The 133,201-nt window shown below is 33.7% G+C and overlaps 2 protein-coding genes and 2 long non-coding RNA genes across 5 annotated transcripts; 2 read left to right on the top strand and 2 right to left on the bottom strand.

Annotated features, from left to right (window-relative positions):
* The first annotated feature begins 15,399 nt into the window (after positions 1 to 15,399).
* LOC145242336 (uncharacterized) lies at positions 15,400 to 32,783 on the top strand. Its single transcript, XR_013862705.1, has 2 exons — positions 15,400 to 15,700; positions 30,513 to 32,783. It is a non-coding gene; the product is annotated as an uncharacterized LOC145242336 (long non-coding RNA).
* Positions 32,784 to 57,704: 24,921 nt separating this feature from the next.
* LOC145242337 (uncharacterized) lies at positions 57,705 to 65,491 on the top strand. Of its 2 annotated transcripts, XR_013862706.1 has the most exons (3): positions 57,705 to 58,149; positions 64,017 to 64,076; positions 64,484 to 65,491. It is a non-coding gene; the product is annotated as an uncharacterized LOC145242337 (long non-coding RNA). The 2 variants fall into 2 exon arrangements; XR_013862707.1 differs by lacking the exon at positions 64,017 to 64,076.
* Positions 65,492 to 83,227: 17,736 nt separating this feature from the next.
* Positions 83,228 to 95,885, bottom strand: LOC145242334 (uncharacterized). The gene is made up of 2 exons (XM_080105345.1): positions 95,691 to 95,885; positions 83,228 to 89,221 (listed from the first exon to the last, which is right to left on the bottom strand). Exon 2 carries the CDS (start codon positions 87,938 to 87,940, stop codon positions 87,209 to 87,211), a length of 732 nt encoding a protein of 243 aa, XP_079961471.1. The 5' UTR covers positions 87,941 to 89,221; positions 95,691 to 95,885; the 3' UTR covers positions 83,228 to 87,208.
* Positions 95,886 to 104,917: 9,032 nt separating this feature from the next.
* On the bottom strand, positions 104,918 to 124,218 carry LOC145242339 (uncharacterized). The gene is made up of 2 exons (XM_080105350.1): positions 123,916 to 124,218; positions 104,918 to 107,908 (listed from the first exon to the last, which is right to left on the bottom strand). The coding sequence occupies exon 2, from the start codon at positions 107,582 to 107,584 to the stop codon at positions 106,514 to 106,516; it is 1,071 nt and encodes a 356-aa protein (XP_079961476.1). The 5' UTR covers positions 107,585 to 107,908; positions 123,916 to 124,218; the 3' UTR covers positions 104,918 to 106,513.
* Between the last annotated feature and the right edge of the window lie 8,983 nt (positions 124,219 to 133,201).

Here is a 133,201-nt window from a genome sequence, read left to right on the forward strand (position 1 = left end):
CTACGTGACTACGGTTTTGCACATATTTTAGAAGGAGTGAAATTATTTTAAAGAAAATACCTTTTTTTACGTGACAAGGAATTTTGGAATGTCTACAAAGAAAACCTGGTAAAAAGAAGAATCCGGACAAGCGACGCAGTCTTACTTCTGAAATCCATCTTGTGTCTACGGTTTGCACGTAAGTATGGAGGGAGAGAAAATTCTAAAAGGACTTTAAACAAAAAAAAGAAAAAGGCACGTGCCTGACTCGCTTTTAATTTGTGAGTACGCTCCTAAAATTTGTTTCATATGCGAGTGTGATTAGGAGATACTATTTTGAATATTATCATTTAATTCGTTAATGGATACACGCATCTTTATAAGAACCAGTATTTTTTTGTTGTTTTTTTTTTCCGGCTTTTTTTTTTTTTTCATAATATGTTACTTTGGCGTTTCATAAGTTTAATGCCGGCAAAGGGAAAAAATTGCAACTTATTATTGTAAAAAAAATCTCTTCTTCGTTTCAAATCAAGACCTTTAAATTTACCTCCTCCCCCTCTTTTGTTTCAGGTTAGTTACTTTAGCGTCGAATTTATCAGGAAGCAAGACAAATTCCGACATCCTTCACAAAAAAGAATGTATTAATATCATTTGTAAATTCAATCTTTTTATGCAAAATACCGAATCAATCTTTTCATGCAAAATACCGAACGGAGTGCCCCCTTTCTTTATTAATAAAACAAAGGTCATCCTTTAATTCATTGAAAAAAGCCCCTTAATGGGCCATTTTATATTTTTATGCTTGCCAAATCAAATAATCATTTGACCCCCCCCCTCGCCCGACAAAATGAAATATAGAAAATCCAGTCTCTAAGATGCACACTCCCAATTTTATTTTGACCTTCATTTCCTCAGTTGTTTCTTATCTTGAAAGGACACCATCGATCTGAAACCGCCTACCCTAACCCTAATTAATTTCGTCCCACTGATACTTAGAGATTGGTACGTTTTTTATTATTATTCTAAAGCGACCGGAAAAAAACAGTAAGTGGTCAATTTTTAGAAAATGTGGAAAGAATATTATTTAGAGATTATCTTTTTTTTATTTACATGTTTAGCTACTGTATGTGCGTGTATATATATATATATATATATATATATATATATATATATATATATATATATATATATATATATATAAGAACAAATAATTAATAACACATATTAAAAACACATTAAGAAGAGTTAAAAACATTTAATTTTACAAAAATGGAAACACAAATTAAATAGACTGTCCTTAATCCGCGGACTTTCAAAAGAAATACTTTCCTTCTCATCAAAAGATAAGAATTAGCAAAATTTTGCTTGCAAAGTATTTAGTGAAACTACAAGTAAGCCATAGATCTTACTTGGTAAAAAATAATGAAACAGAAAGAATCGCGGAAAAAAGAAAAATGATTTCACGTGGATGGATGGTCTGGGGAAGAGTAGAATATCCAATAACGGTAAAATCCAAGAAAAGTTGGTTAAAGTTCCGAATCCACAAGTAAAACTCCAAAGGAATCGCATTACTAAAAGATGTTTATTGTTTCGATATAATCCAAAAAGCAGAATTCCGTGAAACACTTCACAAATGGGCACAAGGAAAAAAGAGTGAGTTCAAAATATTATTATTATTAAAAGAAAGATAAATTGTGCGTAGAATGAAGAAATGGAGGGATTTTAAGACACATCTGCCAAGGCTGATTCTATTATAATTTTTTTCTTAATAAGTTTAATTTAAGATAAAAGAAGGGTTACCATTTAAAATTGACGCAAATCATTTCTTCATTTTGTTGTATTGTGTTCGTATGGATACGAAACTTCCCAATAGCACTCTCCCTGACGAAGCGCTAGCTCTGTATACTACTCCAGTAGTGTCCGCCATGTTACTTTATAGTGTTGATGTCGACCCGACATATTGTTCTTTTGTGCTAATAAAAAACTTATTTAAAGAGTATACAGTATTTGTTTTACTTACAGTAAGTTTATTAGCACAAAAGAACGATACGTCGGGTCCGACGTCAGAAGTAACATGGCGGACACTACAGGAGTAGTATACAGACCTAGCGCTTCGTCAGGGAGAGTTCTATTGGGAAGTTTCGTATCAATACAAAACACAGTACAACATTCTTACCTCCATTAAATTAGAAAGTTTTTGCCGTGGGTGGAAAGTTCATTCAAGTATTAGTGTATGAAGGTGGGTTGATCACAACCAATGCACCGAATGTAGTTTAATAGTTCAGGTTCGCAATGTTAAAACTCACTAATTCAGCAAGCACAAGGAGTGCAATTTATTAGTTCTGATACGCAAAATAAATTTAATCAACATTTACTAAACTCTAGAATCACAAATTCAACTTATCTGGTGGTCTTCTAATATGTTCTGACCGTCGCAAAACAGGTGGTTCTACTGGTGGGAGTGAATTTTCCTCTTGCTGATCTGCTGGTGTATCATTCCAGTTTTCCGAGTCATGTGGGTGATCGATAAATTGGAAGTCTTTCAACGGGGCCAAGTCACGTTGCCTACCCCTGTTAGATCGAACAAAGGCATGATGGGGGTTAGCATCTAGAAGTTCAACCTTATCAACTATTCACAGTAGCGCAAGAAGCATGTGTCAATGCGTCAGCTACAAGATTATTCTCATCAGGGCGATAGACAATGTCGAAATTGATGCATGAAAGCTTCAATCTCCAACAGAGCAATTTATCGTTTTTTATTCGACTGGTGATTTTGGTCGTGTGGAGAAATGCGTGACTTACCTGGATAGACCACGTGCGGGTCGGTCACCGAAAATAAATAAAAAGAAAGAAAAGAAACGGTCAAGACTCTTATTTATAGAGTAGTGATCACGTGAGTTAGAAGAATATGCAAATAGAGGTGAACGATTTTGCGATATAAAAAGCCTGTGTTGTTAAGAGGAGGGGCAGACTGTTGGCAGAAGTCAGTGCTGTCAGACGTGCTTTAGAGGTTTGTTATTATATGCTGTGCTCGATTGTTGGGAGAGAGAGAGAGAGAAAAGAGAAGAGGAGGAACCAAGAAGACATTTTGCAGATACTTGACTTTGTGTTGGTTTTAGGTCGTAAACAAATTTTCCTGATTTCTGCTCAGTAATAAGTTTGAAGTGCTTCCCCAAGAGGTAATGGCGCGAACATCTAACTGCTTCTATAATGGCAGCCGCTTCCTTTTCAACAGCTGGATGGTTTAGTTCAGAGCTGTGTAGAGTTCGTGAGAAAAACCCATTTGGTCTACCATTTTAGTTGAGGGCTCCAGAAAGAGCACAATCAGAGGCATCAGTCTCCAACTCAAGGGGAGCATTCTCGTCGATAGTTTTTATTACAGCTGATTCAATATCTACCTTTAGACTGTCAAATGCATTTCGAGCTTCCTGATTAAGGGGAAATAAATTGGTCTTAATAAGAGGCTGAATCTTATCAGAATACCTATGGATCCACTTTGAATAATACAAGAAAAAACCCAGGGGTCGCTTGAGTGATTTGCCATCCGTTAAATAAAGGAATTCTTTTAAAGGCTTCAACTTCTCGAGGTCGGGATTAATTTGACCGTTGGGTCCAATGATATAACCCATGGAGCTCAGTTCATTCACAGAAAACACACACTTTTCTTTATTGTAGGTAATTTTCAGTTTTTCTGTTACTTTGATAAATTTCGCCAGATTCTCATCGTGTTGCTCCTGATCCTTTCCACAGATGAAAATATTGTCCAGGTATCCAAAGGTGTTGTGTGAGTCCTCAGAACTAACAATTTAATCGACAATTCGCTGAAAACAAGCAATCCACGATAAAACAAGATCGCCATTGAAAGTAAGCAGAGGCAGACACAAGACTAAGACCGCCACTCTCAGAAATACATCATGACTATACTATGCCTGCTGAAAATAATAATAACTTTTCCTTCAACAAAGAAAAAACACAAAGCTCAATTTTTCGCAACAAAACAAAATAACAGATATTTTATTTTTGGACAGAAAATATAATATATACAGACAATTAATGCTAAGATATTCCCCCCCCCCCGTAGGTAACCTGACAAAAAATTAACTATACTCATTCATTTTTTAAGCAACATCATCACCTCTTCCATGAATGGGTTTCCGTGAATGCCAGCAATTTCATAGCAAATCCTCAGCTCGGCCCAGGAGTTAGGAGCACCCCTATCCTGCCTCGATGTGAATGGGAATCAGGGGTAGCAGCAACAGCAGTCATAAACAGCCATTTGTAGGGCTACTCAACAAACTGTTAATGTGAGTCAGAAGCTGTCTGTTATACACATGCTACTCGCTACTGCTGTCTGCCTCCTAAAACTCCTCATAACAAACTCTGGTTTGTAAACCTGCTTCAACTCTGACTCACTTCCAGTGACTCCAGCACCTTCATCTCAATCTTGCAACTTCCAGTGACTCCTGCAGCCTCCAGCAACTCCGACAGCCTCCAGCACTTCCAGCCACCCCCTTCTGTAGCCTTTGACATTGAAGAAATTTATTATCCACTTCTTCCCGTGGAAGGTAATTCTTCTTAATCAATTAGACGTTACTAATAAACTCTGAAACATCAAGGAAGAAAACAAACAAAAAAAATATGAGAAATAGAATTTATTAAATATAATGGCAAAAGGAAAAGTTCGTGACCTCTATGGGCTGCCAAAATGTCCATCTGGCTTACAAGTATTCTTGTAGTAGTAACCGAAAGGGGAGAGAGTGAAGGGAAAGAGAAGGAAAGAGAGATAGAGAAGGTGGAAGAAAGAAAGAAAGAAAGAAAGAAAGAAAGAAAAAAGGGGGTGCACTTACTGGAAGCTTCTGGGGGCCCTTTTCCGAATGGAACATTTAGAAAGTTCGTTTTGTTTGTTTTTTTGACTTTCAGAGTTCGTGTTATTCAAAAGTTCTTTTTTATCAGTCCTTTTCCTGGAAACTCGTTTCCGTAGTCCTTTTTGCAAAGGTTAAAATTCCATGGAGGCAGAATATTTTAGAGTTTTCAAGTTTCTTAGAAAATTTCCAGCGGCGAATTTTCTTCTTAAACTTCAATTATCCTTTTCTCGATAATAGAATTCAGTTTTCAAGTGTCTTAAAAAACTTTGAGGCGAATTTTCTTCTCTTGGTTCTTTACAATTTTAATGTCTTGTTAGGACAGAGTTTTACTTCGCCTAAGTTATTTTCCAGGCTTGGTTCTTTTCAGCAATTTTAATGTCTTGATAGTACATCGCCTTAGTAAATTTTCTGGCGTCCCCTTTTATCCGAGACCTTAAAGGAATGCATTTGATACTTGTTGTCTCGACGACGCCCTTTCCGCAACTGCGGAATTAATTCAAAAATGTCACACACGTGCTTCAATTTAGCACGAAAACATCTCATCCAATCAACGGGCATAAGGGAGTCAGGTGACATAAAAAAGGGGGAAGCTAGGGAAGGGGACAGGAAGGGAGTTAAGAAGGAAGGAAGGAAGGAAGGAAGAACAGAAACAGCAGAAAGAAAGAAAGAAAAAAGGAAAGAAAGATGGTGGAAGATAATTTCCACACTCTCCTTAAAAAGAAAAAAGACAAAAAGAAAAATCCTCAAACAACAATCTAATACCAAACGTATTCTGGATTTCTTTCATTTAAAGATTTAACAGATCTTACAGGCCTAGACCGAAAGTTTTCCCTGTCCTGACTAGTTCTCGAGCTCAGAGAATTGCCCTCTCCATCGTTAGAAGCTTGGAGAGAGTGGGTTATGGAAAGTTCTAAAGGACACAAGTTCTTTAGGGAATGTTCCTGAGTGCTGCCATCACTCCTTTTGATTAAAGCTGACCGAACTAAGCTATTCGATCCAGAAGTTAGATTAACCACCCTTCCCAAAGGCCAATAAGGACGAGGCTTCATAGGTTTTTTTATCAAAACGACATCGCCCAGCTTAATCAAATTTTCAAAATCAGATTGGTAAAGATTTTGCGACAAATCTCTCAGACCCAAGAGATATTGTTCATACCATAGCTTTTTAAAACGATTCCAGAATTCATCTCTACATCCCAGACTCTCAATAAGATCTTCTTTGCAAGGGGGGGGTATCCTGGAAACAATCTTCTTCTAAGGACAAAAACACAGAGTTTTTATGGAAGGGATGCACAAAGGCATTAGGAGTAATCACCTCCAAGCCAGAATCATCAGAGCAACGATAGGTCTATTATTCCTTCCTTTTCTTGGTCTAAGAAGACCTGACAATAATCTTCGTACAAACCATGTTCCGTCAGCTTCTTCGATATGCGATTCAAAACTGACAAAGACACCTGATGATTAGTAGGCACCGACTTAAATTTTTCTTCATTCCAAGGCAAACTGACATAGTAACAGTTATCTATGAAGCGAATGGAGGAGCGAAAGGACTCAATCATATTCTTATCGAAATCACTGAATTCTTCCTCAACAATACCTATGGTTTCCAAACTAAGCATTTTTTCCACAGTTCTCTCAACAGTAGACTCCTCAAAACAACTGAATGGATCAGTATACACAGACTCGGGGTTCAACACAAAATATACATGAGTGAGGTCACACACAGAGTGTTCTTTGATGACTTGAGCATAATTCAATTCCAACCCCTTTGCATGATCTTTGGGAGGAGGAGACCCAAAATCCGCCAGATCACCAAACAAAACCATTCCTTGGGGAAATTCCCACACAAGGCCCTCTCTAAACTCCTTTAAATTCATGGGTCCCAAAAATCTAAGCACGTCCACGCCCAGTAAACCATATAAGGTAATGTGTCATCTCTCAACTCCAAGAAATTGGCAGCCAATTTGACCTGATGTTTCTTAAGGTCTTCTACCACAGAATTCAATCTGTGAACACGAAACGAAAGGTTCATATCATCATCCACCAAGAACGACACAGACTAGCAGGAATTTGGAAACCTCACTTGAAGATTAACTTCCTTCAAGTGTTTAATTTCTTTTCCCAAAAAGGTCTTAATCAGAAATTTACGGTCTCTCATGGGAGTATTAATATTAGAAAAAGCATCCAACATTTTTCCAGACAAATAGGATCGTTCACTACCAGTGTCGATAAGGCAGTTGAAAGATACACTTTCACCAGATCCATTGTTGACGGCAACCTCAACAACAGGCAGCAACGAAGAGCCATTCAAGTGCCAACAAGCATTAGAAGCAGTAGATTCACCCCCAACAGAAGGACATAACACTCTACAGTGGCCCTTCTTATTACATAGCCAGCACATTCCATACTCCTTACCCTTGCAAAGACATGACTCTTCTGCATGAGAAAGGCTCGAGCACTTGCTACATAAGCCAATCTCCTTACACCTCCTCAACCGCTCTGCATGAGAAGGAAAAAACTTGCAGGAATAACCGTTATGGTTATTGGTTCGACAAAAATTACACTTAAATCCAATCTTAGTAGACTGGATATGAAAGTTTTCTAGCGTGGAAGGTTTTTTAGCATCCGATGAACCCATGAACCTAGGAGAAAATGTTTTCTTAGGTATACTAGCCACCTTCCGAGGATATGTTTCCTTATTTTTACAAAACTCAATCGTTCGAAATATTTCCGAACTGTGGTCTAGTATGTCTTCCAGGGTAGGGTAATTATTCCCTATTTTATGAATTAACTCAGACCTAAAAAGAGTGGGCAGCTTACTAACAACAATGTGACTTAATAACTTGTTTCCGGGAGAGTTCATCTCCAAGAAATTTAAACCGAAGGAACTATTTAATTCGTGTACCTGAGCCTTAATGAAATTCAAAAACTTCCTTGCCGTTAAGTGGTTGCTTAACTTCTCGATGCCCAATATATGAGAAAAAACTGAATCTACAATGTTGTCCTTATCTAGAAATTCCGACGCGAGAATGTCAGTGGCTATGCGATAGTTTTCCTCAGATATAGAGAGGTGCCGTACCAGTTGAAAGTCGTAGCCAGACAAATGGTTTTTCAGCACAGCTTACCTCAGGGCGTCATTTTCTAAGTCCACACTACGCTATTCTCGAATTCCCGCTGAAAATTAAGGAAAGCTAAAATATTGTTTTCTAAATCCTTTTCACTAAACTTGGGACATTCAGTTTTGGGCGTTATCCCCAGACGTTTTTCCTTAATAAGTGAGACTTTGTGATTTGCATTATCCTTTACTTCCACCGAAGGCTTGAGTTTAGACAATTTTTCCAAAACCTTCACTCGATGAAGAGCGCAATCCCTATTAAATGACCTTATCTCCTCATCTTCTGTTCCCTCAATTAAATAAGCATTAATAATCTGCTCATCTAATAAATCCACTGAAGCAGTGTAATCATCTATCTGCTTTTTATACAACATATAACCTGCTTCGTTGATTTCATTTAACGAGTCTAAGAACTTAAACACAGTTAAGATTTTGTCTTTAATAATCTTTCTTTTTTCAAGTAACATTGTGGTAGTGGGAGAGGTAGTCATTTTCGAATACTAAACCCCGCCCCTTCTAACCTATCAACGACTAAATGCTAAACCACTCCCCCCGTGGCGCGCGAGATACCAACAACACCTCTTGGCACCAAAAATGCCTGTAAAACAATGAACAAGAAGCCTAGATGGCCGACGCAGAAACAAAGAAGAAGGAAGGGGGAGGGGGTACTATCTACGCAACGGACAGCAGCCGCGGTCACCAAATAAAGCCTAGGCCAGTTTTAGCAGAAAGTAGCTTACTAAACTGGCAGAGTTATTAACTCTATGAGTACCAATTTTTGGCAGAGTGAAGAAATTTATTATCCACTTCTTCCCGTGGAAGGTAATTCTTCTTAATCAATTAGACGTTACTAATAAACTCTGAAACATCAAGGAAGAAAACAAACAAAAAAAGAAAAATATGAGAAATAGAATTTATTAAATATAAGGAAACGTTTGTGACCTCTATGGGCTGCCAAAATGTCCATCTGGCTTACAAGTATTCTTGGAGTAGTAACCGAAAGGGGAGAGAGTGAAGGGAAAGAGAAGGAAAGAGAGATAGAGAAGGTGGAAGAAAGAAAGAAAGGGGGTGCACTTACTGGAAGCTTTTGGGCGCCCTTTTCCGAATGGAACATTTAGAAAGTTTGTTTTGTTTGGGTTTTTTACTTTCAGAGTTCGTGTTATTCAAAAGTTCTTTTTTATCAGTCCTTTTCCTGGAAACTCGTTTCCGTAGTCATTTTTGCAAGGGTTAAAATTCCATGGAGGCAGAATATTTTAGAGTTTTCAAGTTTCTTAGAAACTTTCCAGCGGCGAATTTTCTTCTTAAACTTCAATTATCCAAATTGGACGCCTCTAACTTTTCGTCTCCTTAAGACTTTATTTTAAAGCCTAAATGATTTGGTTAAATTATTATTATATGTCTCCCGGAGACATTTTAAGGTCAGAATTATCGACCTGTCATTAATGACTTTTCTTCCAAATAAAGATTAATTATGAACTTCTGTAATGTCTGTTATATACATTAAGTAACACTAGTCATCTCCCCTTGACGGGGATTAATCTCACCATCACCATTTCAGACAGTAAATAGATTAGAACACTTCGCCCGAAATGTCATACAAGGTTTTATATATATTTAATATACCCATTTTATTTTTTCTCATATTCGATTAAATTCTAAACCTAAAATGGTCTTGAATCCATTTACAAATATAACGATAATCTATAAACATTACTTGCTAAAACTAAAACTAACCGTAACGTTTTTACAAGGTTGTTAAGGCCATAATATAAATATAGAAACAATAATTTAAAAAATTCTTTATATAAAAAATCAATTATTGGGAAATAAAGGCATAGCAGGATCTAATTTAGGAACCCAACAAATGGGAGATATATATATATATATATATATATATATATATATATATATATATATATATATATATATATATTTAATAGCTTAGGGCTCTCTGTAGAAACTTCCGATAACTCTGTTCTTCAATAAGGATACGAAAATTAGGTGATACTTAAATGGGCTTTTCCATAACCACAACCATGGTAAATGTTTCTCGCATGCTTTTCCCGTTAGAGACCCCCCCCCTTTTTCTTTCTCTTCAAAAAATGCTCCATTGCCAAAAGTGTGTTTATTCATAAAGTCTGAAGAAATGTTGGTTTTTGAAAATTTTCAAACGATATAATGCTTGAAATTGTCGAACTGGACATTGAAATAATTGTAACGTAAAATGAAATACACTTTTTGTTGCCATCAACACCTTGTTTTGAAGTCTTGATTTTGCATACACAATATATTAATGCTCAATTATGAAATGTGATAATTTTGTAGCTTATCTTTAAGTCAAGCATTTTTGGCTTAAAACCTATTGGTATATGAAAATTTACTGAATTACACGAACACTCAGTATATTACATATAAGTCAATATATATATTGACGTTTGTGAGTGTTAAGGTTCGTAATTATTTCCTGACACCATGTTGTATTATGTGGACTGTGTTATAAAGGGTTAGCAATAGCATTGGAAGAATAGAGACACACGTGTGAATGGAATAGAAGCTTCATTAACGCTGCAAAAGAGTAGTAGTTTTTTTCTATTACAATATACCACGTGATTGTGTGGTGGGAGGTTGCAAGCAATGGTGATGGTGGGAGTAATCCCAGTCATGGGGAGATAACTCGTGTTACTTGATGTATATAACAGACATTACAGAAGTTCATAATTAATCTTTATTTGGAGGTAAAGTCATTAATGACAGGTCGATAATTCTGACCTTAAAATGTCTCCGGGAGACATATATAATAATAACTTAATCGAATCATTTAGGCTTTAAAATAAAGTCTTAAGGGGACGAAAAGTTAGAGGGTCCAAATACCTCATATCCAGAGAGCGTTAAGTTCTATCCTTCTGGTTCGGTTGTTTTACTGGAACTGCCTGTAAAAGGAAAAGTCATTCAAAACCCCGCCAAGCTCATCACTGGCGGTTAAAACATCGCCCAATTTGATTGGTCTAAACAAAGACAGTAGATGGCCAAATCAGCCAATGAGGGGCTTGCTTATAATTGTAGAATTCTCACAATAAAGAAAATAATTTACAGGTAGAGAGCAAGCTCCTTTATGTCCGCCATTTTATTTTTCATTTTCTATCAACACTTGTATAATCACAATAAAATATTTTAAGCATTTAAAAAAATTTCTTAAAATGAATAACTACATCTTTTACACCTCAAATTAAAAAAAACTAAAGTTCAAATTAAAAAAACACAACTTCAAATTAAAAAACACAACTTCAAATTAAAAAAACTAAACTTCAAATTAAAATACACAACTTCAAATTAAAAAAATCCAAGTTCAAATTAAATTAAAATTTTATTACATGATAGATAAACCATTTATTCTCCAACAGGGAGGTCCTCTTCCCTGAGACATCTAGCGTGATGGCGTTGAACCCGATTACAGAATGCCTGAGACATGGCAGGAGTTACCACTTGGTAGGCTCGGTCGATGGCGGTCTCCACAAGACGAAGACGGTGCTCCACTTTTGTGATATCTTCCGGTTGTGGCACATGTATAACGCTCGGTAGATCCCTCTTGATGACGGCTTTGATGGCTGACCAGGCCATTTCGATGGGGTTGAGAGCCGGGCTGTATGGAGGCAAGCGAATAAACTCCACTTCTGCAAAAGCTGCCTGGTCGTGTAGTTGTTCCACTCGGGAATGGCACGGGGCGTTGTCAATTACCAAGGCTACCTGTCCGGCATCATATCCCATTGCGAAGACAGAATTGAGTAGTTCTGCAACCCATTGGTTGACATCCGGGTGCTTGTAGGCGCCACGCCTGCGGGTGAAGTTGATGAGTCCCTGTTGACTAATACCAGCAACCATGTGAATATTTGGACCTTTCGAGCCTGGAACATGTAGCACCACTCTCTGGCCCCTCGCGGATCGTCCAACGGTCCGAGTACAAAATAAGTTCACGTTTGACTCATCCAAATACACCACATGTTTACCAGCTCCCAATGCGGCCATAACCCTTTCTACATAGATACGACGTTTTACCTTATTCTCCGGAGTGTTGACATTCTCGGCTTGCTTGTGAACCCGTTTTACAGTGAAGAGTCTACCATCGAGATGGTTATTTATGGTAGTAACGCTGATTGGGGGGTTGATTCCATGCATCTCCGAAATCTTCAAGGCCAACTCCTTGAGAGTGATGGTAGGATCTTCTCCGATTATATCAAGCATGTTGTTGACCATGTCCGGATTCACTTTCCCATGTCGCCTTCCACCCCGCGGCTTATCCTCCACGTCTTGCCCCTTGGCCTGTTTATTCACCCAGGCGTACGCGGTGTTCCTATTTATCCCACAGTTCTCTGCGACAGTTGTCCAGTCCCTGCTATTTCGAGCGGCTTCCAGAATCCGACGCTTAGGAGAATTTCGATTGCATTTGTACTGACCACGTACTGTGCCTCTCTTGACTCCTCTACTTGATCGCACAACTACCGGAGATCCATTGTTATTTTCCATATTTTAAATTATTGTAATGTTAATTGTTAGAAACTTTTCTTTTTTTATTGTTGCGAGCAACTACAAGTAATAGTGGGTAATTTGCATAAGTGATGTTATGCAAATTACCTTACAAAGTTTGAGTATGAATAATTCTAACATAATGTCACGTGCTTTTAAATTGAACTTGGGTTTATTTAATTTGATGTTGTCTTTTTTTAATTTGAAGTTATGTTTTTTAATTTGAAGTTTAGTTTTTTTAATTTGAAGTTGTGTTTTTTAATTTGAAGTTGTGCTTTTTTAATTTGAGGTGTAAAAGGTGTAGAAGCGGCAGCAAAGCATCTCGTAAGTGTAGTTTAAAACTGAAATAATTTAATATAATAATTTAATAAAATATTTTATATAATAATTTAATGATTATTATTTTTTTATATTAGTATTATAAAAGTAGGCACCGCCAAAAATAGCCGAAAAATCAAGTTGTTGTTGTTTTTTAAAACCAAATTACATTTATTAAAATCCATTATTTCTGAGTAACTTTTTTTTTCCAGAAAGATACAACCCTGAATTTTATCATATAGAAAACAGAATAATGTAAAACTTTTTCTACTATTTTTAATTAAATTTTAAATGTTAAATTTTCCCAAAAAGTTAACAATTGACATTTTTTGTCTAGCACAAAAGACGTACATGAATATTTTAAAAAAAATGGTTTTGGAAATAATTTATTTATTTATTTATTTATTTATTGTCTAACTAAGATTTAGGATGATTTTCTATGAGAATATGCAAAAATATTATAATATAAGTACCTGGATTTCAAATAATTCCACTTATTCATATAGGCAACCAGTTACTTCGCGTCGATCTAGAGTCTAGATCGACAATGTTTACGGTTGTATTTATAAAAAGCAAACTATGGAAGACCAAACAGGCCAAAAAAACAACTTATTTTTCAGTGACGAAAATTTCAATGTATTATTAACGCTGAGGCTGGCCAGTACCCGATGGGTGACCATTTGTATGAGTTTGGTTTTTAATGTGTATGTGTGTGGGAGCCAGGCTCCCCAAAATCGGGGGGGGGGACAATTTAAAGCAGAATAAAAAAAAAATTATTTCAGCGCGTTTGGTCCACCGTAGTCGAAAGGCGGCAAACGTTTTCAAACGGGATCGAAAAAATGATGCTATTTTTAACACAAAGGGCACAATATTTATCGATTTTTTTTTGTATCGATTCTTCAAAGCATGCCCTGTTTAATAATGGGCATGCATTATTCAGCTCGCTAAAAAAAATTGTTAATTTATTTATCAAAGATTTTAAAATGGCTTTTTTCGTATAAATATTAAAAAAAATTTTTTTTGTTTTGCTTAACTTAAATAAATTATTTTACTTAACATATTCACCGAATTTCACACTTCAAAACTCAAAAGCGGGATAATTAAACACAATCGAAGTTCTGATATTCAGACGTCAAAATAAGGTACGCAAACATTTTTTTTTTTTTTTAATCTATAATTCTGTCCCTTACAACAACACAATATGTTATGTTCAGTTTCAGATGATTATTTTAAGCATATTTGGAACCCCCTCAAAACAGGGGGGGTGTAAGCAATATATATATATATATATATATATATATATATATATATATATATATATATATATATATATATATCGTTTATGAAAAATAAGTACACTGTTATAAAGTTCATTCTTCTCTTAATAATTGCTGAAAATTTCGTATTGATCGGATAATTATCTGATTTTTGGTAGATTTTTAAAAAGACAGTCCGTCAAAAAGTACTTACCTGTCCCCCCCCCCCAGTTTTGGCGGTGCCTATATAAAAGTGATAACACAATAAGTGTAAAAATATTTAAAATATTATTTCAAAAAGACTTTATTTGGGTTTGTATTACTGTACACATAGATTCGAAAAAGTTGTCAATATATATATATATATATATATATATATATATATATATATATATATATATATATATATATATATATATATATATATATAACAAATAAATGTTATAAAGGCAAGATAAGTTACTTTTCTACCTAACTGGATATATTTTTTGTGTTTTCATTCAGTGTAACATGTTTATTCAGCTCGAAAAACATGCAGTGTTTACCGATGCATTGGAAAATTCAAAATGGCGCCCGACTCTCTCTCGGAGAGGGTAAGCTTGGGAAAAGGTATTATAAATAATAAACTAGACAAAATACTGTTAGAAATTCGCTCAATATATGTTACCGTGACATAAGTTGACATATATTCGGTTGTTTTTTAATAGTATTTTGTCTATTTTATTATTTATAACATGTTTTCCCACACTTACCGTGTTAAAGAGACAGTCGGGCGCCATTTTGAATTTTCCAATACATCAGTAAACACTGCATGCTTTTCGAGCTGAATAAACATGTTACATTGAATAAAAACACAAAAAATATATCCAGTTAGGGAGAAAAGTAACTTATCTTGCCTTTGATAGCATTTATTTGTTATATATTTGTTTTTGACAACTTTTTCGAATCTATGTGTACAGTAATACAAACCCCTTTATTTATAGAAATGTAAAAATTGATCATTATCTTTTTGTTTTATTATTCGATAATACAAGAAGTGTTTTTCTTTTTCTTTTTGTTTTTTTACGTGATAACAAAATGAGTGTTAAAATTAAAGTAATTTTTTAAAATAAATATATGGTTGCGTTTTTCGTGTCAGGCTTCTGTTCTGTTCCGTAATCAACCGTGTCCACTTCTGGTAGCTTAATTCTTCCGAGCACCGATAATCAAAAATAAATGTTAAAAAACAAACAAACTTCGGGTAATCATTTTTGTAATTAATCGATCGTTTTCGTAATTTTTGTAGTTTTTACTAATTTCGATATCAAGTACGTAATCGTTTTTTTTTTTTTTTAGATACATGCAGTGCACAAGTAACTCGCTTCTACCTGATTCAAAAAATGTAACTAAATCTTAATGGGAGTGGACCCAACGGGTTACTTTTTCTAGTAAGCGTAAAAGTTATTTGCACAACTCACTGGTTTTTAAAGATAGTTCTTTATTAAGAGTTTATCTCCCTTGTTGACTCTTACATTTCTTTAGATAAAAAAAGATTTTTCTTTCGATATTCTTATGGACATTTCAACGAAAAAAATATCATTACTGATAATTTTATTAATATTTTCTTTTTCGTAAAGAAAGTAAAAAAGGACGAAAGGATACTGAAAGGTAAGTCCAATCACCATGAAAATTATTTTCATTTTACAACTAAAATTCGAGTTCAAATGTAATTTTCCTTTTAAAACGTTTCCGGATACAAATTCAAAATGTAGTTAAAACTATTAAATTGTCGCCTGAAAATTTGATTTTTTATTCAAAAACAAGATAATAAACCATAGATAAAGGAATAAGGTGATAAATGTTATTAATTATAACTTATGCTTACGCGCACAATAGTGAGAAATAAATTTTTAAAAAAATAAATAAATAATAAAAATAAATCCGAAGCCATAACTTTAGTAAAGGTATGATACTTTAAATGTACTTCTGAAAAACTAAAACTGTCAACAAGTAGCTGTTACCAAACGCAATAAAAGTTACTTTTCTAATCATCCAATAAAAAAAAAGAAATGTTTTAACGTATTTTTATCGCTTTTGATGACATATTAAATCGATACTTTTGGAGTCCAATTCAAGATGGCGCTGGATTTTATTTGAGTAAACAATAAAAAATTAAACAAAAATACAGGCAATAATAATCTGGAAGAAAGAGAGAGCCTGTTTCCTCCGTTTAACTATAGGTGGCGTTACTGTCTGTCCACCCAGTTATGGAAGCATAAAATGTATATAATGGCACCCTTGAAATAAAAATAAATGTTTTTGTTATATTTTAATTTTAAACGCGTTTTTTTTTTGTTCTTTTGCAAACATATTTAAGTTTTATTTTTTTTCAAACAATAAGAAGCATAAGAAACGATAAAAGAAAAAACGTTGATGTTTGTTTATATATATATATATAAGAGCGTAAAAATACTCGCGGAAAAACGGTTGTACTCATAAATATGTTTAAAAGAAAAGGTGCTAATGCAGAGAGTGATCCGCGCTATTTTTTTAAATCGTATTTCCACGTTTAATTAAAGTTTTATGATATGTTTTTTTTTTATTCAGTTCAAAGGTTAAGGACAGAATAGGTACAAAACACCCTCCCCTCCCCATGTTAAGAATGTTTTTTTAAATAATAACGTTATTATTTCAGCATAGATCACTCTCTGCATGAGTACCAAAGAAAAATATAGCAAAAACATTTAGTTTATGCTTGCAAAAATAAAACGTAAATGTGTGAAAATAAACAAGCAACAAAACGTAAATGTTTGGAAAAATAAAATTTAAATATGTTTGCAAAAACAAAAAAAAAAAACGTAAATATGTTTGGAAAAATAAAACTTAAATATGTTTGCAAAAACAAAAAAAAACGTAAATATGTTTGAAAAAAAAACAAACTTAAATACGTTTGCAAAAAAATAAAAACTTGTTTAAAATTAAAATAAACAAAAACATTTATTTTTATTTCAACGGTACCATTATATACATTTTGTGCTTTCATAACTGGGTGGACAGGCAGTAACGCCACCTATAGTCAAACGGAGGATACAGGCTCTCTCTTTCTTCCAGATTACCGCAATAACTATTATCAATCATTTGAAAATTTAATTGTTTTTTACTGGGCTGCATATTTTATTATCTGTACTTTTGTTTACTTTTCGATTTTTGAGTTGTACCATTTGCAACATTGACATTTTCACATCAAGCAAAATCCGGCCCCATCTTGAATAAGTTGTTCTAACAAGGCTCTGAAAATAATAGGTACGGGCAATAATGGCGGAAATCTGATGTAGGAGCATAGTTTTGTAAGCCGGTTTATCATAATTTTTTTTAGGTTTCCAATTGGTTTTTGATTGTATTTGAAAGACTAATGCCTAATGTTAAATTCTAAAAGAAAAAAAAATATTCGTATGCACACAAAAAAAAGTTATAATGAAAAATTTTTTCACTGCGACATTCGGAAGCTTACAAATTTAGCTAAATTTTGAAGTTAAATAAATCAGTTGTAAAAATCTCTTAAGAGATAAATATTAGTTTTCTGGGTCTATTTCAAAGATAATTAGTAAAGTCATAAGATATTGAATTAAATAAAAATAAAAAATCTTGTTTGTACGAAAACAAAATTAATAAAAATAAAATAAATAGCTTAATAAGACTCCAAAAGCTTGAGATTCTGGCTTTGTGCAAACAAAACAAAATGAAGTCGTCTAAATATGGATTCTACAGAAGCCCAAAATGTCAAAAAGTCAAAAGGCTGTCTGAAAATGATGTCTGAAAATGTAGTTGGAGATAGGTGGGGAGTGCAAAACTGACTGGTTCCCCTCCAGTCAGGCATTCATGTATTCCTATCGTGAACGTTTGTATAATTTTTACCATTCTTTAATTTAATTATTTTTCTCTGTTCCTGCTTTTAAGTTGTTTTTTTTTTTTAAAGATTATGTAAAAATTATGTTATGCTGAAAGTTAAACGTTCATTCAGGCAAGGAAAATACTAGAATCTTACATATAAAAATTATGCTCAAAATATAATCTTAAAAAAACAGGAAATATTTTTTGTAATTATAATTTTTTGTGTGGAAATATTAAATAAATAATTCTAGATTAAATGATAATATCGTTAGTTCGAGAAATTAATTTTTCTTTGAGTTATATTGATCTCCCTAAGACAGACTTTGTTTGTTTGTTTTGTTTTTTGTGGGGGGGGGGTTAATGTTCCTGAAAAAATTAATTTTTCTTCTTTATTGTTACAATTTACGATGCAAAAATAAATTAATTCATTATTTTTAATTTTTTTTTTACTACTGAAAACCATAACTTTCGTAAAAGTGTTTTTTGTTTAAACAAATAATACATTTCCACTAAGATTCAAATAAAAATAATGGGTTTATTATATTCCGTCATCATTAATTGATAAATACTGAAAATTTAATTAAAATTAGTTAATTTCCTGGTTTTTAGTGAATAAATAAAGGGAGGGGTCAAAATGTTTATACATTTTGAACATCGAATATTCCTTTTGCACATACCTAGAAAAAAAAACAAAACAAAAACAATAAAAATGCAAATGAAAACACTTGAAAATACTTAAAGTAAGTTTTATTGCATTTGGTAATAGTTATTTGTTTACTTATTGTTTGTTTTTCTTTTTGTTTTGTTTTTCTTTTTTCTCTTAAAAATTCTGGACAAGTGCCAAATCTCGATTGTATTTGTTGGAAAGGAGATTATGAAAATATATTTATTCAGTGTATGGAAGAGATGTTTATAAGAAATGAATATCGAGAGGATTTACGTAGTCAACCCTGAGTATCTACAAATAAATGACTTCGGCCAGTTATGACTGGAAGGCTCTGAGAAAAAAGGCAGACTAAGATTAACAGTTTTTAGTCCCGCAAAAAAAATGATGAATGAAGTGAAAAGTACTGCCTTAAAAAAGGTAACCAAAGAAGGTGGCTTTCAAATCGTAAACTGCTTCAACCATTTCTGGGATTGGCTCAGGATTCTCTGTCAATGCATCAGGAGTATAATCTTTTAATGTTTGCTGTTGTTTAGTGACAAAATTGAGATGTAAGCATCCTGTAAATTATAAATTGTCTTAATGGGTGTGTCACTCAAATCACACATACCTTTGTTTATTTTTAATTTATTTTTCAAATTCTTATTCGGATTTAGAGTTAAGGACGTTTTTTTATTACTCATAAATTTTACATTAAATTTTATTATTCTTGTTTAAACCGATTTAAAAATCATATCTCAGCCAAACTTTCTTGTCTTTTAAAAAATTTGTAAATTTTACTATCTGGTCACATACCTACAGAGACACTATGTAGGGAGTTGAGTAGCAAGATGTAATGTGAACATTACACTTGAACAGTACAGTAAAAAAATCAGGAAACCATGAGAGAAATCTAAAGTTTAGCAGTTTGAAGGAAGAAACTATTGGAGTAGAAGGTTTTCTCTCATCTATGGATCTCTGCAGTGAAGGGGTCTGATTTTGCTGCTTGTTAGGTAAATCATGGTTATTTACATCTGACTTTTTTAAATACATAGATTTTAAATGAGAAATTTTGTATGTGTTTTATTTTTATTTATTTTTTCAGTTGGGGACAAAATTATTTGTCAAGACATCATAGTTCAATCAAATCAAAATCACTAAAGGGTTGATATCACTATCAAAACGATTTCTAAGAAATGGAAAAGAACGATTTTAAGAAATTACTGATTTAATCCATGAATTATGTTATAAAAAAACAAAAAAACGGCATGGTCTGTAGTGGTTAGCACACATGGATAAACAAATTCAATTTAAGGCTAGATGTGCAACAGAGGGGGGGGGAATAATGGCACAGCTAATATTTATATATTCAAAAAATAATTATTTATAACATATTTTAATGTACATTTTCAACGCCCCAAACAAGTTCACATCCATATATAAATAGCAGAAAAAATTAACAAATTAACGTTAAAAAGAAAAACAATCTTAAAATATAAATTTTCGTATTCCCCACTCCGATATGCACTGAAAAATGGCTTAGATTAATATATATATATATATATATATATATATATATATATATATATATATATATATATAAATATTTTGTGACGTAATCCATGACTTGGATTATGTAATTAATTAAAAATCGAAATGTTTAATTTCGGGCCAACGAGAAATGTATCGTTTTTTTTTTTTGTTATTTTATTATTTTATTAAAAAGGCAAATGAATGTAGATTCAAGAGAGAGAGAGACAGTGAGTATAGGAAAGTAGAAGAGAGAGGTGAGAAAAGCCTTTTGATATGCAAGCTAGTGAGATAACCGGGTCATTTGACCAGAAACCCATCGACCCGTGCAGGTTGCTAGGCAACGAAGAATGAAGGAAAGAAAGGGGGTGAGAAAGATACTGAGAGGAGGGAGAGATACAGAAAAAGAAAAAAAAGAGAAAAGGCCTTTTTGGCAAATACAGTAGCCGCTGGCCGTGTTGCCAGATGGATGTGCGAAAGTCCCATCCCAGCGACAGAGGTAGCGATGCCGTCAAGATAGGAGGTATTGACCTCCCTCCCCCCATCAACAGCGAAAGAAGATAACGCCTCGGAGAAACTCCACCAACAGTGAAAGAAATGAAGTAATGCCTGGGAGAAATTCCATACCAACAGCAAAAGGAGATAACACCTGGGAGAAACTCCATACCAATGGCGAAAGGATGCGACCTTGACGGCGATAAACGGCAACTTTACACACGTGCGTTTTAACTCGGAGGGACGGATATTAAAGACATTTGACCAACGGCTTGGAACAAAAAGAAAGAAGAAAAGATTAAAAAAAAAAGGAAGTAAACTCAGTAAGTCATCTCCGTGAATATTTCCCTCTCTCGTATATTAAGACATTGAATTAATTTTGCCATCATTTGTTTGCACTAAGGATACACTTTTTGTTTTGATATATTCCTCGTTGTCATTTTCAAATAGTAGACAAAATACCCCTCCCCGTCTTCATAATTTGTTTTTTTTATTTTCACTTAATTGCATTATTCCTCCCCTACCATAGTTAGTTCATTGTTGTATAATAAAATTTAAATTCGAAAATATTACCACTGGTGTTTTTGCTTCGTTCCTTCTCGTGTTTTGTCGTGTTCGGTTCCTGTGTCTCATGCCTTTATTTTTGTCTGTGTCACATGTGCGATAAAATACTGGGATCTTGCTTTCCCAAAAATTCTATCATACCCTTATGTTTAGTTGTTGCTTACATCCCCACCTTTTTATCGCATGTCTTACAATATGTATATATATATAGTTAATTTTATATGTGGAAATGATTATTCACTCCAAAGTCTAAAATAATATTTTGTAAATTGAAATATTGTCTCTTTTTTTAAACAGTGTGAATTTGTAATTATTTTAAATTTAGAAACCAAACAATAAGGTTGCACACTGTGCAAATTGAAATTTAAATAATTTTCATTTTTTTTTTTTAAGAGTCTTCAATTTCTAATAGCACAACCTCACAAATTTTTAATCTTGAGCCTTGGCAGGTATTTGCATTGAAAGTTCTCACATGTGGTGTCGTTGGCATCAGTAACAAATGTGAAGAGTTGGATGGTGCTATAGTAGATATTTCTTTTCTTGCCAGGAAGATGTGATGCAAGGTTGGAAGATAGGGAGAGTAAAGCTAGTGCCACCAAATGGCACTCTGGCCTTTTAAAAATTGCCTGGACATGCCCATTGGTATTTCCTCATTGGGACGTTTCAAGCTGTAAGCAAGAGATTTACTCAGGCGGCAGCAACTTGGAAGAGTGGACCTCTTAGGACTACTTAGAACCACATTGCAGCCTGACAGATGCAAAGTTGTAACCTACTCAGGCTGTGCCGAAGTATATTAGGTTAATTCTCCCAAAAATGACTACGATAGAAGAGTAGAAATCAAGGTGCTTTATCATGAGATTTTTTATTAATCGTTCGCCATAGTAGAGTCAAGGGTTCGATCTAATGTTATTGGCTGGTTTGTCAGTTGTTGTAAGATTTGTCCCATAGGCATTATTACCTCATTGTCTATTGATGAACTGCTGTAGTGTGTATAATAAAAGATGAGAGAAAATTGACATGTAGATTCTGGCTAAAGTTGTGTCTTCTTCAACTACGACCAGTTGGTCACGTCTTTCCTTCAAATATTGCATCTTTTCTAGCTTATCTTTATAATTTTCAATGTCTGCAGTGAATTTTACTGTAACCTCCTGACTCTACTATGAAGAATGTTGATTCAGTAGTAAAATGCCATATTGTTCCTGCTTCTCACTCTCGGCTTCCTCTGTTAGACATAAGACTTTCTGACCAGCAAATAAGGACAATCCTGTCTTCTGTTTTTTGTTATAAAGATCTCTTGATTGTCTCTTGATTGTCTCTTCTAATGATGTATTGCTAGTTTAGTCTGTTGCTCACCAAACTGGTGTTTTGATACAAGTGTTAGCTCTATTGGTTTCTCTTGAGAGTAGGGCAGTTCTTTAAATAGAAATATGGAATTTCAAGCTACGAAAAAAGATGGCAGTATAAATCTAGTCAAAGAAGCTTTTCAGGTAAAGAATTAATCCAGTCATGATCAACAGAACATAGTTGTCTTTTTATGTCAACATGAAAATTGTCATCGCAGAATTCAGAGATTCAGTATGCTTTATACTTGCATTTGGTTGTTTTTATTATCATTCATGGTTATAAGTAGTATCGCTCAAATTTTTAGTCATATGATCTCAATATGCTATAAGAATCTTGTACTTTAAATGGAAATAAATAATTACCCTTTTGGTATTCAAAAAATATATCAAAAGTCTTACATAAAGCGTTTCTGCAAAAGCCTTAATATTAACTGATATTCGTCTTGCTTTATAAGCTTACCAAGTAGCTTCCCTCTCTGGTCTTCTTTGTCTTTGACAGAATGCCTTTATGCACTTGTGCCATCTTTTCTCTAGAGCTGTCGGACTGTGACTAGTGTGGAGCTGACCTGTGTAGAAAATTGTAGGTTATAGAGAAATCAATAAATTCTTTACTTGTGAATTGTAAATTGTGGTAAATCCATAGGATTTAAGTATGTCCCATTCCTTAATTATTGTCTTCATAATTTTGATAATGGCTACTGATTGGGCGGAGTGATTGTCTAATATAAATGGGTTTTGACTGTACTAATTTGCAATAACAAGTATTCATTCTGCATGATATTGAAGGAATCAGTACTAATATATTGCTGAGTGTAGATAGGAGTTTTATGTTTGTGTAGGTTTATCTAGAATACTTGGTACTTTTGGTTAGTGATGCAATTAGCAATAATATCCCTCCTGCCTAATATACTATGGTCTGTGCCCTCAGTCTTGTATTTTGTTTCTTGACATGTTACATGAAATTTTCTCAGTATACAAGTATCTCTTTGCAAGTATGTTGGTACTAAAACTTGAGCAGAATACCGCATTGAGGTCATATGTGATGTTCCAAAATGGCAATTTGTGCAGTTAGAGTGATCTTCGGGCCAGACGAATATTACTATTTGTTTGGTCTTATTCTTTGGATTCTTCCAACTATTGTTCTCATCTTAATTATTATTTTCACAATGTTTTGTTTGGATCCATGGTCTAGTGGATAACGTTCTTGGTTGAATTCAGTTGTAAGTTATACTTTTCTGGAAGTTGATTTTTCATTCTCAGTGTAGGCAACACTCAAAATACAATTGCAAATTACTCATGACTTCTGCCCAGTCATGGCGGATGAAATGAGAGCATATTACCCCTTTGGGTTTCATTTACAGGATAGTCCCATATGCAATAAAGGGTTCTGTTCACAATTCTGTGAAGATTCTCGATTTTAATAAGATACATTTGAAGAAGGTTTGAGGTTACATTGCCCCAAACATTATGAAAATAACACTCAAGATCAGGAATCAAAATAATACAAATAATTATCATCTAAAAAATTAAAAAACAGTTCTGTTACTACTGATTCCTTTAATGCATTGTATCCTGATTTGTGACAAATGAAAGCATGTTTACATACTATACACCTCTGATTATTTTGTTTTTATGTGTTGTCTGGGTTTTAGTGATACTTATCATAGGCGATCTGACACTTGAACTACTCTTTGTGGGGTATATTTCACTGTAAAGTGGTATACTTCAACCTTTTTCTAGCATTCTTGTAAGCATCCATGTTATATGTTTGGTTCATTATCTTTCAAACAGTTCATATTGTTTACATGGCAGCATCTGTCTTGCAAACGTGATTCTAAGAAGATCTGCACTGAAACCTATAGATCAGCTTGTATCACAATTAATCTACGTACCTGAATATTGTAAAACATACTGCAACAAGCAGCAAAATCCCATCTCTTTACTATTGTTGGTCACAGATGCTGGAAAATCTTTTACTCAATTTTTTCCCCCTTTGAATTGTTAGCCTTTGGAATTCCCTCGCTGTTTCCTACTTTCCTGACTGTAGTAATCTGCAAAAGTTTGAATATAATGTGAACAGACATCTTGCTGCTCAACTCCCGACAGCCCCTTGTTATTTATGATCCAAAATAGTAGCCCCTTATGTTCCCAGTGGCAATATAATCTGTTTGGGATAAAGGTATAAGAAAAAGAAAATGTTCTTCAGATCTCTTCCTTGATTTCTTCAAATGCTATTGTTGAGATTACCATGTTAAATTATTTTTTGTAAATTATAAGGGGTTTGGCCAAAGGTAGGGTTATGATAAATGTGAGCTTTCTAGTCTTTTTATTCCAAATAAAATGCCAATATCCTTACTCATTGTTAACAATTCACAACAAATACTCGTCTGCCTACAATTGTAGAAATTTTATTTTCCTTTTTCTCTGTTTACCTCCCCTTCCCTTTTCCCCGTTATTAGTGTCTTTCTACTCTCTCCATCCCCTTCCTTTCCCCCTCTAATTGGTGTATTTTTCTCTCTTTCTCTACTTCTTTTATCCCCCTCTCTCGGTGTATCTGGTGCTACTACTTTTTGCTGTGTCATGCAGGATTCGATTGGCTAAAACATTGAGCGCATCATTTTAAAAAGAGTGAAACCAGCAGAAGCTGGAGAAAGAAAAAAAAACACCAGAGACTGGCAGGATACTAAAAAGCACCAGAGCAGTGTTACGTCGAACTGAGTTACACCAGAGCGGTGTTGCAATGAACTGAAAGAACCAGAACGGTTTTGCGACCTTTGAATTACACCAGAGCGGTGTTGCGACATTTGAAATACAAGAAGAAAGTAATATTAACCATCGAAATTATTAAACTTACCAAACAAATCCTGAACGGAATCAAAATCAGATAAAATTATAAATTCTAGAAACAAGCAAAACAGTCTGTTTTCAATTTCCCATGACAACAGTTGGAATTACTATTTTATTCGATAAAATAGTATCTATACGTTATTTCCGGATGAATATTAATTCGGTGTTAAATAACCCAAGAAAGGGTTGATATGCTGTGAAAAAAAGCAAAGTAAAAGAAATAAATTTTGGTAACGGATCCTCCGCCGATTTATTTCTAGTTGTAACAAGTCAGATAAACTCAATTGGAAACTGCTAATGATTTTATGCATCTTAATTCTGCATTGAATAACACAAAAAAGGGTAAGAAGTGTTGACTTGTTCCAACTATGCCGAATTTTTTTTTATAAAAGTATAATTGTTAAAAAAGTTCATTAGGAACCACCAAAGTGACTGGTTTGACAGCCCAGTCGAACAATACATTTCCTTTTTTATCATTCTTTCCTTTTCTATTTTTCTTTTTGATAAAATTTTATACCAGTTTACCTTGGTCTCTTTATTTTTTATCAAATTTCTTTTAGAACTCTTAGTCTTGTGCAATGGGATAAAATTCATTGAACGTAACGATAAAATTTCCGTTACAACCACTGTCAACAATTTTCCACACTCTCTGTCAGTGCCTAAGTATAAATGCAAATTTCATGAACAAAGTTTATTTTCTAGAACTGCCTGCCTGTGGAACTCTATATGGCAAGTCTCCTTTTCAGCTGACTACAAGATGGCTGTTTTCTAGTCCAATGTAAACAAGTTCTTGTGCTATCCTCTTAAATAATCAAAGCCTACCCAAGTTCTACCACTACTGATCATTACGCTGTCTCAGGGATCACATTACACTCTTAACCCTTATTCTTGAGTGGTGTCCAGGCCTTGATACGTGATGACGCCCATGTAAAAAAAAAATGCACTATGTAGTTGTATTGTGTCTATACAAATTTTGTGCTAAACTAGTTTGGGCTGAGTGTTGAGCTTTGTTTAGATCTCAAGGTTAGATACATTCACACAAATCAATGAACTCATGGTGTTGCTTCTGTCTCTGGAGATGTAATGGATCATCAGGAAATTTAGCTTTAAATTTTTCTATTGGGTGCAGCACTTGTAGTATTAATGGTGTGCACACTAGACAACCAACTAATACAATTAGATATGTCAGGAAATTCCTGAATGTTTCTGTTTCTTGCTTGCAGGTTTCCTTTCAAACTGAATCTTGACTTTAGCATTGGTTCCATGATGAATTCTTTAATCATCTTTATTATTATGTAATTTTCTTTGGAGATGAGGCATCCTACTGGATCTTAGACATTTCAACCAAGAGATCTTTTCAAGATTCTGATAATCCATTTTTGTGCAGTTGTTTGTATCTTCCTTGCACTTGTTTACTGGAGGTATTTGCCAGGTTATTTTGTAAATTCTTTTTCATTGTTTTTTTTTAATTTTCTTCCTTTGAAGATTGTAACATTGGGTGTGGGGTAGCCAAACCAGCTGCCAACATTGCTGCTTTTTATTGAAACCAATAGTCTGTTTCCTCTTATAATTACTGAAATGATGGAAATCTTCCTAAGATTTCAGTTTCTTTGCTTGTCGTATTTTGTTATCTTTTTCCTTTCAGTTTTGTTTAATTCAGTATCATTGGGGACACTAACTCGTATTAAGGTTGCATCTTATTATTGTCCCCTATCATTGTATCAGATTTATACAGTTTAGTGTTCTTTTGTGACCCGGGTGTCAGATATTATTACTAAATCTAATGTTATTAACTCAACTGTTATCATGTTTGGAGTCTCAGCCATATTCGTTCCTCTGACTTTACAACATGCAATGTTGCAACAATAAATCTATCACAAAGCTGCAGTTTTTCATTTATTATTTCACTTATTTTGTTTCTGAATTTTTGAGATGAAGATTGATAATTCAATATTATTTGAACTATTGCTTTTGTTTCATTAGTCATGACTAGGTAGAAACTTAAATTAACTTGAAATTGTATTTTAATGTTGCATTGAGGATTGAATTTTCAATCTTCAGAGTGTTACAACTGAACTTTATTAAGTACGTTATCCACTTTGCCATGAGTCCTTATGCTGGTGACGTTAAAATACAATTGCAAATTAGAACTTCTACCCAGTCATGATTGAAAGGAGAAAATGCCCCCACCTTTGGATTAAATAAAGGGTCGCATTCACAATTCTGTGCAGATTCTCAAGTTTAAGAGAAAGATTCCCAAGTTTGACAAGAGACACCTGAAGAAGGTCAAAGATTACATTGAGTGAAGCGTTTTACACATAATACTCAAGATGAGAACAGTAATCTGAATACTTTAAATAATAAAAATTCACTAAGTTTATGAAGTAAGAGGTGTTATTTCTCATTACAGTCGCTGGTTGAGAAGGTTTATTTATAATTCTTAAAGAAGCTTAGTCCTAGTAGCATTGAATGTTACCATCCATTTTAAGATCCAATTTCACTACAAAATGAATGTCATTTTTTATGGTTTCTGCCATTGACTTGAATTAACTGAGATATTTTCATGTTAACTTCTTCCACTAAAAGCGATTAATTTCCTTGCAGTTTAGTTAATGTATTACTTCATCTAGTTTAAAAACTATCTCCTTGGATAATAGTTTACATTAATGAATGTGTTTCTCTGTTGCATATTTTTTATTTGCCATAGGTGTCCATCGAATTTTAAAGTAATTTCTTATTTGAAAGGGATAAATATATTCAAAAGAATGTTTGGATTCTCCTGTTTTTTTTTTACCCGTTTTATTCTTTTGCTTGTTTCTTTGAATGACAAAGGTTGGCAAAATATTCCTTTCTTATTGCATATCATATACACATTATGCATACGTTTTTTTTTTCAACTGAATCACGTGTGGATTCCTTTTTTCTGATATACAAATAACCATGATTTATTTCCAAGTTCTTTTGTGAAATGCGTGCATGGAAGTGACTGAGAATCGTGTTTAGGTGGTTTCACCAGACATCTTTTGAAATACCAAAACACTCACTCCATAGCTATATTAAGACTGTAGAGTTGAATGTAATAATCAAAGAAGAAAGCACCCACGTGTGTGTGTGCATTGTGTAGTCATACAACTTACCTTCAAATGGGATCTGAGAGAGATTAAAGATGGCATCCATGGATTTATAAGGTGTAGTCTCGTGGAATCTCATGAGATCTCCTTCCACTGCACGCGTATGCAAATGGAATGGGGTCAGTTTTCTAATAAAATGCCTGTTGGCAGAGGTGGTTGGGAGAACACGTGCAGGAAATTGAGAAAGTTGACAGTGACAAATTCTAGCTGAACTTTTGCTTATTGTATTTATTTTATTTTGTTTTGCTGTTTACCAGCCCATTTAACTAAAAAGACATCACCCAAGCCATTTGAGAGTAACTTCACTGATTGCTCTTGGATCCTGTCTGCATTTGTAATCATTGGCATTTTTGCTTGAGTCTGTCTATTATCATGTCAACATTACTGTTTGAGCTAATGTTGGGTCGCATTGGTGTTAGTGTTTGGTATCTATGTTGGTTTATATCAGTGTTGCTTTTGCATTCATTCATGTTGATGAACGTTCTGATATGAGTCAAAAGTTTGCTTGCTTTTATTGACACAGCTTTCTTTGCCTTTGCTCTGCATAATGCTATTATGATAAATCAGCAATCTGTATGATGTATGCACTAGTGATTGAGTAAAATATCATATTCCAAAAATTACGTAAATTGATCAAGTGGTTTCATTTTTATAAAAAAATAACTTTTAAGCAATTAATGGGAATTCATAGGCATATGATCATAAATTTTGCAAGTTTGAATTGGTTAAGTTATCTCCTTGGCAGACAAGATAGATATCCATAAAGTGATTAATGAGAAATTGTAGGCATTACAAAACATATATTTATTTTTTTAATATGGGAAAATTTGGGACAAGAACCCCAAAAAGCAGCCGTTTCTGCATTTTTAGTTTCTGTTTTGAACATTGCTTTGATGTGAATCACAGCTTCTTTAATTGTGGTTGAAAATCAGCCTGGAAAACCAGTGCATTTATGAACGTCCCATATTCAGCTGATGTGTCAGAAGTTCATTAGTCTTCAAGTTCCAACAGGCATGCTTTTATCTGATCAAAGATGTCAGTGTTATTTTTTTTTCAGATTGAATATACTTTCACTAGAGATTTATTATAATCTTAATCAATTTATCTTCCATTATACAAGATTTGCTTGATTTGATGCAGAATTGAAATATGTTTAATAAAGGTTTAGAAAAGTGTGGTTCATGTTACTACCTTGTTTAAATTTGTTAATATCGCTTGTATTACTTAGTGATTGTATTTGGTTGAACTATGTTCTGTGAGTTGTGATGCTTTTGTAAACAACTTGTTTAGATCTTGTACTCGTTTCAGCATTCACCCTGGAGTGATTGAACCAACTCCATCCAGAGAATTAGCTACGTCTCCAATATATGCTAACCAAGCATGATGGTCCACCACAGTAGCACATAAAAATGTTGGCCAATCATGATTACAAGAGGTAAACCCAAGAGAGGGGAGAACCCACGATAATCTTAATATCATTTTTCACTGTTCTAAGACAGTTTTTCAACTGACTTCCACATTGTTTTTTTTTTTCCTAACCTGAGTGGCTGTTATAGAAACTCCATACAACCACCAAAACATGTAGAAAGGGTGATTCTCTTACATTATCAACTAATCTATCTCTGCAAAGTCTTCATTCTTCTTTTTCTCAAATTTACTCTTACCACGTTCTTATGGTTTTCGTTGCTATCTCCAGTCAGCTGACCTTGATTCTTACCCAATCACATTCGTCCATTCCTTCAATGCAACAGAGTCTTTAGTTTTACACAAATTTCCCTCTGCTGTATAGATTTAATATAACCATAAGTAGTTTGAATAATGAACTTTCTATTCTCTTTCCTTTCATACTGTAACTTCTGTATTTCCTAATCCACTGCTTGAAGGGGTCTAGGTGTTTTAATCAATTTATTTAGTATAAATATAGACATTTATTTCTTATCAAAATTGTTATTGATTAATATTTGTTCGAATGTATGTCTGCTTAATATTTTAATAAATATATGAGTTGTTAAATAAAATCTCTTATTTATTTGCAGCTAACAACTGTAATAATGGAGACGACTGAAAGTATCCTTGGCACATATATTGGAGAGAAGTTCTATTGCACATTGTGTGACTCATCCTTTACAAGAAAACATAATTTAAAGTCACACATGCTAATTCATACCGGAGAGAAACCCCACTCTTGTGAAGTGTGCGATACATCATTTACAAGGAAAGAACATTTAGTTTCACACATGCGAACACACACAGGAGAGAAACCTTATTCTTGTGAAGTGTGTAGCTCATCATTTTCAAGAAAAGATAACTTAAATACACACATGCGAACTCACACGGGAGAAAAACCTCGTGTAAAAGTACATCCACAAAGTGAAGAGAAACTTTATTCGTGCCCAGTGTGTGAGTCATCATTTTCGAGAAAAAATAACTTAAAGTCACACTTGCGAACTCACACTGGAGAGAAACCTCATTCTTGTGAAGTATGTGATACTTCATTTACTAGGAAAGAACATCTAGTTTCTCACATGCGAACACACACAGGAGAAAAACCATATTCTTGTGAAGTATGTGGTTCAGCATTCACAAGGAAAGATAATTTAAATACACACATGCGAACTCACACTGGAAACAAACCTTATGCTTGTGAAATGTGTAGCTCTTCGTTTACTCGAAAGGATCATTTAAATATACACATGGAGACTCATACGAAAGAGAAGCCTTATCCATGTGAACTGTGTGACGCCTCATTTTCAAGAAAAGATAATTTGAATACGCATATGAAAACCCACACTGGAGAAAAAACATTTCCTTGCACTGTCTGTGGTAGCCATTTTGCAAACGTGACTGCTTTAAAGATACATGTGCGAATACACACTGGAGAAAAACCTTATTCTTGTGAAGTTTGTGGCTCATCATTTTCACAGAATTCGCATCTAAAAACACACATGCAAATACATACAAAGCGTTATTCATGTGAAATATGTTCCTTGACATTCACAGCAAAATCCAGTTTGAAAAATCACATCCAAACACATACTGCATAGGGAGAGAACTTGAATACCTGCTGGACACTATTCTTTAGTGCAGTAGTTCTCGAGCAGACAATTACTGATGTGCTACAAAGAGTTTATAGTGTAATCAGATCTGATTGGGGTTTGCATAATCCTGTTTTATGCTGACACTATTAGTTTAACTAGACTTTCCTAAGTCCTTAAACAGGGAGGTTAACATTAAGTCCCCATTGCTACACACTTGTCTTTGTCTAGTGATAGACCCTTCAAAATGTAACCAGACACTTATTACTTGAACTAATGCTCTAATGCTCAGAGTACACAAAACACACACAACCCTAAGTCTGTGTAGCTATACCTTGTTAGCTAGCTATTCCTAATCAGACGTTAGGGTTGAATACATTTTATAGGTGTTCTGGTATATCGCCTCTCAGGTACAGTTTGGATTTCAGGTGTCAGTACTGCAAATAATTGCATCTCCAAATCAAAGCAATTGAACAATCAATAGAAACTCAAAGAGCATTTTTCTTATAAACGAGAATAATTATTAGATATTTCCAGATACAACCGTGCAAGGAAAGCTGAATTATTTGGGTTATAGATGCAGGATTTTTGGCTTAAGATAAAGTTCAGTTAGCTTTCTCATGCTTCAGGATTTCAAACTAACTTTCAGGTTCTCTGAATTTCACAAAGCATGGATCTATATCTTGGGTTGGTCAAGTGGGAGGGGGACAAGACAGGGCAGATCCGACACCAAGCACTTGCATCATAAGAAACAACAAATATGATCGATTGTCAAAATGATAACTTAAACATTGGATATGTTTTGAAGGTTATTTTCAGTGAAAGGTATACACAGGTATAATCAAGTTCAACCAAAAGCAGGTTGAATTCAGTGAAATGATCACCAAATAAAACGCTATGAAGTGTGCAGCTACAGTGACAATGCTCTCCCGTGGAGGCGTTTGAGGTGGTCATAAATTGTTATATAATAACAACCCAAATTGGATATTGGAGTTGATTGAAAATTTGAGCCCGAGAAGAAGCAACCTGTCTAATTCCTGTGCATGTGTCTCCCTCCTAACAACCAACCATTTATTACTTTAACCGACAATAAAGATGGGTTGTTAAATGTTCATATATCATTCTTTTTAGCACAGCAGAAATACAACACATGCATCTGCCACTGCCCTTCCAAATAATTTTTGTGGAAATCTGATGAACCTTGAGGAAGTAAATAAATGCTAAAATATGATTGTTAATTTTTGAATAAAAATTGACTAAAACTAAAAGAAACCTTTGTTTCGATTTTTTTTTTAATATTTTAAAAGTTATTTTTAATGTTAGTATTTGATTTATTCAACTCTTCCCACCTTGCATAAATGTATTTTTCTTAGAATATAATGCACAAAAAATACTTGTCAATTACTCAGACTATATGTTTGCAAGACACATACTTATCCGCCATCAAAAAAATACCGCCAGTCTTTTAGTCCAACTATGTGTGGAGACTATCTAGTGAGTCTTGGAAGAACTTTGTGTCTCTTCCTCATTTTATTAAAATTTAATAATTCACTACTTTTATTCCAGTGTTCTCAATCAGCTATTTTGCTTCTATTGTTTTTTATAATTTCATTTTTTATGAAAATTTAAAAAACAATGAACTATTTAATTAATATTAAAACTAATTATTAACAAAGTATTTTCTTCAATTTTGGAATTTTTGTGAAGAGAATTGATAAATTGTGAATTACGTAAGGCTTCTACCCAATCATGGCTGATGCAAAATTAAAGAATATGAAATCAACACTTTTTCATCAAATAAACTTAACATAAAAATATGTTCATTTTATGATCAAATTTTTGATAACGCTTAGCGACTGCTTCAGAAATCTCTATTAAAAGTGGAAGTTGATTATGTAATATTGAAATTTTCTGGGTGCTTATTTAAAAGTTGCACCAAATTATTAATTAAAAAAATGTATACGTATTAACTCGTCATATTATTCATACAATATTGTCGTTGTTATTTTTTCGATTTAAATTATATTTTCTTTAAGAAACAAAATAGTCAATAGATATTCAATTAATACAATATGTAACATTTTACAAAAGGTCATGAAAATATTCTTTTGGATTAGGTTCGGAAATAAAAACTGTTTTGTTATTTAGTTATTTTTCTTTATGTTCTTTCGAAAACATTTGCATATCAGGTTTTGTTCTTGAAGTACGCCATGATTTGGTGACTGGCTTATGTTGTTTGCAGACTTGCAATTTCTTCACATACCTCATAACTGGGTGCTTGTGATTATATACAAAGTCTTACAGATATAGACTTGGTTCAGTGACAATGTTTGTAGTGCATACAGTGTAGTTTGCTGACTAGTTGTTTTGTGATGTATGGTATAATTCTGTCACTGGCTGGATGATGGCATTCACTGTAGTTCGTAGATTTGGTTTTTATTGGTGTAATATATAATTTGCTGGCTGCATTTGGTGGTGTATAGTACATGTTGCAGACTTCCTCGATGTACAGTATAATTTAGTTACTTAGTGTTTGGTTGCACATGTTAGTATGTTGAGTGTTTCTGTTTGTATGGTATAATCTGTTGATTGGATGTTTGATGTTGTATGTAGTTCACTGACTGAGTGTTTCTTGGAGTACAGTGTTATTCGGTTATTGTATGTTTGCTCATGTACAAGGACATTCGCAGACAGTTCTTTTCATATATGTTGCACAGTATGTGTTTGTTGACATAAGAGTAAATTTGCTGACTGTGTTTAGTGACACTTTTTAGGCTGCCGGCTTGGAGAGTCTTATGTGCAGTATAATTTGGCTCACTACATGTTCAGTGGTGAATGGTATAGTTCGCTACGCTACGAACTGTAAGTAAACTTTGTTTTCGCCTTTTAAATGTAAAACTTTTGTGAGAGGATAAAAAACAAAAAAAATTAAATTAAAAAAAAAAAAAAATATATATATATATATATATATATATAATTGACGCCATGAAATAATTCTTTTTTTTTTAAATTGGATTTAATATATCTAATATCGTCAGGATCTAAACATAAAAACAATGGCTACAAACGAGCAGTTCATGTGTTGGACATCCGTGGACCTGACTGAAACATTTAGATTATTTAAGCAATGTTGTAACCTTTATTTCTCGGTCAAAAATATCCCGTTGCAAAAACAGCTTGACCACATTTTGTTACTGTCGGGAGAAGGCCTTAAAAGGTATAACACTTGGTCATTTGAAAACGAGGCTGACAGAAATAATTCAAAAATAATTTGGCAAAAATTCGAAGAAAGACTGCAGCCATATTAAAATTTACACATTGCTCGTTTTTATCATTATTATTTTATCATTTATTATTTTAAACAATGGGAGTCAGAGAATTTCCATGACTTTCTAGCTCGATGTAAATTGCAGGCATTAAAGTGCAAATTCTGGCATAGCCAGGAAAAAGAGGAATTACTCATCCAGCAGGTCATATCTGGAACGAAGCACCCAGATCTTCAAAAACAACTTCTAGCGAAGGGTGAAGATCTAACACTGCAGGAAGCTATAAACTCTGGCAGGACACATGAAACTTCCATAGACCATATGAGACAGCTAGATGAACGGAAAAAGCAAGAAATAGATGCAGTGCGCTGCCAGAATTGTAAACAATGCGGGGCTCCCACCCAAGCGGAAAATGTCTGGCATGGGGTACCATATGTTTAGCTTGTGGACAAAAAAGTAATTTTACCAAAGTCTGCACAAACAAAAATGAAAACGCAGCAAGGTATGTGCCGACACGCACAACATGGAAAGAAAAAAATAATAAACCAGGACGCACAGAAATACAAAAGAACCAGTACAAGCCTCAGAACCCCAGCAACAGGATGCACTCGGTAAGAGGGACAATGAAGGAATGTTTAACAAATTTGAACAAATGTATTTTGACTCTATCCAAGAACAAATGAGCAATCGAACAAAGATTTTGACAAACCTTGTAATTAAGCTTCCCAAACTCTCAGGCACCCATTTCCTGAAAGCTAAGGTTGATACAGGATCCGAAGGCAACATACTTTCTGGAAGATGTTCGCATACCTGATAAGTGCAGCAGGATAGCTACTCCCCAGTGCAACAAATAATGAACCAATTGTTTTAACAGCATATAATAGTTCTCACATTACACAGCACGGATCCATTAAAATAGCTTGTTCACACAAATGAAAATGGAAGACCCTCAAGTTCTTTGTTGTGACAACAGAAGGGCCTACTATCATAGGGCTACCTTCGACCAAAGGTTTTAAACTGGTAACTTCACACTGTGTGATCCAAGAAACTCCAGTCTCAATAAGATCAACACAGGATCTGGTAAATATGTACCCAGACCGTTTTGACAATATCGGCAATTTTGAGAGTGAATATCATATTGTCCTGAAACCAGACGACCACCCTGTTATACATGCACAGAAGAAATGTCCCATACATATAAGAGAAGAAATCCAGACAGAGTTGGAGAATATGGTGAAACAAGGTGTTATACAAAAAGTAACTGAGCTAACAGAATGGCTCAGCCGCTTAGTCTATGTGCGTAAAGAAAACTCTGTGTGTTTAGATCCAAAAGATTTAAACAAGGCTATCATGAGATGCCATTACAAGACCCCTACAATGGAAGAACTTGCACATAAACTCTCTGGTACCAAACATTTTTCTAAATTGAATGTTAAAAATAGATATTGGTCCATTAAACTTGATGCAACCTCACAACTGTTGTCTACCTGCAACTCTCCTTTTGGAAGATTTTGTTTCTAACGGATGCCTTTTGGTCTGGTGTATTGGCCCTATCTGGATGAACTGTCCATCAAAAATGGCATATTATAAAAATCAAACCGAATAATAATACCCAAATCAATGAAACAAGAGGTAATACAGAAAATACATTATGGACACCAGGGGATGGAGAAATGTAAACTCCAAGCAAAAACTTGTGTTTTCTGGCACAACATTGTTATATTCTATATGTTTTGGGCGAGAAATGCGTATGATTGCAAAAACAAGAATACGATAACTGAGTAGATTGAAATATATTTATTTACCACAAATAAGATGAGGTATTGTTGAATCCTTTCCCGGCATCTATAATAGTCACAATAAAGTCTTGTTAAGTGGTGAGGGTCGTCTAGAGGCGAGAGCAGGGTTTAGAGACGGCTCGTCTGTTAAGACGTGGTTCCTATTTACAATGCCTCCCCACGGGACAGAGTTAGACACCAGGGTCGTTTTTTAACGTGGAGAAAAGGAACAAAAATAAAAATTGTCTCAGTCGTGAAGGATTTCTCCTCCACTGACAGAGAACAAGAAATTGAAGTGCATTATCTGAAGAACAGATACTACACTTTTATCTTGTTAAGACGTGGTTGTTATCTGACGTGGCTTATCTGATCGAGACGTTGTGGAGATGTCGCGTGATGCGGCAACTATCAAATAAACACAAAAGCACACAAATAAATACCTTTCACTTGTGTATAGAAGATCCCGTAGCGGCTGCGATTTTCCGGTCGGCCACATGTTGCCTTTTTATTTGTTTTTTTTTTTTCCTTCATCCCCCCCCCCGGAAGTTCCGCCCGGACCATCCTGCAGATGTTCAAAATCCCCTTTTCTCTGCACTCGAGATGACAAAACTTCCGTTTCTCGCATCAGGGTAAGATCTTATCTTGTAACAACATTAACAAAGACATAGACACCATGGTACAACAATGTACCAGCAACAAAAAGCACAGAGTGCTGAACCCTTGATGTCCCACGAGATTCTGGTGAGGCCACTGCCTTATTTCACATTGACGGTCTCCACTTTATGCTCATTGTGGAGTATTATTCCAAGTTCCCATTTGTAAGATTGCTAAAGGAGTTTTCCAGTCATGAATCATCAGAAATACAAAGCAAATATTTGGAGAACAAGAAATTCCAGAGAGAGTGATAAGTGACAATAGTCCACACTTCAGCTTTATTTATTTCAAGCAATTCGCAAAAGAATGGGGCTTTGAACATCGCACGTCTTCACCCAGGTTTCCGCAGTCAAATGGCTTCGCAGAGTGCTGTGTTCAGGCAATGACATCTGCATTCAAAAAAGCTGCTTCAAGTGGTCGGGACTTGAACATGGTATTACTGTGTAATGTTGTAAGTAAATGAAGACGTCTTTCCAAGGTTTTATGGAACAAAATTCACAGCTACTAAAGCAAGAGAGAAAGAACCCAGTCTTTTAAAGAAAAAGGAACATGTGCAAAATCACGTGGCAAGAAACTGAATTTGCATATCTATTTTTTTTTTAAATAGTAAGAACAAAACAATTTAAATGAATAAAAATATAACACTATGCCTGCGTTTGACTCCTCTAGATCATGCCATTCCATCACCAAGGGAACTCCTATACCAAAGGAAGCAAGCTTGGAACATCTTAGTCAAATGCACCAAAAAGAACGCTAACAAGGAGAATATAATGGCACGACTGTATCAGAGGCAAGAAAGTCAGAAGATTTACCACGATCAACATGCAAAAATTCTGCCCAGACTGCACATCGGACAACCTGTACGTGTGTTAGATAAAGAGGCAGACGAGTGGTCCCCTGCACTTTTCACACAAATGGGCCGAGAACCAAGGTCGTACATAGTACAGACCCCTTCCGGAAAAACTCTGCATCGAAATCGTCAGCACCTTAGAGTGGACCCTTCCGGAAGCACATCATGTTCAGAGATACACCCACTAAGGTTTCTCAGAAGCCTACCAGAGACTGTTCGTCCAGTATAGAAACAAACAGCACACAGAGGCAACAGTCACCTATTAAATAAATACCCTATGAGGTAACAGACTCAGACAACCATACAACCAACAGATCTGGACGTATTATCAGACCCCCTCCCCCCAAAAAAAGATTTAGAGATGAAACAATTACTGATTGACTTTCCTTATTTATCTTTGATTTTGTCTCATCAGTTTATAACGATTTTCCTTTTTCTATCTTTTTATCGAATTATTAAAAGAAGGGGGATGTGATAGTTTGAACCTTTACCTCACCCCCCCCATAGCAAACTCTCTAAGGAACAGAGTTTTAAATATAGAACCACTTCCGTTTAGGCGGATTTTTCAGAAGAATAAAAAATGGAGCTCATATCATGACTCATTTAACTGCATCTCAGGCGTTGTCGTCCTTCCTTCCATAAAAATGATAATATTTCGGGTTGGGGTAACTCACCTTGAAGAAGAGAGTACGACTTCTGGCATATTTTATTTCTACCTAGCTCTGTGTGTTTTATCCTTTTTATACGAATGTCTACACACGTAACATGGTGGCAGCTTTGATAAACGAAAACACGTCTTCTCAACCACTCTGAGATAGAAAGTTTCACCTCAGACAATGAAACAAGCAGACACAATGACATGGAAGCAGCAGCAGACCAATAAGAGCCAAACGAGGGACCAGTATCACCAATACAAACAGGATCAGGCCGAGTTATAAAAAAAAAAAAAAAAAAAAAGCCTGTCAGATAGTGTACTGAATCCAACAATCTGTCCTAATTTTAGTAAAGGACACCCCCACCCCTAAAAAAAAAATAATAATAAATAAATTTCAATTTCCCTGTCCGCTATCCCCAACAAGGAGGGAGATGTTACGTGTTTAAACAATACACTGCCCCTTGTCTATGTAACTCTCTTTGTAGAGGTACACTTCCTCTAATGACGTTCCCTGATTGGGGTAAGTCACATTGAAGAGGAGAGTGCGACTTCCGGCAATAAAGCATATTCGACTTCTCTCTAGCTCTGTGTCGTTTGTCCATTTTATACTATACACGCGTAAAATCAGTATTTAGCTAAAACTATGAGCTTTGAACTTTTGTTTTTCTCTTTAAGATTATATGTAATCCCGGGTTTGTATTACTGTACACATAGATTCGAAAAAGTTGTCAAAAAACAAATATATAACAAATAAATGTTATGAAAGGCAAGATAAGTTACTTTTCTGCTAAACTGGATATATTTTTTGTGTTTTTATTCAATGTAACATATTTATTCAGCTCGAAAAACGTACAGTGTTTACCGATGTATTCGAAAATTCAAGATGGCGTCTCACACCCTCTTTAACACCGTAAGTTTGGGAAAAGGTGTTATAATTAAAAAACTATACAAAATACTATTAAAAACCCGCCGAATATATGTCAACTTATGTCACGGTAACATATATTGAGCGAGTTTTTAACAGTATTTTATCCGGTTTTTATTTATAACACCTTTTTCCAAACTTACCGTGTTAAAGAGAGAATCAGACGCCATCTTGAATGTTCCAATACATCGGTAAACACTGTATGCTTTTCGAGCTGAATAAACATGTTACACTGAATAAAAACACAAAAAATATATCCAGTTAGGTAGAAAAGTAACTTATCTTGCCTTTGATAACATTTACTTGTTATATATTTGTTTTTTTGACAACTTTTTCGAATCTATGTGTACAGACAGTAATACAAACCCGTAATCCCCTCCCACGACAATCGTAAGATATAGAATTTTCCTGAGTGGCGAAGGATATGCTAAAAAGAAGAATCCTTCAATCTCCTCTTATGTTCTCAAAAAGTGAGTCCCTTCCCTTGCGTTTTTTTTTTCTTTTTATATTAAAACAGATATTATACTCATAGAAATTCGTTTCCACGCAGTTCTTAGTAAAATAAAATATTTTCAAACTTACTTTGACTTCGTTTTATTCATCACATTTATTTTCGGGAGAGTTGTACAAGGAAATAGAGGAGACAATCCAAAATTAAATAGTTTTTATACTTTACCAGTCTAAAGAGACTAGTAAAGAAATTTATCTATTTCAAAATAAATAAACATTTTCAAATAAATTTATTGAAAAAAACAAACAACTGCAAACATTTCAAAATATTCTAATTTGATTGTCGTATTTTACCTCAGAATAATTGTATTTTATTAAAGAAAGTTATATAAATTTACATTCCATTTATTTCATAATGTTCTAAACTTGATGTTATATTTTATTTTCACATTTAAAAATTATTTAGTTTAAAAGTAATTATTTTGAAATACTTTATTATCAGATTGACAAAAAAGTTCTTGCTGTTTTTACTTTTAAATTCAGATGAACATATCTCGGGTCAAACAAAAATGTATTGATCGAAATAAGTACCATCAAAACCAACATGCATTTATGCAAAGCAAGTGCATTTCTGCCAGTGACGTAAAAATATTTTGATCTGATGTCGATGAAGTAGCTGAAGGCGTTTTTGATATCGCTTAGGGTTTTGACGCATTTCTTTCTCAGAAAGTTGTCTAGATGCTTGAAAAAGTGGTAGTCGGTAGGTGAGAGGTCTGGAGAGTATGGTGAATGAGGCAGAGTTTCATAGTCAAATTTGTTCAACGTCTGCCGAGGTTGGGTTAGCAACGTGCAGCCGGGTATTGTTGGGGAGGAGAATTAGGTATTTTCTTTTGACTAATGTTGTGTGTTGTTCTTGAAGTTTCTGATGTATTTCATCCATTTGTTGATAGTACTTCACTGCCGTAATGGTTTTGCCTGTATTAAAAAAAAAAAGAACTATAATGGATGAGACCGATTCAAGACCACTAAACAGTCAGCATGTCCTTCTTTTAATGCACCTCTGGCTTCGGGAAGTGTCGTCTAACTGCTGAGCTGAGTGTCGCCAGTTTCGTAAAGAATCTACTTTCACAATCCAGTCGAGAAACAAGTTGTTCTTGTTGTGTAAAAGAAGGGAAAATGGTACTTCATAATAGCGTTTCATTTAGTTGTTATTTAGTTTGTGACGCTCCCAGTTATCAAGATTTTTTTGTCTTTCCAATCTCCCTCAAGTTGTTGGAAATCGTCCTATAAATTACGTCTAATTCAGAAACAAGTTCTCAAACAGTTGTGTGTGGTTTGGCTTAAACTAAGGCTCTTAACTGATTATTGTCAACATCCGATGGCTGATTACTAAGCTCATCACGTTTGTAGAATAATTAACTCATCCCTACACAAAATTTCTTAAACCACAATTGTGCTGTGCGTTCTGTAGCATTTCCAGCGCCAACGCTTTGTTGATATAGCAAGCTGTTTCAGCAGTCTTTTGGCCTAGCTTGAATTGAAATATGAAATTGTGCAAATTTGCTGTTTTTTCCAGCTTGTATTCAATGTTCTGAGAAGAAGACATTGTTTTAAAATGATTATAATTTAAACGATTAGATAGAGCGAATGCTCTTTAAAATGACACATAAAGTATAGGTATATAAAAACTTATTTGAAAATACATCTTTTGAAATGAAAATTTCAAAATTTTAAGAACCTTCTTGTCACCCTAATAATAATTTTAAATAGTGTTGCTCATATAGTAACGCAATTCAATAAATATTTTGAAAAGTAATGTTTTCTGTTGCGTTACTCCGTTACTTTAGAGAACTTGTTTTGAGTTATGGTAACATTTTGGTTTTAAAAATCATTAAATTTTTTATTGTCTTCTCTTTTTCATAGTATAACTGTTCCGAAAAAAGAAAAGAACCTCGGTGCTGAAGTGTACTTGTTCCTTATTTTCAGATAGAGGATAAGAAAGATATTCCTGAAACTGTGATTATATTTGTTCATTAGTTGCATGTGTATCAATGTAGCAACCACTATGTCCGGCTGGAATAAATACCCGGCAGGAACATTTCACAGTGATCACCGCTTTGAAACACCCACGCATATGAAAAACGCACACATAAAGAAAAGAACTCTGTTACGCTCCTTTGCACATGAATACAGTAAACAGGCTGGAACGTTCGAGAAAGCCTGTTTATAAGGTTTTACCTGCCAAAATCAAATCAGTTTTTTCTTCAATTTCACAAATTTGACACGTGTTCAAGTAAACTCCATCTGCGAGAGACGTTAAAACCCCCTTCATGATTTTATGCGAGACAGATATGAACTTTAGTATCCAGTAAGGAAATTTACCTCATTGAGCGAGGATTTAAATCTCCTTTTAAACAATCTTATTTTGAACTATTGTTTTATGATATGAACACACACACACACACACACACACACACACACACACACACACACACACACACACACACACGTATTCACTTATATAGATTTATGGACTATTATTCTCAACAATAGGCACATGGACTTTAAACCCTCGTGCAGACTGCAGCAGCACTAGGTGTGTCAGAATTTTTGTAGGAATTTTTGACACCCCTAACACGAAACTGCGAATAAAATATAAAAATCTCGTAATTTCTCTGTTAAAAGTGGGTTATTTATTTTCTTTATGGATTATACTTCCAAAATAAACTATTAAAGTTGTTTTAAAAGTAATAGAATTTTTTTTTTTAAACAGTAAGGAATTTTCCGAACTCAATATTTTTTCAATTTTTAAACTTTAAAAATCTATCAAAATTTTCTATTGGTTCTATTTTTACGATATTTTCAGGGTCAATGTGAAATTTTATGTTCTTTCCAATAAACCGAATATAATATTTTAGACAAACGTTTTTTTTTTTTAATTCAAGCCCCCCTCCATTTTCAAGTTTCTATTAAAAAGTAAATAATTAATTTACTCACCGAAAAGTAAATAATTAATTTACTCACAAATTGAAGAGAAAAGGCCAATAAATAATATATTCAAATTTAAAACAAAAACAAGTAGTGTTTTTTAGAAATTTACCTGTAAAGTTTGAAGTTCAAAACCTTTTTTTTTTTAAACTACGTTATTTGTTTTTTTCTTCTTTTTTTAATGGAACCTTGGTCCTTGCTCCTTTAATTGAAAAAAAAATTTGGGCTTGAATTACATTTTTCGAGGAGTTATAAGCTTGGAAAGACAGGGGGTCGAATAATTCACGCCTCCCATTTTGAAATGTCTATTAAAAAGTAAATAATTAATTTATGTACCAAAGTCTTATATATCACAAATTGAAGAGAAAAGGTCAATAAATAATATATTCAAATTTAAAACAAAAAAAAAGAACTGTTTTTTAGAAATTTACCTGTAAAGTCTGAAGTTTAAAACCTTTTTTTACAAAAAACACGTTGTTTTTTTGTTTTTTGTTTTTTTTTTTTAATGCAACCTTGGTCCTTGCTCCTTTAATTGAAAAAAAATTAGGGCTTGAATTACATTTTTCGAGGAGTTATAAGCTTGGAAAGATGGGGTGGAATTATTCACTATTTTCACGAAATTTCTGCAGCAGCACTCTTATCACAAAAAAAAAATCAGAAATCTCAAGCCTCGTGCTATTCTCATAACCCCTCACTTCACGAATCTTATATTATGAACATTCAACAGAAGAAAACACTTACGTTGAAACAATTTAAATTAATATTCCTAACACGTAAATAAATGTTGTATATCATTATATTAATTCAACGATTTCGTGTTCTTTGTTGAGTGGCTTGAGTGCTGTTATTTTCCGAGTTTCATTTTTATTTCTTTATGTAAGGATGTGGATTGGTGAAACCTTTTTATTAATACACGATCCCATTAAATTTACCTTTAATCGTCCTGTAAATACACTCCTACGACTGATGACTCCTGACTTTCATGAAAATAGCAACATGCAACCTTCGTCCTATAAATTGGTAAATCCTGATCGCACTGCAATATCCATGACCAAGGGGAGATAATTCCGAAAGGAGTTACTTCCCCTTGTCTGTATATAAATCTAAATAAACAGCTTACGAGGGAGTTCACATACTGATGTCGAGCATTTAATACCTATTCCAGTTCGTCCATTGTCTATTGCCTTCACACCCGCGAGCCGGGGGGAATACTTTTGAACATTATATCTGGCGACGAGAATTTAAAACATTATCACAACGAACCCATGACTACTCGGAAATTTGTCAACTTAAAAGAGAAAAACAACCGTCTTCCGAGAAGCACATGGTGGAAATTTAAAAAAAAAAAAAAAAATGGCGAACGGTGGATTATTACCCATTTTTCCATCCTTTAATGTACACGCGGACCAGAACACAGCCAGCAATCGTTGGAAAAAATGGACGGACAAACTTGAAAATCTATTCGTTGCTTTAGATATAAACAATGATTAAAAAAAAAAAAAACGTGAAGCAATGCTTCTACATTACGCTGGAGACGATATTTACGACATCTACGATAATTTCACTGATGAGCAAAAAGGAATAGGCGCCGTTTATATCACTGAAGATGGCTCGATGACACCAAATGTAGGAATTTTTGACACCCCTAACACGAAACTGCGAATAAAATATAAAAAAACTCGTAATTTCTCTTTTAAAAGTGGGTTGTTTATTTTCTTTATGGATTATACTTCCAAAATAAACTATTAAAGTTGTTTTAAAAGTAATAGAAATATTTTTATTTTATTTAAAAAAAAAAAAAAAAACAGTAATGAAATTAATTGAATTTTACGAGCTCAGTATTTTTCAATTTTTAAACTTTAAAAATCTATCAAGATTTTTCTATTGATTCTATTTTTACGATATTTTCAGGGTCAATGTGAAATTTTATGCTCTTTCCAATAAACCGAATATAATATTTTAGACAAACTTTTATTTTTTTTAATTCACGCCCGCCTATTTTGAAATGTCTATTAAAAAGTAAATAATTAATTTACTCACCAAAGTTTTATATATCACAAATTGAAGATAAAAGATCAATAAATAATATATTCAAATTTAAAACAAAGAAAGTAGTGTTTTTTTTTTTTATATAAATTTACCTGTAAGGTCCGAAGTTTAAAACCTTTTTTTAAAAAAAACACACGTTTGTTTTTTCTTTTTTTTTTTTTTTTTCTTTTTTTTTTTAAATGAAACCTTGGTCCTTGCTCCTTTAATTGAAAAAAAAATTAGGGCTTGAATTATATTTTTCGAGTAGTTATAAGCTTGGAAAGACAGGGGGTCGAATTAATTCACGCCGATTTTGAAATGTCTATTAAAAAGTAAATAATTAATTTACTCACCAAAGTTTTATATATCACAAATTGAAGATAAAAGATCAATAAATAATATATTCAAATTTAAAACAAAAAAAGTAGTGTTTTTTAGAAATTTACCTGTAAAGTCCGAAGTTTAAAACCTTTTTTTAAAAAAAACGTTTTTTTTTTGTTTTTTTTAAATGAAACCTTGGTCCTTGCTCCTTTAATTGAAAAAAAAATTAGGGCTTGAATTACATTTTTCGAGGAGTTATAAGCTTGGAAAGACGGGGTTGAATTATTCAATATTTTTCATGAAATTTCTGACACACCTAAATTAGCACACACACGTGCTATAGACATAGAAGGGAAAGAAGTGCATGCACTCAATAGCAGCCAAAATTGCAGACGCCATAACACTCAAGTTACCAACCGACCTAAATACCGACAGCAAAGTAAATACCATGACACCCGGACACGTGGTGAAAAAGAAGATGGCACACAACAGACTTGCCATTATTGTGGGTACTCCTCAGCGCACCCAACTTGCCCAGCATGAGGGAAAGAATGTAAAAGGTTCCACAAATTGGGCAATTTTGTGAGAGCATGCAACGCCAAAACGGTAAGAGAGATTCGTCTCACTCATTCTCCTATATCTCCATCCACATCCAGTGACGAATCGGTACTCTCAGTCGAATTCCCAACGCCCTCTAAAGCACCAACAGTCACTACTCTTGTGAACAATTTCCCCGTAAATTTTGTGTTAGACACTGGTGCTAGTGTAAATATAATTCCTGGATGAGTGTATGACGGTTTAAAACATAAGCCTCCCCTACGCAACACAACCACCTACATATTTATATACAGATCCAGACAAGCACTGCCTATCCAAGGGTTCATTAATGCCACGATCAGATTCAGAGACAAGGCTTGCAAAGCCAAAATATTTGTTATTGACAGCGAAAGTTCCCTATTTGGACTACAGAACTTACTTAGTGCCCGCTGTGCCGAAACACTAGGTATGATCACCTTTCACTTCTAATTTCATCTAATGGTCCCTATTCCTGATGAGTTCCCTTCACTGTTTGATGGCAAAATGGGGAAAATCTTTGGGGGCACCATCAATCTCCATATCGACTCCTCGGTAACCCCTGTAGTACCGTAGAATACTATTCCACGTGAGGAAGGATGCCGAGACAGAATTACAGCATCTCCATGAACTGGACGTAATTGAAGAGGCCACTGGACCTACTCCATGTGTAAGCCCTATTGTGGTGGTTCCAAAAAAAAAATGGGGGTGTACGCATTTGCATTGACATGAAGAAGGCAAATGAAGCCGTCCAAAGAGTAAAACACCCAATGCCTAACGTGGATGACTTAATTACAGACCTAAATGGCTCCACAGTATTCAGCAAGCTAAATCTCTCTAATGCATACGACCAACTAGAGCTTGGAGAATCTAGTAGATATATAACAACATTTGCCACACATGTAGGACTATTTCGCTACAAACGATTAGTTTTGGAGTAAATGCAGCTTCTGAATTATTTCAAAAGGCAATTGCCGATCTACTTAGAGATATTCCAGGAGTAAAAAATATATCGGACGATATCATAGTTCACGGATGTAACCAGACATCACATGATATTAGCCTGAGAGCCACACTGAAACGTCTACAGAGTGCAGGAGCCAAGCTGAAGAAAGAAAAATGTCTCTTCTCCGTGCAAGAAATAACCTTTTTTGGACATGTTTTCGGCGAAAGAAGAATATCACCCGACCCGGAAAAGATATTAGCTATAACTAAGTGCAAATCACCCAATGATGTTAGTGAAGTTCGGTCATTCCTGGGCATGACCCAATATGTGCCAAGATTCATCCCACACTATGCCACAATAACCGAACCACTTTGACAACTAACAAAGAAAGAATGGAGATGGTTGGAAAGGGAAGAGTCAGCGTTAAACAAGCTGAAGAAAATTCTAACAGGAGCTGAAGTCATGGCATATTTCGACCCCAATAAAGATACCAACATTATGGTAGATGCAAGTCCTGTCGGATTAGGTGCAGTTCTGACACAGAATGGGAAAGTGCTTTGCTATGCCAGTCGTGCACTCACGGATGTTGAACAACAATACTCTCAAACCGAAAGAGATGTTGGCTGTTGTGTATGCAGCTGAGCATTTCCATCTATACATATATGGAGTGAAATTCACCATCACCACTGACCACAGACTACTTCTTGGGATCGTGAAGAGCCTCAAGCCAACAATTATCAGAATCGAGCGCTGGCGTCTACGACTCGTGCTTATAATCTAATTTATCTGCCTTATCGGTATAATCTAATTTAATAACCCGGAAAAGACGATCTGAACCCACTGACTATACCAGCAAGAGATAATGCAGCAGAAGCTTACATAAGGTATGTGGTTGAAAACTCAATACCCAAATCCATCACCCATGAAGAGGTTAAACACGCGATAAAGAAAGACCCTCTGTTGCAGAAGGTGAAAACTTCAATTATGATTAGGAGATGGAATGACCCTCAGCTGTCGAGTTTCTCTCCATTTAAGGACGAACTGTCGATGCACAATGGTTTAATTTTTCGTGGTCACCATCTGATAATCCCCTCTAAATTGAGAAAAAGAGTGATTAAAATAGCCCACCATACACACCAAGACATCATCAAAACAAAACAATTGATAAGGGAAAAGGTGTGGTTCCCTGGAATTGACAAATTGGTGGAAGAAACCGTACGTGACTGCATTCCCTGCCAAGCCTCAAACCCGAAACACACATACCGTGAACCAATACACTCCAGCCCTTTCCCAACTGCCCCATGGACTGAAATTTTGGTTGATTTTGCAGGTCCATTCCCATCCAGAGGCTATCTACTAGTTACAATCGACGACTATAGTCGCTTTCCTGAGGTAGAAATAATTCCCTCACTGTCAGCAAGTACAGTCATTCCCCACCTGAACATAATTTTTACCAGACAGGGATACCCAACTGTTTTAAAGTCTGATAATGGACCCCCATTTCAGGGACAAGACTTCAGAGACTTTGCAATTCATTCAGGTTTTAGACACAGGAAAATCACACCTCTACGGCCTGAAGCAAATGGGGAAGTGGAGCGCTTTATGCATACTTAAAAACAAATTGTACCTGCTACCACAGTGGAAGGCAACGACTGGAAAACTCAATTACCTCACTTTCTTTGGCAATACAGAGCTACTCCTCATACCACCACAAAAATATCTCCTTTCAAAGCCTGTACTGGCAGGAAAATGAATATTGGTTTACCTAATGCCAATAAGAGACCAGCACTAGGGCCGGTACATGACAACATAACGAAAAATGACTCGAAGGGGAAGGAGAAAATGAAAGGGTATGCAGACAAAAACAAAAATAGAAAACCAACACCCCTCTGCCTAGGAGACAAAGTCTTGATCAGGCAAAGGAAACAGAACAAGCTCTCCCCACCGTACAACCTTAAACCATACACAGTCACACAAAAATGGAGCAGCATGATAACAGGTCAGAGAAGAAACCACCAAGTCACCAGAAACTCTTCTCTGTTCAAACGAGTAAGTCCGAACGCAACCCATGAAGAAGAAGAGTCAAACTCTGAGAGTGAGTACAGCCCATACTTGCAAAAACAACACCACGGAATACCCGCAACCCAAATGGCTCATCAACTTTCAAGACAAAACTCATTACAGAAAAGACAACCCCCAGTCAAACTGAAAGACTTTATAATCAACTAATAATAGGAGCTTTTTTTTCTTTAATATATTTCCTTGAACATACAAAATGCGTGTTTTAATTCTTAGTTTTAAATCTCAGTTGTAGTATATAAATAACTTTGATAATTTTCTAAAATAAATAAAAATGACAATCTATAATATCAAGAAAGCGAGAGATGTAATATCCACGACCAAGGGGAGATAACTCACAAAAAGCTGTATTCTAGGTTGGCAGTATTTTGCGTGAACAGTCGACAGAGATGGCGGAAATTTTCTGTTTCTGTGTCTATCCTTGTAGCCATGTCACTAGTAAGGGTGCTGGAGGTAAACGTTTTATCTGGGCTGACGTTATCCGCCTGATAGTCAGGGACCCGAACCTTGGATTAACCTCTAAGGAGGCTGTCCTATCAGCAGGTGCAAAGTACTGGGGTCGCTGTATTGCCATTTGGTGAATGGATTCTGGACCATGCAGTAGCTTCTGGTGGGGCCTCTCGATGCCATATTAGTGGGTAATTGTTATGGCTTTACCTTATCATGTTCTACAAAAAAAAAAAAATTCTTTGTTTCTTTTTCTCTCTTAGTTTCCCTCTCTGTCCTGCTCTAAGCAAATCTGACGACCTAGTCCACAAACTCCAAAATTCCATCATGACAAGTTTCAATAAAAAATACACGATTAAACCCGGATCTGAAACTTCCAACGTAGACCCCCCACTACCATGTCTCCTTCTCCAACATCAGAGGTCTACGTTCTAACCTTCCAGAGGTTGGAGCTCAATTACAGGAGATTAAATCAGATATTTTATTTTTAAGCGAAACCGGAATTGGCAGGCTATTTCCCTAAATGAGTTTGTAATTAAAGGATACTTTAACTTAACTTCCAAATCTGACCCCCAAGATCGCCATGGGCATGGAATATGTGCCTATATAAAAGATGGCTTTCCATGTGGTAGGGACATCTCCAGAGAAGATCCTAACTTTCCCTATATGTGCTAGCTGACACTACCGCATTTATATTTACTCTCTATCGCCCCCATACCAGCATAGTTACTATCTTTAAAAGCATATATGAGAAAATTGACCAAGTTCTATCAGCTTATCCTTCAGATAAAATTCACGTATGTGGAGACTTCAATGTTCATAATGTGGAATGGTTGACCCACTCAAACAAGACCGATGATGAGGGGAGGTTCTGTCATGATTTCTCCATTGCTTATGACCTCACTCAGATTGTTCATGAACCAACCTGTGTGCCTGACAATCACGGCCAGTATACGAGTCTCCTAGACCTTTTTCTCACAACTTGCCCTGAACTATGTTCCGTTTCTGTTCTGTCTCCTCTTGGATCTTCCGACCACTCAGTTGTATCAATTAAGATAAAAATGAAATGTAATAAGTCCTCAGACGTACCTCTCCATCGTAGAGTATATCGATACACTATGGCTGACTGGGATAGTTTGCATAGATTTATATCGGATCTTCCTCTGTGTTCCATATTTAAAAAGGATGTGTCATCTATAGTATCAGACCTGACGGAATGGTTAATTGTAGGTATAGACCATTTCATACCCTCGAAAAATTTCAGCAAAAACCTAACAGCCAACCATGGTTTTCTCCAGAATGTGCTGCTGTTATTGCACACAGAAATCACTTTTTCCACTGCTTCCAACGTAATAGATGTATGGAAACTAAAGCCGCTTTCAGAACTGCCAGCAACCATTGTAAGAAAGTAATAAAGAATGCAAGAAACTTATATGCTCAATCCATCAAGTCTAAAGTAGCTGAGCAGCAGCTAGTTCCCACCAGTTTTGGCAAATAGAATCCTGAACAGAAGCGTGTGCTCTATCCCAACTATCATCAATGGATCTGAGTTAATCTCGTCAGCATCAGACAAAGCCAAACTCTTTGCCAAGAACTTTGCAGCTAATTCTACACTTTGCGACCAAGGCCGCCAACCTCCAATATTTCCTCCTGTATCAGAAAACACGCTATGTGATATACAAATATCTGTACGTGATGTTGCCAAGCTAATCAAAAACCTTGATTCCAGTAAAGCAACTGGCCCTGACTGTATTCCAATTATAGTACTCAAAAAACTTCAACCAGAACTAGCGCCCATACTTACAAAACTGTTTAAACGTTGTCTTAAGGAGAATTGCTTCCCATCACCCTGGAAAATCTCATCAGTATGCCCTGTATTTAAGAATTCAGGCGATCGTTCATCCCCCTCTCAGTACAGACCAATAAGTCTCCTGTGCGTCATGAGTAAGTTGCTGGAATCTGTGTTAAATAGAGAAGTAATCAACCTTATCAGAAAAAATAACCTTCTTAGTGACACACAATATAGTTTCCGTTCTGCTAGATCTATAGCAGATGTGCTTACAGTTATATCTCATAAGATTAGCGAATCTCTCGACAGAGGCAACCTTTCTAGGGCAATTGCTCTTGACATATCAAAAGACTTTGATAGAGTATAGCATAAAGGTTTACTTCACAAAATCTCCAGCTAGATAGGTTCATAAGAGTACTAGTTGATGGGCAAAAATCAGAAGCTCACAGTATAAATGCTGGAGTCTCTCAGGGGTCCATCCTGGGCCCAACTCTTTTCCTGATCTACATTAATGATCTTCCAAATCACATCCTTACATCATTCGTAGACATTTTTGCTGATGACACTACCATCTATGGTAGCACATCTAAGACAGTAAACGACCAAGTTCTCTCCGATTCTCTCTCCTCTGATCTTGATCACGTTGTACAATGGGGAAAGGAGTGGCTGGTTACTTTTAATGCATCTAAAACCAAGCTTCTATCTTTACATCATCAACTTTCTGATCCCCATCTGGCATCAATTAAAGTGAATGGCTCTCGTCTTGGGGAGGCCTCAAGTTTTGACAGGCTTCTAGGCTTGACCTTTACCCCTGATCTTAAATGGAATACGTACATCAAATCTGTTGCCAAGGCCATTGGAAAAATGGTGGCATCCTTCTATCGATCCAGTAGATATCTCACTACTGATGCAATTCTCTATCTATATAAGAGCCAGATACGTCCAAGTATGGAATACTATTGCCACATCTGGGCAGGAGCTGCTAGACAAGACTTGTCCTGCCTTGATAGGGTTCAAAATAGACTTCGTGGCCTGGGGGGGGAGATGTTCTTTTCTCTTCGCTGCAACCTCTATCTCACAGAAGAGATGTTGCGAGTTTGTCTCTGCTTTATCGTTATTTTCATGGAAAGTGTTCGACTGAGCTTCAATCTATGGTCCCCCTTCGCCAAACTTTCACAAGAAACACTCGTCTAGCTGAAAACACTATCAATAATTCCCCCCACTCTTTATCTGTGCCTAAACCTAAACATAGATTCCATGATCAAAGCTTCTTTCTTAGAACTGCACGCCTGTGGAATTGTCTTCCGTTTTCCTGCTTTCCAGCTTTCTATAATATAGTTGTCTTTTAAGTCCAACGTGAACAAGTTTCTGATGAGCCGTTCCATATAAGTTAACAAATTTACCGAACTTCCATTACTATCGATTACTATATTGTCCTTTTGACTACTGCGCACTCTTTAACCCTTATCCTTGAGTGGCCTATCGGCCTTGATAAGTGGTGACGCCTATGTAAAAAAAAAACAAAAAAAAAAAAACTTCCCCTTGTCTGTATATAAATGTAAATAAACAGCTAACGAGGGAGTTCACATACTGATGTCGAGCAGTTAAGACCCATTCCTGTTCGTCCATTGTCTATTGCCTCCACACTCGCGAGCCGATGGTGGGGAATACTTTTAAACATTATACGCACGTCCTACACCTTCAATGCACACCATAGATTAAACCCTCCCCATATGTAACACGGTGTAACTGTAATTTAATTTAATATTATCATCTTAACTTCTGTACCATTTAAAAGAAGCTTCAAATAAACCTTTAATCTTAAAATAAAAAATAAATAAAAAATGACATCACAGGAAAATAATGAAAATACGAGACAAAATCATGTTTACATTATCGACGCATTGAAACAATGTTTTTTCTATGTATTGACCATTTTGAAGTCGTAAACATACTCATATTTACAAAATCTAGCCAAAAATCAACTAGTGGTCAGATGTTTATGAAATTTTCGATACATATTCATTTCTAAATTAACTTATATATTAAAAGTAGGTTTCATTAAATATATGAGGAGAAATATTTTTTTGATGTTCTACCCGCCTATATTTCATGTTACAAAAACTAAACAAAATAAATTAAGGCCCATAAAAGTTGCAACATTTTTGAAAGCTGAAGAGTTTAAATAATTTATATATATATATATATATATATATATATATATATATATATATATATATATATATATATATATATATATATATATATATATAGTAATTTATAAAATATATATGGCGATTAAGCTCCACTGAATATTCCGCGTTTCATCCACTCTAGGACTCTTCAGGCTTATGTGCATAAGCCTGAAGAGTCCTAGAGTGGATGGAACGCGGAATATTCAGTGTAGCTTAATCACCATATATATATTTTATAAATTACTAACTAGCTCTACCTACGTATTGAGCACTTTTGAAGTAAAATACTTAAAGTTTACACATAAATCTATACTTTCGTATATTAATTTCATGTGAGTAAATTAAGTAGTTATATATATATATATATATATATATATATATATATATATATATATATATATATATATTATATATATATATATACCCATTATTTATTTCACTTAGCTTGAAATTGTAAAAAATAGACATAAAATCAATATCATTGTATTAAAAAATCAACGTTTTTCTCGATATTTTTTCTCAAGAATATAAATATTTGACTTACAACAGAAAAAAGAATTCTAAAAGATAATTTTAAAAAGATTTAAATTATATTAAAACATAGAATTTTTATAACAGGTCTCCAATATTAAATATATATATATATTCATATAATATGATATATGACTATTGGCAATATTAAAATCGGAAATCCGGCCTCAAAATAATTCATTGTGATTTGATTGTTTTAATTGAATTAGTGAAAACTTTACTTTTGCGCCTTTCTCAAAAAAAAAAAATTGTACGGAGGCCTCTAATTAACAATTTTATTTAACAAAATTAATTTAATACGATTTACTCTCATCTGTGTAGTTCGTTAAAAAAGAAATTTATTTATTTTACAAAAGGTAAATTTTATATTATTTTTTATCCATTTTTTAATGGTAAATATTTATTTATTCATAAATTTCGGCATAAAACGTATTAAAAGTTTGTCGAGTAACGTATAAATGTTGATTGTGTGTGTGTGTGTGTGTGTGTGTTTTCTTACAGTTACATTGATATTATTAACATGGACTAGTTTGTTTGTTTTTTCGTATTATATGAGAAATTAAGTTTTTTCGGAACTTATGCACTTATGTTACCGTTAATAACGTTATTATTTAGAAAGCCATTCTTAACATGGGGAGGGGGGGCTTTGTAACTATTTTATGTTTTCACCTAACAATGTGATAAAAAGATATCGTAAAACTGAAATTTAACTTTTAAATACGATTTTAAAATATAGCATAAACACCATTTTTATTATTAACATCCACGATTTATTTAATGAAAAATAAAAATAATTTTAGCCTATTTTTATTTTCGCTCCTTTTTTTTTTAATGACTACTGTTCGAATGTTAATATTTGATATATACAAATATTTATAACATTATTGATCATTAAATTGTGTAAATCTTAAAACCTAAACAAAATAAATTAGTAATTGCAGTTTGAAAAATAAAAATAAAGGTTTTTAAAAAATCATTAAATCGCTGTTGCTGTCCCATACTTATAAAAAAAACTTCGTGAAGTTAACACAAGTGCTGACGTCACCGATTTTGTGCTCCGTTCTTCACAATGGGTTGGATGTTCCTAGTCTTCCCATCATTTGCATTTTTATGGGCTTACTGAACTCAGCCCAATCGTTTTAAAGGTTTATAGATAAGATATTATGAGACATTATTTATATACGTCGTTGTCGGACCTCCATAGTAAACTATAGAATCGTACTACGTCATAAGTTTCTGCGTAGATTTGGAATAACTGGTTTCATTTCATTGTGTTTTTACATCTTCCCAAAACAAAGTTAACTATATAACAAGTTGTTTCAAAGTTTATTTAAAGATTAGATTATTGAATTGAGAAAAATGCTCATCGTTATCTTGAGAAATAAATACGAAAATCTCCCTTTTTGTATATGCCTGGGGCTTTGTTATTTAGCATATACACAAGAACGAGCATTCTAATGTGATATTTGAAATATCTACGGGTGGTCAGACGTGAAAGAATATACCTTTCATGGACATTATGCTCTTTTACTTCTTATTTATTTTCCTCCCTACGAAGGGATAGTTTTACACAAGGTCGGTTTTAATCGGAGAAAAATCTAGGTCCACACAATAGAGAACTCTGGGCTGTAACAAAAAATACCTCAATCTAGAACAACTCTTTTAGTGATTGATGACAAAATAGTCAAAGTTTGGCATCAGCTGAGAACAGATGCTGCAGTGATGCAGTCTGCACTGGTCCTTGCCGAAATTATCGGTTTTGGACGATTATTTTTTAATGTGACAGAGTTTGGAGAAAAAATCTTAAATTATTTTTAGTTGTGGAATTTCTGCATATAGAATTCTTTTTTTATATCTAATGTTCACATATGTTTTTCGTTGACAATAGGGATGTATTGACAAGTAATCGATCATCGGCCTTATCAGCCACTTTGCTCATTGATCGGTAAATCGGTTGATTAATCACTTAACTTTTTCCTATTAAATTTAAACCATTTTTCCCCAATACAAAGTTACTCATCAGATAGCTTTGACACTGTAACACAGTAACTGCTAGTCTAACTTGATATTTCTTAAGTGTCTCGCTGCTATCATAGTTGTTGGGCCTTTTTTGCTTTATAAAAGGAAATTACAAAATACTAAGTACAATTTCCAACTCTTAAACGAATATAATTAAACAAAGAGATAAGAAAATAAGAAATTACAAACAAAATACCAATTCCAATTATAAAATGAAGTTCTGCTTCATCTACTGTGGTGGTTACCGCTGCTGTAGCAGTGTCAGAAATGGCCATTAAAAATGTGTGATAAAAACTTGAATAATTCGACCTCCTATCTTTCGAAGCTTATAATTACTTGAAAAATGTAATTCAACCCCTAATTTTTTTCAATTAAAGGAGCAAAGACCATTTTTTTTTTTAAATTACAGGTTTAATAGCAAATTGTGCAATAATTGTTTTTTTTTTTTAATCGGTTTTCTTTAAAAATGATTTAAAGAAAATCAATGAATTTTAACTTGCTTCGATAAATATATGTATATATAAATTCCAAAAAAACACTTAGCTATAAAAAAATACTATTCAATGGGTACTTCCATTCTTCATTGTTAAGAATTCATCCATATTTATATTTTAAATTCCATGAATTTTTTAAATAAAAGAATTTTTATAAACAACTATTTGAAAAAGGCCGCCGTTACGTAAGCATTGTTACGGATTTAGCGAAATGCCAGAAGCGGCGTTTGTTCTTGTTTTGAAATACGGATAGACAGAATGACGTAAAAACCACACGTTCGCGTTAGCCATCTAGCCTTGTGTGTGAATAAATATGTGTCATCATAGGTGAAAACTAGTCACATTTTACTTATAATTTTTTGCCTTGAAAAAAAAAAGTCGAGGAATGTTTTCTTTTCTTTTCTCAAAGAAATACATGATTTTTGATTTAATATATTTTATTTCTACTTTATGGAGTGAATTTTTTTTATATCTAAAAAAACATTGAATGAAATAGAAATAATTGGCGTAATTAAACAAAACTTTCTGTGCAGTATAAGATTATAAGGTTTCACTTAAAAAAAAAAGAACGTGTCTTTTAAAAAACGGTTTTAAACTTTGGAGTTTACAGGTAAATTTGCAAATAACTGGGGTTTTTTATTAGCTTATTTTATTTATTGATCTTTTATCTTCAGTTTGTGATATATAAATTTGAGGTGAGAAAATTAATTGTTTTCATTTTAATAGACATTTCAAAATGGGGGGGGGTGAATTTAAAAAAACAAAACCTTTAGAATATTATATTCGGTTTCTTGAAAAGAGCATAAAATTTTACATTGAACTTTAAAATATCGTAAAATTTGAATCAGTAGAAAAATTTTGATAGATTTTTAAAGTGAAAAAATTAACTCGTAAAATTCAATTGATTTCATTACGTAAACAAAATGGCTGCATGAAGGCGCGCAGGCACTTTGTAGACAGTTTTTAAAAAGATAATATAGCTTATTTTGGAAGTATATTCCATAAAGAAAATAAACAACCCACTTTAAAAAGAGAAACTACGAGTTTTATTTTTTAATATTTTATTCGCAGTTTTTTGTTAGGGGTGTCAAAAATTCCCCTAAAATTCTGACACACCTATTGGATTGCTATTTATAGGAAATAGAGCCGAACAGAGGAGCGAGTAAATCGACGTTTATTTGGGCATGAGAGCTAGGCCAGTAAGGTTTACATCCGGCTCTATACAAAGGGAGCTAATTGGTTTAGTGCATTATTACTACAACAACGAAAACCAATTATGTGATAGATTCCTTCAATTATGTTGGAACATGTTTCGTCGGGGGACGTCAAATCAGCTATCACCGTCTAGAAAACGACGGACTAAGGCAACAATGAAATGTATCGAGAAATATGCCGGATAACCAACACCGTTATTAAATGAATTGAATATGCTGGAAATAAGACCCCCCCTCCCTTAAAAACAAAAAAAAGAAAAAACTTATTTTTCATGTAGCGATACTAACACACGTAGCGTCATTAAATTATCTCCCTTGTTGACTTTCGTATTCACAAAATACTTTGCCGTCTAAATTTTACATAAAAATCTTTAGTCTGAAACTCATTATTTTATTATTGCAAACGAAACAAATAAGGCGAAAAGAATATATGAAGGTAAGTCCAATCATTGCTGAAATGGCTTTCATTGGTTCCATTTTGCGATTCATTTTATAGTTCGACGTCTTTCGTTGTAAATGTTTCAATTTTCAAAATGTTGAATTTAATTCAATTCTCGTAATTTCGTTCATTAAGATCAACAGCTGAGATCGATTTAGAATCCCATCCTCAAATAATTACATTTCTTTTGTCTTCACATTTTTTTTTCAAGTTTAAATATGCACAAGAAGGTGACTCAATTACTTTTTCTTTTTTTTAAATAAATGACCTTCTCGTTAAACGAAGTTAAAAAAAAAAAAAACGGTGCTTGTTAAGATAAAGCCGACAGATCGATTTTTTTTAAATATGCCATTTTAAACAAAAACAAAAACAATGGGTTTGTTTTACATAGATGCGAAAAAGTTGTACCAAAACAAAGATAGAACAAATAAATGTTATCAAAGGCAAGATAAGTTACTTTTCTGCCCAACTAGATATGTTTTTAGTGTTTATATTTAATGTAACATGTTTATTCAGCTCGAAAAACATACAGTGTTTACCGATGTATTGGAAAATTCAAAATGGCGACCTCTCTCTCTCTCTCTCTCGGAGACGGTAAGTTTGGGAAAAGGAGTTATAAATAAAAAAAACAATCAAAATACTGTTAAAAACCTACCGAATATATGCCAGCCTATGTCACGGTAACATATATTGAGCGAGTTTCTAACAGTATTTTGTCTATAAGAGGCAGCTAAATCAAGCTCTTTCTGTTGTAATGCATTAGATGCATAGGGAGTTTCTTAAAAAACTGGGAGAGCAATCTCAAGACAAACAAGAAATTCAAAATTAATAATTTTCAACAATATTGAGGCATCCCCTGCTGATGCATCAGGAAAATCATTTTGTACTATCTATTCTAAAAATTGCGTCAGAGCTAGAGTGACCTTCCTTATTGTCCAAAGAGTTGATTCTCTGCCAGCCCTTCTTGTGTCTGATAACTTCTGAAGTTCAAGTTTAAAACGGGAATAAAAGGGGCAATTCCTTGAGCACCCCTAGCACCTCTCTGCACGTTCCTGGACATTATCGACTTTATAATAGCAGCGCCATTGCACAAAGATAAACGGCAGGAAATTTGCCAGCCAAAATTGCCTTTTTATTCGAATATGGTGAATGAGTTCCTTACAGGAATGTCTTCAAATAAAAAAGGAACTGAACCCTTTAAACCTCTTATTGCCGAAAAAGATAAACTCTACAAATTATACAATAAATCTGATAACAATGTAAAAGATTGCTCAAAATATTCCACATATAATTTAAGGGTGGCTTCTAATTCACAGGACAAATGATGTGGACTAAGAGGATTGTTTTTTCCTTGTAAGTCTTGTGGTTCTAAATCTCATTTTTCTACCATGTATCCCAAGTCACCTAAACCCTTCATAGGTAAAGCTTCTGGCAGGACATGATGAATGCATCTTTCCTGTTATTACCATATTTATGAAGGAAGATAGTTGTCTTCTTTCCTTAAAGTGTATTGTAGACATTGGTAGCCAAAGCTCATTTTTCTCCAGTGCTATTTTGTATAAATTATGTTCTCATGAGAACCTATCTATCAATTAAGTAACTATGTCTATTAACACCTTTATTGTTACCAAATCTGTTAATCACACCGAGCTTTTTGTGTCCTTAAAATTGGGTTGTAAAAACCATTCATTTTCACTGCCTTGTTTGTAGACAGTCTGAATTTAAAATTTAAGATGGCTTAATTTAATGAAGTCGTGAATAGTATTAAAGAGCCAGGATTCTGCCTTAATACTGAATACAAAATAAATAACATGAGTTTGGATCGTCTAATAGGATTAGACTTAATTGAAGTTTGAATAGATCCCAACTTATTGAATGCCTCATTATTAGGGCCCTGACAACAGCATATTCTTTTCATTATTTTGACTCTTGTGTATATATCCGACACAGGCACAGTTAATCAACCAAAAACCACATCACTCTATATAAAAGCATATGATATCAATGGAAAACTGGTGAGTCAAAACAATGAAAAGGATATGCTGTTGCCCTAACCCTACTCATGATTATGTTTGGCAGACTTTGAATGTTGAATGAGATTACACAAGAAATGATCATGTATTCAGAGACAGAACAGTTTTAATGCAGTTCTAGTTATGGAAACAAACAGATCAAATATGCCTGACCATGTAGAGATCTAAGTGAATATTTTCTCGAGATTGTCTCTTTCTCAATCATGTTAAGGCTAAGCATCAATCATACTAGGTGCACCGGGTCTATTTCCATTTGCTCCTAGGTTGTCCTGAGATGTACATCATGTAACCCTGCCAAAAGTTATACTAATTAACATAATATGTACTTACTGGCATTGGATCCTAATATATAACACTAGGTTTTTGTAATAGTTGATTGTCACTCAGCATACATGCTGCTTCTTTGAGTTGAATTACTTTTCACCATTTTTCTGTGCCTTTTTCCATCAGAAATTGTATAGATAAAATTCAGAAAGTTCAGTAATGTTTGAATATTTTCCTGATGAAATGATGTGTCATTCATATATGTATATCATAGCCACATTGTTGGCTTTAATAGTGTGTATCCTAATGCCATTTCCTCAAAGTATTTCATGTATATATTACCAGCATTCGAGATCATGGTGATTCCATTTCAAACCCTTATTTCTGCTGATATATATCAGATCCCATCACAAAATATGTAGTCTCAACACAAAGTTAGCATCTCGGTGACGTATTTCAAATCATCTTATCCTGTACCAGAGTCAAAACTCTACCCATCTACTTATGGAGTCCATGATGAAAAAAAGAACATAATAACAAATTATCCTTCCTAGATGTGCTGATAACTTGCACTAATCAGGGTTTAAGTAATATGTATATTGAAAACCAACTTTCACTCAAGAATATCTAAATCATGACATGCACCATTCATGTAATGTCAAGAAAGGAATTGTCCAATGCCTAGAACACTTAGTAAAAGCAATATGTAGGAACAATACATATCAAGAATAGATGGACAGTTCAAGAAATATCCTCCACCAAAACAACTATTCAGAGAGCATGACATCAGCTCCAAGAAATCTGGATCAAAAACTAAAGGACACCAACTGAAAACTCGCCACAATTTGTATATATTAGGTGACAAGAAAGTTCTTGTGGAATTTTTCATTTTGATTTCAAATGATATATTTTCAAATAAGTTTTTGTTATAATACCTTTACTTTATATATCATTTTTAAGAGTGCTTTTCACGCTATCTAATCAATTAAACTACAATCGTTTTAAAACAATTATGTCTTCTTTTCAGAACATTGAATACAGGATGGAGAAAAGGCAAATTCGCACAATTTTTTAATTTCAATTCAAGCTAGGCCGAAAAACTGCTAAAACAGCTCATGATATCAATGAAGCGTTTGTCCCAGGAACAACTACTGAACACACAGCACAATGGCGGTTTAAGAAATCTTGTGGTGGTGACGAGAGTCTTGAAGATAATGAGTGTAGTGGTCGGCCATAGGATATTGACAACGATCAATTAAGAGCCTTAGTCGAAGCCAATCCATGTACAACTGTTTGAGAACTTGCTTCTGAATTAGACACAACATATACCATTGTTTCCAACCACTTCAGAGGTTAGAAAAACGAAGACACTTGATAAATGGGTACCTCACAAATTGAATGACAACCAAATTTAACACTGTTATGAAGTGCCATCTTGCCTTCTTTTACGCAACAAAAATGACCCATTTCTTGACTGGTTTGTGACTTGTGATAAAAGTTGATTCTTTACGACAACCAGCAATGCTCAGCTCAGTGGTTAGATACTGATGAAGCTCCATGACACTTCCTGAAGCCAGAGTTACACCATAAGAAGGTCATGCTGACTGTTTTGTCGTCTGTGACCAGTTTCATTCATTAGTTTTTTGAATGCAGGCAAATCCATTACTGCAGTGAAATACTGTCAACAAATGGATGAAATGCATCAAAAACTTCAACAACAACACCCAGCATTACTCAACAGAAAAACGCAATTCTCTTCAATGACAATGCCAGACCACATGTTGCTAAACTGACCTTACAGTAGGTGAATGAATTGGGCTACGAAACTCTGCCTCATCTGCCATACTCTTCAGACCTCTTACCTACTGACTTCTACTTTTTCAAGCATCTCAACAATTTTCTGCATGAGAAATGCTTCAAAGACCTAAGCACCTTGGCAAAAATGTGTGGTCTCTGATGATGATTAATAAATTTTTGTTTGAATCGAGATACTTTCATTTGAATTTAAAAGTAAACAACCGCTAGAACTTTCTTGTCAACCTTATATATTGTAATGAGTCATAAGATATTACACAAAAATAGGTTTAATGCTAATTAAATGCAGGAGTCTACACAAGATAAAGTACGAAGTATTAATAAATTCTAAGTGACAAACTTCTGAAAGTGTAATTGGCAAGACAGATAATGAAGAACTATTCAAGACATTTACTTGGTCCTTGTTGAAGAAACAAGAGCAATTTACACTGTTGATTAAATAAAGGAATCAGTTTGAAATGGATTCCTGGATTCAACATAAACATTGTTGAGTTCTGAGAAGAGACACCTGAATAGGTTCTTGGGGTATAGCCAAAACGTTGTGATTTAAAATTGAAACAGTAAGCCAAATAATAGAATAATGCTATTTCTATTTTCAAACAGTATGCAGTTGAATGTGTTGCGCTTAAATTATGTTCACTATGAATATAAGTATCTATAAATAGTAAAAGCTGTTTTTATTGTAAGACATCTATTTTAATTTAATTTTAGTGGCAATGCAATTCTAAAATTATGTAACAACATCAGTTTTGTATTTCAATTATTCAGAGTTCTTTTGTCATCTTGAGTGTTATTCCCAGATCAATAATCTGCATTGAATTTCAAATGAAACCATTTATTTAATCCATAAATATAGCATGCCCTTGTTCTGTAAGCCATGATTGGGTAGAACTCCCATTTGTATTTTAGTGTCGTCTGTATTTAAGATTGAACCTTTAACTTCCAGATGAGTGTAACTTACCATTGCATAATGGATAACGTACTTGGTAAAATTTAGTTGAAAGTTACACTCCTCAGGAGGCTGAAGGTTCAATCTTTAGTATGGGCAGCACTAAAATACAGTTGCAAATTGCAGTCAATCAACAGGCAAAAATCACTGCTTACACGAATTCTTCCAACTAATTTTGCCACTTCTCAAACGTCAAATGATTTCTCCTTCATTTCCCACCAACAAGTGGCCTGTTTTTATAAGGCACGTGCATGTGATCTCACAAGACTTTTTTCACTACAAAACGTCACGGCCGCCATGATGGACTCTTTCTTTCTTTCTCAACGCGTGCAACTCACAGGACAGACGCGAGGACGTTTGTACGGTAAGCCATTTTCCATGCACAAATTACTCAAGACTTCTACCCAGTTTCTATTTGAAATTCTATGCAGATTCCCGGGTTCAACAGAAAGATTTCAGAGTTCAACAAGATACTCCTAAAGATAGTCAAAGGTTACATCAACCAAAACCTATTTATGAAACAGAAAACTTATTCTTCAGAAATGTTATAATAATCATTTATTAAAAGAATGTAATTCAAAATGAGACAAATTATCAATGTTCATCTAAAAAAATCAGAAACAGTTTTGACCAATTAGTTTTAAAAAAAAACTAATTGTTTTTTTATTTATGTAACACTATTTTTAGTGACTGATTCTTTGCATTAATATTAAGATAAAAATTATTCTGTTATATAAGTACTTATTGTCAAACGTTGTTTACAGAGAAGAATTAATAGTTAATATTTTCTTACTCATTCATAGGAAACAGCAACAAAGGAGAAAAATGAAAGTATCCGATGCACATTTATGGAATAAAAAACTGTATGTATAATGGATTCAGAGATTTTATTCACTAATAACAAAGCAAACTTTTTCTTGTAAAGTGCAAAGATTACTTATTCTATGACAGACAATGCCATGGAAACACAATTTTCAGTTTAAGCAATATTAAAATGCAATCGTAAATTACTTAGAACTTCTGCCTAATCATGGCTGACAGAATGAGAATATACAACCCTCATACATTAAATAAAAGGTTCTGTTTGAAATTTTGTGCAGATTCCGAAGTTAAAAAACATACTGTTTCTCTTGAGTGTTATGTAACACTATTTTTTATTGACCAGTTCTTGATATTAATATTCAGAATAATTATTGTATTATAGAAGTACTGATTGTCAAACATTTTTTTGCAGAGAATTAATACTTAATATTTTCTTACTCATTCACAGGGAGCAGCAACGAAGGATAAAAATGAAAATATTCTACGCACATTTATGGAATAGAAAACTTATGAAACGTACGGCTAATGAATTCAAAGTTTTTATTCACTAATCACACAGGAAAATTTTTCTTCTGAAGTGCGAAGATTACCAATTCCCTGCCAGACAATGCCTTATAGACACACGTTTCCGAGGAAGCACAATAAAGAGAAACATTATTCCTGTGGAGTGTGTTGTTCGTCATTCATAACAACGTATCACTTAAGGATACACATGCGAAGCCACACGGGGGAGAAGCCTCATTCTTGTGAAGTGTGTGAATCATCGTTTACAACGGCATCGAAATTAAAGACGCACATGCGTCATCACACCGGTGAGAAACCTTATTCCTGTGACGTGTGTGGCTCATCATTTAAAAACAAATCATATTTAAAGATACACACACGCATCCATACGGGGGAGAAACCTTACGCCTGTCAAGTGTGTGGCGCTTCTTATACAAACAACTCAAATTTAAAGATGCATATGCGAATACACACAGGGGAGAAACCACATGGCTGTGATGAGTGCAACGCAGCATTCGCAATGAAAGCAGATTTAAAGATACACATGCGAACGCACACCGGAGAGAAACCTTATTCTTGTGGTATATGTGGCTCGTCGTTTACGACATTGACAAATCTAAAGAAACATATGGGCACTCACTCGGGGGAGAAACACTCCTAAAAAAAACAGAGCTGTTAAACCTGACATGAATGGAGAAAATAGCAGCCCTGTTTGAAGTCAGTGTTTGTAATGATGCTGGCTTAAACAGCTAAGAGAGAGAAGATATCTGAATACCAAAATATTGTGGACGACATGAAGAGAAACTGGAATCTTGGGAAGAACTTTATCATTCCAGTAATCATGGGAGCAACTAAGCTCATGAAAAAAGTGTAAGATTTAGCGTCCCAAACTGTTGTATGAAAAAATAAATTAAAGAAGTTTTAAACCGTTAAAAAATGAAAATGAAAGAAAGTTTTGGTTTTTTTTATTAAAAAATCATACTAAAAACTTTGGTATTTCCTGACAAATCTTAGATTCGATTCGAATTATTGTTTATTTTAAATAAAAATTAATTTTTGGAAAACGATTCCAACTTGCAATGAAAAATACAGATAAAATGCCGATAACAAAAAAGCAGAAGGGATTTAGTTTTGTTTTCATTTTCATATTTTAAGCCAGAAAAAATTGTTGATTAAAACAAAGCTTTCATGACTTTATTTTTATTCAATCACGCATATGCCAAAATTTTTCAAACAGGAAGCTGTAGACATAATGGATAGTTTCAACACTCAAGCAACACGATTTGAGTTTTATAATATAACTAGCAGTTCAGCCCGGTTTTGCTCAGGCCCTATGTACTGTTCATAACTTTATGTGCATATGTATATAATAAAAAGTGTGCATATGTACCATAATGCCTTTCTATACAATAGTTAGTAGACAGCAGAGGTCAAATTTTTTTAACTTTGATCCCAATTTTAACACGTTAACATTTATTGTTTTGTGCTCAAATCTAATTAAAATATTTGACGCATGTCGAAGTAATCTACATCTAAAATTTCAAGTGTTTAGACCCAAAATCGGCAAATGAATTTAGCCTGCAAAGGTCAACTCGTTCAACTCTGACCTCTTGGCAGCAAAATTTCCACCGAAAAACTGATTAAAAGTTTGCTGCATGTCTGAATACCCTTTATGTAAAATTTAAAATGTTTAGACCTAAAATTAGCTTAATAGTTTGCTAGAGATCGCAAAAGTCAAAACGTTTGAACTTTGACCCCTTGGCAGCCAACTTTTTAGCCAAAAAACCGATCAAAAAGCTTGTCCCATGTCTGAGTATCCTTTCTGTAAAATTTCAAATCTTTAGACCAAAAATTGGCTAAGTAATTTCGTAGAGACTGCAGAGGTCAATTTTATTTCAACTTTGACCCTAATTATTACCCCTTAGCATTTATTGTTTTGGGCTCAAATCAAATTAAAAAGTTTGATCCATGTCCAAGTAACCTATATCTAAAATTTAAAGTGTTTCGACTCAAAATTGGCAGAGTTTGGTAGAGTTTTCAAAGGTCAAATCGTTAAACTTTGACCCCTTAAAAGCAAAATTTCTGGCCGAAAACCGATTATAAAGATTTTCCCAAATCTCAGTACCCCGTTTGTCAAATTTCGAGTCTGTAGACCGAAAATTGACATAGTTATTTGGTAGGGAAACGTACAGAGAGAGAGAGAGAGAGAGAGAGAGAGAGACACACACACACACACACACACACACGCACACACAGACATCTTCACTTTTATAGATATATAAATTTTGCTGATGTGTCTCTATTTTGGAAGTGGGGGTAATCAGTTATTGTCAGGTAAGAAATAAGAAAACTCCTAAAAAATTTCCAGGAGTTGATGGACTCTTTCCGGATTTGGACTGATCAACATCCCCCCATAACTATTGCTCTGTATGGAGTCGATACCTTCTTATTATTTAATTAATTGGAATGTTTATTGAGATGAGTATCAGTTATTTATTTATTGCGGACTATTATCCTCATCTTTCTTAGTTGTTGTTTCATGACGTTTTGGTCAACTATTCCCCTGGCCGTCGTCCGGTGGTAACCACGACAGGATATGAACTCCGACGCTCCTTACTGCATTCTCAGCAATTACTGCCTTCCACAGTTGTTTTTTGGTTTTTTTCTTCTCACAAACAAAAACGACTATGGAAAGCAGTAATTGCTGAGAATGCAGTTAGGAGATTCAGAGTTCCTATCTCGTTGCACCTGACGAAGGCCAGAGGAATAGTTGGTTGAAACGTCGTGAAACAACAACTAAAAGATGAGGATAATAGTCTGCAATAAATGAACGATATCTTCTTTTCATGTATTTTTTTTTATATTTATTCTTCCATACTCTTATGATTTCTTATTAATGAGAGTTTTTTTCTTTTTGCTTATTTTTTCAAACGCGTTCTGACATTCTGTTCAGATATAATCTCTTCTTTTGTCTTTATTAAATATTATTTTAAAAAAAACACGTGTTGAATAAGTACTTTTTAATAATAAAATAAATAGAACTGTCGTTTGTTTTATGGTGACATTTTTTTTTTACTATTCTTTAATTAGTATAAAAGTTAGTTTTCTAATCTTCTCCCATGCTTAAACATTTATGATCGAGATATCTGAGCTGAACTCAAGTCGCATTTTAATATTCTTATTCAATATTTGTTACATAGTCTCTAGACTTTGGTAGAGCCACTTTAAAACGACACGAGCATCTTTAGGTATGGTTAAGAACCACATCAACAATTGTTGAATAGATGCCTAATAAGATAAAGAAAATAGATACATAGTGTAATAAACTTAAAATAATTACATATGAATGTTAATTAATTTTCCCTTCTGAATAAATATGGGTAATTTAGTGGAAAAGCCAACAAACAACTATATGAAAAATTAATATATACAAAAAATTAAATGTTACCGTAGCCAATAAAAGTTAATTTTATACCTACCTGGCTTATTAGTTTTGGTTTTCAAGTAGTTTTTATTGCTCTTTATTTAATCTCAAATGCCGCCATTTTTTTTTTCAAATCCGCTTGGAAAAACTGAATTTTTTAGATTAAATCTCTGCTGAATACCCTAAATATATGATGTATATTCTGATGAAGTGTATCGATAAATACATATTTAGAATATAGACTTAACATTTTAGTTATGAGCAATATCTTTAATTTAAAATGTTAGATTGAGAGGATGCAACTCTAGGCAAATGTAGTTAGTTGTTATAATTTATCGTTCAAAATTGATAATGTAGTTAGTTCTCATGTCTGCTTAAGTAGCAATATGTCTTGCTTTCGGGTTGAACAAGAGTAAAAACAATCGATTTCGTGTGTTCGTTTTTCTCTCTCTCTCCTTAATCGCTATCCATCCCTCAACCTCACGACAGTAATAATCGATATTTAGCAAGTATCGATTACTGACTACACTGATTATCACATTGGCGACGAAAACTAAAAGAAGCAGCAGCTACGTGCTACTTTGCGGACACAAACGCTGAGATAAAATCTCAACTGATAACAAGTTGTTTATAAGAAAAAGTTCGCCAAAAGGGTTTAATAAACTCAGACATGTCACTACATGATCTGATGAACTATGCAAGGACTACAGAAACAATAACAGCACACCTCCAACAAGTGCACTTAGAGGACACCACAACTACTGCCGCACTGCCGCAGTAGTAAACAAAGTCGCATATAAACAGCGACAGCAAAATGACCGCCCCCGGCAGATTCGGTGCAGGAATTGCAACGGGAAATACCCACATGACCGAGGACTGACGTCTTCTTGCCCTGCATTCCAGAACCAATGTGCTTACTGCCAGAGATGGGGACATTTCACCTCTGTCTATTTCAGGAAACTAAACAACGATAATAGACAACAGAGAACACATCATCCCCCACGTCCACAAGCCTAAACCAGTCACCGGATGTGAACCACATTGTTGGAATTTTTTCTGTTTTTACACCAACAATTGTATACTCCCCCCCCCCTGTGTATATACTTATATTTTTATGCTGGTTCATGATTTATATTTATATATACACTTGTGCCCGATATTATTCATACCCCCCTTGAAAATTGAGTTTATTAGGTGTAACTTTCTAAGAATTTATTGTTTACGTCCATATTGATACATATTCTTAATAAACCTCTTCTGATCATTTTCGTCATTTTAAAATCTCGGGATACTTGTAATAAAAGAAATATACAGCTATTTATAAAATCTGAAATGTTCAAAAATAATCATACCCCCTTATTTTTTCAGTATTAATCGAGTTTCTGACTGTTTGTTTCCTGTTTGATTCTTATTTTGAATGCTTTTTTACAACCTTTGATTAATTTCATTTCGTTTTTTGCATTTTTCAGAAATTAAAATGATATCAACTGAAAACCAATAAAAGAATAAAAATTATTAGAATGGGGAAGAAAAAAGAGCTTAGTAATGATCTTAGGACTAAAATTGTGAATTCACATAAGGATGGTTTAGGTTACAAGTCAATTTCCAAGAAATTTGAGGTCCCTACAGCAACAGTACAGAGCATCATCAAAAAATTCCAGAGCCACCACACAACAAACAACTTGATTGGTAGAGGAAGGAAAAGGAAACTGTCTGCTAGAGCCACCAGGAATATTGTAAGAAGTGTTAATGCAAATCCAACAACCACTACTAAGGACATTTTAGAAAATCTGGAGTCTTCTGGCATAAAAATATTAAGGCAAACATTGCAAAGGACTCTGCATGAAAATGGTCTGAAAGGAAGAAGACCAAGAAGGACTCCATTGCACACCGGAAAACACCTTGCAGCACGTATAAAGTTTGCTAGGACCCATGTGAATTCTCCAGAGTCCGTTTTCTCAAGTATTTTGTGGACTGACGAAACAAGAATTGAATTGTTTGGCCATATGGATGTTTCTTACGTTTGGAGGAAGAAAGGAGAAGCTTACAACCCAAAGAACACCATACCCACGGTGAAACGTGGTGGTGGTAGCCTAATGTTTTGGGGCTCCTTTTCGGCTAGTGGTCCAGGTAGTTTGGTCAAGATAGATGGAACCATGAAGAAGGAGCAATATTTGGAGATACTCCAGAAAAACATTAGACAGGATGCGGAAAAGCTCCATTTAGGACCAAACTGGGTCCTTCAACAGGATAATGATCCAAAACATACTGCCAAAATAGTCAAGAAATGGTTTGAGGATAATCAAATTACTGTTTTGGAATGGCCTAGCACAAGTCCCGACATGAACCCTATCGAAAACCTCTGGCACATATTGAAAACTGAGGTTAAAAAGCGGAAACCTAGAAATTTGAGGGATTTGGAGAACTACTGCATTGAAGAATGGTCAAAAATCAGTGTTAATGCTTGTAAAAACATTGTTGATTAATATCCAAAACGGTTACAGGCAGTTATTAAGAATAAAGGGCATGCTATTGACTATTAGTAAGAGAGGTATGAATAATTTTGAACTAGTGCCATTATTGTTCTTCTTTGTATAATGTTTCTAACTTGCATAATTTATTTATTTGTTGAGTTTAAATTAAATGTTTATGCTTGATTTATTGTTTGAAATCCCTTTAATATTGTCTACCTTCTGGTTTGAGCAATATTCTTATAGAAATCTCAAAGATCCGAGGGGTATGAATAATATCGGGCACAAGTGTATATTGTTTTATTGGATTGGGTTCCGTGTCCCTTTTTTGTACGAAACTCCCTTCAATTTGGAGAAAAGAGAAATGCTAGCTCTGTGATGACGTCACGAGCTCAGCGCGTATTTCACCCTCTTTTGAAATTCTGCTGTCGAGGAGAGAGAACGCGTTCTTTGCCCGGCGCTGAAAATGGAATTTTGAAGAGCCCTCCTTGAAAGAAGTAAACCCGGCAAGAAATTAATACCCGCCTGTGACGAGACAGGCTTCTGGAAATTAATTACGTGGCTGCGGTCCTGCACGTATTTATTTTATTATTTTTTTACAAGGAGTGAAATTTAAAGAAAATACCTTTTACGTGACAAGGTATTATGGAATTTCCTATCCGGACAAGCGACGAGGTCTTGCTCCTGTAATACATGTGTGTCTACGGTTTTCACGCAGGACAAGGAAAATTCTAAAAGAACTTTGAACATTATTTTTGTGAGTACGTTCCTTTATTCAAGGCTTTATTTCGGAAGTACTTTTACTTTTAATATATTCTGTGGTAGTCGGGTTAACAAACGACCCTTCCGTTAAAACATTGTTTTATATAGAAGAACCAGCATTTTTTGTTTTGTTACTGTAATATTGCGAGCGTGTTTTGTCTTCGTTATTTTGGCGTTTTAAGTTTAATGCCCGCAAAGGGAAAAATTTGCAACTTATTGTAAATAAAGTTTCTTCTTCGTTTTAAAAGCAAGACATTTATATTTTATTCCTTACCCCCCCCCCTTTTGTTTCATGCTTTTTTTTTTCAGCCTAGTTACTTTAGCGTCGAATTTATCTGGAAGCAGGATAAATTCCGACATTTTGCAAATTTTTCTTTCTTTTATTTAAAAGTTGTTTGAAAAAGTTTGCTTTTATTTGTAGGCATTTTGCAAATTGTTTTCCGACATTTTGCAAATTTTTTTTCGTTTATTTAAAGGTAGTTTAGAAAATTTCTGCCTTTATTTGTGGGCACTTTGCAAATTGTTTCCCGACAATTTGCAAATTTTTCTTAAGAGTAGTTGGGAAATTTCTTTTATTTGAAAGCATTGGGCCAATTTTGTCCCATATTAAATGCATTAGGCAAATTTATTATTCCCTTTCTTGGAACCCTTTGAAAATTAAGTGTATTTCCTTTTTCACCGAGATACGCTAGTCTCTTTCGGTAAATGCATTTTGCAAACTTTATATTAAATACATTTAGCCATTTTTTTGTCCGTTATCGTGTACCCTTTTCTAATAGAGATACACTTTAATTCACTTTCTTTCGAGTTAGGATTGAAATTTCTGTTAACTTCGCTACTTGACGCTATCAGCGTCACTTAGATTCGTTCGACCACTGTAAATTGCTTCCGTTATTTGAAGGCATTTTACAAACTCGTATTCCTTTATTTCAGAATACGTTTCAAACTAAGTGGTCAGTTATCTCAAATAATTTAGCGAACCTAGTTACTAAGCCTTTTATGATACGACGCATATGCCACTTCCTATTTCGAGACGCGTTTCTGTCACTTCCTCGTCCACTACACGTCTTATTGATGCCTTCCCTCCCCACTTGTAATTTAGCGCGTCTGTTAACGCTCTCCTTAAAATATTTGAAGACTGCTGGGTCCGGAATTTTAGAAACCGTGTAATGTAATTTAGTGTTTCCAACATTCGTCTTTCGCTTAATGAAAATTCCCGAATTTAGCATTTATGTGCGTCTAGTGTCTTTATTTATATCTGAGTAATATTTTACGAACTTTTCATAAATATTTTTCTTAATAAAAAGATTAAGCAATAAGTATACACTTTCCTTTTTTCTATTCGTTAGAATTGAAGTTGTAACTTTCGTAAACCTCCTTCGGTATATAATTTATATTTTACCTGCTTTAGTTGAATTTCCACGGGTATTGCGAGTTACGGTGGGAGAAACTTAAGTATTTTCAGTGCCTAGTCAGCGAATAAGAAATCCTACTAGACTGAGGTAATTTTATTTTTCGTCCTAATTCAGCGTGTTCGATATTTTTCGGAAGCTGGATTTTCCCCACTTTAAGAAACGACTTTTATCTTATTTTACCCTCGTGGGGAGCCTAGTAAATAGAGACGCTGTGTCTAAAACCGATGTCAGTTATATGTTGGTATTTTTCCTCAATATATTAGAAAAAAAAAAAAGAAAGAAGTTTATACCCCACTTTGATTTAATGAACACGTGCGTTCTCTCACATGTGTTAAATGTTCCGGGTTGTGAATTAACCGGACAACATTATTAGAAATATTTTATACGTTGAAGATATTTATTATAATTTTCTATAGCGAATTTATACCCATTTGCTTTGCAGACTGTTATTCTAAGAGTTTGTGAAAAGACAAGCCCCCTTTTTCTTTCTTAGCCCGTATTTGCATTTGGTTATTTGAATTCCTTTGAAGATACACATGTGACATAGTGGCATGTACCCTCCCCCGACGTAGTTGTATATTTAAACTCTTTCCACTTTTTTCCTAGGTCGTATTCAGTGAGGATATTGCTGTAAGCGTGTTAACGCTATTATTCATTTCCAGTGAATTAACTTCCATGTAGAAGTTTGAATTTTAAATTCACTTAATTTTAATTTAAGTCATAGTGACTCTTTTAATTTGTAACTGGGGATTGTATCCCTTGATATTTTCACGGCTAAATATGCTGTATTGGTCTTGTTTTGTTTGTGCTATGAGGAAGGAATTTTATGCAAATATCTTTGTAACCTTTGTGTGTGCATTTTTTTGTGTATAATTCTCGAACGCCTATTTGTATTTGTTTCGATTTATTCCATATTTTTGAAAGAAAAAGAAAAACGCTGCACGATGTTGGTCACTCGTTCTTCCGGATTCCTTGTAAAGAAACGAAAGTTTTATTTGGGGAAAGTTATCGCCGTCTTGGATTTGTTGCGGTTGCAGAGGGAATTACCCCAGCCTTATTTTATGACGATGAAGGCCGATGTCGATGAATGGTTGTCATCGGTAGATGATATTACAGAGTTGTTGGGTGATCGTTCCTTACGTGAGGACGTGGACTGTTCGCTAGTAGAAGCGGATGCTGTTAATGTTGTAATGTTCTCGTCCCAGGTTCGATTCATTCTTTCGAGGTTGGCAGATGGTGTGGAGTGTGATTCCTTGTGCAACCCTGAGATATTTGAAACCCCTAGGGAGATGCTTGGCGAGTTACCGGCTACTAAGCCCGAATGTTCAGACTCTGAAAACTGTTTGCTGAGTACTGGCAAGTTTGGCTTGGAAGATGTTGCATCACAGTCTGAGAGCAGTGTTGCAAGTGCCACTTCAGAGGATCTGCGTAGTCAGGCGCTGAAGTTCGATTTTTCTGGCGGGCAGTTTGCCTGTAGTATTTTAAAGAAGGTATTGGGAGTGAGATTCCCAGGTATCATGAATGATACCACTCATGTCCACGACTTGTTAAGTGTGGGCATGAATATTATGAAATTTATGGAGGGATTTCCATGGGATGTTGGAATTGTTTTGCCCTCTAACCATGTGAGTTCGAAAACTCGCATAAGTGGTTATCTTCCACAACCTTGTCAGAATACCGAGGAACTTAATCATGACGGTGGGATATTACTCCGGTCATGTGGTTCTGACAATGGTCAGTGGTTGAAGGACAGGAGTCTATCCTGTGTGGAAGTGCAAGGTTTGTGCACTTCTTTAAGTGCTAATGTTATCACTGGGAGAGAAATTCTCCATCAAGGGTATAGAGCAGAAAGCACTATATCCACCTGTGAAGGTATAAAAACCAAGAGGAGAATGGTTTTTGAAGAGTTACGTGAACTCAAGTTGGACTGGGGCGTCCAGATTCAGGTTGAGTGTAACTCGATAAAGAATCCCATGAGGGATCCTGTTGAATTTGCTGACTACATGGTGTGTAGTTCGGCTTCCCTGAGTTCCTACGAGAGTGTAGGATATGTTGTGCAGAAATCACTTGCAGAACCTTCATTCTGTGAAGTGGCTCCTTTAAGTAGAATGGTTCCTGCTTGGGAGTCACATGCAGGTGTTATTGTTTTTGAATATTTTGTAAAGATCTGCCTTGACGTAGCCTACTGCAGTATTGCAAGAGCTATCGAAGTCAAGCTTGATTTGTCCAGGGGTGTTTCTGAGGTGCTCAGAACCATCCTATACTTAGTTAGAAATGATTTTTCTAATGCTGAGATGTTTGTTTCAGTGCTGAACACAAGATTGGATCTCTCCTTGATAGGCGTCTTCCATAAATATTATATCTCAAGCTACCTAGGTGTTTCTGACACCTATACTCAACTTTGTTTGTTTAGCTATATGTATATAGCTATGAAAGCGTTTAAACCTGCAATTGCCTTGAATAATTTGTGCAAAATTTGGGTTGCAGTTTTATTTTATTTCACCGAGTTGAAGAACTCGTCCAAGCGTAGGGTTGATTGGATTCGTCCCTCTTGTAGCACCGGTGTTGATCTCACTGGGCTCTTGTGGTTACGAGGGAGCTGAGATATTTTGATGCTCACCAGAGATAATATAAGGATGAGGAGGGTGGATGGTAAGTGAACTTCTCAAGCCTTTACTCTTATATGCTAATGGTTGATTACCTGGCAGAATATTCTCTGTTGTAACCTTAAACATGAATGTTTTCATGTGATTTTTTGTAGAATAAGCCTATTTGAATTTTTCTGCTTTTTTGTTCGAATGTGTATCCTGGAGAGCTCCTGACCATGCATTGTGTAGTATATGTATGTATATATAAAGAAAAACTTTTTGTATTGTAAATTTTACAGGTGTCATCCAACTGTAGGTTGACTGCCATTTCCTGTTGGGGGAGAATGTTGGAATTTTTTCTGTTTTTACACCAACAATTGTATACTCCCCCCCCTGTGTATATACTTATATTTTTATGCTGGTTCATGATTTATATTTATATATATATTGTTTTATTGGATTGGGTTCCGTGTCCCTTTTTTGTACGAAACTCCCTTCAATTTGGAGAAAAGAGAAATGCTAGCTCTGTGATGACGTCACGAGCTCAGCGCGTATTTCACCCTCTTTTGAAATTCTGCTGTCGAGGAGAGAGAACGCGTTCTTTGCCCGGCGCTGAAAATGGAATTTTGAAGAGCCCTCCTTGAAAGAAGTAAACCCGGCAAGAAATTAATACCCGCCTGTGACGAGACAGGCTTCTGGAAATTAATTACGTGGCTGCGGTCCTGCACGTATTTATTTTATTATTTTTTTACAAGGAGTGAAATTTAAAGAAAATACCTTTTACGTGACAAGGTATTATGGAATTTCCTATCCGGACAAGCGACGAGGTCTTGCTCCTGTAATACATGTGTGTCTACGGTTTTCACGCAGGACAAGGAAAATTCTAAAAGAACTTTGAACATTATTTTTGTGAGTACGTTCCTTTATTCAAGGCTTTATTTCGGAAGTACTTTTACTTTTAATATATTCTGTGGTAGTCGGGTTAACAAACGACCCTTCCGTTAAAACATTGTTTTATATAGAAGAACCAGCATTTTTTGTTTTGTTACTGTAATATTGCGAGCGTGTTTTGTCTTCGTTATTTTGGCGTTTTAAGTTTAATGCCCGCAAAGGGAAAAATTTGCAACTTATTGTAAATAAAGTTTCTTCTTCGTTTTAAAAGCAAGACATTTATATTTTATTCCTTACCCCCCCCCTTTTGTTTCATGCTTTTTTTTTCAGCCTAGTTACTTTAGCGTCGAATTTATCTGGAAGCAGGATAAATTCCGACAACATTGAAGATGACCAACAGAACTCAACCAGTGGTAGTGACATGGAATATGTATTCCATACAGGTAAGATGAAAAACTTCTCTGTTTTGATGTGTCTTTTGGCAATGGCCACCAAATGTTCACTGCGTTAGCTTACTCAGGAGCCACTATTAACATTTTGTTTGAGGCAGACTTCAAGCATATAAGACCCATACCCCATCTCCGACCCACAAAAACTGTGATATCTGGATTTGGTGTTAAACAAACTACTTCAGTTCTAGGTCAATTCAACATTCTCTTAGAGTTTGGGGGCGTCTCCTGCCAAGCTGATATACACATAATCAAGAGCCCCCCCCCCCCCCAAAAAAAACATCATCGGCTGGGAAACACGTAAGAAGCTCAAATTATTATCAGCAAACAAACTCCCAGTTAACCACATCAGCAACTCGGAGACACAAACCCCACAGACAACCCTCAAGCTTTTGGAGGACTACACAGACCTGTTCAATGGCTTAGGTAGACTTAAAGAAAAAAAGTTTATCTACACATAGACGGAAATATACAACCCATCGCTCAGAGATACCGCAGAATCCCCTTTCATGTAAGGAAGGACATAGAAGAACAAATATGAAAAGATGAGGAACTGGAAGTGATTGAAAAAGAAGGACCGACCCCGTGGGTATCCCCTACTGTGGTGGTACCTAAAAAGGACCAAAACAAAATCAGGATTCGCATCGATATGAGAGCAGCAAACAAAGCCATCAAAAGGGAAAGCCACTCAACCCCCACACTTGATGAGCTGAAAGCCATCCTATTGGGAGCCAACCTATTTAGCAAGTTAGACCTCAATAAGGGCTACAACCAATTGGAACTACCTAAAGAGTCCCGATACATAACCACATTTGCAACACACCTAGGGCTATAGAGGTACAAGAGGCTATTGTTCGGTGTCAACTCTACCAGAGAGATATTTCAGGAAGAAATTAGCCAGGCACTTGCAGGAATTGAGGGAGCCGTCAACATCAGTGATGACATCCTTTGCTTTCGATTAGACCAGCAAGATCACGACCGGAATCTCCACAAAATATTCTAACGACTACGCGGAAAAGGCTTCGATCTGAATGGCAGTAAATGTGAGTACAACAAGACAACAAGAGGTCACTGGAATTCCTCGGGCACACCTTCGGTAACGAAAGTATCAGCCAAAGCAACCTTAAAATAAAAACAATCCTTGGACTACCAGACCCCAAAAACGCATCAGAAGTCAGAAGTTTGTTGAGGATGACTAACTTTTGTGGTGCATGGTCATTCCAAACTACGCAACTGTGACCCATGAACTACATCAATTAACAAAAAGAACATGCAGTGGTCTTGGACTGAACGCCACACTGAATGTTTACAAAACTTCCAGGAGGCCTTGAGCAAACCATGCTCACTTGCCTATTTCGATCCCAATAAACACACCGAAATGCATACCGATGCCAGCCCCATAGGTATATCTGCTGTATTATCACAAGATGGATGGATAGTACAATTTGCAAGCCGGGCACTATCCACAGTCGAACAAAAGTACTCCAAAATAGAATTTGAGGCACTTGCCATCACATGGGCATGTGAACATTTTCACATATATATTTTTGGATCCCCATTTACAGTCCATACGGATCATAAGCCCTTAACATCAATCTTCAACAACACGCGCTCCCAACTGTCAGCACGCATTGAACGTTGGGTTTTGAGAACACAACCATACAATATGACTGTAATATATCGACCAGGCTATGACAACCCAGCTGACTATCTCAGCCGCATGAAGTTGCAGTGGAAACTGCAAAAGATAAGACACTCAATACCGTCATTCAAGCTATTCTCACCGGCAAATGGTATGGTGACATGGATGGCATAAACAAAGCCACATTTCACACCTTACATGCCAACCATGATGAACTATCACTAGCATACAAAGACAGCATCATTCTGAAGGGGCGCCGGATAGTACTACCTGAAGCCCTATAAGACAGAGCTGCCAAAATAGCACATACCGGCTATCAGGACACCGTAAAATTCATGGCCCTCCTCCGGGAAAAGGTCTGGTTCCAAAACATGCAGCCCTTGATAGAAGAAAATATCAGGAACTGCCACACCTCCCAGATCAGCACCCACAAAACGGCAAGGGAGCTACAGAAAATGTCTCAGCTACCAGCAACCCCATGGACAGAAGTCAGTGCTGACTTTGGACACCTCCAGAATACATCTTCTTGTTTAGACAGATGAGTATTCGCGCTGCATTTTTGTTGACATCCTGGACTCTATCTCAACAAACTCAGTCATACCCCATTTGGATAAGATATTTGCCGAATTTGGGGTACCAGTATCTCTCAAAGCAGACAACGGCCCACCCTTCAACAGCTATGATTTCAAAGCATACACCTCCATCACCGGATTCAGACGCAGAAAGATAACACCTCTATGGCCCCAGGCTAATGCTGAAACAGAACGTTTTATGTGCACTGTAAAAAAATCCATCAAAGCTGCCCTAATCAAAGGTCAAAGCTGGAGTTATTCACATTCCTGTTAGACTACCGGACAACACCACACTCCACCACAGGTGTTTCACCAGCCTCAATCCTATTTGGCCGGACCATAAAAAGCTGTCTGCCACACTTAGTTACACCTGGAGACTGTAGCATTAGGGAACGTGACTCCCAAGCCAACGAAACAATAAAAAAAATACGCTGACTGAACAGCATATGTAAAACCCAATAATCTGAGTGTGGGTGACACAGTCATCATGAAAAGCGACCTAACCTCAAAGGCACTCACACCCTACCAAGCTCATCCGCTGACTATAACAAAGAAAAAGGGATCCATGATCACTGCCACACACAAGGGCAACCAAATTACAAGAAATGCCAGCTTCTTCAAAAAAATCAAAGCCACTTACAAACCCTACACATAGCCAACCCAAATACTCCTCATCTGAGGATGAGGGACTCACAGAAGCGGCAATACTACCAAAACCTAAAGACAACCAAGGACAACACTCTTCAAACCTCAGGCGTTCAGTCCGAATAAGATAGCCACCCAAAAAATTTGATTACTAAATGCCCAAACACCTCTGTACATAATAATTCATAATTCTCATTTTCTTCACTTAGGTTGACAGATCTCCTCTCGTACAGAAGTCGGATCCATCGGCACAAGTTAAAAAAAAAAAAAAAAAAAAAAAAAAAAAAGCATTGTAATGTCTTAAACAATAAAGGGAGATAATCTCTGGTGTCACAGGAGTTACGGCCTCTGGTGACATCCGGGGGACAGGCAGTCTGTATATTTACCAAGCGCGATTTTGGGTATTCGTTTTTCTCTCTCTCCTTAATCGCTATCCATCCCTCAACCTCACAACAGTAATAATTGATATTTTAGCAAGTATCGATTACTTACTACACTGATCATCACACCCATGTTCTTCAAGCTGAGATATGGTCAATTTTGCTGGAATAAATACTAACTCGACGATTCGTCTGTAATGAATAGCTTTTTTATTAATTATAAGCAAAACTGATCCTTCCAAGCCTATTCTTTCTAATTTCAATTCGATGGTTTTCCTCATTTGCTGTTATTAAATGGCGCCTGTCAGTGTCTCTTTCATGGCATTCTCACATCTTTAGGTGAGAACTCCTACTGCAAGAAATTATTCAATTATCGTACAAGCCCTAACTGCCATTGTATCGATCGATTTGATTAGTCGAATCTAACCAGACATGTCACGTGCCTTTCGTGCCAATTTCTATTTCCTTTTCAGTTTTCTTCAGTTTGTTCCAGATCAACGAAGGAGGAAGGACTCATTTTTATTATGTCTTCTAAGAAAGAGACTTGGGTGCTAACATTAGTGCCTTCTTTACTTCAAATCTCATCCGTGGATGAAGTATAGAACATTTGTAAAAGCCTACGAATTAGGCATACTTATAAGACAGAATGTCTACAACCGCATTATGGATTTTTCTTTTCATTGTGAACTTTTCATCTTAGCCTGTTTGCATTATTATCAATTTTTTACGGCCATGCGGTCGAATGAAACATGACTAAATTCATCCTTCCTTGCAACAGATTACGACAGCATGCGGATTGCAAAAGGACTAAAACTACCTCTTCATTGAAGCAAACTACCAGCTCCATCATGTTGGCCGCAAGATGGGTGCACTAATTGCAATAATATCATGTGTACCAATAAAGTTTGTCTTGAATTTTACAAGTAGGGTTTGTTGTTTTGTGAGTTTCATTTCTTGCCTTCAACAGAGCATCAAATATTAGTTAAAATTCCCATCTTGACATAAAATAATTCTTACACTACAATTGAATACAAGTAAACTCTGCCCGGAAACAGAAAAAGAAGTTAGCTCCCTTTGATCAACCTATATTGTCCTAATAATTTTGTGTGAAGAATATAAATATATTTTCAGCAGAAAAATACTTTGGAATTTCAGAAAATCCTGTCCAGAGATGAGTTTGTTGCCAACCTTTCTAGCTGCCAGATATGTTCTGTTGTCAAATTGATTAAGATACAACATATTTATAAAAAAAAAAATGCTTTGCAAACAAACAAAAAAACGAAATTACTGTGGAAACAACTGAGAATTTAAAATGTTTATAATTTTTTTATTATTATTAATATTAATAATAATAATAATAATAATAATAATAACTAGCGGGGCCTGTGGAAATTCCACAGCAGACTCTTTCATATGAAATATATTGATGTTGGCATTCTGTAGATTCTTAGTGTAAATGGAGATGCTCTTATATTATTGTAGCTTTTTGTTAAAACTGCAAAAGTATTTATCTAAGCTAGCACGAATGCCCGGTAAAGCTCGGTCTTAAATTACGCTTCAATATGATATTTTAATTCTTTCAGATTTTGTATATATTGTTATAGAGTTAATGTTCTATAGATTTTTATATGTTAGAAAGTTGCGATTTCAAAAATAAAAAAAATATATCCATGTGACTTAGGCACATACGCTTGAATCGAAATCAAAATAAAAACTTATGAATATATATATATATATATATATATATATTATATATATAACTTGAGTTCCTTCAGTTATAATCGAAACCAAAACTTATGAAGAATTCTTGATAAAATTATTTATAAAAAATAATAGATGATTACAGTGCCATCAGCTATAGTTGAAATCAAGACCAAAACTTACGAAGAATTCTTGGTAAAATTATTTACGACAAGAAATAGAAGAACATAATTAAATGACCTGCGTGACACACAAAAGAACACAATGCCATCGTATTAATATATAGATAATAATAATAATAATAATAATAATAATAATAATGATAATAATAATAATAATAATAATTAGTGAAGTATGTCAATAAGCATGTGGTATTCATTGTTCAACAGTACCTACAGTTAGAAAATCTTGGTGCAAGCATTGAGGCGATAATAAATACATTTGCAGCAAGATTGAAGTATAAATCCTTATCACTTTTCACGGCAGTCTCAACACATTCCATTCATTCTTACTAAACATCAAAGAAAAAATAATGACAATTTTATTTAATTTTTAGCAATTCATCTGTGTGACATTTATTCTGTGACAGTAATTTAAACTTAGTGCCAGCATCGACCTGAAAGAAACACAGTCTACCATTGAAATTGATTTCAACCCAACATGAACAAATATGTGTAAAAATGTATAAAACTAAATCTTCAAATTCCAATTTATTTTAGTTACATTGTACATTTAACTCAGAATAATTATTTTGATATAAAAAAAAAAAAAAACAAGCATCAAATTGTTATTTATTTTTCTTGCTTGAAAGTGATTTTTGCTCCCCTGCTGTATGATTGCCCTTTTAATCTTTTACGATGTAGGGAGAGTAGTAATTTGATGGACCTCGACTCTTCAACATCTACAGTCTTCATTAGAGCAGCAACTTTTTTTATGAGCAGGTACCAAGTTACCAATCAGAAATCTGGAATGATCAACTTTGGTGACGTAAGGAGTAGTGGTACACTCAATCTGTAAATTTTCCATTTATTTTAATAAGTTCATTTCATAATTTTTTCCGATTATTCTATAAATACCTGTCTTCATTTAGACATATTAATTCCATAGCCTTGAGACCCTGGAGGGGCATAGGCCATCACAAGTTTGTAGGTGCTTTTGTAGCAAGGAGGGTTTTTTTCGGGGTGAGGGTGCTGGCCCCATGCCCAACCTTCCCAGAAGGTACATACAACGCTTAGCCTTCCCAAATGGTCATCCATCTGGCACTGGCCAGGCTCAATGTTGCTTAACTTCGGTGATCTGACGAGAACCAATGTGTCAACGGGATTGTACCGTACATACATATTAATGTCATACCAAGTTTAGAATTTTATATGAACTAGTTGACGAATTCTAAAAGGTGCGACTATTGGTAAAATAGGCTTTTAAACTTTCAATATCCTTTGAAAGTCATTTTATATTATTCTTATTTAATTCTCTTTTATAAGCATAAAAACGGTACAATCTTCTAAATCCCAGACAATCATTTACTATCTAGAATGTTTTTATGAAGATTCTGTTAAGTAATATTATTTTGATTTTATTTTGAATTTTGTTCTCTGGAAATAATTTCCAAATATTTATTTTCAATTCTACTTCACGAGACCTTTGCTGCTTATGATGTGAAGCTATTAATCATTTGATGAGTTACTTTAATGTGTCTATGTCATGAGGATGTTTCTGTAACGTTTGTTACATTCTGGCATGGCAACCGGCTTTTCGGGGGAATAAAAGATAGTCTATAGGCAATAAAAATAAAGGTACTTCCCTTTAAATCAAGAGGTTGATATAATGTCGACTACACCTGCTAGTGGGTCTTATCTCAGTTCTCTGTCGTTGTTATTACTGACAGGACTGCTGTGCTGTAATTGAATGCTTGTATAAAATAAACAACAGATACATTTTTTTTTTATTATAAAAATAGAAGTTTATTTAAACATTTAAGAAATAGCATCTTTTTTTTAGAACTCGGATGTTGAGCTGAGCAGGAGACTGATCTGTCATGAATGCCATCCAAAATCCAATTTTCTTTTAGATGGCGTCTCGGCTTTAATTGAATTACAATTCTTCACATGTCAAAAAATATGATTTAGAAAGAGAAAAAAGGAAAACGGAGAGACAAAGAGATACATGAATATATATTTTGTTATTAAATTACAACAGATTCTTCTAAATTATATGCTCAATTCAATGTTGATAACAGACTTTTGAAAAGAAGACAGTGTTATCAACATTGAATTGATCTTTTTCATCCTAGTTGCATTCGTTTTTTTGTCAACAAACTGCCAGTTTGAGTTAAAGATAAGGGTTGCTGTATTAGTCACGTTTTACTAGCATTTTTTAAAATTTACCTTTCTCCCCAAAAACAGATTGAATAAAAGTTTTTAAGTGTGGCAAGTTTAAGAGCTCTTTCAGAAGGGGCTTTTTTATCATTGTGCCACTGTTATAAGCAAGATAATGGTAAATATTTTTTACGTTTCTCTTTAGGTCATATGAGGACTTGATACTTTGTAAGTTTCACCTTTTCCATAGTGCACAAGCCATCTTTATTAGTAATATTCACCTAAGTCAAATATGCCACTCTCTCAGATTTGTTTTATATCACAGTGCCAAGTTTTATTGTTTCTTTTACAAGCGAGTGGCTGTGGGAATTTCATAAAAATAATAAAGTGTATACATGGCATATACAGCAATTTTCTCTTGTAGATGTTTCTAAGACTTTCTTTGACCTTGAATGTATGAATGTATATTTTTTTTTTGTAAGGGGGTTATAAGTGGATGTACTTGCAGACAACATTATGTTGATTTGTGTATTAAGTGATTCACATATTCAACATGAGTGTCACCATTTTCACTTTTAATTATAGAGCCTTGCCATTTGTATGTATCGTTTGGGTTAGCATGTGTACTTTAAAACTAGTTATTATAGTTATATCTGCCTGCCTGTATGATTTTGTCATTTTTTTTCCATTTGTTTGTTATGGATAAAGTTTTATGGTCCCAGATGTTTGATCTTTCAAGATGTGACTTCTTACAGATCTTTCAGTGGATAGGTCTACATACTTTGTTGTGATGGGCTGTTAAATGGCCATCTTCCAAAAAGAATCTTGCTTCCAGACATAAGGTGACTTTTTTATTTCCAGTGTGGATTCGCATGTTTAACTAAACCAGGGATTGTATAGAGAAATCAAATACCATCGAGAACTTATTTTAGTAAGTATTGAAACTCTCTATCAATTTTCCTTGTATGTTTTTTTTGTTGTTGGAGATATATTATTATGTCTGGTTATCTTGATAAACTTTTGAACAGAGAAACCAAAAACACTTGAGGATAGTGTCTAATATTTTTTTGCTTTTTTTTAACTGAAATGTGTATTCTCCAATTATTATTCAGCTAAAATACTAATCCACACACTTTACAAGAATAATGATTTTTTGTGTATGTCTTCATTTGATATGTATAAACATATTTTATAAAATGATTTTTCTTTTTCTGTATTCTACACGAGTTATTCCTAATAAAATCAAGGGGTTGCCTTCCCATGCTAATGCTGCTCTTTTCATGTAGAGAGGGATTTAAGACAATCGAAAGTTTATTTTCTTTTCACTTGTTATATTGAACTGTACTTGCAGTCCTAAAAATCAAGTGGCCCCTTAATTTCTATGAAATGCATAGATATTCAAGTGAATATTCTCCTTTAGATATAAAATATTGAGTTGATAAAGATGTGAAGAACATTAATTTTTATCTCACTAATTAACCAGTTAATGGTGTTATATTTTTCTTGTGGTATTTTGGTCTTACTGGATTCCAGGACAAGAATTCATCTGGTCTGGTGGAGTATCCAGCTTTGTACCATTACTTGAGATAACATCACTTACAGAACAGGCATTATTCCTTGTATAAGTCAGAGTATAATTGTGTCAGAGGAACCTTATTTAGACTTCAAATACTATATTATTTTGAATATTTGGTCAGGGTTTACTTTTAAGTAAAAATACTTTTAATGAACGTATGTTTACATCAGAATATCCTGACACTGTATAGTGATGTTTATTAGTCAACTCTATTTTTTTTATTTTACTTCAATTTAAGTAATCAAAAAAGGGGCCTTTTCCTAGGGGCAAACACTTGATCTTTATACGAAATACATATATATATTCAAATATTCCATTAAAGTTCTTTACCTTTCAAACATTGAGTTAGTAGAGAAGTTAAGAAAAAATTTCCTTCCTCTTATTGACCATTTAAATATGTTACATTATATCTTTCTGGTGGTCTTTTGATTCCAGGACAGGAATTCATCTAGTCTGGTGGAGTATCCAGCTTTGTATCGTAACACCACTAGGAGAAGACATACATTTCTTGAAAAATTCAGTGTTGGTTAATCATTCTGAGATATTATTTCGCCTATGAATCCTATATGATTTTGAATATTTAGTAAGGGTTTACTTGTAGGAAAATTAATTCTCATGCCAGATTGTTCTAACAAATCCCTGTAGAAAGAGACCTTAGACATCTGAGGATAGTGTCTGGTTAAGCATTCAACTTCTCTCCACCATTAAATGTGTGTTGATAAGTGCCTATTGAAATTGAAATATTTGATCAGAAATGTGTAGAGAAATCCAAAACTCTCGATGGCTACTTTCAGTAAATATTCAAATTCTCTATTGGAGATGTACAAGTGAAAAAAATATTCCAAAAAATTGTATTTGCTAACAATAAAAACTGAATTATGGTCGAAAAAAGCAAAATGTTGTGTTAAAAATCTTCTTAGAAGAATATCACCCCCCTGCTTCCAAATATTCTAGAGAACAAAAACATGGGTAACATGACAACTGTTTTAGAATATGTCAAAAACGATTATTACACTATTACCTTACATTTATTAACCCTTATCCTCGAGTGTCCTTCGTACCTTGATAACTGGTGATTCCTAAGTAAAAACAAAACCAAAAAACTCTTTGATTTTGAGGGATTTTTTTTTTTCCATTCCAAACAAGGCATATTAACACTTGCAACTAGTTGGGATTGTATATAATAATAATGTGAAGAGTCGAGTATCAAGATATCTGTTCGCATTACATTGAAACTTCTGCAATTTTAAATGCAATCTGAAATATTCTATTGAATATAATGTGGGTACTGGCGCATATTGTGAACCAAACGTATCTCAGCGTTCGCTCAGCTTTGGCTGAAACATGACATCAACAGACAGATTATGCCAAGCATCACCAATAAAATCATAGCAAATCATGAAGAAAATAGCAAAATTACTAAATGTTAAATGTAGAAACAAAAAAAGACCTACTGTAATTTGGTGTTTTATTATTCAATTTTTTTTCTAAATAACTGTCAAGAAAAGGTTAGAAGCAGCAAAAATTATTTGAGGAGGGGGTCAAATAATTTTAAGGAAATGTTTTTAAAAAGGTTCAAAGAAAATTTTTGTTTTATTATGAAATCATGGTAATTCAGCACACTGCGTTGTGATTGGCTGATCGGCATGTTATGTCAAACAGCAACTAAACCCAACCTATTCGTTGGCATAATCCGACTGTTGATATCATGTTCCAGCCAAAGCCAAGCAAATGCTGAGGTACATCTGGTTCACAATACGCACCTGTACCATAATGTGAATAATCCATTTATTGTATTATACTATTGGGTGCCAGACATTCTTCTGCTACTTCAGCTATTCCTGGAGATCTTCAAGTGGTATTTTATCCTTTGAATTGCAATTGTTTATCGATATGTGTTTTTTCAAATTGGGTTTGGTGGAAAATGCTGAGCCACACTGATTACAAGCGTAAGGTTTTTCACCCGTGTGCATACGCATGTGTATTTTCAGTGTGCGTTTCTGTGTAAATGCTTTGCTACACACTTCACACGTAAATGGCTTTTCACCCATGTGTCGTCGTGTGTGGATTTTTAAATCTGGTTTTCGTGAAAATGCTTTTCCGCACATTTCACAGGTGTAAGGTTTCTCACCCGTGTGCATCCGTAAATGCATTTTTAACTTTGCGCTTTCAGAGAATGCTGATCCACAGATATCGCAGGAAAATGGTTTCTCTCCGGTGTGCGTCTGCGCATGTCGCTTCAGGTTTGACAAATACGAAAACGATGCATCGCACACGTCACAATTGTAAGGTCGTTCGCCGGTGTGTGTCCTCATGTGCCGTATCGAAGAATGTTTCTGTGAAAATGACAGGCCGCACACTTGACACGTGTACGGAGTTTCACCAGTGTGTGTTCGCATGTGTAAGTTCAAAGCCGACTTTTGGGAGAACACCGAGTTGCACACTTTACACGGATAAGGTCTTTCTCCAGTGTGTGTTTGCATGTGGGCATTTAGTTTTGATGGATACGAAAATGATAAACCACACAACCCACAAGCATAAGGCTTAAGTATCGTGTCTATTTGCATTGTTATTGTTAATAAAATCTTTTTGAATCTTATTTATTTTACTTCCACCTAAAATGACTTTTCTATTCTGCCTATATTTATATCTATATTTCTATATATATCTATAAAAGTGAGAATGTGTGTGTGCTCAAGGACGCTTCTCAACCTATATACTCAATGAAATTTTATCTACAAACTTGAAATTTGATATATAGGGTATTAAGTATCGTATCTATCTGCATTGTTATTGTAAGCAAATACAATCTTTTTAAAATCTTTTTTCATTTACTTCCCTCAAACTGACAACTTTTTTATTCAGTCTCTATTTATATCTATATTTCTGTCTTTGTATAAAAGTATGGGTGTGAGGACACTTCTCAACCTATATACTCAAATAATTTTTGATCTACAGACTTGAAATTTCATACATAGTGTATTCAGTTATTTTTAAACGTTTTTAATCGGTTTTCATCTGAAAAAAGGGAAACTTAAGGGTGAAAATTGAAAAATTGGTACATGGGGGTCACCGGATTTATTTGTTTGTCAACCGTTTCATGAATGTGCATGCATGAATCGTTTACATGATAGATTCCTTATGTTAAGAATAAGTAGATTTGAAAACCCTTTTTAAAGAGTAGTGTCAAATTAGCCTAATGGTTATCATACTTAACTCACAGTCTTTAGGTTTTTGTTTTGATCTCAGCTCAAGTATTTTTTTTTTTTACTTACGAGAAGTGAACTGTTTAGAAAAAAATATATAATACTCACATGCACATGTCTCAATTTCTGTATGAATTAAAATATAATATTGATGTATATTTTATGACCGGGCAAGGTGGGCAGTCTGCTAATATATCTGTGTAATCATATCTATGGGTCCTTTGATTTTGACTCGTTGTCATTTGTCCAACTTTCTTTTACTTGGATTGTTTTAAATAAGTATGCTGCTGAAGTTCGTGCAAATTTTGGGTTCAAATTCTCTCGTTAAATGAGTAAATGATGAGCTCAACATTTTCAATTGAATTTAGTTGTCACTCAGTGAACAAATAAACTTTTTCACCTGATTTCCTTACACTTGATGTCCAAGTGTTTATCTAAAAGACTTCCTTAAGGATCTGAGTATTCATGTAATGATTTTTTTACTTCTCAAACGTTTAGTAGGTAAAACAGTGTGGATCTCCAAATCAAATTTCTTAATAATCAGCCATGAACCTGACGAGGAAAAGCATTTTTCTCAACTACCGAGTAATTATGAAAACAGCAAGTGTATTTCGTTTGTGTCCATTCGTCTCCATTGTATCCCTGTGAATGAATGAATGCAACAATTGATATATAAATCCAAATGTACAAAAAAAAACACGAATTATTCCTAATAAAATACAATTTTACCATTTTTTTAATGAAAGGCTGCTGGGTACAAGATTTGTGAAGATTTATAATTAGTAAATATAATATTAAATAAAATTAAATATTATAATTTTAAAATAAATATTTGATCATGTTATTCAGCAATCGTTAGAAACTGATTTAAATAAAAATAAAAAAAGAAAGCTTCAAATAGCTTGGCTAGAAACTAAGAAATAGAATATTCATGATTTTATCCCCAAAAGTAGAATTATTCTCCCAAGCCACCATGTATCTCCACAGACATAAATAATTTGTGTTAAAAAACTCATAAAAGTCTGAAATGCCTTAATATGGATTGTTATGTAGAACACTCACAACTGTATTTACATAATCAGGTAATGCATGGGGAAGTATACATTTTCACAAATTCTTACTTGATATCAGATGAAGAAGCTGGTTTTAAAGTTTTTTATAACAACTTTGATAAAGTAACAATGTATCACAACAGAAAATATTAAATAAAATGATTTACAAATCTTAAGATTTTTATTTAGTTACAGAAATCTATCTTCTCCAAAATAAAGTTATACAAAGAATACATTCCAATTCCTAATATTTTAAACTGAATGTTATTTATACATTATAAAAATTATTTTGAAAATTAGAAATATAAAATACATTTTATTCGTAAAGGGTGGGACAGAGCTACTTGCTTTTTAAATTTCATTTTAATTCCAAATAAGTAAGTTGCTCTGCCCCATCCTGTATATTTTAAAAATCATTTATTTTGAAATATTGTTGCTAATTTTTTTTAACAATTTGAATTAAATTCAATAAATGTTTTGTTATTTAATGTTTTCTATTGTGATACTTTCTTACTTTATTGAAGTTATAAATTACCAGAAAAAGTTTGGTTAGAAACAAGCATTAATTTGTGATTATCTTTTCTTTTCTGTAGTGTAACTCTTCCGAAAATGAAAAACAAAAAGACTGCAAGCAGGTTAAAGTGCATTTGTATTAAATCTTTTGTGTAGTAGCCATGTAAAATAATTGTTGACTCATTCTATACTATACTTACTCGTCAAAAACTGGCAATCTGTTAATGTCACAAAGTTCATAAAATAAATTTGAAAGAAGTTTATGTAATCCCAAATTTTCTAATTTGAGTTCTTTCTAAGATGATAAAACAATGTAGTAATAAATGTCAGTGATGGTCACCATTCTTAACATGGGAAGGAGGAGGTGTTTCATAAGTCGCATACTCATTAGTACTTGTTCCATTGGGGAAAAAAACATAACCGGCAGTGAAAACCTAAGGATAATAAAGATTTTAATATCTAGAAAACTACTTGTCTGCCCCAAATTTAAATGTGATACTCATTTTCAGTATATCTAAAAACCTATAAAAGTCGTAAAATTGACGGTGAATGCTGAGTTGCTGTTTTTTTTTTTTTTTTACATGGGTATCACCACTTATCAAGGCCCAGAGGCCACTCGAGGATAAGGGTTAATAGGTATACATTAGTCATTGTGATTTTAGCATAGTAAACAGTGGGAATTTTGTAACTTGGATTACTTAGGGGGACGATTCAGTTAGAACTTGTTCACATTGGACTTTTTCTTTTTTTTTTTTATAGGTATCAACACATTATCAAGGCCAAGAGGCCACTCAAGGATAAGGGTTAAAGAGTGTACAGTAGAAATTGGACAATATAATAATCATTAGTAATCGAAAATTTGTTAAATTTGATAACTTATATGGAACGGCTCATCAAGAACTTATTTACGTTAGACTTGAAGACAACCATATTGTAGTCAGCCAGAAAGCAGGAAAACGGAAGACAATTCCACAGGCATGCAGTTCTAATAAAAAAGCTTTGTTCATGGAATCTACGTTTAGGTTTGGGTACAGATAAAGAGTGGGGGGAATTATTGATAGTGTTTACAGCTAGACGCGTGTTTCTTGTGAAGGTTTTGCGAGGTGGGACCATAGATTGAAGCTCAGTCAAACACTTTCCATGAAAATAACGATACATCAGAGACAAACTCGCAACATCTCTTCTGTGAGATAGAGGTTGCAAGGAAGAGAAAAGGACATCACCTACAAGGCTACGAAGTCTGTTAAAATAAATAAAAAAATAATACTTAAAAAACGAAAACATTAAGTTTCTGTAACCTGCCTGGAATATACCAATGATAATGTAGTCCCTGTTCTGCACGAGTACTAATTTTTATCCATATGATTAGAAGGTTCCATTCCAAATATGTTTTCTATAAAACTTCAATTTTTTTATGATTAACTTTAAACCAGGTATTTAAATTTATTTTAAAATTTTCTCCAAAGAAAACCGATAATTAATGGAAACAAAAAAACATAAATAAATATAATTATAACATTTAACAGTAAAGCATGCAATACAAAACTATTTGCCGATAATGAAAAGCTTTGGCAGAAGTTTACTTTAACTCACAAGAAATATTTTTCTTATCATTTTCAAAATGGCTATACTAGCAAATGGAAAGACAATTCAAAATGACTTAATATTTTGATTTAGTTAAAGAAATCCATCCTTTCCCAAATAAAGTTATACAAAGAATATATTCCAATTCCTAATATTTTAAACTGAATGCTATATTTTATTTTTGCATTACAAAAATTATTTTGAAAATAATTAGAACTATAAAATACTACATTTTATTAGTAAAGGGTGGGGCAGAGCTACTTGCTTATTAAATTTCATTTTAATTCCAAATAAGTAAGTTGCTCTGCCCCATCCTGTATATTTTAAAAATCATTTATTTTGAAATATTTTTGCTAATTTTTTTAAACAATTTGAATTAAATTCAATAAATGTTTTGTTATTTAATGTTTTCTATTGTGATATTTTCTTACTTTATAAGTTTGGTTAGAAACAAGCATTAATTTGTGATTATCTTTTCTTTTCTGTAGTGTAACTCTTCCGAAAATGAAAAACAAAAAGACTGCAAACAGGTTAAAGTGCACTTGTATTAAATCTTTTGTATAGTAGCCATCTCAAATAATTGTTGATTCATATCCTAAACTTACTTGTCAAAAATTTTATTCAAATAAGATTAGCAAACAATTACTTTTTTTTAACAGCGGGGAATGAGTTTCGTATATAAATTTAACATAAAAGGAATCCTCAGTTCCAGCCCCATTCTAACTTTAAAAAACAATAAACTAAAAAAAGAAAAAAATTAATAGTAAACTTGAGTAGTAAGATTGTAAAACCTTACGTAATTGTCTCAACACATATATTCTCATCTGACATTTCCATATAATCATATCTTATTGCAATAGAAATTAACCCATCGCATGGCGGTGCTGTTTGTCTCCTTAAGGTCTTGGTTTGAGCAATGAGGACCCAATCGGCAGTTTTCATGGATTTTCGCCAGATCAGTATCATTTTAAACTTCCAACCTTCGCCCGACAAATATCGAAAAATTGGCCAAAAACGTTAATTCCTTCACCCTGAAATCAGTAGTTTTCTACAGGATGGGGTGGGGGTGCTCAGCAAAAACCGTCCTCTCATGACGTCGTAACCTAATTTACTTGAAATATTTGAAAAAGCGACACAATTTCGGCGACGTCGTCTTAGCTCAGTTGCTTAGAGCACGGCCTCATTATCTAAACGTTTTGGGTTCGAATTGTGATGTGAGATGTCTTTCTTTTTTCCTCGATTTTTTAATTTTTAATATTGAAGCAGGGTTATTTAAGCCATTTTTCACATGTTTTTTTTGGGCAGGGGTTGTTTTTTTGTTTTTTTTACTTTGCTTATTCTTAGGTTTTCATTAAAACCACCCACCCCTAGCCGACCACACACATACCTACAAACACCCGGGCAACACCGGGTAACCCCCGGTAGTTAATATATAAAAGGCAAAATGGGTGTGAGCATTTGTGTCCATGAAAGGCTTTTCAGATCAGGGTTCTCACGTTGGTTAGATTCTGCGAAAAGTTTTCACATACTTCCCAGATCATAATATCTCGCATTCGCAAACGGACATCCTCTCTATCTTTTTTTGATCGAGTTAAACAAAATTCCCACTGTGGCAGCATCTAGGGTGTTTGTTTGGCTTTTTCATATAAAGTGAAATTGTTTGAAAAAGCAGCAAAGCATTTCTTGGCCTTTGGTCCTCGGTCAATGTAGGGGAAACCTTTCATACTGAGGCAATTACTATTTTTTTTGGGGGGGGGGATACTGCTGCAGAGTGCCTCCTTTTTGGGGGGAACTGGTTTTCCCCCACATTAAAAACGACCTTGTATCCAATTTGCTTTCGCAGGGAAGCAAATAAATACCACAACAGAAAGTGGGAAGCTTAACTAGCTCCTGGCCAGGTTTAAAAGCAACGTTCATTTCCGCGCATGCATAACGACTCCTATGATTCTTAAGTATATACCAACTCCTTGAATTCATTATCCTGTTTGGCCTAATGGTTAGCAAGGAAGACTAATTACCCTATGTTTTCTAGTTCGATCCCACCTCTCTCTTTTAAAATTTTTTTTTTATTTCATCCTTGTGCCAATATCCTCCACCCGAGCAAAAGCTAATTACCAACTCATTGAATTCACTATCCTCTTTTTTTTCATGTTTTTTCCCTCCTTCGCGGTACGTGTTTGAGCCTGCCTGCCTTCTACCACTTTTTTTCTTTTCAGCTCAACACACACTTCCACACACCCAGGCAACACCGGACATCCAGGCTAGTCTATGATATAAATCTCACCTGTCTGTTTGAATGAATGTATGCATGTTTGTATGTCTGCCTAAAACTTTCGGCAAAGATGCCGGATTTTCATGCAATTGGTATCATTTTGAAGTTCAACCCTTCAGACAACAAATATGGAAAAATTGGCTAAAAACATTAATTCCGTCACCTTCAACTGGGCACTTTTCTACAAGGAGGGGGCCACTTTTTTCGCCGATATTTTCAAAAGTCATCCCCTCTTTTCGACTGACTTGCCTTAATTTAAACCTTTGCCATTGCTAGTTTGGTGACGTACGCAACGACAAAGACGTTCGTGTTTTTTTTTTTTTTTTTTTTTTCACATTCTTTCCCTCCTTCACGGTACGGGTTCGAGCCTGCCTGCCTACTACCACTTTTTTTTTTTTTTTTTTCAACACACACCTCTAAACACCCGGGGCAACGCCGGGCACCTAGGCTAGTAAATAAATAGGAATCAAAATTAATAATTGAATATGAAAGAGTTTAAAATACTAAGAATAAAATTTACTTATCAGTCAGAGGAGATAATACAGAACGGAGAAGAATCATAACGAAATGGATTCAGGCAAAGAAGGAAACATGCAATAATTCTATGGAATAGTCGACAAAAAAAAGTGGGGGGGGGGCGACTGAAAAAATAAATACGCAACAAATAAATGTTACCAAAGGAAAGCTAAGTTACTATTCTACTTACCTGAATAATTTTTTTGTTTTAACTTATTTTAAAGCGTATTTTATTTATTTTTTACTTAATAATTAAGTTAAAGTAAAGTTTACTGAGTAAGAACGAAAAAAACAAAAAAAAAATTCTTAGAGTCTTAGTTGAGACTGAATAACCGCTCAAAAAATCGAAAATAAAACAAAATACTGATAAAAACACATCCAATAAATGTTACCAGTCATGCGAAAATGTAACGCGAACGCGCTACCAGTATTTTGTTTAATTTTCGATTTTGTGCAATTATTGACAATGGCACTAATAAGACAACTATCTTGTTTTTAGTTCGAACTCGACAGACTACGCTAGCTTTATTTTTAGGTAAAATTCACATTAAAATAAGTTAAAAAAAAAAAACAAAAAAAACTCATCCACGTAACTTATCTTGCCTTTCGTAACATTTATTCGTTGTGCCATTATTATTCACCCCTTGATGGTGCAAGGGAATAGGCGACTCGAAGTTGGCACCAAACAGTGTCTGTTAAAACAATCTCATTATACTCAATTATTGTGGTGCTAATGCAGAGAGTGATCCGCGCTATTTTTTAAATCGTATTTCCAAGTTTAATTAAAGTTTTACGATATGTTTTTTTTATTATTCAATTGTAAGGTTAAAATACAGAATAGGTACAAAACACCCTCCCCTCCCCATGTTAAGAATGGCTTTTTAAATAATAACGTTATTATTTCAGCCAGCACGGATCACTCTCTGCATGAGTACCATTATTGTTTGTATAGAATAATAAATGAAATGTTATTGTTTCATTGTTTTTAGTATTATGAAACTATACTACTTCTTCAAATATTTATTGATTTCTTAAGTTTTATAGAAAAATAAAATATTTTTTTAAAATTTTTATCTGACAGTTTGCTACTGACTTCATGTCGCCAATTCTTCCACATTACAACCCCCCTCCCTTCCTCCAAAAAAAAAACAAACTAATTTCAAGGAATACTCACTTTTTGTTTTAGACGTAATTATTATTCATGGATCAACATTAACATTTTGATGGCGACCACAAAGCAGGCTCGCAGAAAATTAAAAAAGAGAAATTAAGAGAAACCATTTGAAAACAGGTCAAATCTATAAGGGCAGAATTGTGGGTTAGTTGTATGAATACTTTCTAACCCTAAATCGAGTAAAAGGGAATAAAGTGGGTGACACTACTATCTCACTGAACGTAAACAGAACGTTTTCACAAGTAAACTAATGAATAATATCAGTTAAGAGTTTTAAATAAGAATAATTTCTTTTATTTTAGAAATAGAACTTTTCCACAAATAAACAGAAAACAGAACTTTTCATTTTTATTTCAGATTTTACTAAAACACTTCATCAATCAACCGGGTAAAATTATGTGATTGGTTTGTTTTACTGTACACATAGATTCGAAAAAGTTGTCAAAAAAAAAAAAAACGAATATATAACAAATAAATGTTATCAAAGGCAAGATAAGTTATTTTTCTACCTAACAGGGTACTTTTTTTTAGTGTTTTTATTTAATGTAACATGTTTATTCAGCTCGAAAAATGTACAGTGTTTACCGAGGTATTAGAAAATTAAAAATGGCCCCAGACTCTCTGTTGAACATGGTAAGTTTGGGAAAATTAGTTAAAAATAAAAACTATACAAATACTATTACCCCCCCACCACCACCACCAAACATATGTCAGCCTATGTCACGGTAACATATATTGAGCGAGTTTCTAACAGTATTTTGTATAGTTTTTTACTTTTTATTCATTTTCCCAAACTTACCGTGTCAAGCAGAGAGTCCAGCGCCATTTTTAATTTTCCAATACATCGGTAAACACTATGTTTTTTGAGCTGAATAAACATATTTTATTGTGATTATTTAAAATTTAATTTAAGCACGTGATTGAAATTCGCATTAAAAAAAAGAAATTCGCATATAAAAAAAAATACACGTGTTTAATTAAACACGTGTATTTTTTTTTTTTTTTTTACATAGGCGTCACCATTTATCAAGGCCGATCGGCCACTCAAGGATAAGGGTTAAAGAGTGTAGAGTAGTCAAAAGGACAATATAGTAATCGATAGTAATGGAAGTTCGGTAACTTTGTTAACTTAAGTGGAACGGCTCATCAGAAACTTGTTCACGTTGGACTTGAAGACAACTATATTATAGACAGCTGGAAAGCAGGAAAACGGAAGACAATTCCACAGGCATGCAGTTCTAAGAAAGAAGCTTTGATCATGGAATCTATGTTTAGGTTTAGGCACAGATAAAGAGTGGGGAAAATTATTGATAATGTTTTCAGCTAGTCTATTGTTTCTTGTGAAAGTTTGGCGAGGGGGGACCATAGATTGAAGCTCAGTCGAACACTTTCCATGAAAATAACGATAAAGCAGAGATAAACTCGCAACATCTCTTCTGTGAGATAGAGGTTGCAGGGAAGAGAAAAGGACATCTCCCACCAGGCCACAAAGTCTATTTTGAACCCTATCAAGGCAGGACAAGTCTTTTCTAGCAGCTCCTGCCCATATGTGGCAACAGTATTCAGCCCTTGGACGTATCTGGCTCTTATATAGATAGAGAATTGCATCAGTAGTGAGATATCTACTGGATCGATAGAAGGATCCGACCATTTTTCCAGCGGCCTTGGCAACAGATTTGATGTATGTATTCCATTTAAGATCAGGAGTAAAGGTCAAGCCTAGAAGCTTGTCAAATCTTGAGGCCTCCCCAAGACGAGAGCCATTCATTTTAATTGATGCCAGATGGGGATTAGAACGTTGATGATGTAAAGATAGAAGCTTGGTTTTAGATGCATTAAAAGTAACCAGCCACTCCTTTCCCCATTGTACCATATGCTCAAGATCAGAGGAGAGAGAATCGGAGAGAACTTGGTCGTTTACTGTCTTAGACATGCTACCATAGATGGTAGTGTCATCAGCAAAAATGTATACGAATGATGTAAGGATGTGATTTGGAAGATCATTAATGTAGATCAGGAAAAGAGTTGGCCCAGGATGGACCCCTGAGGGACTCCAGCATTTATACTGTGAGCTTCTGATTTTTGCCCATCAACTACTACTCTTATGAACCTATCAGAGAGAAATGATTTAATAATGGAGAAGACATTTCCAGCTATACCATAGCTGGAGATCTTGTGAAGTAAACCTTTATGCCATACCCTATCAAAGGCCTTTGATATGTCAAGAGCAATTGCCCTAGAAAGGTTGCCTCTGTCGAAAGATTCGCTGATCCTATGAGATATAACTGTAAGCACATCTGCTGTAGATCTAGCAGAACGGAAACCATATTATGTGTCACTAAGAAGGTTATTTTTGCTGAGAAGGTTGATTACTTCTCTATTTAACACAGATTCCAGCAACTTACTCATGACGCACAGGAGACTTATTGGTCTGTACTGAGAGGGGGATGAGCGATCGCCTGAATTCTTGAATACAGGGCATACTGATGAGATTTTCCAGGGTGATTGGAAGCAATTTTCCTTAAGACAACGTTTAAACAGCTTTGTAAGTATGGGTGCTAGTTCTAGTTGAAGTTTTTTGAGTACTATAATTTGAATACCGTCAGGGCCGGTTGCTTTACTGGAATCAAGGTTTTTGATTAGCTTGGCAACATCACATACAGATATTTGTATATCACATAGTGTGTTTTCTGATACAGGAGGAAATATTGGGGGTTGGCGGCCTTGGTCGCTAAGGGTAGAATTGGCTGCAAAATTCTTGGCAAAGAGTTTGGCTTTGTCTGATGCTGACGAGATTAACTCAGGTCCATTGATAATAGTTGGGATAGAGCACACGCTTCTGTTCAGGATTCTGTTTGCAATTTGCAAAAACTGGTGGGAACCAAGCCGCTGCTCAGCTACTTTGGACTTGACGGACTGAGCATACAACTCTCTTGCGTTCTTTATTACTTTCTTACAATGGTTGCTGGAAGTCCTGAAAGCGGCTTTAGTTTCCATACATCTATTATGTGTATTCCTTTATAATGGATATTATCAGCAAAACAACGAGTGAAAAGTTCTGTTTTTTGTTTACTTGTGAAAAAGTTTTATTTTTAAAATAAAAGAAATTATTTTTATTTAAACCTCTAACTTTCCAGGAACAACATTAAGATTTTTGTACACGCAGTGTTCATTTTGAGGGTCTTTTCTATATGCGGAATCTCGGAAAAAAAAACCCCAAAATGTTAATATTACTGGGTTCTCGTGGCGAGGGGTATACGTGTGGGTACGCATCGTTATTTTCTGGAGGGAAGAGAAAATCATTACTTGTTTAAGTTACGTGTGTGTGTGTGTGTGTGTTTGTAGCAGTCAAAAATTGCTACAATCACAGACAGGGGTGAAATCTCGCAGCTCGAGATTTAAATCTACCGTCTTCCTGGCTTGTCCAATCACAAGCCAGCTCTCAGTCATGTGACCGAGTGTATCTCCCTGCTTTTACTGGCAGCAGAATCACCTACAATTAGTCGACTTGAATGGGTTTTCGAAAACGCTGAGAAAGAATATCGCATTTATTTTTTGCGCAAACACGCAGTTATCCATATTTAAAGACATTCAGTATCCAATGTAATCCCTATCATTTTTAATGGCGATCATCTTGTTTTCCAATAACGAAAAAACGCCAAAAAGGGTATACCACATGTAACTGGAATCCCCCCCTCCCCACCACCGGCATTGGCGCAAAAAAAAAAAAAAAAAGTAAGGATTACTGGGGGGGGGGGGTAAATTGCAAGAAATCTTGAGCGAAAGGAAAGAACGTAAATACAAGACCACAAATAAAAAACAGCATTTCGAGTAATATTTATTAAAATAAATTAAAAGGTAAATATTACCTTTCATTACAACAGAACACCGACCACAAATTTTTTTTTTAGGGATATTCGATGTTGCTGGCCACAAATCTGATAATCAAATCCGTCGTAAATTTACAGTTTGCATGGTATTAACCCCTTTTACTTGATCTAAAAAAAAAAAAGAAGTTTTCACGAGCGGTTTACAAAGGCATAGCATTTAACATTTCACAGAAATTTTGTCTTACATTTAGGGGAGGCGATAGAGGGGTGGAGCGGGTGAGTTAGGACGGCCCAAATGTAAACACAGAATTTCTATGAAATATTAAATGGTATTCTATTTGGTAAATGTCGGCGCGTTACCTATGGAAAAACGGTTAATTAAACTGCAAAAGCACCTGTTAAACTACACAAGTTCTATAATTGAATACCCCCCCATAAAAAAGAACGAAAAACATAAAATATGCTTTTGTAAACCGTTCATGAAAACTTACTGTAGCAATATTTTGTGAGGAATTCCATATACAGTCGCCATCTTTCTTGTTTTGTTTGGCCGCCCACACAGTTATGGTGGTCAGCCGTCATTGGTTAGGTTTTTAATGTGTAAGGTGATTTGCTTTTCACACTTTTTGTATCAGGCTTATTTTTTTCAGTCCACACAGAAATCGGCATATGGATGGACTCAAAAACCAGCAGCTCCCTAGTGTAGGGAACTAAGGCAATTCCTTCATGTTGTATCACAAAACTGTTGGTGAACAAAGGACCTCATCTCTACAAGCAGAGAGAATTTTATATTGCTGAAATTATCCTAATTACAGGATGACGTTAATGAACATTTCTTCACGTTTTATTTACCAAATATTGGATCTTATCTCAATTCAACTGGCGTCTGAAGTGACTTGGAGTATGCCTAATTATAGCGCCAATATTCCCGCCGAGTCTACCATGAACAACATGGATCCTTTTGAGGAACAAAGAACTAATATTCCGACATTAGGAACTCATACTACTGGTTCCAGGCGTTTGGAGGCAAAACTGGCCACCGTTTTGCGAGTGGACTTACCTAAATCAATAAACTTTCATTGCTGTTACATTTGAATAAATTTTGAGTTTGAAAAGGCATGGCTTTTGTACTGTGGATTCTTTTGCTTCAGCTGGGAGGAAATTGGGAATGCGAAAAGCAATTTCTTACAATTTTTACTAATAAATGAGGTGAAAACTTTTTATTTTTTGAAAAATATTTCTTGTCATTTAAAATGTTCGCCATGTATTCATACACTTTGTGAAACGTCAAGCGCAAGGAAGTGAGAAAAAAAAATGAATATAATTAAGAAAGTGAAAAAATTAATGTAATTAAGGAAGTGAAAAAACGATTGTCCGTTTCGATATTGGGAAGCGGAAAAATATCTGGAAGGTAGGGGGGTTGTCATTTCAGCCTTGAAGCCAAAAAATGTTTTGGGGGCCACGTTTTGGCCCTTTTGGTTCTTTTTGGCGTTTTTTCGTAAATGGGAAACAAGATGACCGCCAGCAAAAACAATAGTGATTACGTTGGATATTGAATGTCTTCAAATATGGATAACTACTTGTTTGCACAAAAAAATAAATGCGATATTGATTGAGCTGCACTCTTTTGTAATGTGGTATGCTTTCAACTATGTCCGCCGAACAAAACGCATTTTAAGTCTTGTTCCCCACAGAATTTGCATGGGCGTATTTTTTTTTTTTTTAAATCTTTGCGCCTCTGAAATTTATCTTTTTTTTGTTTGCACGTGTAATTGGGTTTTTATTTATCTATTTGTTATTTTTAGAATAAGTGAATGCAGTTTTTAGGTGTGTTTAAACGCACGTACGAAAAAACATTTATCTGAACATTTATTGAATTAAAATAAAATTAAGAAACAAGAAGTTTTTTTGTACACAAAATAAATGAAAGTTGTCAAAGGCTATGAATTAAAATGTATAAAGCTTTATAAGTGTTCAATGGAATGCGCATGTTTTTTAGAAAGTTTTTGTTACACATTTATTGAATTAAAAGAAAATTAAGAAAATTATAATAAAACGAAGTATTTGTTATTAACACAATTTTTTTAAATTTTATTTTAAAAGTAATATATCGCACATATTCAAGGTGTTAACGTTCAATATATATTGTTGAATGCTATCGCAACAGCCATTGTCACTGATTTCTCGTTGGCATCGGCCATTGGTGTTTCCTGGGGTTTGGGTGACAAAATACCTCCCCAAGGTACCAGATTTGAACTGCACACTTCCAGTGGAGATTTGGTTAGTACTCTCCCACCTCGGTCTTTCCATCCTCCCCGACCCTTCACAACTAGTTGGTGTGGCGCCAGTCGATGTTATCTATACCAGTTTTTTATTATCATTATTATGATAATAATAAAGGTGCTTGTGCAGTGTACGCACGTGTATTTTAAATATTATTTCCAAGTTAAATTAAATTTTGGGTTTGTATTACTATACACACAAATTAGAAAAAGTGGTCAAAAATCAAATATATACCAAATAAATGTTATCAAAGGCAAGATAAGTTATTCTTCTATCTATCTGGAAAGGTTTTTAGTGGTTTTACTCACTTTAAAACTTGTTATCGCTTTGAAAATCATACAATGTTTATCGATATATTTTATTTGTTATATATTTGTTTTTGTGATAACTTTTTCGAATCTATGTGTATAGTAAAACAAACCCGTCATGTAAATTATTTAAAGGTAAAATGTTATAAAAAAACACAAAAAATTTGAAGTTTTAAATATATTTCAAAGAAATAAATTATGCCCGGTGCTAAAATATTGAAAATTCAATGATCGTAAAAAAAATGTTTTTAAAAACTGCCGTGAAAAATTCTAACTATATTTGGAAATACTCAATGAAAAGTTTTGTTTATTATTAAAAAAAACGGACTACAAAATATTATATAACAATTGTTTGTTTTGCAGTAAAAAAAAAAAAATTAAATATTCAACTTTCTCCGATAGAAATTAAAGGTTAAAAAACTAGTTCACTTACTATATTTTATTAAAATTCTCCCAATGTGCAATTATAATAATCATTATCCAAATGGAGAATTGTTCTTTCTCTTTAGAACATACATGGACAATCGGTAACACATATTGGTAGCTATGGATAATCGGTAGCCATATTTTTTTTCCTATTAGCATGATCACGTGGTTGAATACAGGAAGCTATCTATGCCTACAACTTAATCACAAAGTGACGTTACGCTGTCATGTGCATCGGCCTTCTTACTCTCGGTAGCCACGGCAATAAGCAGCAACAACTAGCATGCACACGCTGCAAAGAAACTGTGGTTGTGAATAGGAGAAAACTTGAGACTGTCTGACTCCAAGGTGACGGTCAAATGCGCATGATTATGCAAAGTGGTGAATTCTATCAATATCACAAAGCCATCAGTGTTCACAGAATCAGCTATTTGCATTTGTCACACAATCTTCGAGTACTAAAGTCATGAACAGATAAAAACAAAAGTGAGGTTTGCTGATCTTGACGATCTAAGAGGCGGGTCAGAAACCTGACAGTCTGTGTAAGGAAATGAGATATAAAAAGACTATATGCTGCTTCCAAGCTGTGTCTGCATAGCTAGAAAAACCTAAACAATTACTGTACTGGACATTAAGTGCATGCTTATCTGTATCCTCACAACATTTATACATATTGTAACAGTATACGGAACTCTTTAATGTATCGAGTTACTTCCCCTTTGATCACTCTTTGTATAGTTAGTTATTGTCATGGTCCTAGCCCCGGAAAACACTGGGGGAAGAAAAATAAGATCCAAGAGCGGACGTAAGTCGAGCAGTGGATGTAAGTCAATGGCAGAAAGAAACCAAACGACCGCGATGTTGCTAGGGTCAAGCTATTTTCAGAATTGTTGTGAAGATTTCCCGCGAGGTCACGTAGGGAACATTAGGCACAGCCGAGAAGGAGAGAGGGAGAGAAAGGAGAAGAGAAGAAAAATAGAAATTCTGGGTTGGCTACTGTATGCGAGTTATGTTTCTCTGGTCTCCATAAAGTCAAAAGCATTGAAAAGAAAAGGGGAGTCTGAGATGCCAATGAAAAGCGACAGATGTTTTTCGCTGGGCTCCAAAAAGTAAAAGAAAAAGAACGAAATGGAACTAACATGAAAAAGAAAAAGGACTTTTTTCCTTGCATGTCTCGTCGAGTGGTTATCAAATATAACCAGCTCATGAAAGTAAGCTAGTCCACAATATAATCGATTCTGTCTCTAGTGTCTTCATTAATATAACGCAATATTATACATATTAATATTCTTCTAGGAATAATTTAATATAGAATAAATTTCCAAAAATAGAAAAAAGATGTGATGCAGTAAATGTGTATAGGAAATAAAAATGAAGAATTTTCTTGTATTAAATTTTTGCTTTATTTTCAAATAATTAATTTATAAAATAATTTATTTAAATTCTAATCAGAAATCTCCGAATGCTGTAAGTTTTTTCTTCTATTTTAAAGATCACATTTTTAAATGCCAGCCATTATTTGCAAATTGTTACGAGATGTTTTTATTTACATAAATCAGTTTTCTCCCCAGAAACTAATATATTTAACACTAAATATTAGAAAATACAGATAAAAACAATTATATGCTGCATATAATGTTATTTTCCCTTGGAAAAAAAAGATGCTGGATTACTATGTAATATTCGTTTGTATTTATCAATCTATATTAGAAGCCTACTCACACGATGTACCGTTAAAAACTAGGGACCCTATGTCAGTAGCAATTAAGTCAGCTAGTGTGACAAGGGTTACATTAAGTGCAGTTCACAAAAGAACCCGGATCTATTCATATGACATGACACTTTACAATTTTATGAAAGATTTTTAGTCAAATTTAAATTAAAATTTATAAACATGAGCATTTTCATACAGAAATCGTTTGGATTTAATTAAGATATTTCAAGTAAACTTATTTTAAATATGCATCTTTAATATATTAACATTTAATTTAGAAATGTATATATTTTTTATATATTAATATCAGAAAATATTTTTAAAAAAATGTATTTTAAACAAACTAAAATATTTGCTGTATTAATGAACAGGTTTTTTCTCACTAAAAATTTTGATAAACACAAAGACGTATTTTTCATATTGGACACTTGTATTTTAAAAAGAAAAATTTTTTAAACACCAAGGCATTCGATTTATAATTCTATTTTTTATTGAGAAAAAAAGTAAAAAACTTGAAAAAAATTAAGGCTGTTTTACATTCAAAATGATGACACATTCATTGTTCATTACATACCAAATATTTATAAAAGATATACGTTTTATTTTCATTTACAATCGCACAAAGCAGCTATTAGGTTCGTGTAAAAATAATGTAGTTTTTTGATGTTCAACTTTAAGTAAAAAAAAAAACGACATTATTATTTTTGCACCAACTTAATATTTATCTGCTGAAAATGAACACTGGCAATCCAAACATTAAAGAGGATGCTTGTTCATCAAACTGTAATCACACTTAATGTCCAACATGATATTTTCAGCTTGTTGTTTTAAATTCTTTCTTTTATTTAGTCATTCACCTATATTAATCAGTTGCAACGATAAAATCTAAAATTATGATTCAAAGTTCTTCTCTCCATTGGTAGATGTGCATGCAGGACATGAAAAGCATATCATTTGCTTTTCAGATGGTTGCCCAGTTGAGGGTGAAGAAATTAATGTTTTTAACCAATTTTTCGATATTTATCATCCGAAGGGGCGAACTTCAAAACGATATCAATCTTGTGAAAATCTGTCGCCTCTGTCGAAAGTTTCAGACAGACATACAAACATACGTACATTTAAACAGGTGAGACTTATATCATAGATTAAGAATGGAGTCAGCCTCTTTACCACTAATCTCAGGTCCATTCTGACCTATAGTAATAGTGTCTTATTACACACAAAGAGCATACAGCATTTTATTCTTTAGAAAATACAAATTAATCTACAAATCAATTTCTATTTTTACTTTATCTAATTTCAAATAAAACCACATTATCTAAAATAGATATTTTCTAAACTGAATGTTGAATTGATGTCCACACATAAAGATAATAGACATCACAGTAAATTTGTTAGATGAAATGCTGCCAGAAGGAAAATATGCCTTTATACCTAGTCAATAGTTTTAAATAACAAGCTTTAAAAGTCCAAATAGTTTGAAAAATCATTCTGGTATTTAAAAGAAAATTCAAATAATGATGTTATTTCATACTTTTATTCAAAATGATGACAGTATCACTCGAGTCTATTCCATTTATTCAGAAACTTAAGATTTCTATGAATCAAATGTTTTTGTAAAAACATACTGTCAAAAAGGTATAACTATGATCAAGGGTAACTCATTTCCTGTTTCAGGCAAAGTTACCTCCTCCCTTTTACATCTGTTATGCGAGTTCTCACTGGAGACATGAGAACAGGACAAGATAGATGCTGGCTGGCGACAATAAATGGAGGACTTTGAATTTGGGTAAATAAAAATGAAGCTATATTACATCTATTTATGATAATTGTGACAAACTCAAGTAATATCGGACTAAGACTGAATTTGTATCATTTTATGTACTCCTTCCCTGTAAATGCACACACCTATTCATCGTCAGGCATAATCTTCTGCAAGACATTAATAGTTATGATATGTAGATGAACATATTTTATAAGAATGAGATTTTTTCTTTCTTGTTAAATCAGTTAGTTCTTGAGAAGTGACGGTGGCCAAGTGGTTAACAACATGGACTGACAATCTAGGTGTTATAAGTTCGAATCCTGTTTGTTGAACACGTTGGACACCCTTCATTTGGTTCTTCCCGCAAGTACCCTATGTCTTTCGAGAAAGTATTTTGACTAGAAAAACATTGAGGAAACAAATAGTAACAAAAGAGTCTTCAGATTCAAATGATGTGATGGTGAGTTAGTTCTTGTAGGTCAAGGGGTCTCTCATCCTCATACCTTTGATTTTTTTTCTGATTTACATTTCTTTCCGAGAGCTCGAGCGTGGGATTTCATGTGTATTTTTAAGTTGGCCTTTTGTGAGAACGCAGCTTGACAAACTTCACAAGAATAAGGTTTCTCTCCAGTGTGTGTACGTAGGTGGATTTTTAAGGTGTTCGCCTGTGAGAAGGAGGCGTCGCACACCTGACAAGAATAAGGCTTCTCACCAGTGTGTCGTCGCATGTGATTTCTTAGTGAAGTATTTTGCGAGAACGCTGAATTGCATATCAAACAAACGTAAGGCTTTTCACCAGTGTGTTTTCGCATGTGGTTCTTTAGCGATGAATTCTGCGAGAAGGCAGCGTCACATATCTGGCAAGAATATGGCTTCTCCCCAGTGTGCGTTCGCATGTGTTTTTTCAAGGAAGAACTTTCTGAAAATGCAGAATCGCAGACTTCACAAGAATAAGGTTTCTCTCCAGTGTGCCGTCGCATATGGTTCTTTAGATTAGAATTGTCTGAAAAAGCGGCTTCGCACAGATTACAAGAATATGGTTTCTCGGCTGTGTGGATTCTCATGTGTACTTTTAAAGAAGAACTGTGTGAGAATGTAGATGCACACACGTTGCAAGAATATGGCTTCTCACCAGTGTGTGTTCGCATGTGTTCTTTTAAGATGGACATCTCAGCAAACGCGGATGAACACAGATGACAAGAAAATGGTTTCTCCCCGGTGTGTTTTCTCATGTGTCGTTTTAAAGAAGAATATTCTGAGAATGCATGCTCACAGACCTGACAGGAATATGGTCGCTCACCGGAGTGAATTCTCAGATGTACTTTCAAGGTCGAACTGTGTGAAAATGCAGAACCACATTCTTCACAATAATAAGGTTTTTCTCCCGTATGTGTTCTCATGTGGCTCTTTAGATTTGAGTGGTCCGAAAAGTCTGCCGCGCACACATTACAGGAATAAGGTTTCTCCCCAGTATGTATTCGTACATGTCGTTTTAAATCAGAACTGCTTGTAAATGATAGTGTGCATACCTCACAAGAATATGGCTTCAGTTTTGCATACGTTTCCATGTTGGTTCAAGATGATGTGAAAATGCCAGTCCACTTTTGCCTGACGAGTAAGAAATCTCAGCAATTCATTTATTTCCCAATCGAACTGTTAGCTGTGGGAAGTGATGATTGTTCACAGTTTAAGGACATGGAATGATGACCTCGGTATCCCTAGTTAGAATTCTGTACATTCCACAAAAAAAGTCACTTCCACTTATGATGTTGACAACCTTCACATGGTCTGTTGCATATACCTGATATCTTTCTAGAAAGAATTCTGACTAAAATATTGGTAAACCACTGCCAACATTGGAATTTTCAGATTCATACGACGATGATCGTTATCTGTGAAGAAACATAAACATATTCTTAAACAAATTGGAAATCATAAAAATAAAGCAGAAATAAAAAAATAAATTCAATTTAGTTTTCTGGATCAATGAGGGTTGACTGACACCACCAAATGAGAGAAAAAAAAAAACTACCGTAAGATGGGGTGACTCTGGCCACCCGGGGTGACTTTGCGCCATTAAAATAAAATAAAAAAAATAAATAAATGTGTAAATAACTCTGCAGCAAATATTTGCTGCTGCGCCACTATGCATCTGTAAAATTATGAAATCGTATAGGATCTGGAAATTATATTTAAAATTCAGAGATTATATATTACTTACTCATTATTATTTTAATTTATATTTATTTCAAAGGATTAAAGTCACCCAGGGTGGCAGGTGTCACCCCAGTTTGCGGTACTTTCACTGGTCGACCTTGACATTTGTACATGCAGGTGACATCTGCTAACAAGCATGAAAAACTGACTTGTTCAAATCTTTGCCATTAAGATTTATTTTTTTTAATTTACAAAACTGTTTAATAAAACTATTTAAACAAAACTTTAATAAATTAGCAGGAGATAATTATCTCTCATTTTAACAGTTATATCATTTCTCGTAAGAATTTTAATATTAAATGAGAACAAAAACCAAAGTTGTTTGTGTTTTTTGGCACAAAAGTGATTATAAATATAAGTAAAGTTTTATTTTAAAAGAAAAGAGTGGATGGAACAAATATTTATTCTTTAATGTAAGGTACACAACTTTTGCAGGATTATAGGATTTTCCCTAGATTAAAACCGACATTTAAATTTAGAACACTAACCTGCTCTGTCTGCAGACAGTGAAAGAGATAGTTTTAAAGTTTTTAAATAAAAACAATGCACCCTCCATAAATAAATAAATCTTACTGGCAAAAAAAGAAAATTATGTTTTTATGCTTTTTTACAGATGCCACGTGCATTTGGAAAGATCAGATCAACCAGTGCCAATCAAATGTTGTCCTTTTGTTTCTTTCATTTGATGGGGATTTTTAAATCCGCATTGATCCAGTTTTTCAGACATAGATTGAAAGAACTCAAGACTTGTAGAAAAAGAAAACCAAAGACAATGCTTACAAATCTCAAATATTGAGTGATATTGAAATAAAGAGATTTCAATCTTAGAAATGTGTTTATTCTGAATTTGAAAAATTATTTTTCAGTTTTCCTGTGTTAGATTTATATTTTAAGAGCAGGGTCAAAAACGTAACATATTTCTATAAAAATTTCTATTTCTTTACGTCTCTCTATTTGTCTATCTTTCTCCCTTCTCCATCTTATTCTCCCTCTTCCTAATCTCCATTCTCTCTTCTCTTAGCCCATTCCTCTCTAGCTAGGCATTATATATATATATATATATATATATATACACACAAAGACGACTGTTTAATAAATTCCTCTATCAATGAATAAACATTTTCTTTCCAAATTAGTATGTACTAACACTGGAAAACCAATCTCATCCATGACGAAATCTGGCCCAGTTGACTCCCACAAAATAAATTTTTTTTTTTTTACATTTTAGATATTAATCATCCAAGGCAATGCTGATAAAGAATATATAAACTTTGTGGATGTTTGTTTTGTAGTTTCTTTATTATAGCTGGACATACAAACATACACACACAGTCATCCTTTAAATAATAGATAAATGCATAATGTAAAATGGAAATCCAATGTGAAAACTATTGTTCAATATTAATTATTGCTTTAGATTATTGCAATTAATAAACTTATCTTAAAGGAACACATAAATTTTTGCATTTTGTTCACTTTAGGCTGAAAAAGCAACATTTATCAATTTTATTTTTATCAAGTTACTATTGAAATCATTCTATATGAAATAACCAATATCTTTTTTTAAAACATTTAATTTCATCAAAAGTAAATGCCTTTTTAGATATTTGCTTGAATTACATTCTATTATGTAGGGAATAAAATTGTTTTTATTCAAAATAAATAAATAGTATTGAAGATTTACGAAAAGTAAGAAAGTGTATTTTTGTGGGAAATGTGCAGTAAAACAAATGTGAATACTAATGAGATGCAACCACAATTTCTGTAGCAAGTATTTCTTTATGAAAAACAATTGCTGTATCGTATTCGATGACTGATAGTGTTTTAGAAGTTCCTTTAACTTAGTGTCATTACCCTAACAAGGCTTGAGAGTCGTCTTATATTTCACCAAAGGCGAGGGGGGGGGGAGATAGGTTTATACTTGTCCTACTTAACCTCCACAAACTTGACAAAATTTAATTCTGGAAACGGGCTATTGTTCTTGTTGAAATATGATTTATATTTGCACACTATTATTTACTTAAATATTTACTATTGTGATACTGTGGACATCCCACACTCAAAATAAAAAAAGAAAAACTGTAACAAAAGAAGGAAAGAGGTTGATCAGCAGAATGAAAGTATAGGAAATAAGGTTAGTAGAAAGAAAGTGGAGAAGCCGCTTTACCAAGGCTCATAAAGGTATTCAAAAATAGGATAGTTAATCAAGGTCGGGGCAGTGGCAGGAATAAAGGACTGGATATACAGGTCAATATATTTAGAGTTACTTTAGGGGCAGTTGAGGAATGGGAGTAAGTATTAGTACTTCAGGATTATTATTTTTTCCTCGAGGCATATTTTTTTATTTTTTAATAATAATAAGAATCCTGAAGTACCAACACAATAATCTCCTAAACAAACGAGATGAACTGATGGCCAGATGTAGACATAAATGTAAATTTAAAATAACCAATAACTCTAGATCCGACGAACAGAGAATTCTATAATGGTAAAGACACCGAATCTAACACCACTAGATTATTTACGATAAACCCTCCCACCCCACCCCACTGGCAATTATAGTGTTGTCCGGTATATACTCGATAATAACTACTTTATGATTTGTTGTCCGAAATCTAAGTTAGGTATTTTTTTTTTCCCCCCGAAGTACCTGTTTTATCCAAATTACTTATAAATAGATGAGATAACCTTAAGAAAATAATTTTTCTCTGCAGATAATACATTAGTTATTAAACTGAGTTAAGTCAAAAAGACCAAATACTAGAACTAGATATTATTAGATTTGATACAAATCAACACAAAAATATAATTATTTTACTTATTTCTTTATGCGTGCATGAGAGTACTTTTGTTGTACGGAGTGAATAAAAGTATATATTAACCAAAACTAGATACGTCCTATCGAATTGGGGGCGGCCAATATTACAATTTTCCACTTCTTAATCAATTAAGAATTGAAATATAAATTATTTACATGAAAATATATAAAATATTAAATACATAAGACTCAATTTTTTTAAATTCATAGTATTATATTACAAATACAATATTTAAATGAATTATAAGATAATATTTATTTCTAACTAATTTTTACATAATAACATACAGATAGTTTTAAAACTTTGTATATAATATTCTTTTTATTTTTATTTTCTTACTTTTATTATTTTTTATTTATCTTTTAATAGACCTACTTTCCATGACTCAATTAACTATAGGACGCGTGTATAACATCCATTTTCTTTCCCTTATCTTTCTCAGAGTTTCTAGACTAATATGACAGTTAACATTTGATCACTGTCTCCTCTTTTTTTCTTCCTCTCGTTTTTTTCTTCTTTTTCCATTACGCGCTGTTCTATTTCTTTCACTATATATCCGTATACTTTCGCCCCTTTCTTCCTAGGTTAGTAAACGCGTGTCAAGGCATTTACGTGTAAGAACGTACATTTTAGAGGCGTATGTGTGTGTGTATGTGGGTGTAGGTGTATGTATATGTGTTGCGTGTGTGTGTGTGTGTGTGTATATCTATGGTTACATCGAGCTGCCGATTATAAGTGTCTAATCTAATATTTTTATTTGTTATTTTTAATTTTAATTTTTTTAAATCCCTACCATCTTCTCTATAAAATGTATTAAGTGGATTGCTACTACCACCCCCTCTGGTTTTTTGAGGGTCGAAGCCCAATCTTTTCTTTCCTTTTTTTTCAGTATCAAAAATGTAATTGTCTGATTTAGATGCTTGAAAATACCATAAGGTTGAAATAAATTATTGCATCGACAATTATGTAATTTCCGTGTTATATTTTATATATATATATATATATATATATATATATATATATTAATAAAGTTTAATTTGAATAGTTTATTCCACCATCATATCTTAATTTGCTTACGCTCGTATCTATCCGTTACACCTTTGCATTGTTTTGCCTTTTATAAATTCAAATTTCCTTTATATACACACTAAACAATGTTTCAAGTAAACTATATTAACATCTTTGTATAAAAAAATAATAGTAGTAATCAAGTCTATATTGTCAAGGTTTGTTTCTCATTAATGGAATGATGGACTAGTCTGACATTGGAATCACTGCCGAATCTTTCACTGAATTATCATTCTGGTGAAATAATCATTTGAAGATTAGTTTTCTTTTTTCTACACTATCTTTTAACATTGATGACCTATCTCTTTTGGCTCTCAAACAGTTAAGGAACTGAATTTGACACTTGTTTTTTCTGTTTGAACAAACCTATCAATTTGTGTAGTCATTTTTTCAGACTGTTATTCTCATAGTTACTTTAAAAAAAGTGAACACACAAATTATGAAGCCACATCTCAAAGGATTCCCAAAAATAAAATATATAAAACCTGTCAATGTCGCTTTGAAAATCAGTGATTATTTATAATGCTAACAGATTTATGCATAAACTGATGTAGCCTATCATTTCATTCACAGCAATGGCTGTATACGTTTGTTTTGGTTTGGTTGTTTTACGCCATATCAACCCTTTTTGGGTTATTTAATGCCAAATCCAGTTATTTTGGAAATAGTATTCATGTTGCATCTAGTTATTTTGTAGGTTTTTATTCTTCAATCGCTAGTTTGTAGTGTTTTGTTTGGTTGTTTTATAGTGGATTTTATCGTTTTTGTTCCCTGTCCTGCAGAACATGAATGAGTTTTTCAATGGGAGAGAGAAAACGGGTTACAGTATTAATGTTTGGTACATTTTAAGTTAAGGAACTAGTCAGGAAGTGGGGGAGAGAGAAAGAGAAATGGGAAGAAAGAAAAAGGGGAGAAAGGTGTGTTGTTGGGTTTTGTTTTGCAGAACATAATTAAGTTTTGCAAAAGGAAGTAGAAAAACAAAAGGCATCAATATTAGGTATATTTCGTCTCAGGAAGCTAATATCTTCAGATAGCCTGATTTGGTAGCACTAGAATGGCTGCACAAAGCTGTATGTTGCGTTGTTGAATTTATATATAATTTATATAATATATACACACTGATACTTCTTTTGTTACTATTCTCAAAATCAACACATGGACAAATTTCAAAGTATAAGTTTTATTTACAATTAAGCTTTTAGTTCATTGATAAACAGAGAGAGAGAGAGAGACATTAATTGTGTGGGGTTAGTTGGTGTGTGGTTCGTCGATGAGGAGATGTCAGTCTGTTCTCTTGTTTTCTGTTGCTTATTTATCTCTTATATAGTCACAAATCAATATCTCTGGAATTGTAAACATTAAAATATTACATTTTCCCTTTTTATTTTACATTGCACAATTCATAGGAATGTAAAACTTGTTTGTTTTTATTTAATTACAATTTCGGTCATTTTTATGGGATACAAAAAAATGTACATTAACTCCATCTAGAATGTGCGTGTACCTCTATTCAACTATGCATCACCACATATCTATATCCAACAAGTAGAGTAGGTAAATTTTCTAATCATAACACCTTCTCAGTTGGGAAAGTTGAAAATTACCATAAATCATCCCATAAAATGTTTTTCTTCAAAACTTTTTAGTTATTTGACGAAATGAATTTAAAGATTAAAATAATTATAAATTATGTCATTAAACTGATGCTTCTTTACTGTATTTTGGAGAAACAAAATATAATCAATGCGTTTCATAACAGATATTATAAATTGCAATATTCTTACTTTTTTCATTAAATTGAAACCAGTAGGGAAGTCGGGGTAAGTTGAGCATAGGGGTAAGTTGAGCCACCCCCTTTTAACCACAATTGACTAAGCCAATCCAAGTTTGTATGCAATCTATAAACAACTGATCACGTGACTTTAACCTCCACCATTTTGTTTTGCTGAACCAATATTGGAGGTTGATGCAGTAAAAGAAAATCAGATTTTGTGCCAAAAAAGTAAAATAAAGCGTTACAGAGGTGAGTGCATGTTTCTTGTGTGTAGTAATAGTTTGATTATATATAATATGTGGTAGTTGTTTGTTCAATTACTTGCCTTCATACCTGTAAAAGATTTTTACATTCACCACACATGAGATGCATGCATTTGAACAGACAATTCAATGAGGTCAGACTGAGGTAAGTTGAGCCAATGCTACTGGGGTAAGTTGTGCCACTGGCTCAACTTGCCCCATATGTCTTTTTACATGTTTTCAAGAAACAGATGAATGTGCAACCACATCAGTAGGCCTGTTATAGAGTGAATTCAAAATGCATGTTGTATAAGTTACATGCTCTACTTGTATAAGAATTAGATCTATGGGTTACCTGGTAAATGTTTAAGATGTGTAGGCCGTGCTTGGATAGGAATTTGCATGCTGTACAGGCGCTTTGTTATTCTAATAATAATAATTATTTTTATTATTACTATTATCATTATTATTTTTAACATTATTATTATTATCATTGTAGAATCAAGAATGCACTTACCTCCCCTCTCCACCATTATGGACTAGCCTACAATTAGTCAGGCATGGTGGGTTATTCCATTTGGAGGTGCCTGATTGGCTAAACATGCCAGGAGAGGCAGGTGCCTCTCTACAAATGCCAGCTGTTCTGGCATTCATTGTTCAATGTTCCAGACTTATGCCAGGAACTCCACTGAATCAACTAGTTCACTCTAGTAATATTCTACATCATTATCGGATTTATTGTGTTAACTTCATTTTTTTTTTTTGTGTGTTTCACAGAAAAAAAGCCCACCAGACATGTGCCACTACGTGCGAAAGACAAATCGTGGACAAACTCCTACATACGTTATGGAACAGACTGCTGTTACTGGAGGTCAGAGTGTGAGGAGTGCTGCAGAGGACTTTAACATTGATCGAATGACACTGAAGCGGTACATGGACAAACAAGACAGTCAACCAGCAGGGACTGCTTACACACCTGTTTCCTTACGGCAATTGGTTTTTTAGTCCTGAAATGGAAAGAGATTTGGCTGACCACGTGAAACAATTGTCAGACATGTTTCATGGTTTGTCATTGAGAAGATTCGCACACTGGCATATGAGTTTGCTAAAGAAAACTGTCTCAATCTGCCACCAAGTTGGGATCGTGAGAAAAAAGCAGGACATGATTGGTGGTTAGGCTTGAAGAAGCGCCGGAACCTGGCAATTAGAGTGACAGAAGCAACATCTTTTAGACGTGCCACAGCCTTCAACCGCCCAGTTGTTGATAAATTTTTCAACAACTTGAGTCAGATAATGGACAATTACAAGTTCTCACCAAATGACATTTACAACACTGATGAGACTGGGTGCACCACCGTTCAAAACCCTGGAGTCGTTGTCACAGAAAAAGGAAAGAAACAAGTTGGTTCAATCACCTCCGCTGAACGCGGGGAATTGGTAACGGTGGTGTACACTGTGAGAGCAATTGGATCAGTCGTGCCTCCTATGTTCATCCAGAGTCCACTACAGAGATCACTTCATCAGAGGTGGACCAACACAGTGCATAGAGAGGGCAATACGAAGTGGCTGGATGAATGAAGAGCTGTTTGTGGAATATTTAAATCACATCATCAAGCACACCAGATGCTCACCAGGAAAGAAAATCCTCTTAATCCTCGACAACCATGACACACATTTCTTTGAATGTTGTGAACACAGCAAGATCTCATGGCGTTGTCTTACTGACCATTCCACCACACACTTCCCATCGTCTCCAGCCGCTCAACCGGTCAGTGTATGGACCCTTCAAAACAGCGTACAACAGAGCCATGCATGGGTGGCTATGATCCAATCCAGGGAAAACAGTAACAATATATGAAATCCCAGCTCTAGTGAACCAAGCCCAGATGATTGCCATGACACCATTGAACATTGCTGCTGGATTCCAAGTCTCGAGCATTCATCCATTTAACCGGAACATCTTTAGGGAAATTGACTTTTCCCCTTCTCTTCCAACTGACCGTGAGCAAAATGTGGCTGCAGAAAGCCTTGAGGCAAATTCTACTGTGGAAGATGCAGGACCATCAGGTGAGGTTCCTGGAGCAGTCTTGCCCGTGTACAGTGATGATGTCCGACCACAAAAAGAGCAAGAAGATGATCTTATGCAACCATCCGCATCTGGGTCTTGTGTTTCATCTAGCTCACATGATGTCATGCATCGTCCATACATTTCACCATCTGTAATTCAGCCATTTCCGAAAGCAGCACCAAGAAAGGCAAGAAGAGGTGGTCACAAAAAGGGCAGCTCAAAGATTTTGACTGACAGCCCTGAACGACAGAAGCTGATAGCCCTTTCTGAAAATAGAAAGAGGAGCCTATTAACAAAAACAAAGCAGTGTTTGTTCAATGCTGGTGGGAAAAAGTCATGTCCCCTGAGATCTAAAACCCCATGTTCAAGTGACAATGATGATTCAGATTTTGAATTTGATGATGTGTCATCAGATAGTGATGGTGATATTGATCTGGATAGCCCAATAATCGAAGGTGACTTTGTGGTTGTCAAATGTGCTGGCAAATCACGAACTGTGAACTATATTGCCTGGGTTGACACTCTCAACGGGGAGGACTTTGAGTTTGAAGGTGTTTTCCTTCAAAAAGTTGCTGGGAAGGTAGGAACGGAGAAGCCTGTGTTTGTTCCAAACCCAAAGGACGAAGTGGGTTTCAATGCAGAAGATGTTGTTTACAAGCTGCCACAGCCAAATAGTGTTGGCAGTTCTGTCCGTTGTTCTAGCCAGCTCGTTTTCAGCTGTGACATGTCACAGTAGCAACTTCATTAACTTACTTTCAGATATATGTTTCAAATTTTGTGCTGGTTCATTCGCTGTAATTAACATTTCTACTTCATTATTATAATTTGTTTTATAACCACAGCAACAATTTTGGGCTTGTTCTTTCTTTATTTGCAACATATTTTTGCGTGGCACAACTTACCCCTGTGTGGCACAACTTACCCCAGAGGTTGGATCAACTTGCCCCATGGTCGGGGCAAGTTGAGCTATTTGATATGCATTTTTGTAAAGCACATGGTCGGTTTAGGTGTACTAGCAGAAAACTGCAACTTGTTTCAAAATGTTCCCAAATAAAAGAATTTTATAATAATACACTCATCTTTGCAAAATAATTAGTCGTTTGGGTTCTGAAGAGCCAAAATGGAAAATTGGCTCAACTTACCCCGACTTCCCCTAATAGTAAATTTAATATTTCATTTAAAATGCAATTACTGTCTCACAAATCTGGTCACTTTGTATTCGGGTAATTTACCGTAATGAATCTATTCCCTTTATTTATTTTAACAATGCCTTTTAAATAATACAAAAAAAACATAATTAAATCTATTGTATCTTTTAAATTAAAATAGACTTATTTAAAGCATCCCTTAACATTTCTGATGTGCTTGTTTTGCGATTAAGGATCTGAATTTGATACTTGTTTTTTTTTTTCTAAACAAACCCATCAATATCTTTTTGAAAATCAGTAAATCTTTTAAGTTAAAAGTCATATTATGATACTCTTTAGACTCTACTCAATATTATTAACTGAAATATATAGTGCTAGAGAAATCTATAAGTTCTTGTTGAAAAATCTTTACTAAGAGACATAAACTTAACTAAGAGAATAAAACAGATTGATTTACTGTCAGTTTAATTGCAACTATTTATTTAATATATTTATACTAACAAAAAAATAAGAACTTCCTAAAATTTATTGCTTAGATGCCTCTTTTTTTTTCAATAACTCTTAGCTTAGATTTACAATTTTAGAGGCTGGTAAGTTGTTTGTATTCTCAGATGTCACACTTGCTTTTGAATTGCTTTTCATTAGAATAAATATCTCTCTTGAGGATGCTCCACAGATTCTCAATGGGAATCAGGTTACACTTATTTGAAGCCAAGTCTATGAGAATCTGATGACAAATTTCTTTCCTTTCAACCAGGATTTAGTAAACTTGGATGCATATCTTGCATAACGGTCTACATTTGGCTGAAGACTAGTTTTGAATTTGTTTCATGAAATGCGACTCTAGAAAATCACAGTAACTTTTGGAATTCATTTTCACCCCGTCTTTCATTTTAAATAAAACTATGAGCTCATTACCAATAATCCCAGCCATATGATCACACCGCCATCTTATTAGCGTTTAAAAATCATCTTGAGTCATGTTATTGCTTAAAAACTCATCCTAAAGCCAATCCTTCAGGCCTATCGAGAGTGATCCTTGATGTGTCTGTTAAAGGCACTTTACTGAAATCAGCTTTCATGTATTTTGGGGCCGACTGCAACCTTTTTTCCTTATGCCGTTTTCGTTATAATGGGTTTCTTTGTTTTTCTTATACATAAGTAAACTTCCTTAATGCTTTACACCAAGTTTCCCTTTACACCATAGGAGCTCCAGCAGCCTCAAATATAAACACACTTGAAGCACTTGTTTCTTATTAATTCTCTTTAGATTTGTGATAGATCTCACTTTATTAAATTCTTGAATTCAGTCAGATACTTTTTTCCTTGGTTGAATTCCCATTTGAGATATTTCATTGACTGTTCAATGATCTCTTTTCAAATCCTTACAAATCTGAAGCGAAAACATTCTTTTGCTAATTTCTTTAATTATATAGTTCTTTTCCTTCATTCTTAGTTCTTTTTACAAGCCATAAAGCTAAATTCTAATTCTTACAAATAATTGCTTGACACTGCAAATTGCTAGAATTACTGAAAAATACTAAATATCAATTTGAAATAGAAAATTTGCACTTAATTGCTTTCATGCTTACTCACTATACATAATAGTACAAATTATTTCATTCAATAACACATATCTTTGAATTTCACATGAAATATTTGACAATACCTCTTTTGCATATTAAACTCTGAATACAGTTTTTAATGCCAACAGGTTCATGCATAAACTGATAAAGCTCACCATTTTTTTATAAGGCTTATCAGAGCCAATTATTGGTGAGATTTTTCTTATAAATCCAGACGGTTAAACAGAACTTAATAACTTCACTAAAAGGCTTCTGAATTGTGCAATGTCCAGTGATATTGTTGGGTGCTCAGGTTCAGGTGTATGATAGGAAAGTGTAAGGTTGTCATATTTTTTTGGGGGGGGGGGGAATATAGTCCATTAATGAAAGCATAATTTACTAATTCTTACTGTTTATCTGTTACAGCTTAAAATGTGTGACGTTTGCTGAATCCTTGTAAAACGCTGGCATTGTGAATTCAAACATGGCCGGAAGTCTGTGGAAACAGCTCCCAAACCTGGTCCCCCCCCTTCTGCCATTGATGAGGCATCTGTCTGTCAAGTTGAGGTTGCCATTTTGGAAGATCGGTGCATTACTATTTGCCAAATAGCCCAAGATGTCAAGATTAGTACAGGGTCTATAGAAACTATCATTCATGACCATTTGCATATGCATAACGTGTCTGCCAGATGGATTCTCAGGTTGCTCATACCATTCCAGAAACATTGAGTGCTCGGGGATGAATTTGAAGATGTGCCAAGAAGATGAGTCAAAGTTTTTCAAAAGACTGATTACACAGGATGAAACCTGGGTTCATCACTATGATCCAGAGACCAAAGCCCAGTCAATGCAGTGGAAGCACTTGGATTCACCACCCCCAAAGAAGGCAAGGGTGCAACCCTACGCTGGCAAGGTCATGCTCACAGTCTTCTGGGACCAGGACAGAGTAGTGATGACAGATTTAGTGGCAAAGGGTACAACAATTACAGGAGCCTATTATGCTTCATTTTTGAGGAAATTAAGGGAAGCTATCAAAATCAAGAGGCGGAGCAAGATCAGCAAGGGTACCCTCCTCCTGCAGGACAACATTCCGGTCCCCAACTCGCATGTCGCCAGATAAGAAGCACGGGCGTGTGGTTATAAAATCCTACCCCATCCTCCCTACTCTCCTGACCTTGCACCCTCGGACTTTCACCTCTTCCCAGCCATGAAGTTGTTTTTGAAAGGAAAGCGTTTCCCAGATGATGCAGCCTTGATTTCTGAAGTCACACCGTGGTTGCAGAACCAACCTGGGGTGTTCTACAAAAATGGTCTCCAGAGCTGCATCAAACGATGGGAGAAATGCATAACTCTGGATGGTTCCTATGTAGAGAAAGACTAATAACTGTGCCAAGTTTCGTTCCTCTACTCCAATGGAAAATGGGTCACGGGCATTACTTATTGCACACCCCTCGTATCATGTTTTACTGTTTTGAGCCAGGTTTTCAATTGACCTCTGCATTGTTTTATCCAACTCTGAAGATGTGGCTGATTCAATGACTTTGTGAATGAGATCATCTGGGTGACAACAAAGAACATGAGCAAACCAGCAAAGACATCTCGAGAGGTGAGCTTGGTGCAGAGAGGATATACTGCAACAAGAATGAACAACAGTCTTTCAGATAAACTGTTGCGAACAAACATGAAGGATTTCACAAAAACAGTAGTAATCAGAACACCCAAAGTTTTTGTAAGTGACTATATAAGCACATGTCTAGCAAACATTTTTGCCCAGAATTCCAATGGTTTTCTCATTATAGATGAAAACTGAGAAGTATTTAGTTAAGAAGCATTGCATTGTGGCAATTGGTCTACATTTTTCAATAGAGTTTACAAAATAAAAACAAACTGTCTATATAAATATTTTTTCTGGCAACAGTTAAAATTGGGTTCATGTCAAGTTTGTCAAAATGAAAGAAAGCAATGGTTTGAGTGAAAATAGTTGTTAAATATTCACATAGGTATGGATGCTCACTGGTTAAGCCTTTATTGAACGCAATACTAACCACATATTGAAAGTAAACAATTGCCAAGATGATGTCTCTTACATCTAAAAAAGTTTTCAGAATAAACAAGGTGACTTGTTTTTTCTTAAGTACAAACATCCAGGTATAAAATTACGCATTTTACACAAAATTTATCGCTGATTCTAGATTTGATTCAAAATTAATAGCTGATTCTGGAAAGTTCAAAGAAATTCATCAATTTTTAAAAAAACTTTTTGTCTTTCAATGAGATAACCTAATGCCATTTTATTTAGTTTTTAAATAAAATAAAAAGTTTCAGAATAGATACCACCTCATATTACACCTTTAAACTAGAAAATTATGCAAACATAACAAGCTGATAAGTTAATAACAATTATCAATAGAGTTGTAATTTTGGGGAATTTGTGTTTGGGAATCCATCAAAGTCAGTCAAGGAATAAAATCTTTGCTAAACAGTTCACAAATGAGGCAACTAAGTGGGTCAACAGAAGTATTGAAGCATTGACTTCAAGTATAAATTCTATAGCAAGGCTAACTCTCCCAATAGTTCCCTTATACCTGTGAAAAATCTGAAACAAACCTGTGGCTATTATTTGTCGGGATTTTACTAGAATTTCATGTGGTTTTAAGCATTCTGCACATCAGGGTTTCTGCTGCTCTTGACAAATAACACATTGTACAGTTCTACTGATATCACAATGTTGCTCCACAAATGCAGCTTTTAGCTCACAATTTACATTTTTCCATTTCCTAATGACCATAATGAATTTTTTGTAATATTTCCGGCTGCATCACTTGAGGTAAAATTATCTGACCACTTTTTATTAAAATACCATTTCCAATGGTAAGTTCATTATGACCAGTATGACTGCAAAATTTTGTTGATTTCATTGAATGTGTCAAGTCAGCCTTGCAGGATGGTTTCCTTAAGTTCTCCGAGTATGGAGCCAACTTTTGTGGCTTGATGTATTTGTGTCAACTTTTCTATAGAAAATTGAACAAAAGCAGGAAGCATTCTGCTAATTCAATGCCTAAGTTAGATACAAATGGGAAAAATTTATAGAAGCTAGAAATCAGGGCATATCTGCAGCCAAGAGAAAGTATACAGAAATGACAAGAAAATACAGAGTCAGTGAATTCAGGAAATTGCATTTTCTGAAAAATTTCTAATATGGTGGTGAATTGTGGGCACTCAAGAATTCCTTTAATATCCAACCACCAAATTCCACGGCAAGTAAGAAGGCTGAACTGTTTGCCCACTGATTCACCTCAAACTCTACTTTAAATCCCACAAACTACGCCCTTCCAAATTTTCCACTGTGGTCAGAAATCACACATGAAAATCTGAAGCTCACCTTTTCTATATGTCTGGAATATCAAAGAAAACCTAGACACCTCCAAGGTGAGTGGGCCTACTCTAATCCTTGCTATATTAATAAAAAAAAATACTCTGCTAATCTAATTCCTGTTCTCTCTTGTTTCCAAGATAGCTTGAAACTTACCTCTATAGTAATCGTGTTCAAGAACTCTGGTGGAAGAACTGATTCACATAATAATCGCCACCATGATTCCTCTTCCTCTCTTTGTTAAACTCTTAGAATTGTTAATCAATCTATTGATAGCCCATAGCCTTGTAAATGCTAAACTTTCTAAGCAACAGTACGGATTTAGTCAAGCCTATTCTACTGTGGATATCCAAGCTCAAAGACCATGCACTGGATAAGGCAGGTGGATTGTAGCCCTTAATATATCCAAAGCTTTTGACAAGATCAAGTGTCCAAGCACCTGCCCCTTTTACTCTAGTTTTAAAAGTGTCCTTTTTAGAGGTGTCCATTACTATATTTTTGCTGTTTTTTTTTTACTTGAGCACTTGCCCTGAAAATTTTCCCTGCACGTTACTGAGCTGTAATACGTTTTGTATGTAATAGTTCAGAATAAACAAGAACCTGTATAATTCCTTATTTGCAAAGTGTTTAGAGATTTATTTTGTGTGTGTGAGAGTGACAATTTTTTTATGAATTTGCATAACGACCTGACGAACCCTTACGTTTATGGTTAAATATGAGTTATTGTCCACAATTACCAAATGTCAAATAAAAAACAAAGAAAAATTTGTATGATTTTTGTACCCATGCAAAAACAAAAAGTACTTTTGCATTTATGTTACCGTGTTGAAATAATAAGATTTAGAAAGCCATTCTTAACATGGGGTGGGTGTTTTGTAACTATTCTGTACTTTTACTTAATAATTTAATGAACAAAAATATTGTAAAAATTTAACTCAGTAATACTATTTAAAAAATAGCGCAGTAACATAGATCCATAAGCACCAACAAAAATATTCTTTTTAAAAATGACGTAAATTGTTCAAATTGTTTTATTTTTATAAAGAACATTTTAAACAAGTAATGGGAGTTCATAGACATTACAACATAAACTTAGCCAATGTTTATTTTTTAGGTCATTTTAAAAATGACAGTCAAGCCACACTTCTGTAATCCATAAATTTGATTTTTTTTTAAATTAAAAATAAAACTATTTGATCAATTTACTTTGTTTTTGGAATATGATATTTTCGTTCCCTCGTGAGTACGTACATCAAACATTTTTCTTTCTTTCTTTCTGTTGTTTAATATAAGGGGACTTTGGACAAGTAACATGTATTGAAAATATTTTAGTGTGCTTAATCAGGAATTATAATGTTCGATTAATAATCGATAGGAAAATGTGCGGTTTTCTCCTCTTTTATCTCTATTAATTAAAGGAAGACTTGCAACTTCAAAAATCAAAATCATATTTTTTAAACAAATGTAAAACGTCTTTGTGGATCTTTTCAATTATAAAGTCAATTGAGCTTTAAAAGAATAACAAAAATTCAATCGAAGAATTGTGCTCAAAAAACAATTAGAAAGGGAAAAAATTAATAATAAATAACTTAAATTAAAATAATTTATATAATTTTCTCACTTACCTTTCAAAACGACACTTGAATAATAATATAAAAAACTGCATCAAAAGGTTTTTCACAGTACCAAAACTCGATTTTCCAAACAATCTATTTTCTTTGTTCTGAACTCAGAATTTAAAAAAAAAAAATGTTTAACGAAGAGAAAAGCATTTATGAGGTGAAAAAAGGGATGTGGAGTGCATTGTGGGAAAGAGTTCTAAACGGAAAAAATTGAATCAAAAAACGACCTTAGTTGATTGTTGAGAGAAAAGACAAGGAGCATGATCGTGTTTCTGAAGATAAAACTGACGACACTTTTTTTTTTTTGCTTGTTTTTTTTTTTTTTTTTTTTTTTTTTATATTACTTCCTGTTTCTGCTAACCATTCTGCTCCACGGTGAATGTCCTAGAAAAGTCCCTTCCGATTAATGTTCCTATTTACAATGCCTCCCCACGGGACAGAGTTAGACACCAGGGTCGTTTTTTAACGTGGAGAAAAGGAACAAAAACAAAAATTGTCTCAGTCGTGAAGGATTTCTCCTCCACTGACAGAGAACAAGAAATTGAAGTGCAGCATCTGAAGAACAGATACTACACTTTGATCTTGTCCCGAAGGCCAAGTAATGTTTACCAGTTTTAAGATAAGCAAACGAACTTTGCTGTTTTTCAGAATAATATATTTTAAAAATAGTAAACTTTAACCAAATGAACTTTTCCAGAACATTCATCGTATAGTAGAATGGTCAGTAGTAACCAGAAGTAAAAGAAAAAACAAACAAACAAAACAAAAAAAACGCGGTATCTGGATTTTAATACAATATGAAAATTATTTAGTTTTTATTAAAATAAAATCTTGGATAATCTTGCACTAAAGCAATTTATATTTGATTGAACATGAAAGTCATCTAATTTATTTTTATGAAAAAATGCTTAGGTAATCTCCTTTAAAAAAATTTGAATAACAAAGGAAATATACTTAAAAAAAAAAAAAAAAAAAGAACAGAATAATACGGTTTAATAATTAAGTTTAATCAGTTGATCTTAAACCGAGAATTAAAAAAAATTAAGGTGCAGTAATAAGTTTTCAATTAAAAAAATGGGTGCTTGTACAGTTTAATCAAGACATCAAAAAAATTAAAAATCGAAAAAAGGTTATATTGTATGTATCCGTTTTGAACTGAAGATCTCCGAAAAAAAAAATCACTTAATTTGATCGAATAGTTTTTTTTTTTTTTTTTTTTTTTTTTTTTTACAGCGGAAAAACACGTTTTTATGACAGCACGTTGAAGGCAGTAATCTTGGAGTTTTTTAAAAATTTGTTTGAATTTTAAAAACGCCACGGGAGATAACTCCAGTTAAACCGCCGACACTCCCTTCCCATCTTTATTACGAGCTTTTCCTCCTAAAAACTGAACCTTTTGCTCTGTATTATAACAAATTGCATTTTCGCTGTAAAACAAAAACTACTTGATGAAAGTAAGTGAATTTTTTTCCGGAGAACTCCATTCCATAACGGATACGTACAATTTAAACTTTTTTTTCGATATTTTCATTTTTTAATGTATAAATAATAAATTGTACAAGTGCCAAAAAAATGCATTTTAAGTAAAAATACTATTACCTATTTACGCGTCATGTCGAAATTAATAAAAATTCCAAAAAATTATCGAATAGAAAAAAAAATTACCATTAAAAAAGTATATATCAAATTATAGAGTCTTATCATGTTTGATAAAATTAAAAGCTTTTTAAAATCTGAGAGAGGTAACTGCAGTTGATAAGATCATTGTAAATACGCCAAGAATATTCGGTTTGTTGGAAAACAAGATGATAGCAATAGCAGTAGTGATGGTTCAGACTATGGACACGTGGACAGTGTGACCACGAAAGAAGGAATCAATTCCATCAGACCTGAAGTGATAAAGGCAGAAATGATGGTCAAAGGAAAGCCGGTTGTTTTTCAGCTAGATAGTGGAGCCTCAGTGAACATCCTGAATGAGAAACATGTGGCGGGAAAAACACTTGAGCAGTCCAATAAAACCCTTGTCATGTGGAACGAGTCACAAATGAAACCTTAGGAGCACGTCGGATAAAAATGATAAACCCAAAAACCGGACTCAAGTATGCAGTGAAGTTTGTCATTGTAAAGGAAGACTTCCATCCACTACTTGAAGCGAATGCCATCCAGCAAATGGCACTCATTAGTGTGAACAATGACAAATTTAAGAGTGTTGCAAACATATCTCAAAAAGACAGCAGCCAGCACCCGGAGAGCATCATATCCGAATTTCAGGATGTATTCCAGGAAGAATTAAGTACGTTACCTGGAGAGGTTCATCTGGAGGTGAACTCCAATGTAACACCACATGTTGCAGTGGCTCGAAGAATACCAGTGGCTATCAAGGTAAAAGTGAAAGCCGCAAGCATTTCCAGTTGCCCGTACTGGACGATCTCCTCCCAGAACTTGCTGATAGCAAAGTTTTCTCAACTCTTGATCTAAGAGATGGATTTTGGCACCTTAAGTTAGATGAAGCCAGCAATCGCTTGACCACTTTTGCCACTCCATATGGTCGGTTTCGATGGAAGGTTTTACCATTTGGAATTGCTCCAGTCCCGGAAATATTTCAAAGAGAACTATATAATAATATGGCCGATTTGAAAGGAATCATCAACAAAGCAGACGATCTTCTGGTGGTCTGGATTGGTAAAACGATGGAAGAAGCAACAGAGGACCATGATAGAAAACTCAGAAGGCTGTTGGAAAGATGTTGTGATCGTGGAATGTGATTGAATGCTGAGAAAATGAATTTATGGCAAACATCTGTATTATTTCTTGGTCACAGGATAACCAGTGAGGGTTTACTGCCAGATCCTGAGAAAATAAAAGTCATAAAAGATATGCCAGGGCCAACAGACATTAAGGGAGTGCAACGATTGGGAGGAATTGTGAATTATTTGGCAAAGTTTCTGCCCCACATCTCTGATGTGATGGCTCTAATTCGCAACTTAACAAATGCGGATGTACCATGGACGTGGTCTCAGATCCATGAAGAAGCTTTTAAGAAAATCAAAAAGTTGGTGAGTGAAGCACCAGTATTGAGATACTATGACCCCAACAAACCATTGGTCGTTCAATGTGATGCAAGTGAGAAAGGAATGGGGGCTGCATTGCTACAAGAAGGTCAACCCTTAGCATATATTAGCCGAGCACTTACAGACACAGACACCCGATATGTACAGATTGAGAAAGAACTATTGGCAGTGGTTTATGCCTGTGAACAGTTTCACCAATACACATTTGGTCAACAGGTTACAGTACTGACTGATCATAAACCATTAGAAGCAATAATGAAAAAGGAATTGGGGAAATGTTCAAAGCTACTGCAAAATATGTTAATGTGGTTGCAAGTTTACAATGTGATTGTTCTATACTATCCTGGTAAGAAGATGTTCCTAGCAGACACATTATCAAGGGCATACATTCATGCAGTGAGCAATGAATGTATCGATGATGATGATGATGATGATGATGATGTCTAGGAAACAAAATATATTCCAGTGACAGAGGGAAGGTTGCTCGAATTGCGCTCAGCCACAAAAGAAGACAGATGTATGCAGATGTTACAGCAAGTAATTGTGGAAGGATAGCCAGAAGACAAAGTACATCTTGACCTAGAGGTGAGACCATATTTCAGCATGCGGAATGAAATGACGGTACAAGATGGATTAATATTCAGAGGAAAACGAGTAGTAGTACCAACAACACAGCGAGCAGTGTTAAAAGAAAAATTGCATTCCACACACCTAGAGTTCGAAGGATACTGCAGAAGAGCAAGAGAATGCTTGTACTGGCCAAATATGAATAGTGACATCAGAGACTGTCTCAAAATGCCTAACGTGCAGGAAATATGAGGTAGCCAATCCTGCAGAGCCATTAATGGGTTATGAAATTCCTGAGAGACCCTGGGCAAAAGTAGTAGATCTCTTTAGCTTTGCAGATAGGGACTATCTCTGCACCGTTGATTATATAAGTAATTTATGGGAAATTGACCATCTCCTGACTACACAAGCTAGAACGGGGATCACTAAACTTAAGCACCATTTTGCACGACATGGGATACCAGATCAGGTGGTCACTGATAATGGACCACAATTTAGTAGTCAAGAATTCTCCATCTTTGCAAGAAAGTGGTGTTTTGCACATACACCTGTCAGTCCTTACAATAGCAAGGCAAATGGAAAAGTAGAATCTGCTGTAAAGATGGCAAAGAACCTTTTCCGGAAATCAATGGAAGATAAGGCTGATCCATACCTAGTGATGCTGGATCACAGGAATACGCCAGCCAAGGGTCACTTATCACCTGCGCAGAAGCTAATGTCAAGAAGAACAAAGACACTTCTTCCAACCAGAGAGAACCTACTCAGACCAGAACTACACAAAAATCTAAGCAAAACAGTTAAGTGGGACAGCAGAAAGCAAATGCATTGTTTCAACCAGAAAGTAAAACCACTTCAGCCAGTGCAACATGGAGATGTGGTACGTATTAAACCACACATAAAAGGTCAGTGAGAGTGGAAGAAGGCAGTTGTGCGGCAGAGACTGGATGAGAGGTCATACCATGTCAAAGTTGATGGGGAGTTGCTCTGACGTAATAGGGTGGATTTAAAAAAAAATAGCAGAAGCACTCCCATCACCAGCATTGATCCCTCAGTCATACCAAAGGCCTAGTGAGGAGGCACCAATAACTGAACTGCCAAGTACAAAAGGGGTTTGTAATTCGCAAACACCTCGGATCGAAAGTAATAGAAGAGAAGGAATGAGGCCGGCGACACCATCCCCAGCAAACCAAAATACTGAAGGAATGAGGATAACACGTTCAGGGAGACTATTAAGGAATCCGGCTAGATTCAAAGACTATACAAACTAATTGAGTCCAAGTGAAAAGGGCAGAATAATCCCTGTTAGGCCGGAGGGTAGTCAGCCCAGTGAAGGCCTAGGTCACAAGGACAAAACATTGTTTTGTTTCTGTATTTTAGTTATTTTGTGTTTTTGTTAGTGGATCTTCTTTCTTTGTTTTTGTTCTTAAAACGGGGAAGATGTTGCATGAGGAACTAATCTCAGGTTACACCGCTAGAGTACCGTCCCTTGGCAGCGACAGACCTGTATTGTGGATAATGGTGCGAGAATAAAATAAGATGCCAGTAAACCAAGTGTACGCGTTGTGTTGTTTTCATTAATGGGAATCCGCATGTAAAGATAATGAAACTGAGAGAGAGAGAGAGAGAGAGAGAGAGAGAGAGAGAGAGAGAGAGAGAGAGAGAGAGAGAGAGTCTGTTGCTGGTTTCACATTTTATACACTCGGTCCCGTGACTCAGAGCTGGCTTCTGATTGGATAAGCCAGGAAGAAAAGGGTTCGAAATTTCCAGCTATGAGAATTCGCTCCTGCTTGTGTTTGTTGCAATTTTCGTCTGCTACAAATTTTAATAAGGAGATAAGTAAGTAATAGAAATGAATTGTGCCTGGCAAGCATACTGTCGTAATATTACATTTTGATTGGAAACATGTTTCTTATATATATATATATATATATAGATGAGAGAAATGAAGAAGCCTATGCGGAGCTTGTACAGTTCTTGGATGATAAAAGCCTATCTCTGATAATGAGAGAAGCCACCAACAATGGAAAAAAAGCTCAAGGAATATTATGCGAACACTATGCGGGTAAAGGAAAACCGCGAGTTATTTTTTTTATATTTCTTTATATTTTTTTTATATTTTTAAAATATTTTTTTATATTTCTTTATATTTTTTATATTTTTTATATTTCTTTATATTTTTTTAATATTTTTTTTATATTTCTTTATATTTCTTTATATTTTTCATATTTTTTATATTTCTTTATATTTTTTATATTTCTTTATATTTTTTATATTTCTTTATATTTTTTTATATTTCTTTATATTTTTTAATAATTTTTTTATATTTCTTTATATTTTTTATATTTCTTTATATTTTTTATATTTCTTTATATTTTTTTACTAATTTTTTATATTTCTTTATATTTTTTATATTTTTTATATTTTTTATTTTTTTATATTTCTTTATATTTTTTAAATTTCTTTATATTTTTTATATTTCTTTATATTTCTTTATATTTTTTATATTTCTTTATATTTTTTATATTTCTTTATATTTTTTATATTTCTTTATATTTCTTTATATTTTTTATATTTTTTATATTTCTTTATATTTTTTATATTTCTTTATATTTCTTTATATTTTTATATTTCTTTATATTTTTTATATTTCTTTATATTTTTTATATTTCTTTATATTTCTTTATATTTTTTATATTATTTATATTTCTTTATATTTCTTTATATTTCTTTATATTTTTTATATTTCTTTATATTTCTTTATATTTCTTTATATTTTTTATATTTTTTTATATTTCTTTATATTTCTTTATATTTCTTTATATTTTTTATATTTTTTAATATTTTTTATATTCCTTTATATTTCTTTATATTTCTTAATATTTTTTATATTTCTTTATATTTTTTATATTTCTTTATATTTCTTTATATTTCTTTATATTTCTTTATATTTTTTATATTTCTTTATATTTTTTATATTTCTTTATATTTCTTTATATTTTTTATATTTTTATATATTTTTTATATTTCTTTATATTTTTTATATTTCTTTATATTTCTTTATATTTTTTATATTTCTTTATATTTTTTTATATTTCTTTATATTTCTTTATATTTTTTATATTTTTATATATTTTTTATATTTCTTTATATTTTTTTATATTTCTTTATATTCCTTTATATTTTTTATATTTCTTTATATTTCTTTATATTTCTTTATATTTTTTATATTTCTTTATATTTCTTTATATTTCTTCATATTTCTTTATATTTTTTTATATTTTTTAATATTTTTTATATTTCTTTATATTTTTTTATTTATATTTTTTTATATTTTTTATATTTCTTTATATTTATTTATATTTCTTTATATTTTTTATTTTTTTATATTTTTTTTATATTTTTTATATTTATTTATATTTATTTATATTTCTTTATTTTTCTTTATATTTTTTATTTTTTTATATTTTTTTTATATTTTTTATATTTCTTTATATTTCTTTATATTTCTTTATATTTTTTATATTTCTTTATATTTTTTTATATTTCTTTATATTTTTTATATTTTTTCATATTTTTTTATATTTTTTATATTTCTTTATATTTCTTTATATTTCTTTATATTTTTATATTTCTTTATATTTTTTATATTTCTTTATATTTCTTTAAATTTTTTATATTTCTTTATATTTTTTATATTTCTTTATATTTCTTTATATTTTTTATATTTTTTATATTTCTTTATATTTCTTTATATTTCTTTATATTTTTTATTTTTTTATATGTTTTTTATATTTCGTTATATTTCTTTATATTTCTTTATATTTCTTTATATTTTTTTATATTTTTTATATTTCTTTATATTCTTTTATATTTCTTTATATTTCTTTATATTTCTTTATATTTTTTTATATTTTTATATTTCTTTATATTCTTTTATATTTCTTTATATTTCTTTATATTTCTTTATATTTTTTTATATTTTTTATATTTCTTTATATTCTTTTATATTTCTTTATATTTCTTTATATTTCTTTATATTTTTTTATATTTTTTATATTTCTTTATATTCTTTTATATTTTTTATATTCTTTATATTTCTTTATATTTTTTATATTTCTTTATATTTTTTATATTTCTTTATATTTTTTATATTTCTTTATATTTTTTATATTTCTTTATATTTCTTTATATTTCTTTATATTTTTTATATTTCTTTATATTTCTTTATATTTCTTTATATTCTTTTATATATTTTATATTTTTTATATTTTTTTATATTTTTTATATTTTTTTATATTATTTATCATTTTTTATATATTTTATATTTCTTTATATTTTTTTATATTTTTTATATTTCTTTATATTTTTTATATGTCTTTATATTTCTTTATATTCTTTTATATATTTTATATTTTTTATATTTCTTTATATTTCTTTATATTTCCTTATATTCTTTTTTATTTTTATATTTCTTTATATTTCTTTATATTCTTTTATATATTTTATATTTTTTATATTTCTTTATATTTTTTATATTTCTTTATATTCTTTTATATTTTTTATATTTCTTTATTTTTCTTTATATTTCTTTATATTTTTTATTTTTTTATATGTTTTTTATATTTCGTTATATTTCTTTATATTTCTTTATATTTCTTTATATTTTTTTATATTTTTTATATTTCTTTATATTCTTTTATATTTCTTTATATTTCTTTATATTTCTTTATATTTTTTTATATTTTTATATTTCTTTATATTCTTTTATATTTCTTTATATTTCTTTATATTTCTTTATATTTTTTTATATTTTTTATATTTCTTTATATTCTTTTATATTTCTTTATATTTCTTTATATTTCTTTATATTTCTTTATATTTTTTTATATTTTTTATATTTCTTTATATTCTTTTATATTTTTTATATTCTTTATATTTCTTTATATTTTTTATATTTCTTTATATTTTTTATATTTCTTTATATTTTTTATATTTCTTTATATTTTTTATATTTCTTTATATTTCTTTATATTTCTTTATATTTTTTATATTTCTTTATATTTCTTTATATTTCTTTATATTCTTTTATATATTTTATATTTTTTATATTTTTTTATATTTTTTATATTTTTTTATATTATTTATCATTTTTTATATATTTTATATTTCTTTATATTTCTTTATATTTTTTATATTTCTTTATATTTCTTTATATTTTTTATATTTCTTTATATTTCTTTATATTTCTTTATATTCTTTTATATATTTTATATTTTTTATATTTTTTTTATATTTTTTATATTTTTTATATTATTTATAATTCTTTATATATTTTATATTTCTTTATATTTCTTTATATTTCTTTATATACTTTTTTATTTTTTATATTTCTTTATATTTCTTTTTATTCTTTTATATATTTTATATTTTTTATATTTCTTTATATTTCTTTATATTTCTTTATATTCTTTTATATTTTTATATTTCTTTTTATTTCTTTATATTTTTTGTATATTTTTTTATATTTTTATATTTCTTTATATTTTTTATATTTTTTATATTTCTTTATATTTTTTATATTTTGTATAATTTTTATAATTTTATATTTTTTATATTTTTTATATTTCTTTATATTTCTTTATATTTCTTTA

The sequence above is a fragment of the Euprymna scolopes genome, chromosome 21 (genome assembly GCF_053919585.1).
Source record: "Euprymna scolopes isolate OS-2025 chromosome 21, ASM5391958v1, whole genome shotgun sequence".
Classification (NCBI taxonomy): Eukaryota; Metazoa; Mollusca; class Cephalopoda; order Sepiida; family Sepiolidae; genus Euprymna; species Euprymna scolopes.

Excerpts from the sequence above, each read along its gene's own strand:
- LOC145242334 (XM_080105345.1), bottom strand. The coding sequence starts at position 87,940 with ATGCAAATAGACACGATACTTAAGCCTTATGCTTGTGGGTTGTGTGGT.
- LOC145242339 (XM_080105350.1), bottom strand. The coding sequence starts at position 107,584 with ATGGAAACGTATGCAAAACTGAAGCCATATTCTTGTGAGGTATGCACA.